This window comes from Rhipicephalus microplus, chromosome 3 (assembly GCF_043290135.1).
Source record: "Rhipicephalus microplus isolate Deutch F79 chromosome 3, USDA_Rmic, whole genome shotgun sequence".
Lineage (NCBI taxonomy): Eukaryota > Metazoa > Arthropoda > Arachnida > Ixodida > Ixodidae > Rhipicephalus > Rhipicephalus microplus.
Window position 1 is genome coordinate 122,315,711 of NC_134702.1, and position 132,370 is coordinate 122,448,080.

At 44.7% G+C, this 132,370-nt stretch overlaps 1 protein-coding gene and 1 long non-coding RNA gene across 2 annotated transcripts; both read left to right on the forward strand.

Annotated features, from left to right (window-relative positions):
* Positions 1-8,847: 8,847 nt before the first annotated feature.
* Positions 8,848-100,152, forward strand: LOC119168528 (neprilysin-1). Its single transcript, XM_075890196.1, has 13 exons — positions 8,848-9,082; positions 17,706-17,790; positions 40,968-41,177; positions 55,814-56,650; positions 61,665-61,802; positions 65,904-66,083; positions 76,706-76,865; positions 78,919-79,017; positions 79,551-79,829; positions 89,532-89,729; positions 91,849-92,081; positions 97,157-97,303; positions 99,797-100,152. The coding sequence occupies exons 2-13, from the start codon at positions 17,770-17,772 to the stop codon at positions 100,136-100,138; spliced, it is 2,844 nt and encodes a 947-aa protein (XP_075746311.1). The 5' UTR covers positions 8,848-9,082; positions 17,706-17,769; the 3' UTR covers positions 100,139-100,152.
* LOC142803324 (uncharacterized) lies at positions 69,643-71,658 on the forward strand. Its single transcript, XR_012894057.1, has 3 exons — positions 69,643-69,674; positions 70,986-71,071; positions 71,436-71,658. It is a non-coding gene; the product is annotated as an uncharacterized LOC142803324 (long non-coding RNA).
* Positions 100,153-132,370: the final 32,218 nt, after the last annotated feature.

Here is a 132,370-nt window from a genome sequence, read left to right on the forward strand (position 1 = left end):
CGGCAGCAGCCACAGCAAATTTGCTGGTGTTTGTCACAACAGTGACCCACTCAGTTGTTCTAATCGGCATTTTTAAAGATCTCATTCATCGCGGCGGTGACATATCGCATATTTAGTAGAATTCGAGGCGCTATCTAGTTAAAAAGCCTATTATTTTTTGCTGTGCGTGCCGAGCACCTGACTTTTTTTTTTCAGGAGCAGCTTCTTGCTTTGAGGCTGATGAAATATGCACAATGCGAGTGGCTGAATTATAGAGACCTGAATGAGTGACAAAGTCGATGTCCGATTTATGAAGATGTCTTAAACTAACATATTTTGATTTTTGTAGCGTTTATAAAGCACTTTCGCGTTTTCTCGGCCGGGATACTTGACAGTAAATTTTTTTCGACACTTCACAATAGACGCTCATAGTTTTATATGCTGAAAGTATATCAAAGAACCATCATTTGAATATTTTTCACGTTGTCCGGGACACGCTAGTGTGCCGAAAAGTAACGAGGCTTCTAACGTTAAATAAAAGTGGTTTCTACAAACATAGTGACGTGCTCCTCGTACCATTATTAGAGAGGCGGCAAATTATACATCATTAAAAGTGACATGAAAATTTCTTCACACACACACACACACACACACAACAAATAAACAGTTGTGGATGACAGAACCGCATGACGGAGACAGCCAGACGACAAGCGCATCGGAGTGCTATCGGGATTTGCCCGTGCCCGTGGAGAGGCTAACATGAAAAGGCCGAACGGATGGTTTTATTGTCGATAGATAGAGAAGCCAAAAGTTGGGCGCGCAAGCTGGAGCTATTGTCGAGTTGTTTTATTATGAAAATGTGTGAAGAAGTGAAAAATTATAAAATGTCAGGGTAAGTCTTAAATTGAAAATAAATAAAATATTTTCACGCATCTTGTTCCGACTATGTGTTCACTGTTGACTTAGTTGCATTATCATAAGAACGTCGAAAAACACAAAAGCATTTAAAAGGGTAGGAACGCAAGCAGTTGTGCTCGCCCTTTGCAGCATTTCATCGCTCTTTTCGTTTCACAATTTTGATATCATTCATTTCATAACTGCTCGCTCAATTGTCAGCATTGTAGTTACAGTCACTGAAATTTCAAAACAGCTCGAGCCCACTGTTTTGAGATCGTACACATGCTAAGTGTAACTCGTGGCTGCTGCATCTGATACTCTGTTGTATGAATACTATAGACGAGTTTGGAGGAAGTAAGAAGACTACCTTATTTGGTGTTAAAGGAACAGTGGCAACTGCAATAGCTGAAGTTACTTATTCTAATTAAAATGAATACATCTGAAGCAACGTCTTCCGAAGCGACATACTCACAGTTACTAGAATCAATTTAGATGCATTAAAAAGGTGTAGCTCTTCCGGATCTGTTGGTTGTGATCACGTAGCATCCGAGTAAAATGTGCTCACAATTTTTACTTCCGCGAAAACTGATCGGTGTGCAAGTATAGTAGTAAACGCTAAAATACTTTGCTGTCTTAGACTATTGATGTTCCTGTGCAAGCCACAAAAACACGAAAAGTATGACTGTTTTGTGTGATGAAGAACCTAGAGGAAAGGGTCACTTCAAAGAACCCAAACGTTCGACTCTTTATTTATTATACCCTCCATGAAAACATAAAGGTTCACACATGCTCATCAAGCCTGGCACACATAGCAAACCACCCCATTCACAACTTGATATCTAAAGGTTGATCACTGCGTGAGGCATATTTGCCTGGGGCACTTTTGCCATGAAATACGATGTTCGTTCTGCATCAGTGAACCTAATGCTTTTATATAAAATCCCTCCGCTAATTCTCGAGCCATGGTGTTCCTGTTTCTACCGATAGTCAGAATCGTATTTAGGCGTGGCTTACATGTAAGAAAATTGCACTGCGACCCAAATGTATGTACTTAAGCTTTATCTTTTAGTGAAAGCTCGCGTTCCCGCGCACGCTCATTCACGCACGTTCAAATCTGGCGGACATGCATCTTGCCGAATCATAGCACGAATTCACAAACGACAGCGGTTGCCTATTTTAACGCGAAAGTCCTAAAGGGCATGTTTCAGAGACGTTCCGGTGTAAAAGTCAGCGTTGGTGCGGGAATAGTTATAGTATAGAGCGAAAAATCAATTTGTGCGTGATCAAATATTCGGATAGATACAAATAAAATAACTAAGAAAGAAATCTCTGGGTGCGTGAGGAGCCTAAAACCAAGGCCATCTGCGTGGCAAGTAGGTGTTCTACCACATAGCCATACCTCTGCTCGGATATGCAGTGAAACAAACTTTCATGCTTTACGAGGTTTCACAATACCACAAGTAAATCACAATATCCTTTTATGGTACAAGCGTATATTGCCATTGGGCGTTGAAATATGTCCTTATCACGTTGACTTCACTGCTTAAAGCCGGTCACTCATTACAAAAGCCACACGTGGTATTGTACGCATTTCTCTAAAACTATGTGGCAATTGCATAGCTTGTTGGAAACTTTTCAACGCGCATTTTGCTCGTGATTGAATGCATGCTTCCAATTACGAAAAATTCAGCCACATGTGAAAGCTTCACTGGCACAAGGCACTTTCACTTTTATCGATAATATTAGGAAATCTACAATTTAAACTTCATTTATTGATATATGGTGTTTAACGTCCCAACACCACCACTTGTTTATGAGAGACGCCGTACGTAGTGGAGGACTCCAGAAAATTTTAACCACCTGGGGTTCATTGACGAGCACCCAAATCTGAGCACATGGGTCTACAGCGACTTCGCCTCCATCGAAAATGCAGCTGCCACAACCAGGATTCCATCCAGCGACCTGCGCGTCTGCAGCCGAGTGCCATCATGGCGGGGCACAATTTCAACTTTTCAAGTGACATGAAACAATCACATGTATGCACTAAAAAGTTGAAGCATGCACTAGGGACAGTATATCACTATCGCATTCAAGTTAAAGGTGAAGCTTAAGGGTGCCCCACTTCTTTGTGTGGCCTTCACATGCTTCTTGCTTCACCCACCTTTGTTGCTCCCTTGAGACAGTATACATGGGCACAGCTCAGACAGCTTGCGTGGCGCAAACGATTATTAGTAATCAGCGCACCACGTCTGTTTGCAATATAATTTTTTATGTTCTGTGCAACCTGGCGCACGCACTGCTCGGCTTAAGGTCACACTGTTCTTCAATTTCGCTCGACCCCAGTACCGTGGTGTTCAGTCTTAAGCCTCTCAATCAGTGACTCGGCTATGTCGATGAGAAGCGTACGAAAAAACCTAGCAACTGACAACCGATCCATTTGGTTTTGAAACGCCTTATTCATGTTCAGTTATAACAATTTTAAGATTTCAGAATGAACCACTCGTAGCCGTACACTCTAAAAAAGTTTACACCCTAAAAGGTGTAAAACGGGTGTACGCAATAAAAGCACCCAGATGAACACCCTTTTTACGCCCCATTTTGGAAATTTGAGATGTTCGCGAATAAAACACCCTCAAAACACCCAATTTACACCTTTACACTTTGGGTGTAATGAGCAAGGCTACAAATAATTGATTCATGTGTGGGGTTTAACGACCCAAAACCACCAGACGATTATGAGAGACGCTGTAGTGGAGGGCAGCAGAAATTTCGACCACCTGGGGTTATTTAACGTGCACCCGAATCTGAGCATACGTGCCTACAAGGCTACAAATGCACGACATTTTCGGGCCGTTTTGCTTATACTGTTAGTATACGTTAACCATCTTGATACCAGCAAGGCTCCCACTACTAGCTGCTTGGGAGTCTAGTAATGAATCGGAGCAGAAAGTAATGTGACCGAAACGCAGTTTTCATCGATAAAGCACGCAAACTACTATAAGAAGTAAGATACAATGGAAGCGACGCTTGTTCAATAAGTAAGGGCCAATTCTCCTGTACCTGTTTCTTTCATCTGTGTCATTTGCGTGATTAGTCAACACCCACAAAGTACACTGATTTACCTGAACAAGCTAATGTTGCGCACATTGGTGTAGCCATGCATAGAACACTCCCCCCTCCCCCATAAGATCGAAGCTTTTAAAGCTGGCGATAAGACAACCGCCACCTGCAAAAAAACAGCATAGTTGTTTACCCATAACCACCACGTCAGCAGGCCATCAGGTCCCTTAAAAACGAACATTGACTTCATGTATTTTTAGCAGGCACGTTTTATTTATTTACTGTAGCGAATGTTCATCTTCATGTGTCCTTAAGAGTGCGTCACGAAAATTAGGAAGAGGACATCAACCATAAAGAAAAATGCAGAATAAGGACATTTCGGTGACCTTGACGCAGTCTTGCTCACAATGACGGGAGCGTTGTGGACTAAAGTGCGAACAAAGCTCGCCTCAGGGGAGCCAAAACGCACTCTCTAGTTCTTTCTCTCTCTCCCTCTGTTTTTTTATCCCCTTCTTTCACTTTATGTAACTTCCCCAGCAGACGTGCTTCGGTCAAAGCCTTGACTTTGTAGGTAGTGAGAAAACGGCATTGATGAAATATTCTCAGCCGTGGTCTTGTTCCAAAGACTGCAAGCTAAGTACAAATGTATTGCCGCAACGTGAAGACAGAAATAGTATTTACAGGTTGTGAAAGTAGCAGCAAGTCAGTATTTTTATTTACTGCGTGCCCGAGCGTTCCTCTTCTTTCTTGTTATTGCTTGCTGCATAGCAGCGTGCAGAGGCGCGTATGCGCTGTCGTCTTCGTCTTCCCAGCAGTACGCACGTGGCAATATGTTCTCATCGAATAGTGTGGCGGCCGATGCATGCATTGTTGCAATGTATTTACCGAAATGAAAGTGCTGATAAAATACCGCCTGCGTGCCCTTGAATGTGCAGTCTCTAAAGACCCATAGAGCTAAGCAAAAAGCATCAGCTTTGCTTTTTTACCAAAATTTACTACATTAGATAGGTGAAGGTGCGCTAAACATTGCTCTTAATATTACAAATGCGCGTTCTGACTAGCAGCTCGTGCCGGCCGCACTGCACCGTCACAAAGTTCACTGCATTTCAGATGCACTGTTAAAGAACAAGTATAACGCAACACATCGCTGCCGCAAAAAAAAAAAAAAAGCAGCGCCCGCGTTATCATCAGAGGACCGGAGCTAGCGTTACACCGCATCTAGCCGGTCTGAGAGCGCAACAAGGCGCCATCAAGTCTTGTCGCCTAGACAACCTTGGCTGCCCGCCTTCCTCCGTGGCTGCCCGGTATTGCTGCGCGCCGGGCGCACAGCGCGGGAAAGGGGTCGACATAGTCTTACATGTCACTGCGTGCGCTGGCGATAAACTCTCCCATGTGCTTGCGTGTGGTGCGCGTGGCTTCTCGATCGGTAGAGTTTATTAGTTGGTGTTTAGTTTGAAATGTGCCTGCGCTCTGTGCTCCACCAGTGTGTTCTGTCAGAGCTGATTATTGCGAAGGTGCACCATCCTGAAGACTGGACCTGTGGATTCATATTGTGGAGCACTCGAAGTGAAATAGTGAGTACCGCTCTCATGTTGTTCCGTTCAGCGCTTTGTTAACTGCGTGAGCATGAGAATAACGCCTTCAAACAATTTTGTTTTCAGCTAGTTGATGACAAATCAGCATATGTTTACTTAGCGAGAATATTTGTTCGAACTGTTTCACGGGGATGATGGCGAAGTGTGAATGTGGGCAAGTTTTCTTTTGTTTGTCTGTTTAGATTGTTTGGAGTACAAAGCAGGGTGAGCGTGCGCCGCTGAGGTTCAGCGAAGAAATGGAACAGATTTTTGCGGTGTGCTTTGTTGGCAGCCGTTTTTAACGGGTCCCGCTCGTGCTGCACATCAATTTTAGTTTACTAATTAATACATAATTAATACATGTGTGGGGACGGCACCTGTTAGCTCTAAGCATCAACCCTATGTAAGACGCATATGCTTGGGCATGTCGGTAGTTCATTTACTTTCTTTTTTTTCTTATTGCACAAAAAGACCGAGAACGGAAAACAAGGGTGCGGTGTCCATGTCGTTCTTTTCGGTTCTGTTTCGTTTTGTGCGGTAACACTACCGTGATAACTAAGGTTGATGCATCGGGTGACAACACAGCATATTGTTTCGCGTTAGGTGCGCCTCGCGAAGCTTGCCTACTTGCTAATACATTCAATTTCGTTAAATTTGTCTTCACCGGTATTTTCGTTCGTTCACCCGCAACGTAGCGTGACACTGCCGACAGCCGTGCCTATGTCGCGGATCGAGCACTGAAGCTGGACTTTTGTTTGAACCGACCTTTAGTCTGTGTGTGGTCAAATTGCCTACTTGAACAGCGCAAACGGTTGTTTGAACTTTACTGCTAACGTTCGAGCACATTTTATTCAGCTTGTTTCCATCATGTGTAACTTTCAAAATATTCTTGTTATTCAGAGTTTTATTGCCATCGCCTCGCTTTGACGATTAACTTCGCTAAGTACTTCAGATGTTAAGGTATTTTCGCTATGTGAAGCGTATTATTAGTTTTTGTTGCACAAAAACACTTTAATGCTATACATACTGCATGGTACCTAAGCATGTGTTTTAGCCAAAATGTAAGACTGGGCAGCATATCTATCTGGGAACACAACACGCACAGCCACTGAACAGCCTACGCTGCATCGGGAAGGAGTTATGCTTTCTCAGCCTGACAGGATGATTGAAACAAATGGCCTTCATTTAGCAGTATGCAATGGTCATTGAGTGAAGGTAACAGGGTCGCTTTATTCGACATTTCCCAGTCAATTTTGCGGCTATGGCAAATGCGTTTCAAAAAAAAAATCGTGGTGATTTAATGCACTGACAACAGTGAACTCCTTGAATATTTTGGAGAGAAAAAAGTTTTTGGTCACGTGGTTGCCTTTCAAACTTTGTAGACTGTTGTTTGAGTGTTGTTTGTGAAAAAAAAAAATATTTTACAAGTTCCGCACCTTTTTTATACCAAGTTTTGTACACGTTAAGTAAAAGGGCTTATGTAAGGTGTTTGAAACTCAGCCATAATAATACAAATTTTCGGTCACATACGTCTGCAAGAATTAGCCAAAGTGTGTTCAGTTTGCATTTTCTCATTGCTATACTGCACTTTGTATGAATATCTGAGCTGTGACTACTTACTTCACAGAAAAGATATTTTGATGAAAAATTATTTTTAGACATCTTAAGCTGTTAACCTCTACGAGAAAAGATCACTCATTTCACAGAACTGTCATTTTTGTCCGCATTGAGACACAATTTGCACCATGTGGTGGTTCAATTAAAAATCGCCTTTTACCTAAACTGAAAGCAAATAAACAGTTCTTTGTATGTGACAAGTTTCATCATTGCACTTTCTATTTCAAGGAATAAAATATTCTTTTTTCATTTTCCCATCAACGGCAATGGGGAACTTCGAGGCGTGGGCTGCCAGATGACCAAATGGCGAATGGGGAACTTGGAACTTCAAAAATCGATTAGGCGCAAAGCTATTTAGGCCATGGGTTGTTCCCTCCTCTGTAGTCGTACTAGTATTATGTAGCCGTTTGATGAGTTGCACAATAGATATCGTTAGTGGTTTTCACAGCATATACACGGACAAAATGATGATTCGTGGAGCGAATCGTTCGTCCGTACATTTGTGCTTTTGTCCGTCCATCCGTGCATCCATCAGGCTGGGCTTCCGTGTGTCGGTCTGTCTCTGAGTCCGTCCGTCTTTCTGTTCGTCCATACTGGCGTCAGACTGTCTGTCCATTCGTTTGTGCGTCCGGACGGATGAACGCTACGCCCCACTCATAATCATTCACTCCGTGGATACGCTGTGATCTTTTTCTCAAAACATAAATTGCTATGACAGAATTTGGCACATGAAAAGAACTGTTTATTTGCTCCGATTTAGGTACAAAGTCTATTTTAATTCAACCACCACATGGTGCAAATTGCGTCTCATTATAGACAAAACTATTATGTTGTGATTTTTTATCGTAAAGTGTGACAGCTTGAGAGGTCTAAAATATTTTTTCCTCCAAATATACCTCATGTGGATTAAGTATTCACTCCTCAGATATCCATTCAAAGTGCAGTATTGATATAGAAAAATGCAGATATAACACATTTCGGCTACATTATTTGAGGCGTATTTGGTCAAAAATGGTAATATTACTGAGCTTCAAACACGTTACGCAAGCCCTTCGCTTAACTTGTAGACCAAATTTGGCATGCAAGAAGAGATACTTATGAAAGAATTTTTTTCACAAACATTCAGACGAGATTCCGGGAAGTTCAGGAGGCAGCCACGTCTCCAATAAGTTATTTGTCTGCGAAATATTCTAGCAGTTACCCTTTTTAACGCAGTGAAATCTGCGCGATTTCTTTTAATGCATTTGCGGTGGTCACCAAAATGGCTGGGGCGTCTGATGTGGAATGACCCAATAGGCAATTCTTCTATTATATTATCGTGTCAAGGTGAGCCAGTTCGAGAACACTAGTATCATTTGCATTTTAATACGTAACTGTACATTACTTAATTTTACAAGTTACCTGCACTGAATACATTCTCAATGCGCATACCGTCATGTATGTTAAGTGTCATTGTGCTTTTGTGCAATACAGATAAAATATGTATGTGTTGTTACGCGTCGTACTGTATTCCTATTATAAACTAATCGAATGAGTACCATGGTAGATCTGCAGAAATACACATGCAGCTGTGTTGATGCATGTGTATGATGCATGTGTAGGTGGGCTCTGCGACTGCACCTCAACGCAGCCATCTAACCCGCTAATCGTTGCGATGCAGACGATCTTCCGTATGATCACCAGCCAGCTACTGCTGACCTCGGTGTGCATCTTTGCCATGCTTCGCAGCGGCGTCAGGATGCTACCACCTGTCGCTCGTCAACAGTCGACCCGGGATGACCGTGCCGCCAGGGGAGCAGTGGCTACCGGAGGTCAAAGTATTGTAGACGGCCACATCATCAACGACGTCAACAGCTCCGCTGCATATAAAAGCGCACCCGCCGCCGGCACCGCCCCGTGGGCTCTGTGACTGCACCTCAACACAGCCATCTAACCCGCTAATCCTTGTAATGCAGGTTAGTAAATCCTACGCGCTGTTTGCAAAAAAAATAAACTAGGAATTATGTCTTTGTGCAGTTGCCGAGCCCACGGTGCTGTCTCGCCATTGCCGCCGAATGTGTTTCCGTTATTCATTCCTTGTTGATGTCAGGAGATGTAGAAACTAACCCTTGCCCTGGCGGAAACGATGCCGTGTTGACAGAACTTCAGAAAAAAGCCGCAGGCCAATCCAAAGTAATTACCGAAGTACAGCGCCTCAAATCTCAGCTAAACACTACTGATAGAACAGTAACGGGTCTATGCAAACGGATGACCGACCTAGAAGCACACTACCAGGCCCTTATTCCTATCCGAAACGACATCGAAAAGATGCGGGCAGACACAAGCAGCATGTCTCGCAAGATCGAAAATTTATAAGACCGCCTAGACGACGCGGAAAATTGATCACGTCGAAATAACCTCATCTTTTATGACATCTCCGACCCTACCGATAGCAAGACATGGAACGATTCCGAAAAAATAATTATCGATTTCTGCCATAATAATCTAGGAATAACCGTAGGACCTCGTCACTTCGAAAGAGCTCATCGCCTTGGTCGTCATTCGTTCGGTAGAAATCGTCCCAAAATCGTAAAATTCGCATGTTACAAAACAAAGCAATCGATCCTATCAAATGGCCGGAAATTATGAAATACTAACTTAAGCATTGGAGAGGACTTTTCGCTCTCCGTTCGACACGCGCGAAAACAATTATTAGCGTTTGCCAAGGCTAAATCTGCTAAATTCTCCTTGCGGTATAAAACCCTGCACATCAGTCCGAAACGGTATATTTTTGATAAATTGTCTAGCACAGTAAAAGAAATCACATAGCAGTCGTCCTGTCACCATGTACCTACAAACCGACAACGCCCGGCACTTGCCAAACCACTCTCATTTTCCGTGATATTTGCTAACACGTGCAGTTTACTTCCGGAGCGCGAACTCTTATTGAACATTGTTCTGTCATCCAGAAGCAATATACTGGTACTAACTTAAACTTGGCTCAACGATAACGTTTCGGACGCCGAAATTCTGACTGACTTACCCAAATTCCGCGTGTATCGTAGCGACCAAAAGTGTACTCGAGGGGGTGGTGTTCTGGTCGCAATTCACCAAGGTATATTATGTTCCGTTGTACACGTCACATCCGACATTGAATCATTATGGCTCATTTGTCACGATCCTTCCCTAACAGTACTTCTTGGCGTTTATTATAGACCACCGCATACCAATCCACACTTCTGTAGGCAACTAAACAATAGCCTAAGGCAACTTGTTGCCACTTACCCCAACGCTGGCATCTTTCTCTTTGGTGACTTCAATTACCCGAACATCGAATGGCATAACCTAGGAATTTTCTCAATATTATGTCATGCAGAGGCTAAAAACTTCATTGCCGTATCTTTAAATTTTAACCTGAGTCAGTTAGTCTCGGAACCAACACGCGTTACGCAAGAAACAGCAAACATCCTAGATCTAATACTAACTAACAGTCCTGAGAACCTTTCATCTATCAGTTATCTCCCAGAAATCAGCGACCATAAAATCATACATGCCCTATTTTCATTCAGTTCTGCTCCAATGTGCACATCCACAAAAACATTATGCCTTTACGACCGGGGAAACTACGATGCAATAACTGCAATAACACCTTTTTTCTCAGCACAAATCAGTGTTTCCCACTCGCACAGTACATGAAAACTGGTCAATATTCAAAAATATATTAAGTGTGCTCAATAATATGTTCATTCCGAGGGTTACCTTTCATACTAATCACAATAAGCCATGGTTTTCTGTACGTTTGAAACGGCTGGTAAACAAAAAAAAACGGCTCTTCCGTTCGGTCAAACGCCGTCACACGCGGAGTGACTGGGATAAATACTGTGAAGTTGAAAAATCATATCTAGTTGAGATCCGGAACGCCAAGCATGCATTTTATCACGATGACTTACCAAAGCTACTAACCAGCAACCCCAGGAAATTTTGGCAACTTTTAGATCCAAAGCAGACTCCCGACATCACACTGACTAACGACGCGCATGAACCAGTGACAGACCATGAATGTGGGGAAATATTTAACACCGCATTCGCATCTGTCTTTACTCAAGAACTTGACGCACCTTCACAGTCACCATCAGTTAACATCGAAGCATTCATGCCAACTATCTCGTTTTTCGAAGAAGGCATTACGTCCGTAATCGATAACATGAAGCTTTCATCATCAGCCGGTATGGACTCAATTAATTCTAAGCTACTGAAGAATGGTAAATCAATTTGTGCCGCCTATTTATCTTTGATTTTTTCACAGTCACTCGCCTCGGGAATCATTCCAGATGACTGGAAAACGGGGAAGGTCGTTCCAGTGTAGAAACCAGGTAACAGAGACTCACCCTTGAACTACCGCCCCATTTCGTTAACTAGTGTATCATGTAAAATCATGGAACACGTCACTTACTCTCAAATAGCAAGTTTCTTGGACTCATGTAATTTTTTTCATCGATCACAACTCGGATTTCGTAAAGGTCACTCCTGCGATACACAATCAGCGCTCTTTCTTCACGACTTGCACACTAACCTAGACCGTAACATGCAGACTGATGTAATTTTTCTAGACTATGCGAAAGCGTTCAATAAAGTTACTCACCGCCGCCTTTCGCTAAAACTTTCACACCTGCACCTAGACCCTAACATTCTTCGTTGGATTGAACAGTTTCTCACTAACCGTTCTCAGTTAGTCTTTGTTAATGGCCACCTATCTAACTCTCTCCCAGTCACATCAGGCGTTCCCCAAAGATCTGTCCTTGGTCCCCTTCTTTTCCTAATATATATTAACGACTTGCCCGACCATGTAAGCTGCAGCAGTCTCATGTTCGCGGACGACTGTGCCATTTATCAAACTATCAGTAACCAGCATAATCACTTGTATCTCCAAACCAATCTTAACAATGTGCTTAATTGGTGTAACACATGGTTAATGACCCTTAATCCTTCTAAATGTAAACTTGTGTCGTTTTCTCGTCGCCACAGCCCATATCGCTTCCAGTATTCCATCGTTAACACCGCTATTGAATCAATACCATCTTGTAAATATCTTGGAATAACCTTGTCTTATGATTTATCATGACGTACCCACATCACTAATGTAGTTACGGCATCTAATAAAGCACTTGGTTTTCTCAAACTCCATCTCTGCCTAGCCTTCTACTTATAAAATTACTTGTGTACAAATCTTTAATCAGACCGAAATTAGAATATGCATCTGCCATATGGAGCCCACATCAAGCTTATTTAATCAAAGCATTAGAAGCGGTACAAAACCGTGCTGCCAGATTCATTCACTCATCTTACTCATACGATATCAGTAGTTCATCTTTGAAAGCGAAATCTGGACTGCCACCCCTTTCTTTGCTTTATCGCAAATTATTTCATTCTTTCCTCAATCAGCCACACTATATAGTAGCCGCAGCACGCATATCTTATCGAACCAGTCATCCATTTGAGGTTTTCCGCCCATCATCGCGCACCACTGCTTTTTCTGCCTCGTTCTTTCTTCGAGCAGCCACGGACTGGAATGGTCTCCCCCGGGACATCGCCAAAACCGCCTCATCATCTGCCTTTCAAGACCGTATTATTGATCATCTTCAATGATAAAACAACCCTTACTGCTTATTGTTAACCTAAATAAAACCCCACCCCTTATGTAATGCCTCTCCTAGAAAGGGGGGCCTTTAAAGTAATAAACTGAACTGAACTGAACTGAGCATACTTAAGCATAGAACTTGACATTCACTTAGATTGGTCGTTGCATGCATCTAATGGAACATTATCAACTTGGAGCAGCACCTTTTTATTTGCCTGCGCGAGCAAGCTGAAAGAGTAAAGTAAGGTTCATATACGGCACGAAAGGTATAATGATTCTGCCACCGCGCACTTTTTATGGCGTTTATTGCTCAGCATACCTTTTCTAGCATTTCTCACTGTAGTGGAGCCCGATGCCACTGAATATGCTTGCTGTGCACTCAATTTATACTTACACATAAGAAAGCAGTTAGTTATGCATGGTGCACACTGTATGTTGCACTCTTTGTGAAATTTCAGTCATTCTTCCTTGTGTATTTATTTTAGGCTTCCGGGATTGCATTTCCTCCACAGAAAGAACAGCTTCGCCCCACTTCTCTCGAAGGCACCAGTCATCTTAGCAGCTGAAGATGATTGTGCAAGCAGCAGTGACGAGTGGTTTTGCAGTTAGAAGTGTACCTACAGTGACATTACATTATAACAACCTTAATTACACTAACTTGTCAAATGTTCTCTTTTTTTAATGTCGAAATTTTCACTGCGAGATGTAATACGTGGTAAAGGTGTTTCTAGAAACTCGCTTACTCTGTCTACGTGTTTTTTTTCTATTGTATAGGTGTCAATCAAACATCATACGCCTCAGTCGTTCGCCCGACTAGCGCAAATATTTTTGAAAGTTGTGGAGATTTATTGTATTCAAAACAATGAATTTTTAGTATAGAGAGAAAGAAACTTGGTCACGTGACTTGTTTCAAAATTTTGCAGAATGCCATCAGAGTCCTTTTTTTCCGAGTTGCAGTTTTTCTATAATTAAGACAGATGTTAACATAGGGGCTTAATTGTGTTTTGCTTCGGCGTTATGTTCGGTTGAACCTTACGCTACAGGTTGCTGCTTGCACTACTGTGGTGTGGTGCGTGCGTGCGCGCGCGCGTGTGTGTGTGTGTGTGCCTTCCGCGTCTTTGTCGTTTACGGCCCAGTCTACGTACACATACATACACTGGTCTCGTGCGGCTCATTCAAGACCATGGCACCTTATTTTGTCAGCCGCAGAGAAGGTTCATATATGCTTCTCCCTGAGAACAATGGAGGCTTGGGCCAGTTGGTGATGCATATTTGATGGAATGAAGTGCTATGAACGGCTCTCCTCAACACACAAGTCTAAGCGTCACCTCCTGTGTCTCTGCTTTTGTTGCCTGTTAATTGCGCTTCATTTGAACAAGTATGCTCATCCATATAACTGTCAGCATTTCAAGAAGGTTTTCAGTGTACACCCCTCTCGCATGGGTATGCTTCATTCAACACCCATAGTTTAGGGGTGTTCACAAACACCTATTAAAGTAGTGTGTAACGTTTCTTTACACCCTACGGTTCAGGGTGTTTCTAAACGCATAATTGTTTAGGGTGTTCCTAGACCCCCTTAAAGGGTGTTGCCCATGGGACAAAAGAAATACACCCTTATGGGTGTAAACTTTTTAGAGTGTATGTAAGCAAACTTTCTTTCCTAACTATACAGAAAGTCTGGACAAGGAAAGGCCTGAAACCAAAACCGTGCAGGTAAAATTTCACTGGGTAGAAATGACACAAGATGAATGAGATTCGAAGTTCACTGAAAAGGGGCTGTTGCTAGACCACATTTCGATCATCTCCATAAATCGGTAGCTAGCTAGGAATTTCTTTCAAGAGAAAGGGTATGAAATACACGTGATGTGTTTCTTGTGGCTGTTTGCATGCGTGTTGACATACATAATGAAAACTGAAAATTTTTTGTGAGGTGCCAACTTAAACCCCGTTCCTAAACCAACTGGTGCTACAAGTGCACTTCTCTTGACAGGTGCGAGATTGTATTGCCCGCGGCGACATCACCTGTTGATAAGGTTTTCCATACTACCAAATCAACTAAGTGTAGATTCGAAATTTTCGGCTAATATCGATCGCAGGATACTGGCGAAGAAGTAGGTCTGAACTTTCCCCTTATCCTAATTCTTGTTTAGACAGTATCTTTTAGTGAGGAGTAATTCAATTTGAACTGCACAGATTGAGCGAGCTGTTGATACTGTGAAGTATATTATGACATGTGGTAGGAAGCAACTTCCTAAACATATTTGATACACTGAAATCTGAGAATTACTGAGGCAAACACACTTTGCCGAAAAATAAGGTGATGTAGCGCAATCTTTGTCTGTGGGATTGTGAGGCCATCATCATATACACGATCACAAAAATTAAAAAGTTCTATTACCATTCCTCTACAGCTGAGTCTCTTAAAATTATTATGACCACCTAGTGATTGCGGAATAAAAAGGAATGAAATGGCGGACTCATTATTTCAACGGCATTGCATAGGCCAATACTTTCGTTTTTTTTTATTGAACGGTATAACTGGGATAGTATAGAGAAAGTTTTTCTCCGTACAGACGCCATAGAATCGGAAACACCCGTGGACATTCAAAATTGTACATTCAGAATTTTTGAGGAATAGCGAGTGTTGGTCTGGCAATATCACACCAGAGTAGTTTTTGTTCAGTCAACTGAAATAACTAAAACACCATTTTTGTCATTTTGCCGTCACAGGTTCCGAAAAAAAGACTCCTCATTTTCTCATTCGCTAAGCTAGGGCTGAGTGTCAGAACTGACAATATGCTTAGATTTGGTGCTTCGGCTCTCGGCTTCAGCCACGGGGGATTTCTGATTCTGTTTGCAGTTTTCTTCAAGGAACAAAACGTGCGCAGCTTTCAGTTCCTACATGTATGATTAATAATAAAGGATGATTTGGCAAAGCGCGAAAATTCGGTGCATTAGCACTAGTTTGTGGAGCTACATTTATTATTTTCTGCATGCAAGTCGCAAAATGCGAAAACCACATTTCATGTCAAAGCCGCCGCATCCACCTCCCGAGAGAGTGACAAAAAAAATGGGGGGAGGGGGGCACAGCCTTTGACGTCGTGCAGAGTGGAGCCTAATGCTGCCACGTGGGCAACAGGTTGCGGACTTCTGGCGCACACACTTAGGAAATGCGCCCCCTAGGAGAAAAATCATAATTGGTAATCGAAAACGAAACTTTTTGTACGAGTAATTGCTTCCCATTGCTATATTACTAATACCTATTATCTGTATTATCAAACAAGCTAGTAGTCACACTCTTCCGAACACTCTTCACACTCTCGAAAGCATTCTACAAGATTACCTATCCTTGGATGAAAACGGGTGTGCAATCTGATTGATGACGACCACAATTTCCAAAGGCATTCATACACGTACGTATCTTGCAAGCAGTCGAACTCGGAATATGTCTATAATTTAAACTCAACGAACTTGGCAAATGTAGAGAGTTATCCGCACCTTGAGGTTATTTTTCTAATGCTCTAAATTGGTCGGATCACATCACACGCGTAGTATCTGACTTATCAAAAAAGCTTGGTTACATCCGAGGAACTTTATGCCTATCACCTCCTACAGTTCATAAAATTGATTTATGATTGATTTGTGGGGTTAAACGCCGCAAAAGGACCATATGTGTGTGAGAGACGCCGTAGTGTAGGGCTTCGGAAATTTCGACCACCTGGTGTTCTTTAACATGCACCGAAATATAAGCACATGGCGCTGCAGTATTTTCGCCTATGACGAAAATGCAAGCCGCCGCCGCAGCGATTCTATACTGCAACTTGCGGGTCAGCAACCAGGTATCTTAGCCACTAAACCACCACGATGGGGCAGTTCATAAAATTGTGTACGTAACCTTCGTTCTTACTAAGTTCGAATACACCTCCTATATTTGGAGTCCTCACAAAACCTTCCAGAATAATGTGTTGTAACTTGTTCAAAATAGGGCTGCCTGGTTTACTACGTACAATTACCATCACTAATCCGGCATCGCTTTTATTAAGGAGTCTTTAGACTTGCAGAGTCTAGCTGACAGGCATCAACTTTGTCAACATAAACTATATTGCATGAGCTTATTTCGTAAGTATTGATTATTTTTCTCACTTCCATGGCTCTCTCTTACTTGCTCTATTCCGCTACTCTCGCCAAAGATTTAGTTGCAGAAGCCTCCAGCGCCCTTTCAGTAGGACCGTTGCATTCAATAAGTCATTTCTTCCTGTTACCATCAAGGAATGGAATAACCTACTGGAAGCCATAGTCTCACAGCGTGGTTTGTGCGCAGACAAACAGCTACTAACAGCTCACCTGAACTTGAAAGCCTATAACTCTACCACGGCATATGCGTATAAGTGCATTTTATACGGGTCTGTTCTCACAAATTGCAAAAGTATTGCTCCTGTATTTCTACAGTATTGTTCATTTTATTAGTTTTTTGCATTCAGTAAAACGTTCTCACCCTTTATGCTATACCTCGATAGGCCCTTAGGGTATAATTATTGATGGTAATAATGATGGACATTACCAATTATGTAATACACTGACACTTGCTTTGCTGAATTTTATTCCATAGGTTGGAATGTCGAAGCTTCCAATAAATTCGGTTCGGTTCACGTGGGACTTTTTCGGCTCAAGGTCTTCTTTTTTAGTTAACGATGAATCCTTTTCTTCAATTTTCGAGGCTGTGCATATTTCGAGGCTGTCCATATGTAAATCATGAAAGGGATTCAATATTGTATATGTGACGATTTTCGCTGCGATGAAATGAACACAAGGCATCATTAATGTCGTTCGGAGGCAGTGCTCTGAGATTTGAAAGGAAACTTCTGCCTAAGCCCTATTGCTCATGAACAATAACAAAACAAAGTGTACTAAGAAAATTTTGTTGCTTTTATTTTTGAAATACAATCTTCATTATTTTGCAGGCACTGGAGACATTCGAATTCAGTGCGCTTTAGCGGCCGCCTGACGCGTACGCAGAGCTGGGACATGAAGGCGGGTCGCAGGCCGGTAAGTTATCTCAAGTCTGAGGCAGTGATAAGCTGCACTGCAAAATTTCCGCGCACTGTCATCGACTTGCCTTACCTCAATTTGAACAGTATTCTGTTTGCATTGTTTTTGTTTGAATAGCTTCTCTGTGCATGGCAATTATCAGTGAAAATGTTTTGCAACGGGATAAACTCTGCAGACGGGGTATGATGCAGCATGACTGGCAAGGTACAATCATTAGCGAAAACACAAAATGCTGTTTTCGGCAAAAAAAATTAGTGGTATCCATAGTAATTTCCTTGCGTGAATAAATCAATATCAGTTTTTGAATTAGTACTATGTTAATACATTCAAACAATCCGAGTGGTAAGCAATCAGAAAGGTTAATAATTTGCTGACTGTTAAAATGCCACCTATTATACTATGAACGATGGCTTATGGTAGTCATTGAGAGAAAAAAGAAGGCTGTGGGCGGGTGACAATAAAGGTTAATAATTTCCTGACTGTAAAAATGCCACATATTATACTATGCACGATGGCTTATGGTAGTCTGAGAAAAAAAAAGAAGGCTGCGGCCGGGTGACAATCCCCCATAGTGGGTATGTGCCACGGTCGATGGATGAACAAGAAGAAGCAGTGATTTTCGCCGTTCCACTCTACTTTTCTCTTTGACGACAAGACAAGGAGACTTGAAAAAGCAAGAAGGCAAGCAAATAGCCGACGGGAGTACAAGCGACGTTGTTTCCACGATACTACAATCAACAGATTTTTCAGCTATGAGAACTACAGACCAGGTAAAGGTTTTATGCGATTATGTTGTTTGAAATGACGCCGCGATCGACTGGTAGATGCTCACGAATACGTCATCGCCGTTTAAAGTCGAGCCGCCCGGAGCTTAAGAGCACTTCCGCCAAGATCAAGGACTGTTGTATTTAGTATTACCGCGATAGCGTCAGAGAGCTCGTGTCGCAGAAATTCCGCCATTGGCATCGGCACCATTGGTTGTGAGTGAGAATCGTCCGTGGGTAAAAGTCGAGAAAGAAGCAAATAATATAAAAAATAACATGTTTGGTCTCATTGCTGGTTGAACCTTGGCCATTGGCGTGGCAAGCAATTGTCCTACCACAAAGCCACAATGTTACATGCAGCGGTTTCGAGAAAAACGCTACACAAATGTCATGTACTGAAAGGAGTCGCCTTAGCTTATTTTGTTCGGTAGGTGTCTCAATGAAAACGAGCGCATTCGGCGATTTGTAGGCGTATTTGGGAGACCATCAAACTACGTCAAAAAAGGCTGGGATAGTGCAGCCATCACCACTTAAAACTCAAACAAACTTTCAAACAGCTCTAAAAAAGGACAAATTTGTCGATCAAGCGGAAAACATATTATGCCTTTCCAGAGGCGTTGATCAAGCCAACAGCAAACGCTCAATAATGTGTTGCCATCTCTGAGGCATTATGAGACTCTTCATGCTCTGATGAGGCGAGTGCGTGGCGTACATCTTGGAGGCCATGCGACTCTTGTTTCAGATCAAAAACCTGTATGTACCATTCGCGCGCACGCACGTAAGTGTGTGTCTATGTGCCATCTGTGAGACATTGTCAAAAACGTGTCTCGACTACAGCAGACCGCCGTTCTAGCAGAGGGAAGTGCCTACACTGCAGTCATTGCATTACAATAGATACGGCGTGCTAGCGCACACGCGTTGGTGATTGATTGGTTATTTGGTGGTGTTTAACGTCCCGAAACCGCCATATGATTATGAGAGACGCCGTAGTGAAGGGCTCCAGAAATTTTGACTACAAGGGTTTCTTGAACGTGCTCCCAAACAGGAGCACACGGGCCTACAGCATTTTCACCTCTGTCGAAAATGCAGCCTCCGCAGCCAGCATTTGATCCCGCGACCTGCGGGTGTCACCGGTCCCGTTAATTAGGAAGGCGATCGCCGGGCTAATTCCAAGGGCCGAAGTATCGGCCCCCCGAACCGCACCACGGAAGCGTAGACAATTTAGAAGTGGTCCTTTTGGCGCGCCAGCGGATGCCGGCTGTGGCCCAAATAACAAGTCAGAGCCAAGAGTTGATAAACAAACAAAATTATATTCTCAATAATGGCAGATCGAAAACAACTCACAAGAATGCACACTCCACAATAGTTGCATACAATATGTCACCAATCAAACAACGTGCTACACAGTACAATCAGCCACACTCGAAACAACGGACACAGACAACAATACGCACTACAATGCAGTCCCATGCATTGAACAACCAAGATGTTTAAAGACTAAAGAGATAGAAAACCTATTCAGTCCAAAGTTCTTGGAACAAAAATCTGGATCATACTCTTCCGAGGATCACTCACTCAAAGTCCAGCGTTGTTGTCGTTCCGCTGCCCCCGAAGTTTCTCTTCCAGGAAACCTCGCGTCTTCAATTGGCCGCTCGCCAAGCACCAAACTTCTTCGCCGGAAACACGTCGGCTTCACACACGCAGCGGTTGCCACGTGTCTTCGCTCGATAGCGGTAGACACACACTCTTGCCTGTAGCTCGAGTCGTCACCCCTCAGGTGGAAATCATCGTCTTCTCCTGCTTTGTCTCTACGGGCAAAACCTTCGCCGACTACACGGCGGAATTTATACGCGCTCTGGCGCTAACTTCCACCTTCTCCTGATCTCTCGTCTCGGCTGCTCGGCTAAATACCTTCCGCGCGAGATTCCAGAAAGTTCTCATCATTTCGTCGGCGCGATGCGCAGCGAAGGCTGGGGGAAAGGTCGAGACGATACGAGGGCCGTCCGCGACGGATGACTCAACCCGGCATCACCACGCCCCTTTACATCTAGAAATTTCGAGGGCTTGCTCGGCCGCCGAGGTGGAGGTTCGTCGGCGAACTTGCGCTTCCGAGGGGAGAGGAACGCGTGCCCAGGGAGTCTTTGGATGCTTGTTTTCTTTTTTCTTTTTATCGTTGACCTCGCGGCGTCACTCTGGCGTTTCGTCGCGAGAGTTTGGCGGCGCGTCCTTTTTTGAGCGCTCGTTTCGTGACACTGCCCCCCACTTTAAGAATGTTATCTCGTATTATTCAAAACCTCACAAACGGGCGCGAACACTCCCCACACTCTCAAAGACTGTAACATAGTCCGTCGCTCATGACACGTCACATTCACAATAGATCACTCAATACAATTGTACATTACAATTCAATCTCACAACACATAGAATATAGACTCAGGTACATGAATACAATACTCCATCACATACTTCAAGCAATACAAATGTACAAAGGTTTGTCTTTACAACAATTGTGCAATACTATACATCACGTCACAGCCCAAACACTTCGACACTTGTGACACTGGATAACACAACATTAACGCAACATATGGCACTCAGCACTGCCAAACACATCCATCGTGAACTTTCTTACAGCGCAACACCAGAAAAACTACAGGACAGGCAAGGAGTAGAACAGAAAGAAAAGACGGCGCTGACTCACAACTGTTGTTTATTGGAAAAAACGGGGTGAAAATTACTGGCAATATATATAGGTCCCGGCAGCCTACATCACAACATGCGCAGAATACGAGGTGCACCGAGGTAGCGTTATCACACTCATGGCAATAAACAAGCTTGGCCTAAATAACTTAATTCTTTTTCATGCAGTGTGACGGATGATTCACTAACGCACTTGCTACCCCTAATCTTTATATGATATGCCTCAGCGATTTCTCTAGTTATCTGGTTAGGATGTTTGAAGATGATGGTGGTTCCCTCAAAAATGGGACGACAACCGCATGACCTGCAATGTTCCGGCAGATGAAGTCGCGCGATTCCTTGAAGAGATAACTCATGCTCTCTTAAACGGACATTCACACATCGTTTCGTTTGTCCCACGTACTCCCTGCCACACGATAATGGAGTTAAATACACAGCTTTCTTTACGCATGCGATGTACTTGTTTTTATGATTCACAGCGCATCTCCCTTTGGCCTGTTTGTCCCTCAGCGCATTATCAACAATCGGGCAAATGCGACCTACCTTATGTTTGGCGGAAAAAAGAACGTCGACACCATGCCTTGAGCCTACATTTTTCAACCCATGCGCCAATTTGTGTACATAAGGAAAAACTGCTCTTTTTTTTTCCATCAGAATTTTCTTGAGCTCCTCTGCGTTTCACGAGCTTAACGCTCCGAACCATAGACTCACACACAGACGAAATCACCTTGTCGGGATACCCAGCATCTACTAAGCGTTTTACCTGGTTATTAAAAGCAGTATTCGACACGTGCACACAGGATTTACTGAGCGACGCATTTAAAATTGTCTTTGCAATCGCTCTCTTCACAATCTTAGAATGGCCAGACTTGTAGTTTAAGATAGGCTTAACTGATCTTGGCTCATATTTCCAACACAAATGATCTTTACCAAAAGTTAGCTTTAGGTCAAGAAACTGTAGCTCGTAATTTTTACTAACTTCGTGGGTGAAGGTGAGGCCTATACCATGCTGACTGAACAATTTAAGAATGTGGTCAATGTCCTTATGGTGAATGTCATTGTGGGAAAAAATTACAAAATCATCGACGTAACGAAAAACAGCACTGCAGCACTTACTAAGGTGACCTTCCAGCTGCCTGTCAATGTAGCCTGAAATAATGTCACTAATAATAGGGGCCACGCTGGACCCTATGCAGACACCAGACTTTTGTGCATAAAGATCTCCCCGCCACGACACAAAGGTACTTTCAAGGTAAAATGACAAAAGTTCAAGAAATGATTCTAAAGAAATACCGCAACCATCGATGAAAGATTGTTCATCGTTGTCAGACACAATGCAGGCTTTTACGCATTTCATAACCTGGCAATGCGGAAGGGAATAATATAAATTTCCACGTCAACACTGAAAGCACTACGTAGGCTCATCGAGTTATTTTTGAGGTACTCGCACACAGAATCAGAATTCGGTATGCGGAAAGGGTCAACAATATTCAGCCATGCTAGGTTCTTTTGCAGAAAACGTGAAATATCTAACTGCCAGCTACCTTTTTCCGAGACTATGGCCCGGAAAGGCATGTCTTCCTTGTGCGATTTCACTGTAAAGAAAACTTCTAACTCCAGGTTTTTCGCCCTGTTTACGCTGGCAGCCAAACGTTGCAGATTCATTCCTTCTAACAAGGAAAGCGCTTGGTGTTTTACTTCTGTGGTCTTAACACTGACACGCCTGAAATTTTTCTTAACTGCGGCCTCGCTCTTCTGTGAATACGCTTCAGAATTCATAATGGCAAAGTATCCCTCTTTGTCGGCTACTAGTACATGCAGTTTGTTTTCACAAAGAAAATCAACTAGCGGCCTTAGTGAGTCCGTGCCCCCCCGCGCCTTTCCCGTTCTGGCGATGGTATCAACACATAGTCTCGGAAAAAGGTAGCTGGCAGTTAGATATTTCACGTTTTCTGCAAAAGAACCTAGCATGGCTGAATATTGTTGACCCTTTCCGCATACCGAATTCTGATTCTGTGTGCGAGTACCTCAAAAATAACTCGATGAGCCTACGTAGTGCCTTCAGTGTTGACGTGGAAAATTTATATTATTCCCTTCCGCATTGCCAGGTTATGAAATGCGTAAAAGCCTGCATTGTGTCTGACAACGATGAAGAATCTTTCATCGATGGTTGCGGTATTTCTTTAGAATCATTTCTTGAACTTTTGTCATTTTACCTTGAAAGTACCTTTGTGTCGTGGCGGGGAGATCTTTATGTACAAAAGTCTGGTGTCTGCATAGGGTCCAGCGTGGCCCCTATTATTAGTGACATTATTTTAGGCTACATTGACAGGCAGCTGGAAGGTCACCTAAGTAAGTGCTGCAGTGCTGTTTTTCGTTACGTCGATGATTTTGTAATTTTTTCCCACAATGACATTCACCATAAGGACATTGACCACATTCTTAAATTGTTCAGTCAGCATGGTATAGGCCTCACCTTCACCCACGAAGTTAGTAAAAATTACGAGCTACAGTTTCTTGACCTAAAGCTAACTTTTGGTAAAGATCATTTGTGTTGGAAATATGAGCCAAGATCAGTTAAGCCTATCTTAAACTACAAGTCTGGCCATTCTAAGATTGTGAAGAGAGCGATTGCAAAGACAATTTTAAATGCGTCGCTCAGGAAATCCTGTGTGCACGTGTCGAATACTGCTTTTAATAACCAGGCAAAACGCTTAGTAGATGCTGGGTATCCCGACAAGGTGATTTCGTCTGTGTGTGAGTCTATGGTTCGGAGCGTTAAGCTCGTGAAACGCAGAGGAGCTCAAGAAAATTCTGATGGAAAAAAAAGAGCAGTTTTTCCTTATGTACACAAATTGGCGCATGGGTTGAAAAATGTAGGCTCAAGGTATGGTGTCGACGTTCTTTTTTCCGCCAAACATAAGGTAGGTCGCATTTGCCCGATTGTTGATAATGCGCTGAGGGACAAACAGGCCAAAGGGAGATGCGCTGTGAATCATAAAAACAAGTACATCGCATGCGTAAAGAAAGCTGTGTATTTAACTCCATTATCGTGTGGCAGGGAGTACGTGGGACAAACGAAACGATGTGTGAATGTCCGTTTAAGAGAGCATGAGTTATCTCTTCAAGGAATCGCGCGACTTCATCTGCCGGAACATTGCAGGTCATGCGGTTGTCGTCCCATTTTTGAGAGAACCACCATCATCTTCAAACATCCTAACCAGATAACTAGAGAAATCGCTGAGGCATATCATATAAAGATTAGGGGTAGCAAGTGCGTTAGTGAATCATCCGTCACACTGCATGAAAAAGAATTAAGTTATTTAGGCCAAGCTTGTTTATTGCCATGAGTGTGATAACGCTACCTCGGTGCACCTCGTATTCTGCGCATGTTGTGATGTAGGCTGCCGGGACCTATATATATTGCCAGTAATTTTCACCCCGTTTTTTCCAATAAACAACAGTTGTGAGTCAGCGCCGTCTTTTCTTTCTGTTCTACTCCTTGCCCGTCCTGTAGTTTTCCTGGTGTTGCGCTGTAAGAAAGTTCACGATGGATCCTAACCAACTGGCCCGACTTACCGTCTTACTGCCAAACACATTCTGGTTCGACCTCAGCACTTATCCGGTGCATTTCGAGCGGCGCTTGCGCCCTTTCTTGCGGTGCTCTCTCGATGTCTTTTTATGGTTTTTGCTCGTTTTGTTCCGGCGAGCCCCTTCCAACGACAGTATCTGAGGCGGCGTCTCAGCCATCGTTGTCACTTCCGACACTGCTAACGGGTCATGACGCTCAACCGATCCTGCCCGGTTATTCACCCGCTTGTCCATGTCACGACATGGGGCCTGGCTGGCCGACTTCGCCACCTTTACACTGTCGGTCGGTTGAGGTCGTGCCGACGCAAGTCCAGCTGCCCAGCACGTGAACTCATTCAACACGATCATCTTCGCATTCGCTGTTTCTTGCGCCGAGGCTTCACCTTGGGCTCGAGTGAGATCCTGCACGGGATTTTTCTCCGCTGTATCTCGCGGTCCATGTGTCGGCGGGGGCTCCATCTTCGGGTCTTCCCCCAAACGTTCTGGTTCGTTCGGCCCTCGCGCCCCGTCGATGTTTCCGATGACGAGGTCGTACAGGGGGGTCGTCATGCATAGAGCGTTAACCTTCCCGCTGAAGTACGGGGTTTCAACCTCAATCTCTGCTTCGGGAAGCATCCGAACCGTACTGTCAATTAGGCAAACTGGTTTCGTTTTGCCTGTTAACTCACTTTCTCGTACCAAATTTCTCCGCACGATAACAGTGGAGCTGCTGGTATCTCTTAACACCGTAACCTTCTTGCCCGCAAAATTTCCAGGCAGCGTTGGCATTCCCTTCGTGACACCGTTTGGCTGTTTTATCATTACAGCACCAACAATAGGAATTTTCTCCCCATTTTTCAACTCTACGAATCCATCGGTGACGGCATTATTACCAGATTTCGGTGCCGCTTGCACACAGGATACCTGGTGAGTTTGACTCGTTCCGTTTCGACATGCATCTGCTTTGTGCCCAGTCTGACCACACTTGAAACTTTTTACTACCGTAGGGCTCGTAAAGTTAGTACGACAGTTGCTCGCGCGATGACCCACTCGGTTACACAGAAAACATCGCGGAACACTCTCCGGTGCACGCTTCTTTTGTTCGGGTGCCGAATTTTTCGAATCTTCGGGACACTCCTTCTTGACCTTGGCCAAGTTAGTTCCACGTTGCGCTTCCAAGAATTGATCAGCCAATTCAAGCATTCCTTCAAGTGACTGAGCCTTCCTCTCTTTCAAGTACAGCGACAGGCTCGGGTGGCAACTAGCAAGAAATTGTTCTCTAATTAGGAGCTCTCTTAAGCTCATCGTACTCCTGCACTGTCCCTGAAAGTTCAAGCCGTCTGTCGAAATACTGGCTAAGTCGGGCGGCGTACTGCGTAGCCGTCTCACCATCAGCTGGCTTTCCTGTCCGAAATCTGTCCCGGAATCCTTCCACAGTAAATCTAAATCGCTTCAGCAAAGCAGCTTTCACCTTTCCATAGTTGGCTGCATCAGTCGGCGCCAGCCTACCGTACACACTAAGCGCTTCGCAACTCAAGCAAGTACTCAAAGCAGTTGCCCATTGATGTTCCAGCCAATTCTGGCTCCTTGCAATCGTCTCAAATCTGTGAAGGTACGCGTCAAGGTCGCCCTTTCTTTCATCAAACGCTACGAGCAGCTAGCTTGGGTTCAAGCGGAAGCCATGATCTTCCCGTTTGCTGCTTTCAACTCTAGCTTGGACGGGAGTTTCACTTCGCTGTTGCAAACGAAGCCGCTCGAGTTCCATCTCGTGCTGCCGCTACCGTTCCCTTTCCTCTCTTTCTTCTTTCACCTGTTGCTCCTTTGCCTCCATTTCTTCTCTCGCCCTCTCAGCGGCCAGCTTTTCTCTCTCCAGCTCCAACTTCAATTGCTGCTCTCTTTCTTCTTTCAGCTGTTGCTCCTTTGCCTCTCTTCTTTCGCCCTCACAGCGGCCAGCGTTCTCTCTCCAGCTCCAACTTCAATTGCTGCTCTCTTTCTTCTTTCAGCTGTCACTCCTTTGCCTCTCTTTCTTCTTTCGCCATTTCAGCGGCCAGCCTTTCTCTCTCCAACTCTGCTGCTTTTTCTTCCTTGGCCCTCTCAGCTGCCAACCTCTCTCGTTCCAACTCAGCTGCTTTTTCTTCCTTGGCTCTTTCAGCTGCTAACCTCTCTCTTTCCACCGCCTTTTTCTCCTTCTGGCTTACCCACTTCCGTAGTTCGGCGCCAGAAAGCCCCATCTTCTCACCAAGAGCTACTAACTTTTCGAGATCCATGTTGTCTCGCAGATAAAGTCTGGCCGTGTGCAAAAAGTATCTGCATCAATCAGCCTATCGGAACACTCTCCTGCGCTCGTTAACGAGAACCCCGAGCAACACACAAAATAGTTCCGATAGCACTATCAACAACTCGAGGCTCTTTCTCACTACTTTGGACACACTGTGCACCAAAAGGTCCTCGTCGCGGACGCCAGACTAATTGTCATCGGTCCCGTTAATTAGGGAGGCGATCGCCGGGCTAATTCCAAGGGCAAAGTATTGGCCCCCCTAACCACACCACGAAAGCGTGGACAATTTAGAAGTGGTCTTTTTTGGTGCGCCAGCGGACGCCGGCTGTGGCCCAAAGAACAAGTCAGAGCCGAGAGTTGATAAACAAACAAAATTATATTCTCAATAATGGCAGATCAAAAACAACACACCAGAATGCACACTCTACAATAGTTGCATACAATATGTCACCAATCAAACAACGTGCTACACAGTACAATCAGCCACACTCGAAACAACGGACACAGACAACAATACGCACTACAATGCAGTCGCATGCATTGAACAACCAAGACACTTAAAGACTAAAGAGATAGAAAACCTATTCAGTCTGAAGTTCTTGGAACAAAAGTCTGGATGATACTCTTCCGAGAATCACTCACTCAAAGTCCAGCATTGTTGTCGTTCCGCTGCCCCCGAAGTTTCTCTTCCAGGAAACCTCGCGTCTTCGTCCCCGAAGTTTCTCTTCCAGGAAACCTTGCGTCTTCAATTGGCCGCTCGCCAAGCACCAAACTTCTCCGCCGGAAACACGTCGGCTTCACACACGAAGCGGTTGCCACGCGTCTTCGTTCGATAGCGATAGACACACACTCTTGCCTGTAGCTCGAGTCGTCACCCCTCAGGTGGAAATCATCGTCTTCTACTGCTTTGTCTCTACGGACGATACCTTCGCCGACTACACGGCGAAATCCCTACGCGCTCTGGCGCTAACTTCCGTCTTCTCTTGATCTCTCGTCTCGGCTGCTCGGCTAAATACCTTACGCGCGAGATTCCAGAAAGTTCTCATCATTTCGTCGGCGCGATGCGCAGCGAAGGCTGGAGGGAAGGTCGAGACAATACGAGGGCCGTCCACGACGGATGACTCAACCCGGCATCACCACGCCCCTTTCCATCTAGAAATTTCGAGGGCTTGCTCGGCCACCGAGGTGGGGTGAGGAGGTTTATCGGCGAACCTGCGTTTCCGAGGGGAGAGGGACGCGTGCCCAGGGAGTCTTTGGATGCTTGTTTTCTTTTTCTTTTTTATCGTTGACCTCACGGCGTCACTTCGGCGTTTCGTCGCGAGAATTTGGCGGCGCGCCCTTTTTTGAGCGCTCGTTTTGTGACAGCGGGTCCGCAGCCAACTACCTAGCCACTACACCACCACGCTGGCGGCACGCGCGCATTTGTGTGTGTGTGTGTGTGTGTGTGTGTGTGTGTGTCGCACACTAAGGGCAGGATTTCGCTACCAGGTTCAACTCTTAAATGCGAAGCTTGAAAGTCTCCCAATTTTATTTCTGTCTAGCAAGGGAAAAATTTGTGCTAGTTGGTGATTCACGCTTGATGACAGCTCAACTACTAAAACAAGAATTCAAGGAATAATGGCGAATGAGTCACCGTCCAAATCTTCCTACGTAGCTGTGACGTCACGAGCAGCGACACTGGTTGCGTGTCCACTTGTTACTGGCGACCATAATGGAAAACGAGGCGGCCGATGTTGATACTGCTCTGTGACCTAATGCTGTCGTCATGCAGGCTTTGCGTCTGCTTGCGCTGTCGTGGCTACGTAACAGGAGCAGAGCTCCAATTATTGCATTTCATCAGTGTATGTTGCCACCTTTTTGAAATTATTCTTAGATTTTACCATGAACTGATGGCTTTGTGTTTGTCTTAAAAAGGTCCGTATCAAAACACAATCCATCCATTGTAGGTAAGAAGAGTGCACGTAATGAGAATTTATTCTTGGACATATGTTCATCACGCCCAAAATATACCCATCACGTGAATCATTACATCTATAGATTGTCACACACAAAGTGAAAAACAGTTGACAGCGATGCAGTTGCGATTCATTTTGTGCAATTGAGTATAATATTTCTTCTGTTGTCAGTATAAGAACAGTGTAGCCAAAACATCTGAACATGTGTAATTTCACCTGGTTGCGCTTTCAGTAGAAAGCTTATAGCATCACAAGCCATGGTTAGTTCTCACTTGTTCAAGTTCATTTCATAGACCAATTTTTTCTAAAGGAGCATCGCAAGTGTTATTGAATAATATTGGATCATTAAAATGTTATGACTTTTGCAGCAAAAAAAGAAAAAAGATTTACAAGCGTAACAAAACAGCCGTTTTGGCAGGTTAGTGACGGTTAATTGTGACTGCAAGAAGTGGGGCACAGTAAGTAACGGGGACTGGAGAAGAACAACGCAGGCGTACACTCGGAGTTGGAACTTTTTTTTGAAGAGGCAACACACATTTTTACCTGGGTCATGATGTTAACGAAGGCAAAAGCTGGTATGTCCAAGATCAAACTGTTTATTATACTGAATGGGGGAGGGTGGATAGCGGTAATTAGAAAGTCCCATTGCAGCATAACACTATGGCACGGACAGTGGTGAACAGAGCATTGGCCGCCGATCAACTACCAAACAGTTAAGCTCGTCGGCAATTATACAAGTACCATCGAAGATTCCAGCGTTAAGTGTAGTGGCCGCGTAAATGCCAAAATATTCTATAATGTACGCGGCGGGTGCGTAATCTCAATAAAATGATTACGACAGTCCTGCAGCTTCTCGAACACTTCAGACACGGATTCCACTTCACATTTGTTACAGGTTTGTATGCGCGTTACACTACCACTGCATAGAAATTATAGTTTTGTATGCGAAGATTACGTAGGGAAGGATGGCGTCACACGCTTTGTGTTGGACGTCGCCGTACGTGGCCAGCCAATCAGCGATAGTCTTGCTTAGCCGCTGGGGGAGGCCATTGATCTCGGTGTGGTACGCTACCGTACGATGGCGGCTTCTCCGGCCGTATTCCAAGATAGCTTCAGTTAGGTGAGTAATGAATGTCATACCTCTGTCGATAATGAGCACCTATGGTGCACCAAGGTGCCGGACAATGTTTTCAACATAGAACTTTCTACCTCGGCAGCACCACTTTTGAGCAGTGCCTTTGCCTCGGTGAAGCGGGTGGGGTACAGATTAGCAAGGACAATCAATGTGATTCCGGAAGTCGACGTCCGGAACGACCCCGCTAAGTCCATGCCTATTAGTGGGAACGTATGGTGAGGTGGGTCAATGGTGCACGTGCAGCTGGCTTAGTTGGTGGTGCCCTCCGTCGCTGAGACTCTCGGCACCTTTTTACCTAGAGGGTGATGTTGGCAGTAAGGCAGGTAGCGCCTTTCCTGTATCACAAACTTGCGTGAAAATTGAAGGTGCTCAGCCGTCGAGTCAATATACAGAGCGTCCAGAATTTCTGGACGTATCGCCGAGAGTACTAACATGAGGTAGTTGGCCCGATGTTGTAAGAAGTTTTTCTTGAGGAGGATGCTGTTCCCCAAGAAAAACGGTGCGATTCCCCTGGTCGATTATCTTACAACAACGGCAGCTTCGCCCTCGAGGTATTACAACAGGCCACTGATTTGAGGGTCCACTTGCTGTCGTTTGGCGAAGTCATTGAAGTTTCAGGTTCTCAAGAAGTAGTCCTTGCCCTCGTCATTCTGTGGTTGTGGGTCAACAGTAGTGTGAGACAGGCAGTTGGCGTCAGAGTGCTTTTGTCCGGATTTGAAAGCGATGGTAACGTCGAATTGCTGAAGTCTTCACATTGCGTCGCGCAAGACGCCCTGAAGAGTCCTTCAAATTAGCTACCCATCATAAAGCGTGATGGTTGCTCACTTTGAAGGAACTTTCATATACGTAGGAGCGAAGATTCTACGTAGCCCAGATGATCGCAAGACACTCTGCTTCTGTTGTAGAATAGTTGCCATCTGCCTTTGATAGCAACCGGCTAGGAAAACTGATAACGCCTTCTTCTCCGTTAGTCTTCTGCACAAGAACTGCGTCTTGACCTACGTTGCATGCGTCAGTAGGGAGTTTTAGAATACCGTTTGCAAGCACTGCGGACATTGCGGGCGTAGTGGGCACCATATGAGTTTTAGAATGGCGTTTGCCCTGCCGCGAACCGCAACGCATGATCGCAGCGACATCGTACCCTTGAAACCGGCACTTGCGGGCCACATGCGGGCCGCCATCACCACCCGTAGCCTCGAAACCAGCGCTTGCGGCCCACATGCGGGCCATGATCACCGCACGCAATTTCATATTTTTTGCGTGCGGTCTGCCAACGCTAACGCCAATTCTCGTTACGACGCATGCGCAGTGGCAGCGATCGCACCACAGGGGCTCGTGGTGCGCTATTTTAACACTCCATAGTGCGGATTTCCGTATCGGCGTATTCGTCAAAATGTACAAGTATGGTAGTGATATGCAGGTGTCATTTCACTTTATGCAATAATTCAACTTGCGCCATTCCCGATACGAATTCCCCGTCGGTCTTCGCGAGCTGCGTTAGTCGCTCGGTGGTCTCATGAAAATTCTTGGCAAAGCGGCCCTAATAACCGCACACGCTGAGAAATCGGTGCATGGCTTTTTGTCGATAAAAGGTGGCAACCCAGCAATGGCAGCTAATTTCTGCGGGTATGAGCGCACTCACGTCCCGTAAAACAGGAGTTTGTAGGCGAAGCGGCATTCCTCTGGTTTCAGGTGAGTTCGAAGCACCTGATTACTTGATGTACATAACCAAAGTGCTGGAGGTGTTCGTTGAAGCCCGAGAAAAACACGACGTTGTCCAAGTGAAGCGGGAATATCTTTCACAGGAAGCCAGCCAGGACTGTATCCATGACTCGTTGGAAACTCGCAGGTGCCGAACAAAGACTAAAGGGCAAGACCTTGAAGACCGCCCGGTGATATGAAGGCAGTCTTTTCTGTGTCGCTCTCATTCACTTCGATTTGCCAATAGCCGATCTTGACGTCCATCGAAGAAAAGTACATCGCATTGTGTAGTCAATCTACGGCATTCTATGTTTTTCTTCGTCATTTTCTTCAGGCGGTGGTAATCGATGCACAAGCCGAGAGTTTGTTCCTTCCTTTTTCACTAGCACCACCAGTGAAGCCCATGCACTTTCTGATGGCCAAATGGTATCATCGTGTGGGTTTTGTCGGAAGGTTTTTTTCATGACCTCAAGATCGCGCGTCAAAACTCTGTGCGGACTCAGACGGAGTGGCTTGGCGCTTCCTTCTGTTAGGATTCAATGTTTTGCAACATGGTTCTGCCGAAGTCTTGGCGATGACGAAAAGCACTTTTTTTACTTCAGGAAAAGGTCTTTAGACTATTGTTAATGCATCGAAAGGCTCGGATTAACGTCGAAACTGATTGAAGAGCTTCAGTCGTGAGAATAGTTTCGGGTGAATCGGTGAGAGCGAAAGTGCATCTGGCTCGCAGTATTTCTTCTTCATGAGCATTATGCATGCGTTTCCTCCTCGCAGCTCGGCTATTCCTCTGGCACCGCGAATTTCGTGGTTGATAAACAGGTGATGAAGTTTTTTTTTCAAAATAAAGTTTTTTAATAAATAAATAAAGTTTTGTTCATTCCATAAACAGCCGTTAGTCTAGTCGAGCGACGTTTGCATGTCTGTGCATCTTTGAGTGGCAATGAAAATGCGGACTCTGCAGGGAGGAGCAGTGGCGGCAGTGCTTTTTTTCTGTGGATAGTAAGATTGACTCAGATCTTGGGTCAATTTACGCGTTTAACTATATGTGTCGGTTCAGAGTTTTAAATGTGGTTACAAATAAACATGGTAGCTCCTATGCAGAAGCGACCGCCCGCTTTGATAAGAACTTGCTCCTGCTAAATGCCCACAGCGCAGACAGCCACAAATGAGTGGTAAAATCAACCAATGATTTGTTTCATTTTACGCTCTGGACGAAAATGAGGTACATTTTGTCGTTATTAGTTAGATTTGCTACTTGCGTAGCCATATCTGATAAGCCTAATGCACCGAGGCCAGGGCTAGGGCTGTGTCACCACACTAACAACGCTGCATCCCCAAATTACCGACGTGCATCTTCACACAGCGTCCGTGCGCATCGAATACTCATTCGGTGAAATAAAAAAAAGATAAAAAAGCACTTCAGTGAGAGGCGGAAAGGAACGCTTCGACAGAAAAGCAGTCTTACGAGTGCCTCGACTACCTTGGGAAGAAAACGGGTACCATCCGTGTTTCCTGCCAGCTGTCCCCACTTAATGATTGGAGCGTTTCGAACACAGTCCCAGAGAGTGTATGTCCACAGATTTTTGAATGAGCTACCAATGCTATTGTTAAGACACTAAACTTCCTAATGACATTGCCTCTGAATAAAAAAACTTTGTTTTTCATCGAGTAGCCTACACTCTAAGCCAAATATGGCCGAAATGGGAGCAACGGCTGTTTTTACTCCTTCAGACCGACTGTTACTCTCCGAAAAGACCAAGCGGAACAAGATGGCCGACTTGTTCGAGAATAGGGGAGCAACTGTATTCATCTTAAGTTTGTAAGGGAGCAATGGAAGGAGAAACCGTTGTAAATGCTCTCGTCACACAACGGTTACTCCCCGGCAGGACACCGCACACAAATATGCATGCCGCCCACATTGATATTCATGGGCAAGATTATTGTTTGTTCTGTGTGCCAAACTTCACCAAACCAAAACAGTGATTTATTTTAGCATCCGCAGATAATAAGATAGCAGCGTTGGCTGAACACAGAAGGCCTGAGAATACAGCTACGGCAAGTACCTAACACACGCAGCAGCAGAATGGAGTGTTGGCACGTCAAAGCGGACCGAACGCCGAAACACGTGCAAAACAACGATAAAAAAAAGTCTATACACGCCGTTCGTCCGCGAAGGAAGGGCGTCAAAGTTGATCAAGCACCGAAACACGTGCATAAGGATCCCCCTCCCCCCCCCCCCCGATATATCGGAGAAGAAAAAAAAAAGCGGACCCAGACGCGCTTTTCATCAGCTGTACACTTAGTAGCACGCTTCACCGTGTAGTATCTTTAAGGGCAGGATGACAAACCTGCGCCATCTGCGCCCGCATGACAAGTGTGGCGCTAGTGTAGCAAGCGATGTAATTTACAAAGTAATTTTTTTAGTGTTTATGTTAACTAGCACTAAATAATTTTTACACAAAATTTTTTATATTTAATTATCAGTTTTAGTGTACCTCAGTTTTTTTATAAGTGTATTAGGAAAACTCACATAAAGCGTTGCGCTGACGCCTGTGCTGCTACTGCTCGACGTTTTTTTTTTTTCGGCGCAACTAGGTTCGCGTTCGCACTACTCATATTCTTGTGGTCTGTATGGTCGGCGAGCACATGGACATGCGAACTTGTGAGCTATGTTTTGTTCGTGTGTGTGTGTCGCAGATTTGCGTTTCTACTTATTCGTGATGAAGATTAGTGTATATTTATCTTTATGGAGCGCGAAGTTGGTGTGGATTTTGCTGCTAGGTGGAACAAACACATCGTAAACACGTCTTCAGCTATCTGCAAGCCTGTTCGCTCGTCGGACAAAGGACTGTGCATGCATCAAGCGTGCAGGTAAGTGGCATTTGCAGCAACATTTAATGCTCTTACAATACATTGTTGAGTGGTTGCGCTATTAAAAGAGAAATGATTTGCTCTTTCTTATTTACCGTATCCATTGCTAGCCGTATCGAACTAAATTACCTCTATTATTACCGCCTGCATACCCTCTTGCTTCCCCTGTCACCACTGCAGTGCCAGTGTACTTTTGCAGTTAAAAGTTCATTTCCGCAACACCACCTCGCTTTAAAAAACATTGGGGTGGGGTTGTAGCTGCCTTCATACTGGCACCTTTCTACCATTCGCTTTATGTAACGTTAACGGCTGAGTGTTGGGGCCTTCGGCCGCATTTTTTGGAGCTGTAAAGTGTATGTAAATCAGTAAGTGAACCAATCATTGTCGCATCACTTCACTGGCATCGCCAGGCGGTTGCGCACAGAATTTTTTTAGGCCGGGCGTAGGGAGCCCATAATGACGACCATATTCGCTTGCCCGGCCTCCAATTCAGATAAGCGGACCCCCCCCCCTCCCCGCACGCCTAAAAAAAATCTGCCTACATCACTGCGTCACTTGCTTCTCCTCTGCGCTGAACGTACTATTTTATAAGCGCACCATCAAACGAGCAGTTTACATATAGACAGAACAATTGGAGGAGGAATGACCCAAATCTCTTAGATTTCTTTAGTGATGCGAAACCTTCGCAAAACTGAATATTGCAAAAGACAATCATAAATGCTGTATGTTCCCGATAGCGTTGTCATTATTCTGCATCATGAAATCTTTTCGCTGTGAAAACTTGGCATGGCGTTGAAGTCACATATCGACGTTAATACCAATCGACGAAAATTTTGACAACCTCAATGACGCCGTTTGGGATTTGTCGCATGCACATAATTAGGCTGATTCCCACTTGGCTGTTCTTAACCCGACTTGACTGCTACCAAATGAAACGATATTTGATGCATGTCTTTTACTACTTTTTTTCAGGGATATGATACAAATTTGGTTATACTGCAGATAAAGATGCTCCCAACGATGCTAAAGTGCAGAAAGCAAGTGAATTTTGGTAAGTGCAGACTTTTTGTAGTACGTATATGAAAGCATCGCTTTTTAGGGGCAAACTGTGCATGTGTTGGCCAAAGAATAGTTCATCATGCCACATGGTTACACTGGCACTGACAATTTGACATGGCTCCGCTGGCTCGTTTGTGTGCTCACAGTGTTACCGTTAAGATAAAATGCTTATGTTTTCATTGCAGGGATTGCTGTTTGTACTAGAAAGCCAACTGCCAAGATTTGTTTACGCTGGTGCTCCTAAAAGTACGCTTTCCCTATTTACATGGATTTTGGCTTGCACAAAGCATAACACTTGGGCCTAGATTCACAAAGCTGTCCATGCGCAGGCTTTCATAACAGCGTTTCTTGAGTTGCCTTTACCCTGTTTTCTACAGATGTTTGGTGGGTTTAAAAGTGCCACTGCATGTTGACCTCCCCCACTCCGAAAAATTCATCTTCAAAGCTCTGCAAGAGTGGGCTTAACTTTCTTGTGCACCTCCTTGCTGTTCCAAGATCCTGAAGTGTTATGCTCTTACTAGAGGTGGCAGTGCTTCTAATGTTTGTATTTCCATCACATTGACCAAGTATGCCATCTTGGCTTGACTGGTAGCACATCCTCAACAAATGTCTTTGTGACACATGTAGAAGGCAGTACAAAATAAATAGGTGGACATTCACACCGGGAGCAAACTTCTAATAATGCTTTTTTTTTGGAAACCACAGTGCGCTTATTTCAATTTGTCTAACAAAGCAGTAACCTGTTTGGCTGTGAACCAACAAGACGCTGAACTAATAAAAGCTTCACATCTTGTTTCTCTCAGATATATATGTATTGGCAAGCTATCTGCGACACTGTCAAACAAAGAATCGGAATATCTATGCATGCCTTAAAATATATTGCTTTGTTCACATATCTCGTGGCTGTGACTCATCAATTGAGTGAACAAATGCACCCTAGTTTACTAAATTCAAAGAATTTTTTGAAGGCAGCACGCTCTACATTTATTTGTCTATAGTTTTGTGCAGCCGTTTGTGTCAGGTACAAAGAAATATACTGAAGATTATCATGTAGCCTATGCAAAGGTTGCTTTCAAGCAGGCTTTGCATGCTTGGCTTTTGCCTGCAGGTATTGCACAATTCAAGACCCAGCAGCGTATGATAGAACAGTAGAATCGAGAGCAACTATGTGTACGAGCTAAATAAGTATTTTAACATGAGCGGACGGTACGTGTTATTTGCCACACACATGATCTCACTTAGAATGCCCATTGGTGAATGGGCTCATAGAAATGTCACTCAGCTGTGTATAGGAAACAAGTTAACTGAACCTAAGGGTATCTTTAACTGCTACAAATGTGCCTTGTTGAGGTGCTGCACATTTTTTTCCAGAATATTGCTGCCTGAGACATCATGTGAAGAGCGTCTACCACGTCAGCATTTATATGGCTTGCTAAGTAACGTTTGGCCGAACCTTCCTTTTTTTTCACATTTCGTTTTGCAGTAGATATCCTAGAATGTAAGCGATGCTGCAGTGTGTGTGACTCATTGTTATGTATTGATTCTGGCATGTTTAACCTCACACTTCTATTTTTTTTTCTTGCAGCGATGAGATGCTTCCCATATGCCGGCGGTAACATTCCACTGCGCTAGCCTGATGTAAACACCAGCTGCGAAACTTGAGTTCTTCAGAATTGGAGAAGTTGCCCTTCTCTCACCAATGATGACACAGACTGCCCCACGCTAGGAATTCAAGATTGTTTTTCCACGGATGACGCAGAAAACCTTTGATGTATTATGGTGCTTGTTTAGTGCTGGCTGTGGTGTGGCGAAGTCTACTTTTACGTGTGCTCACACGTTGCCTCATAAAAAGAACAATAAAGCATTTATCTTCCTTTCAGTATTGTCCACTTTTTGTGTTAGAAGCACCAAAGCAGTGCTCTTCCAAAGAGCTCTCGCCATATGTTAAGCGTGTGACAAGCATACTCGAGATAAATAGTCATTTCCCCAAGGAGTAACTGGAAGCATGTGCAGTTGGTTTTCAGAGAGTAACTGCGAACACGTGGGAGGAACGGTAAAGAGTAACCGTTGGTCTTAGGGGAGCAACTGGTGAGTAACTGTTGGTCTGCAGGGAGGAACTGGAGGGAGTAACTGCTCATCCCCCGAAGGATGAACTGAAAGGAGAGCAACAGTTCCTCCCCTGCAGTTACTCCTTTTAGGGGAGTAATGGGAGTGGCAATGCAATTGCTCCCTGAAAGGAGCAACCCCTATACCCCCGTTGCTCTCTTTTGGCTTAGAGTGTAGGGCATAGTGTTTCTTAATATACACTAGAGGGAACTCTGGCACTAGTGTCTGTGGAAGCTGCAACACACGGCGCTTCAGTGAGCATTAGAATTATGGGTAGTACACACATTTGTCTAATTTTTGTACTTCTGGCCTGCTTCTGGCTCTGTGTGTGTTCGTGTGGCTTGGAGTTCTTTTTTTTTTACAAAAACATAAATTAGCAAATTTTCACCGTTAGCGCTTCACAACCTTATTCTTTTAGGCTTACCATTTCGAATGAAGTCACTAAGTTTAAAATGATTCGTTCTTTTTTTCAAAACAAAACCGTAACCAGCAATAAACGAAGCCGCAAGGACGATTCGCCGCCCGCAAGTACGAAGACTAGACAAATGTGTGTACTATCCATCGCTCCCATGGCCGCTGAACGATCGCAGCGCCAGAGTGCCCTCTAGTTAATTTTGGGAAACTTTATGGTCATGAAGATGGCATATTAGACACTTTTATTTACTTTTTAAAGTTAATAAACAACGAATATTACACGCAATGAGCGTCCAAGAACAATTCAAAGAGCGGACGCCGTGAAGACAGTGAGCAGACGACATGGCGTGGATGAATACATGTCGACGGGCTAATCACCTTTCTTATTGGCTAGGGGCCCTGTAGCCTTCATATTACTGAAGGGAGCTTCAGAGACAGAGTACAGAGTAAACTATACCACCAACAGACGCTTCCACTCGAATGCTTTTTTGTTAACAGCTGCACGTGCTCCTTACGTTCTCAATTCGGACTCAGAATAGTGCATTCTGTGTGACAGACACACAAGCCGTCCAAAGCATTTGCTTTCAACTTGTGCACAACTGCAACGCCACAGCTATAGTTAGCGCGATTTGTTTGTCACGGGGTGAATGAGTGAGTGAATGAACATTAATTAATTCTTGCAAAACGCTACAAAACTCCCGCTGTCTCGCATGATTATCCCTGCAAATGAACTGACGGCGCCGATAGGTCTATCCTGCCTGCCCGATCGCGGCCACAATTTGGTCATCAAAGATGGCACTTCGCATGAGTGTGTCCAACTAAGGAACGCCGAATTTGGGTTGTGTGACGTGAATTATTTATACGTATACTTCAGCGTTAGTCAAGAGACATTACGTGTAGAACATCGAAGAGCGTGGGACATCAGACACCTTAAATCTGGGCAAGCGCGAGCTCGTCTCTCCTGCTGTTATTGGCACTGAGGTTTTGTTCCTTCCCCGTATGTCTTGTCTACGTCCTCGCCCCGCCGCGGTGGTCTAGTGGCTAAAGTACTCGGCTGCTGACCCGCAGGGCGCGGGTTCGAATCCCGGCTGCGGTGGCTGCATTTCCGATGGAGGCGGAAATGTTGTAGGCCCGTGTGCTCAGATTTGGGTGCACGTTAAAGAACCCCAGGTGGTCTAAATTTCCGGAGCCCTCCACTACGGCGTCTCTCATAATCATATAGTGGTTTTGGGACGTTAAACCCCACATATCAATCAATCAATCTACGTCCTCCTTTCACTATAGTAGTAGTTAGCTTGCAAGAGTCAGAAAAGGTTCATCTGCGTCCTGACGAGCTTGGAATGAGGCAGCAGGCGGCTGCTTCTCTACTGTAAAGGAGATTATAATCATGCGTGCTATTGGCGCCTCTGTGTCCTGGCGAGGGGAACTCGTCTGATGCGAAAGTAGTGCGGTAGGTGAAGCCATGCGCAGCCTCATAGACCGATTCGTAGAAGTTCGCAGTCACCACCTCGCTCAACGTGACACGTGGAGTTAACCAGGAAAGGCCGGGTAACCAAAAGCAACTAAGATGTATCAACATATCCGCGTGTATTTCAAGACGATTCCGTAGTGACTGTTTCTTTTCTGGTTCATCCTGCGGTGGCCGCATTCGCGATGGAGGCGGAACTGTTGTAGGCCCGTGTGCTCAGATTTGGGTGCTCGGGAAAGAGCCCCAGGAAGTCAAAATTTTCGGAGCCCTCCACTACGGCGTCTCTCTTAATCATATGGTGGTTTTAGAATGTTAAACCCCTCATATCAATCAATCAATCATTTTCTGGTGCATACAATCACCAAAAAGGCGTCAATTTCCTAATCTTCTACGCGTTCGCGCTGTACAGGAATGTGAATGCCGAAAATAAATAAGAAAAGGTTTTTAATGCGTACCAATCTCAATTTATCATTAAAATCAGGGAAAAAAAAGCTTGGTTTGGTTTCTGATTCCCACTGCCGGTGGTGCGCTGTCATCGTTTCGACGGGAGTGACACCATCAGGCATGGCTGGGTAGGTCGCGCAATTCTAGTGGCTTGACGTCACTGTTGCCATTAGTGACGTTGATCCAGCAACAATGCAAAGGACACTGTTGCGTCTGCTTCTTTTTTTTTCCTCCTCAGCGAGAATCATTACAATAGAGTTGAAACAACGAATACTTTTGCCCATGATTTATATCGCTTGTTTGTCATTTGTGCTGGCTGTTTCTAAGAAACAAATGAGCTCCTCGAACACTCCGATTCTTTCAAGTGGAATGGTGACACGCTGCAATGACTGGTTTCTAACTGTACTTGCCGGTGAGATGCTGTTTCTAGTGTTTTTTTTTCTAGATGTGGGAAATGTGCCGAAATATGAAGACCTGAAGAGTTGTTGCACCGCCGGCCTTTGCTGGAATTACGACACAGAAGTCCAACATTACTATGTATCGTAACTCAAGATTTTACGCAGAAAATCAGAATATGACTGCTGCCTTTCTAGTGATTATAAATGTGGATGCATTGTTCTTGATGAGCTTTTGTCGCAGAAAAAAAATTGGGTGGCGTGCTAGCCGTCAGAGTTGTTCATCGCAGTTTGAAATGCACTTCCTCACCCAGGTCTTTCTCAGCCAACCGTTGTACGAACTGCCCTTCGAAAAGTCAACTGAGAACTTGGTGCAGAATACTGCACAAGGAAGCAACGAGAACATCACAAGCTTGTATGCCGTATTCTTCCGCCTGATCTCTGCGGTTCTTGGAATCCTGACCTTCGTGGCTCTCATAATATATTATGTCTTAATTGATTCGACATCCTGGACAACCCTTCGGGTAAGAGCCGTTTTTACGTTTAATGTTCCAGAGGAACGGAAATATAAACCCACAGATGCATAGCACAGATATACAATACATGCAAAGCGAAGCAGCGAAATGATTAATACTCAGCTTTTTATAGCAAGCCTTATTGGCTTTGTTAGCATAGTCACGTCTGCACATGAAAAAAAGTGGTTGTTCTGGACGGCTTGTTGGTGACCTATTTTCCTGGCACTGTCTGCAGCGTGAGTAAACATTAAACTTGAGCTGTTCCTCACGCTCATTTTGCAGTACTCATGGAGTGTCTGACTGCAAAAATAGAAAAATTTATGATATGTGGTGACGAACGCTCTTTAGGTGTCGTGGCAATAGTTATACAAATTATAAAAAATTGAGTCACTATTAATATTAGCGATGAGATAATCGTGTGTGTCATGATGGGGAGTGCGCGTTATTTGAGTACGTTTCATTTTTTACCATCGTTTCTTGTTTAGACACACCTGGAACTTTGCAAATTACACCGTTATATAGCTTAATGTTGATTAAAATTAAGAATCTTCGCCTTCGCACATACTCAGTTCTCGGCCACGCGAAAGAGGACAGAGGCGGAAACAACTATATAGTAACCGACTAAAACCCACTTTGCTAAAGAGCAGGGCATGAATGTGATACACGCGTACCAATGCACAACACCAGCAGTTACCCTCTCTACAGATATGATTTCCTACAACTGTATTTAAAGGTCTCTTGCGAGCGAAACACGGTACAGTGAACGAGAATTTTACAGTTAGACCAGGCGGTGTAGCTATGTCTTGTGTTCCCGATCCTCACCTTCATGCACACTCACATGCCGGAAGATCTCTACACTGAACAGGAAAGACATTCTTCCACGATGGTTCAAGCCTTCGCCAGAGGTGCTTGCTGTGTGTTCGAAAGAAGCTGCTGTAAGTTAGGTAATGGTTATAATAACGTGCTCCGATCAACAGTTTTATGGTTCTCTACATCCCTTTTTCTGTCTGTTTTCCGTAGTTTGGTATCATATAAATTTGACTGCTAAAACTAGCCATGTCCTTTGGCACTTGCAATTATCACTAGCTTAGTTTGGCTTGGAAATGCAGTGTAACGGGCAAACGCATGATTCTCAGTGGAGCCATCACATGGGGCCAGCTCCCGGCTACATTATTAGCTCTGATGGGATTGAGAGCATTGTGCAGTAGCACACCATGGCATCGTACACTCGTATTATTTTTAATACAGAAATGTCTAATATAGAGTAATATACTGTATTATGTCGCTTATGTAGCTCAATGGTCTACCCAATTATTATTCTTGTGTTTAAAGAAATTGATTATTGTCGAAACGGTGATTTGGAGCTCCGAATGCGCCATGTGGCTACCGGCGGACTTAGTGCACAAATGTATGTAGGTTCTGAGAATACACAGCCATCAGTCAAAGTTCCGAGACTTTGTTGAAAAGACGGACGACGAAACAAGAGAGAACGTTGCCTAATGCTCATGAACGCATGAAATTCATGATTGCGTTAATGCAACTTTTACCAGGAAACAAAAGCCATGGGAACTGTGTTGCAGTAAAGTAGAACTCATCCCGAGCAGCCTTTGGGTCGAATTGTGAAAACTAAGAATCGTCCTTCTGATAATGATTTGCTAATTGGATTTGCAATTTCATCGCTTGCATGTGCAGCACTGAAAACCTGAACCTTTTAAAACTCACAGACCTTGAGGGGGTACAGTGCAAGAGCAGAGGAACTGTGTTACTCTCCTCAGAGTTCTTTTACTTCGTGATGGAGTAGGTCAGAGTTGGCCGCGGAAGATACTCTTTCGTTGAATGCAGAGTAAAAGATACTGCGAACTCTCTGCTACTCAAGTGAAGTTGGCAATCTATGCAACTCTCGTGCCGATGAGGCGTGTATTAGAGGTGGCACTCCGTCCTTGCTGCGGAGTACAATAGAGCGCTTGCATGTTACACTAACGCCGCAAAGCAACATAGCTGTGTTCTAACTATACGCCTCGGCGTAGAGCCTCAGGTGTAAGTTTTATACGTCAAGTAATAGAATAGCTTTCAGTGATAACTAAAGCATGCTTGTGTAATCAAGAACGCTCAGTGTATGATCACACAAGCATGCTACCACTAACAATACCTTTGAAGCAAAAAACAGCGGCAACATCTTAAGCGTCACCAAAAGTTAGTTTACCACCCAAACAAATTGCTACGTGGGTAAGGTAAGTCTCAGCACATATCGTAAAAAGAAGTTTTAAAAAATTTACGCAGCGGGGTTAGAACTTGCCGCCTACGTATGACGAAGCGGGTACTCTACCACTACGACGCGTTTTGTCATGCTCACTGCTGTGTAAAAAAAAAAGCAGATCCCACCTGGAGTGGGAATCGATGATATGCGAAGCACAAATGAGAAATGTTGGTCTATCACTTCAAATTCAGCTTAACGTTACGAGGTGGAGGTAATTGATGCCGTACATGACTTCCGTGTCATGATTATCATATTTATAGGTGTCGTTAACCTCCATCATCTATTCACGTCACGTGATACCAAATTTACTATATGTGAACCTAGCGAAACAGCGACGAGCATGCTAAGAGAGCGGTGTGTTGTCATGTTCTTATATAACACCCGTGTCAGGATTATCATGATTGCACCAGTCATATATTTCGTCACCCGTTGACGTCACGTAACACCAAATTTGTTATATGTGGAGCTAGCAAAACAACCGCGAGCGCGTAATGAAGGGCCCAATATACTTTAATGTAGCATTGATGCGCGTGCAAGCTGGGCACTGTGACGTTACGTTTGGAAAACGCGAGCACTCCATAGTCTGACGCCAGGCGCGACCAGCGTCCTTCGGCGCTGCCTCACGGCAACCGGCGCGAAATTTGACATGCTTCATTTCGCGCTGATGCGTTACCCTAACAGCACTGCGTCTCCTTCTTTTCGTGACGGAGGGATGCCGGACGCGCTAGAACTAGCATGCGTCAAAGCAACGCAACGCGGCACGCGCCTGCGAGCATATATGGCAGGACCGGCGCCTGGCGTGGCAACGCCGGCGAGATGTGACGAAATGAACACCCGCGAGCACACGCACCACGTCACGTCGAAATGTATTGGCGCCTTTACTGGGGCATGTAGTCTTGTTCTCACATGACACGCATCTCTTGATTATTATGTTTGCACCAGTCAGATACTTTCGCCATTAATTGGTGTCACGTAATACCAAATTTGGTATATGAGAAGCTAGCGAAACGGTCGCAAGGGCATCATAAGTGTGTAATGTAGTCGTGTTGTTACATGACACGCATGTCGTGATTATAATGTTTGGATGTGTCGTTTAGCTATATCATCCGTTGGCGTCACGCAATACCGAGTTTGGTACATGTGAAACTAGCGAAATGGCCGCGAGCGCATTATGAGCGTAGCATGTAGTCATGTTGTTACATGACACGCATCTCGTGTTTATCATGTTTACACCAGTCCCATACATTCGTCGTCAATTCACATCCTGTAATACCACGTTTGGTATATGTGACGCTAGCGAAACGGCCGCGAGCGCATTATAAGCGTGGCATGTAGTCATGTTGGTACATGATACGCATGTCATGATTTTCGAGGTTGGGGTCTGTCACTTTGGTTCGCCATGCAATCATGCCATACCATACCAGTTTCTCAACAAGTCATGTGAACGAAACAGCCGCAAGAGCTGCAGGACCTTGAAACGTAAATCATGACATTAATGAGATGCATGTCATAATTTTCATGTTATGACTTCTTAAATTTGTTTTTCATACAGTCATTCTTTGCCATACCAAGTTTTGTATCGATACCATTATCGAAACGTCCAGGAGAGCTAGAAGTTGTAGGCGGCTAGATAAATAGATAAATAGATAGATAGATAGATAGATAGATAGATAGATAGATAGATAGATAGATAGATAGATAGATAGATAGATAGATAGATAGACTCAAAGTCGCCGAAGTTCGCTAAGAAATGCTTTGCACTTAAAACTACAGTGAACTAGATTATGATCTAGTGGCGCGACCGGCTTGGCTACGGTGTCAGCTTTCATGCGGATGCCACCAGGTGGAACCGCTGCTACTTTTCATGTGAAATATACGTGACGACTAAAGGCAACAGGAATGCAGCAGTCATGAAAAATAGGGCACTGTGGATATACAATAGGTATGATGTTGTGAGAGGAATATGGAAAGGGGTCATGTTTCTGGGCTGACGTTCGGTAATGCGGTCTTGTGTATGAGATCAGAAGTTCAAGCAAGATTAGTAATTAAGCAACGTGGATTAGGTAGACTTGCTTTAGGAGCTCACGGGAATACACCAAATCAGTGAGTACAAGGTGATATGGGATGGACATCATTTGAGGGCAGGGAAGCTAGCAGCAAGATAAAATTTGAGAGGCGATTGAGAGAAAGGGGGAAGAGCGTTGGGCTAGGAAGGTTTTCAGCTACTTGTACATGAAGATTGTCGATACAAAATGGAGGAAGCGAACCAGGAAGTTGACTGGTAAATACTTAGAAAACAGCAGGTGGCCAAACCAAAAATAACTATCGGTTAAGAAGAAAGTGAAGTAAACGGAGACTGACATGTGGAGAATGGGCATGATTAAGAAGTCCGCACTAGAGATCTATCGAACTTTTAAGCAGGAAATTGCCAAGGAAAGGATCTATGATAATACTCGGGGTAGTTCTCTACTGTTTGAGGCCAGGACGGGAGTACTGCGAACCAAGACATATCGGGCCAAATACAAAGGCGTAGACACAGTATGCAGTGCGTGTGGAGAGGAAGAAGAAACTGCCTAACACTTGATAATGTTCCGTAAAGGGCTTCACCCTATAGTTCAGGATGATGGCGCAGAGCTTTTCAAAGCACTGGGGTTTAGGGACCGGGAGAGCAAAATAAACTTTAAGTGGGTAGACTTAACTAGAAGGAGGTTATCTGATTGGTGGCTAAAGTCAAGGCACGAGTGAAAATAAACTCTTCACTGCAAAGTACGAATCCTCAAACTCACTTTTTAAGGAAAAAAATAAATATAGTTTTTGGTTCATTAGGTATTACGGCTTGGTGGCGCTAGCCACCGCCCGATCTATAGGGTAGAGCCATATCCATCCATCCATCTATCCATCCATTCATCGATCCATCCATGTGTGTGGTGAAGGAAGCTGAGACCGATATGTGGAGAATTGGCATGATTAAGAAGTCCGCACTAGAGATACATCGAACTTTCAAGCAGAAAATTGCCAAGGAAAGGATATATGATAATACTCGGGGTAGTTCTCTACTGTTTGAGGCCAGGATGAAAGTATTGCAAACCAAGACATATCGGGCCAAATACGAAGGGGTAGACAAGGCTTGCAGTGTGGGTGGAGAGGAAGAAGAAACTGCCGAACACTTGATAGTGTTCTTTAAAGGGCTTCACCCTATAGTTCAGGATGATGGCGCGCAGTTTTTCAAAGCACTGGCGTTTAGGGACAGGGGGGGGGGGCAAAATAGACTTTAATCAGGTAGAATTAACTAGAAGGAGGTTATCTGATTGGTGGCTAATGTCAAGGCATGAGTGAAAATTAAACAGTTCACTACAAAGTACGAATCCTTAACCTCACTGTTCAAAGGTCAAAAAGTAATAAATCTAGTTTTTGGTTCATTAGGTATTACGGCTTGGTAACGCTAGCCACCGCCCGATCTAAAGGGTACAGCCATATCCATCTATCCATCCATGCCTGCTTCGGCTGCGTTGTCGGGCCGTTGCGGACTCCTGCAGAGCTGCGGATGTGGTTATTTCTAACGCGCGTTTGCTTTGTGGTTCATGCAAATGTAAAAATACGAGGTTAGTTACTTCGTGAACAACCTGGCAAAAGCGTTTGCATGGCATCAAGAAGCAGTGAGGAGTTTCCTCGGGGAATACGCACTTGACTGCCATTTATAACGTGCACATATTCGCACAGGGTGTATCTTGGCTCAAAATGATGTTCAGACGCCGCTGAAGTTTTGGTCAAAGGCCTGTCAGCCCTCTGGAGGTTGCGCTGCCCCTTTCAGCGGAGATCGTCATCCCTGGAAGCTACAAAAAGCAATGCCTTCGGAGTGCCCCGGTAACCGATTCGGCAACCGGGAGCAAAGCAATGAGAATCCGTTCTCTGCTTCGACATGTCGCGAGCTACATGTTTGTTGGTGCGGGATATCTCTTTAAGTACAGACCGGTATACTGGTGAAAGAACGTAGCAGATTGTCCCACACGTGCAGTAGAGTAGCTTATTAGATCTGTAAAGGCTCGTTCACACCGAAGGTGAGAACGAGCCTTTACAGGAGGCCAAACGAGCCTTTACAGGAGACAGGAGGCCAAAGTGGCGAAGCGGCAACGCGGAAAGCGCGAAAAACCTCCACTCCAGGCGGCGAAAGCGGGAGAAAAAGCAGGCGGCAAGGCCGATCGCTCTCGGAGCAATTTTTTGCCGCCTGCCGAAGCTTGCCGCTTTGCCGCAGCCAATCAGAACGCCACGCCGCGGAGGAGTGGCGGTGGCGCGGGTGTACGTTTCGGAGAAGCGCTGACACGTCATAGCAACACGTGCGCAAAATCGCGAGATGCCCGCCTCTTTTCCAACGCGGCCACACGAAGGAGGCATGCGGTCTGAACAGGTTCACGCTCTCGCCGCTTCGGAAATCCCGCTTCGCCGCTTTGCCGCTTTGCCGCGCCGGCTTTGGTGTGAATGAGCCTTTAAGTGCAATAATCCAGCTTGCAAGAGATGCTCATCGGCTTCGCTAACTTTGGCGTCTCACGTCCCACAAGGGCACGGTACTTGTACCGAGAGAACACTTGTTGAGAAGCGCGCACACGGACCGGAAAAATAAAAAGTGCGTCTTATGTGCGCAAGGTGCCTAATGCCTAGTGCGCAAGGTGCCTAGTGTGCAAGGTGCCATAATGCTGCCTTCTGCACGTCGCCGACCCTCTAGTCTACATCACTCGGGCTGAAAAATATTTAGAACATCTGCGAATGACAAGAAGGCGGCAGCATTATGCTTCCCGTTTATAGTATTGGCCTGTACGCGTCCATCAAAACGCGCGCATAAGAAAATAATGACACGAAATAACATGGTAATAGATGTAACTCAATACACGAAACGAATGAAAATCCATATATTTACTTTTTCATGTTTTGTTGGGCTAAAACTATCCCTTAGGATAGCCCGTATCTATGCCTTCCGTGCGTCTTCGTCATTCAGAATTACAATACATACGCTCACGACCTGGATTCACGGTTTCCACAGAAATGTGGACACAACACTTCCTTGGCACCGGAGCTGCTCGCAATCTGGTCACTCACCAACGAACCCGAGCACTACCACAAGCACCGCACATCACAACTCTTAAGAGCCTGACAGCACACAGAACGATGCAACATTCGTCGTTTCTCATCGAAGCACCATAATGCTGCAAGGACTGCAACGCCAAAGCGAACGCACTGCCGAATGCCGGCGTCGGTTGCGATGTGTGCCACCACAGCGCACAACACAACCAGCGTCGTTTACCCGTTGATATATGCGGTAGAGCTTCCAGGCCTTGATGAAGTTTCTTCAGGTGGCGGTGGCTCAATTCGCAAAACTCGCACACATACTCACGCCCACACACAGATGAAAAGCACACGCACACGCACATGACATGAAAAGGCGCAGTGGCACCGCGAGAAATCCTAGCGGCCGTCGATGTCATTCTGGACGGCCGAGACAGCAGCCACGGCCTGCTGGTTGCGCCGTCCAAAATATCATATTCTACTTCACTATACAAAAAACTAAATTACATGCGTGTGAAAGTGTCACATCGTGTTACTTTATGAACGCACACCGAATGAAAAGTCTGTTTCCACGTATAGGGGACTGAAGTTCAAGTTAGCGAAGCAATGACAGTGCCGCGCCTGGCTCTGGCGGCGAGATCCGGAACACTTGTGGAGATACGCGGGAGAGGTCACAGGCGACTGAGTGTGTTTCACCGAAACGGGAGCGCGTCCAATACACGCTCTCGCGCAACGCGTTCTGCAGTCGGTGCGGCGAACTTAGGTGCCATGCCGTCAGCTTTGAGCGCAAAAACGAAACGCTCGCTGTGCGAAGTTGCCTTTCCGCGATGGAAAAAGCGGCCCCACGGAAGCGTTGGCGAAGTCCGAAGTATTGTGTTGTTGGCTGCCACAGCAATGTAGAAAACAAGGAACGCTCTCCACGTGTAAAGCTGTATTAGTTTTTCATCTAGTCAAGTCTAGTGAACACAGTCGCGTTCGCGAAAGATAGAGCAATCTTGACACGAGAGCGGGAAAAAAAAGGGCGAGCACTTCAACTTGATTCGCTGTGGCTAAACTTAGCTTGCTGCTTGGCGGCGACGTCAGCGGGTCATGTGCGGCATGGTCGACATGACTGAAAATTCTCAGACATTTTAATGCTATGACCGTATAACTTTATTTTAGGGACGTAGCTCTTTATAGCGGCACCCGTTCGTCTCTCGTAGCCATTGTAGTCTGTAACAAGTATAACATTTTGACCTCCAAGGAGACGCCGGTGAGAGATTTCTTCTGTGCGTTGTTGAAAAATAAAAAAATAGTGCTCAATGTACATGCCAATGGCTGCTAAGGGGGAATAAGAGACAGGAGAATTCGGCTTTTAGTAAACGCGCACTCTGCGAATTTTTTATTGTTCAACAACGCACAGAAGACAAGAAAGGGTTGCTACGTGTTATACTTGCTGGGCATAACCCCCTTCGTTTTATAAAAGTTTTGCGAGCATTGGGCCGCAATGCCATGAATACAGTGAACTAGTATATACCGTGAACTCGAGGTGGTTAAAGGTGGGAAGTAGACACGAAGCGCAAGCCGTAAGAAAGTGTGCGTACGCCTCCTCTCGTTCAGTGCTTGGAATTTCCGCTGGATGGCGGTGCTTCTATTTGAGGAATATATGATAAAAAAATGGGAGATGGTGTTACATGGAGTGTTGAATAGATGGACGAACGGACACACAGACAGATGCATGGACGGACGCACGGATGACTGCACGGACGGATGGACGAACGCAGGAGCGGATGCATGGACAAAAGTAGGGAGGGACGCACAGATGAACATGCGGACGCACGAACATACACACGCACGGACGGGCGGATGGACGCACGGGCGGCCACACAGATGCACGCTTGGATGGACGAAAGCAAGAACGAAAGGACGGATGGATGCTTCGCCCCACTATCCATCATTCACTTCGTGGATATGTTGCCATTTTTTTTCTAACCTTGCGTTGCTGTGCCCAGCGTGCTCGCGCGTCAATGCTGCATTGAAAAATACTGGGCCCTTCATGATGCGCTCGCGGTTGTTTTGCTAGCTCCACATATAACGAATTTGGTGTTACGTGACGTCAATCGATGACGAAATATATGACTGGAGAAAACATGATAATTCTGACACGCGTATCATGTAAGAACATGTCAACATACCACGCTAATGGCATTCTCGTGGCCGTTTCGCTAGCTCCACGTATGCTAATATTGGTATTACGTGACGTGATAAATGATGAAAGTAAACGACACATTGAAACATGACAATCATGAAATGAAAGTAATGTACGGCATCATTTACCTCCACCTCGTAACATGATGCTGATTTTAAAGTGACATATCAACCTTTCTTATTCGTGCTTCACATATCAGCGATTCCCATTGTACGTGGGATGGCGATTTTTTCAGATGCTGACGCTTGTCCCACGCATGTGCGGTGCGCATGTGCTCTGCTCGCTGTCTTTCCACTGTGCATGCTGCAGATAAGGGCCCATCAGTTCGACACCCCCCCGCCCCCCCCCCCCACTGAGAGTTAAAGGCAATAATGAACACCACAATAAAAGTAAACTACAAAGCAGTCTCGTATTAGTGTGCGCAGTTCCTCGGGCACCACAATTCCCTATTAGTGGCATGTCACTGTCTACGCAGTTTGTCAGGCACTACAACACATCTCCACTTGCCGCATGTCTTTGTCATGAGTTGCACCGAATGGAGCCTGCGCGCACGTCACACATCACATAACACTTCGTGACCTGTTTTTGTCCCGCAGGTTTCACAGTGTGCACGTGCACATAGAGTATATATGTCGGTGTTCACAGCAGCCTGTGGCGGCGTTCCATGACGGGTGTCCCCCTTGTGCTTTGTCGCGGGCTAGCAGGCACTGGACATGCTGCGGGTGTTTTGCAACAGGCAAGATTACTACAGGAGGACAACAAAAAAAGCACCACATCCTCTTTGACAAGCAATACATAAGCAGGACAGCATTGCCGACGATAGTGGGGGAATGTGTTAACGTCTCAAGTGGGTGCTCATCATAAACTTTGAGGTCACACACGTTTACAGGGCCTGTTACCCGACAAACTCGTTTGTTTTTGAGAAGGTATGCTAACCTAGAAATTCGCTTTGCAATCACGTATAGGGATCCTCGCAACGTGGTGTGAGGGATGCAGCAAACCCTTTTGCTGTATCACTGAGTAGATGCGTGCGGCGGAGCACCTCATCGCCGACCGCAAACTCTAGAGCTCGCCTGCCCTTGTTATAATAATTGCAATGTTCCAGGCTGGATAGTTCCAAGTTCTCCCTGGCTTCTCGCAAAGTTCCGCTCAGCGACTGGAATGATTCTGTTCGAATGTCGTGTATTTGCAGCGTGGTGGTTCGAAGTCATAGGTGAGCACTTGTTCAATGGGGAATTTAAGCTCGCGACCTAATAATATAGCTGTCGGATTGAAGCCACTTGAAAGATTCACTGTTGTTCGCGTGGCGAATGCCATTTCCTGTACGCGGGCAACCCAGTTCGTGTGCCGGTCAGTGAAAGCCACCAAGATTGTTTTGGGTTTCTTTGACGTGCTCAGTAACGTATGCCTGAGGGTGGTAAGGTGTCGTTCTTTCATGGTGCACACCATGAACTTTGCGAGTGTCCACAAATATTCTGCCTGTGAAATATGTGATGTCTGTTGTTAGCTGCTTTGGAAAACCGAAGAGAGTGAACGTCCGCAGCAGACAATATCAAGTTATTTTTGAATTATTTGGAAATATCTGGAATTATTGGGAAATATTTGAAATTATTTTTGAAGATAGTAGTACCTGCTTCCTGCATTCGTTGCAATACTGTGGCTATGTGAATCAGGTGCTCGTCGAAGGTTTCCGAGGCGACTACCACGTTGTCGATGTAGGCCACTGCATAGTTGAATTGGGCGCCTATGAGCACAATGTCTATGACGCTTAAATGTCGCGGGTGAATTTCACAATCCGAAAGATTACCTCGTAAACTCGAACAGTCTCCTTTGGTAAGTAAATGCCATTTTCTCAGCATCAGATTCAGTCAACGGGATTTCCAAAAATCGTTTGCTACCGTCAAGGGTAGTCAAGAATTTGGCGGCTTCATTGGAGTACATAACAGAGTTGATTGACAAAAAGGGGTACGAGTCTTGAATCGTGACGGCGTTTACTGGTGGTACATAACGCACAATCACGTAAAGCCATCCTTCTTTGGAGCTAAAACATATGATAATGCCCATGCATTGTTGGATGCTCTTACAGCTCCCAGCGGCGAGAGTTTCTTTAAAAGCAGCGTGCAGAAGTTCACGCTTGGGTACACTTAAAAGACGAGGATTGGAACGGATAGGGCATACGTCACCTGTGTCGATCCTGTGTTCCAATACATTGACGTTGCCGGGAACATTAGTGAACATTGGCGCAAAGCGCTATAGGGCTCTTTCAATTTTAAATTTTAACTATGATGGCACTTTGAAGGATTCGATAACACTAAGGTCGTCTGTGGTCTCAAAGAACGAATGCACATTTATTGCAAAGAGATCAGACGAGTGTTCAGGCGAAGTAGGCACAAACGTCAGTTGTTTTTCAGTGATGCTATAGCTGTAGGTGCCCGTACGGATATCAGGCACGATACGCATTTTGGCTGTAAAATTTCGTCCCAAAATCGCGGGCAGGAAAGTCCGGGTAAGAGTAGACGACGTTGACAAAATTTCCGCCCATCGAATGTAACCGCTAAACAAGCTTCGAGTGTAGCAGAGACGCCATAAGCAGAAGCAACCCGCAGATTAGTGTTTACCCTTCTAGATGCTAGGGCTCTAATCTCGCAAGCATTCGTGAGGCGATCCCTGCAAACAGAAACAGCTGAGCCAGTATCTAAAAGTGCCAGGACGTTTACTACTGTAATGAAAACCATCACCAATACGGCTTTATCAGCGTGGGTAGCGAGAGCCGGAAAATCCCTCACCGTATTCTATAGTACACCGTGGCTGTTATCAGCCGGGGAGCACTTTGAAGGAGCGGTGGTAGCTTGGTTCTCTGGTAGTTGTCCGGGTGGGAAGAAACGCGGCTCAATTTTATCTATTTGGGCATATGCTGCTTTGCCGAAAGTTTGCTGTTGTGGTTACTGGTGGCTGGATAATTCGAAGACAAATACACCCGGCGTCGACGCCTCTGCGACGCGCCTGGCTGCTCTTGAATACGAGCCGTTGTCCACGCAGGGGCCGCAGTAGGCTTTCCAGGACCTGCGTAAAGTGAGAGGACCCCGGGGATGGTAGAATGCGGGCCGGTGATTGGTATGTGCTCACCATTGCCGGGCCCGGTCATTTCCCGGGCGGCCGGGTCCTGGTCTGCTTAGGCACTGACGTCTATACGGACCCCGACCTCCACACTGTTCCTGTTTGCGCCTCCTGCACTAGAGTGGGTGGCGGCTGCTACGGACTGACCTTGGGTCGAGGTGCTCGGTGTGCGTGTCTCACGTTCCTTGGTCCGTGACGTGAAGGCGGACGGAGCGGAGAAATTGTGGCGGCTGGATGGGTCAGGGGTCCTTGGTAGGGCCGTCGTTAAGGCCATTGGGTTACACCGACCATGCCACGCACAGGACGGCTCGAGAGGGGATTCGGGAGGGGCGGTTGCGGGTATGTGAGCTCCGCCAACATCCCGGACTGAATATCACCTGCTGCTCTAGCGAGAACGTCTAGTGAAGGGAATGAGCGAACCCTTAAACACGTGAAAACGCGTATGTGACTGCACAACTGCCCGAGTCCCCTTTTTCGCTTCAGATGCTGAAGGATCGATCTGGTCGTAAAGCGAGGCCTCCTTCCACCGTGCGTGCTGCAGTTATGGGCCAGTCGGCCCGACAGTATACAAAAGCGTAGTTGAGAGTTCGTGGGAATGCGTGATTTAGCTAAAGCAATTTGGCCTTCTTCATGCGGAGAAGTGTGGACCGTCATTGATTGCAGTTGGATATATTTAGAGTGTCAATTATAAATAGGTTATGAACATGTGTTACGGCAGTGTCCAGTGGCTCTCACAGACTGTTAGGGCTGGTGGTGATGAGCCAGTCGCAACGAGGTTTCCCTCCCGCACAGGTCGTCCAGAAGACCAGAAATACGGTGGTTAGGCTGACGCTCAAGCCCCCGATGCCGAAGTGCGTTAGCTTAGGGGCAGGTCTTGAGGACACCAATAAAGTCTGTCATACCATACGATACCTATATACACAGACTTGCTAAGTCTTAACGAAATTGTGAGGCGCATCGTTTTTTTACTTAGTGAGCCAAATATTTGCGAGTTTTATAGTCAAGCATGACACGTGGTTGAAGCTCATAGTATTCGCTTTCATTGTTCTGGCTACATCAGGTTTAGGAAAACTCAAAAGGTGGATGAGCATTCAGCAAAGGCTCAAATTGCTACAGTTTCCAGACCTAATAATAGCTGCTAGGGATATCAATAACTTACTTTGTCGATCCCTGACAATTAAATGGTGGCGCGAGTTGTACTGGAATAAAAATACTAAACTCCGACCCCGAAACCTACACGTGTAGTTTAGGAAGATGTGTTAAAGTCGAAAAATGTCACCGGAACCATTGAAAAAAACTTTCGTTCATTCGTCTGGCGCCAATAGGTGAGTTCACGGCCTTCCATGGAAATAGGGATAATAGGGGCCGAAGATAACGACGTACTTTATAAAGGGACCCTGCAACACCTTTGGAGCATGGTCACAAAACGAGGCGATCGATGAATACAGGCTACCGAGAATACGCGAATCAAATAATATAGCGAAGCACGTGGTCTATTATTTGCAATAAATTATCAAATTCATCTCTAAATCACTTTCTCTTCTTTCGACAAATGATGAAGGACGCTCAAAATAGTAATTACAACTTCTTCTAAAGAGAACCATCTGTGTGTGGATGCGAAGCAGCGGGTGATAGCTCTAACACTGACGGTATATAAAAATGCACAGCTTGCACGTTAACTAAAAGCAAACTGCAGCGATAAGGGCTAGCGTAAACACTAACCTCAGCGTAAGCGTTAGCGCCCGCTGCTCTGCATATGTACATAATTCCTTTCAGCGGGAGATGGTGTAACTTTTCTTTCCACTCACGTGTAATATTTAAAGGTGAAGCTCCTTACGGCGTACGCTTGTCTGCCGTAGTTGTCTGTCGTAGCCGCCCCCAGTACGCCGGAGTATGACAGGGGCCTGCAGTCAAGCACTCACGTTTAAATATTATTCAGTATAAAAAAATTCACTGCGTATAACGCCTGCTGATCACAGTTTTATGCCAGCTGGAAGAAATTCATTTCTATTGCTTATTACACAGGGCGAGCCAGGATCAGAATCTCGCACCCCCGACTCACTTGGATCATCGGGTGATGGTATCGTCGTACCAGTGATTAAAGGGTCAATGCCTGCCACAATCAATATTACGACGAGTGCTCTCGTTTATACAACTGTTCGAGCTATCACAACGCCTGATCACGTGACCACCACGCCTGTTCAACTGACCACGACGCGTGCTCCGGTTTCTACGACGCCACTCCTGGTGACAACAAAAAGTGTTCCAGTCTCTACGGCGACTGTTCGGGAGACTACGGCTCCTACTCAGGTGACCACGATGCCTGTTCGAGTCACTACGACACCTGTTTGGGTGACCACGATGCCTGTGCGAGTGACCACGACGAGTGTCCCACTTACTACAACGACTATTCGAAAAACTACGATGCCTATTATGGTGAAGACGACACCTAACCAGCTGACTACGACGGCTATTCGTCTGACTACGATCCCTACTCAGGTGACCACATCGCCGGTTCCTATGACTAACACACGTCTTCCGGTCTCTACAACGCCTGTTCGTGTGACCACGTCGAGTATCCCGATTTCCATGACGACTGTTCGGGAGACTACGCCACGTGTTCCAGTTACCAAGACGACAGTAGTAATGCCTACGATTGTAGCGAAGGTGACGACGACACCTATTCCGGAGACTGTTTCACCATCACCTGGAGCCAACACCACCGTCTGTATGACCGAACAATGCCACTACCTGGCCCAGTGGCTGCGTCAGAAGCTGAACCCAACTGCCGACCCTTGTGAAGATTTCTACAGCTATGTGTGTAGCTCGTTCAAGTGGCCGGGACCCGACACCCTTTCAGAGGTACTCCTCGATTCGGTATTTTTGCGCTATAAGCTATACGCAGCTATCACTTCTATAGTCTATTTCAATGATACTACGACTTAACAAAAGGACCAGGATGAAAGAACAGTAAACCATAAACATACGAATCACTTTTTGATCTACAAGCAAATTATCGGCATCAAGTTTCGCAGAAGAACTTCGATTATAGAGTTTAAAAAATGTCAGCATAGTTCTTCTGAATTTGAGGGCCTGATTTGAAAAACAAATTTCGAGTGTACCGCAAGCATTTCGTGTAAATTATTTCAACTTTCACCCACACTAATTCATAACTTCCAAAGGTTTTCCAAGACCTCATGTGCTAGGAAGGTACTCTTGGAGCGGAATGTATATATTCGCTGCTAAGTAAAGATTAGTGAAGTTGCTTTAGCAGGTGACTGAAATGGCACGTTTGTTAAGTGGTGTTTTCTCTTACTTGGGTCCTTTTCTTGGTGAGATTGCTGATTTCTTTTATTGTGAAGCAGTCACCTTCTAGTTGAAAAAAAAAACAGCGTGCTTATATTTTAGCTTTTTAACAATTGGGACACTTTACGGCATGAAAGTAACTATTATTCTCTACAGCGCAAAAATATCTAGCCAACGTTCACATTAATAACGAGAACCAGTGCAGGAGTTGACGCCATATTGTAATGAATGTACCAGCCTCACTACAAGGATGTTCTATTTACACGGTTTATTAAGGGCGAACTTGCGCTCAAAGTGAACGACGCAGAGCAGTCAAGAAGATCCGAAGGTCGGTAGTCCTCGTGAGCCTCTGCCTCGAGCACCCTCGTTCTTTTCTTCTTCACGCGCGTTGGCTGTTCGAAGGAGTACCGGGCGAATGCAGGGCTGGCTCGTGCATTGCGGCTGGCTTCGTCGCTCGTAGTCATGCCGTTAGCGTTTCTCTTGTTTCCCGACGTCCGCGTGGCGCGGAGCCATGATAATTTCCTGTGGAAATATATAAATGGCTACGGAGGAAGAATATATTACATGCTTATCCAAGAGCTAAACCCCAACAAAACAAAGAGGCTGCAAGAAAACAAGTGATAACTCTTAAATATCACGTGCTGAAGAAATCAACTGCGCCAATTCTTTTTCTAGTATGACTATGAATGGCCCGCTAAATCAGCTGCTTCAAGCGATCGTCGCCGTATTACATACAATTCTATTGCCTTCGTTAGGCTGGGGCGCCAGAACCCTTGCCTTTTCAAAGAGTAGTTGGAACCCCCATTCAGAAGAATGACACCTCAAAAAATAAGACTTGCTGGCAATGTTCTTACAAGACACCTGCCCGTCTAAAATTATTATCACCATTAGGCAAACACACACACGCACACACACACACACACACACACATATATATATATATATATAAATAAATAAATAAATATATATATATATATATATATATATATATATATTCGAGATCTAACAGGCAATAATCCATAGGAACTTATAGGGAAAGTTATTAAACGAAATTGTTATGTAAATGTGGAGAAAAAAAATGGAAAGCGGGCATATATATATATATATATATATATATATATATATATATATATATGTATATATAATAAGGAAAAGAGGTGTATACCTAAGGGCTCGTTTTTCCGTGTTTTAACACAATATTATTGAGATCTAACAGACAGTAATGCCAAGGAATGTACAGGGAAAGTTATTAGAACCAATGGAATGTAAAATAAGAAGAAAGAAAAGTGGATGAAAAAAATAACCAGCCGTGGGCAAGAATCGAATTTAGGACCTTCGAATAATGCTTTCGATGCTCTAACCACTGAGCTACCACAGTGGCCTTCCCTCCATCCACTTTTTTGGGTTTATATGTGAATTTAGAAGTAGGAGTGACAGTCAGCGCCATCTATAAGCCAAGCGACGAGTGTGTGCTCTTTTATGCGCATGTTTGGCGTCACGTAGCACGTGAACTTAATATGAGCGGGCAGCTGAATAATGGTCCCTCGTATACAACCTAATGACACCAAGTCTGCCAGTACGAGACCCTCGTTTAATGAATTAAGGGAAAGAGGCGTATACCTAAAGGCTCGTTTTTCTGTGTTTTAACACAATAATAATGAGGTTATTTTTTCATCCACTTTTCTTTCTTCTTATTTTACATTCCATTGGTTCTAATAACTTCCCCTGCACATTCCTTGGCATTACTGTCTGTTAGATCTCATATATATATATATATATATATATATATATATATATATATATATATATATATATGCCTCTTTGTAATAGTAACTCAGTTGATAAATTTTCGCACTGAGCAGTTTAATTAGGGAATACAAACTAGCCCAATAGCACACTTATGACCGAAGGCTGATCCACGGCCAATCCATGGATATCCTTTAAAGAACCTGACAGAACGATTCGCTTGGTCCACAAGAGCTGAGCCATCATTCCATGAGCCGTGGTGCAGCAGCTTTTATGGCAATTGGCTGCTGATCTGAAGGACTTGGGTTCGGTCCAAGTGTTAGTGGAAACATTTCGATGGAGGCGAAATGCGATACCCTTGTCCTAATTATGACAGTGCGCGGTAAAGGACACCAGACTGGCAAAATTTTTGGAGCCGTACACTGCAATGTCTCACGCTATCACGTCGTGTTTTCGGTGCGTGAAAGCTTAGGACAGATAGAGCGTGCATCTGGGAACTTCGCATGCAAATACTAAGAATCAGTGAGAAGCAGTTGAGCATTTCACACAAATGCACCGCAGCGTCTCCTGAAATATAGTTTGACGCTAACGCCACGTATCTTTGGGTTCTGATGTCAGGACTTTACCAATGCATGCCGACATACAACTGAAGCATACCGATGTTTTAAATTGGCAGCAGCATTCATCGCTTTGCGGCTTGAAGTAGTCATAGTGGTGCCGGTCATCCATTGGAGAGTTCAGGTTAGGCTTGCTGACGACTGTGGCCTAGTGGCTAAGGTACTCGGCTGCTGACCGCAGGTCGCGGGATCAAATCCCGGCTGTGGCGGCTGCATTTCCGATGGAGGCAGAAATGTTGTAGGCCCATGTACTCAGATTGGGGTGCACGTTAAAGAACCCCAGGTGGTCAAAATTTCCGGAGCCCTCCACGACGGCGTCTCTCATAATCAAATAGTGGTTTTGAGACGTTAAACCCCACAAATCAATCAATCAATCATTGCTGACAACTGTACACACGAGAAGTGACACCCGCTGGGCATTGCGCAGCTTCCAAAAAGAACCCATAGAAGGAGTAGCATGCGTGAATTGAATGCGGCACGGGCGCGACAAAAAAGCAAGACTGCAAAATTAATATGACTTTCTCAATGCACGCATACGTTGTGAAGCAACGCGACAAAAATCGCCAACTGTTTACCTGCCCTTTTGCTAGGATGCGATGGGTGTGTTTGTGAGGTGGAAGCTTCAAGAATGCGTCTTGAGGGCTTCTCTTTAGTGTTCATTCCTCCATGGTCCACATATTCTGGAGCTCTGTTCAAGGGTGTGATTGTGGCAACCAGCCCAACTTTCTATCCTGCTATTTTCAAAAATGATTATCTTCTAATTGCAATATTCGCTGAAAATTTTTTGACCACTTTTTTTAGGCTCTCTTCCCGCAATATTGTACATTCGTAACTTTGATTTTGCTATTTATGCTACATTCAAGTTATAACTTATCACATGACTGCCGCTTTTGCATGTTGATATAATTTCGCTTTTTGGCGCTTGTTTCATCATGAACTTATAACATGTGCTGTGCTGGTTTGCGCCGTTATGCAGTAGCAAATTCATTACACCGTAATAACGGGAAGCTGCTATTACTTCATCCGAACTCGAAGAGCAGTTCATGGTAGAACAAAGGGCCCGCGACAAAGCAGAGAGACTTCATGCTTGTGCCCCGACGTGGGAGTAGCCCGCAACGTGTTTAGTGAGAGCCATAAAAAACCATAATAAGTTTTTTTTTTTTCATCCATCCGTGCATTCATCACCCTTCCGACTATATAGCAGGAGTTCGCCTTGCCCACCATATAATATCCGTGCAATAGAACTCATCGGTTTGCCATATGATTCCGGCACAGTTAAAGTAAGTGGAAAGTTTTTTTAGTTATGGCACGTCATGCTAACGCATCTTAAATACGGAAATCCTCATTTGACGTTTTTTTCCACCTATAATACAGTGGATTCCTAGAACCACTCGAAGAAATGTGGAGCATTTTTGAAGTTCAATTTCGGGCAACTCTCATTCCACACGTGTCGTAGTCAAACAGCAACGAGGAATCGTGCCCTTGCTTTTTTGCGGCTTCCACTTGATAAAAAAAAACATTGATTTGCTGGTATGATATACAGTATACTTGCTATGTGAGCTCATTGACGTGTCGTCATGGAACTTCTTGTGACAAAGGAGAAGAACAATGAAAGACCTCAATTCTATAAGGCATTTGTTCTTGTCTAAACGTTGTTGCGAATGATACGGGTCATTATCTCACTGATTGCAAGCACGTGAATGGGAGTGGTCTGATGCTTTATTACGTCTAGTACTCAGCCATCCATAGTAACGGCTGCCCTATACAAGTGAAAAAAAATGTTAGGCTGTACTGCGATAGTGTGCCATGTACCGCTGCAGATTGGCTGTTTGCTATGCAATTTACATTAACACCGCCCTAGCATATCTCCCGCTTTATGAAAAAAGGAACCAACACAATGCTAAATTGTGTGTATTAGTTATATCGTAATCGTATCTATTCAGCCCGCAAGAGCACCATGATTGAATTATACTTCTCTAATAGCCGGTAATAGAGCTCTCTTAACAAGAATAACAATATTACCACTATTAGATATTGCTGTCATTGATTTACATGCTCAAGAAACTAAATGTTTGTGAAGCATGCGGTAGCCGCAGATACCGCCATCAGTTTATCCCATGGGAATCTTTACAGAGAGCGTAAAACTGTACGAAGCGAAAATACACTATCGCATGCGTTTCTTCCATTTGTTCACTTTGTATTTGCAGATTGATAGGTCCATGAAGAGTATGATAATTGGAGCCGCTTACACCACCCGTGTTCCAGAAACCCGCCAGAGTTCATGGCAAAAAGCTGCTGGCATGTTCCAGGCTTGCGTTGCTCTTGTAAAATCAGGGCGCGGCCAGGTACGCGTTTAAAAATGTGAAAAGTAGGGCCGTTCCTTGAGAAATTGTAGTTTTTATAGACGCTTAGCATGAAGAAAGGATGGTGTAAACTTAAGGGCTTACCTTGAACAATGCTTTTCATAGATATTAGGTCTAGCTAGAAGGACACCAGTGGCTGGTGTTGCAGTCGTCTCTGGGGTTAATGGCATCATCATCGCGCACGCGCACACACACACACACACACACACACACACACACACACACACGCACACGCACACGCACACGCACGCACGCACGCACGCACACGCACACGCGCACACACACACACGCACGCACGCACGCACACGCACACACGAACACGCGCGCGCGCGTTAAATTTGGAGGGCGCGGAAAGTGTGACTTTCAAATTGGTCGAACTGCAACATGCCTTGGCTGTCGCTAGGCGAATCAATGACTGAAGCTGGCGTCATCGTAGGACTATAAATTTTGATCCGGTTGAAACTTTCGCATCGTGTGTGTGTATCGAGTGCTAGAGTGGCTGCATACGGTAAACACCTGCGGAGCATGAGTGCAAGTTGGATTGGGAATCTAGCGCTACGTCGACGCCAGCTTATAGTACTAAGTCTTCATGTTACAGCCAAGAGATGCCGAGGTTCCACTGAGTCGAAAGTAACGCCTTCCGCAGATCGTGTTTCATTACATCGTGATAGTACGTACCTGATGAAGTAGCTTTTACAGCCTACTATGCGCATGCTGTAAAATTTTCAGAGTGTCGAGTAGGGTTCCGGACCTTTTACTCGAAAGCGCACAAAATTGTAGGACGGGAAAAGTGCGAAACCATCTTCCAACCGGACTCGGGTTACGAAGCGTTGCGATAGATGTGGAAAGCGTCTGATAGCGTGGCAGTGACAGGTGTCGCTTCGCCACGCTTCCAACAGATGGCGCGACACGCAATCTCAGGTATCCAAAGGGAATGGCTAAGTGGCTGGGCTGAGACGAAGAACTTGCTGACGGAACTACAAAATAGGTTTCGTTCGGGTCGTAGATTGGAAGATAATAGTTTCACTCTGACCCAGTGTGCCAAAATAGCGAAGCTTGAAGGGCGATCTCTGCTGTGCTGTTTTCTGGATGTACAGAAAGCTTACGATAGTGTCCCGCAGGCAGCATTGCTTGATTGCATGAACCACTTCGGCCTTCCAGAGATCCTCATCTCGACCGTGAGACGTATATACAGAGGCAACACTGTAGTGGCACACTTCGGGGATGTTGAGTCAGACCCCGTTGTAGTAGTGAAAGGCCTGTGTCAGGGTTGCCCACTTTTACCATTACTGTATATTTTTACGTCTCAAGCCTCGAGAGGAAGCTTCTTAGCTCCAGCCTTGGTTTTCGGCTCCACCCCACGACCAGCGGTATCGACGAGAGGCGTCGTCTACCGGGCTTAACGTTCGCAGACGACATCGTGATCATGGCAGAAAGCACCGAGGAAAGGCAGGCACTGCTGGACATCTGCCAGGATGACATCATCTGCCCTCTGCTTTAACGCTAAGAAGACAGCCCTTCTCAGATTTGTGGGGGAGTGCACCAAGGAGAGTGTTGTGACCCTGGGAGATGCCGAAGTCAGCAGCTGCACCGAATACAGGTACCTGAGTGTAAAATTGTCAACATTAACGGACATGTACAGCCTACATGAGGCGAAGACGCGTGAAGCTGGACTGTGGGCTCAGAGCATCCTCCGGTGCCGCTGTTTGTGGGGCTGCAACCGGTATTTAATGGTACGTGACCTTTGGAAGCTCGTCCACGTGCCTGGGCTGACATGATTATGTCAGTCGTGAACGCAGTCGTGATTATGTCAGCGGCCACCCGGGAATGGTTCGAGTGGTGACAGCGGGAAGTAGGACGCATCGCTCTGGGTTGTCATGGCATGGTGTAGAACGAGGCGGTCCAGGGAGACATCGACTGGTCGAGCTTCGAAGCGCGTGAGGCGGCCAGCAAACTGACGTTCCACTGCCACCTGATGTACATGGCCCGCGAGAGGTGGTCTCGACGAGTTTTTGACTACCTCATGGCGACATGTATGCGCACCAAGTGGGTACGACGAGTGTACCAACTTGAGAAAAACTTTGGGTTTTTCCAGGCGCCACTGGCGGCCGAAAACCAACGGGGCGCACTAAGGAAATTTACCAACGTATTAAGGAGGCTGAGGAGGAGAAGTGGAGGCAGGCACAAGTGAACAAGTCAAGTCTCCTCCTCTACCGCCAGCACAAGGACACCATTGCTCCAGTCCCACTGTACGAAAATGGCCTTGGAAATGTGCTATTGTTTGAGGCGAGAGCAGGGGCCCTGCGTACTCTCGTCCGTAAGCAAGCCTACGACGATGAACTCGTGAGTGTGGTGTGTCGCGCGTGTGGTGGGGCTGACGAGACCATCGCACACATCGTGACTGAGTGCCCGCAACTGAGCCCATCCAGTTCGAACACAGATCTCGCTGCCGCACGGGGTTTTGTGGACACAGGTGATGTGGTGGACTACGCCGCAGTGAGGTGCGGCAAAACTCGCCTAAAACAATGGAGGGAAATAACTTTCCGGGAACTTCGGGAGGGTTCTTACCTCGGCAACCCGCCCAGTCTGTATTTTAATTTCTTATTTTCTTTGTATTTTTTTACTATCGGCTTGGGTGCCAAAGTGTGCCCGCCCGTTACAAAGGGAATGGCTTCATTATCATCATCGTCATAACATAAGGCAGCCCACACTGAGGTCACTGTGTTCTGTTTTATGTGGCTAGGAGAAAATAAAAACTAACTATACGGCATTGGTCTCGCGAGTGGTCTTCATGAGCTGTGTTATGGGTTATATCGTTCTCAGCGTCGTATCCAAGCATGTGCTTCATTGGCTGCGTTATGGGCGTCGTTTTTCATCCCGTCGCAGCCATGGAGCCTTGCACGCACGCATCAGCGTTCGACATGGGCAAGCGAGGGACGACTCTAGCAGAGCGCCAACAGTCTAAAGATGACCGAGTTCGCAATCACCGGCCGATGCCACAGTCCAGAAACAAAAACAGGCCCGGGAGGCGGAGTGCCGATCGCAGCAGCGAACCAATTATTCTGCTGCCTTCCAAGCCCCGCTAAATTCTGAACGGCAATGCAAGTGCCGGTGGCGGGTGGATCCTGCAAGCAACGGCACCTTGTTAGCTCGCCGTGTCAAAAGTTTGCAACAACGCCACGCCCAACAAGTGGCTGTGTGGGCTAAACAGCGCCAACGCGATGATTGCGCCTTCGCCCGGCGAACGACGGCTTTCGGTGGTAATTTCTCCAGCGGCACTTTGCCTTCGGCGGCCACGTCTGTGGTTTGGAGAACAACCACTGCGATTAATGCATTTAGCCAATTATTACACGAACGCGTTCATGTGAGGCACAACGTGCAACGTGTGAAATAAACACAAACTCAACGTGTGTCTAACCCCATTAAGGGCCCCGCCACGGTGGTCTAGTAGCTAAGGTATTCGGCTGCTAAGGTATTCGGCTGCTAAGGTAGTAACTAAGGTATTCGGCTATCAAATCCCGGCTGTGGCGGCTGCATTTCCGATGGAGGCGGAAATGTTGTAGGCCGGTGTACTCAGATTTGGGTGCACGTTAAAGAACCCCAGGTGGTCTAAATTTCCGGAGCCTTCCACTACGGCGTCTCTCATAATCATATAGTGGTTTTGGGACGCTAAACCCCAGAAATTAATCAATAAATTCCATTAAGGAGCACTAACAGTAACGAATTGTTGTGTAAAGCTTCAATGCAGCATCGGATTGAGACCACCGCTACACACCGGAGCCGCACTTTTCAGGTTTCGCTGGTTCACCCTTAGTACGGAGGGCATGGGCAATCCATTTGCTTCGCCAATTCTTGCATTGTGCATGCGTTGCCTGATCAAAATTTCCTGTCACAAACCTGTTCTTACAAATATTTTCCCAAGTCAATGCACTTAAGATAAGAGCACTATGCACAAGAGAAGCGGCAATGTTTTTTTATCTTCCTGTTTTCGAGTAATGCGTGACAGAATAGCAAGACGCGTGACAAGTATGGAGTATAAGATATCATTTATTATATCTATTTGTGAATGTATTTTTCACGCAGAGGGATGACCTTCTGAACTGGTTGGCTTCTGTACATCTGGACCTGAGAGATTGGACAGCACTGAACACCATCGATCCAAAGGACATGATAGTGCGGTGTTCCCTTGACTTTGGTGTACACGTGATCATTGCTATAAAACTATACGATGAAGTTTTTGCCAGAAAGAAACGGCAGATTTATGTAAGTAATCGATACATTTATTGTAAGAGCAATGTGTTGCCAGTTGCTTGCATTGGTTGTGGTGGTCACAGTGTTTATTATGGGTGCGGATGACGTGTACTTCTGGCAGAAAAAAAAACACTGACCTGCACCGCAAATGCACATTTCCTGTCTGGTACGGTAAGGCAATTCTGAGTAAATGGGTAACTTTATAGCCTTTTTGAACTTCGACAAGAAGGAACATTTAAATACAGTTTGTAACATAAAGTATCATTATAGTTGTCTCAAAATTTTCGCTCCACGCAAATATTTGCTGTACGTTGCGCTCCACAAAAATTACATGTGGCTAATCACACAAGTCAGTTGTTAATAATCATTCTACGAATTAATAAATGACATTACAAAAACACCTAAAATATGTGAAAGCTCAGGATACAAATAAAAGCATTTTTGCAAAAAGAGTGACCATGAACGGTTGTGCCAGTTCGAGAAACCTGTGTTGGTTTGACGACTAGAAACTTGATGACCGTTTACTTCGTGATGTCAGTTCACATAAATACCACCAGATGGTTAAAAGTTTTTAGCAGCCTCCTTCACGGCGTCTCTAATGCCTCATAATTGTTAATTATATTTTTACTAATATTACTGAGAACTGGTATTATTGATAAAAACTGAGATCACACAGGGAGGACGCCTAATAAAAGTGTGCCAGATAAGAATTAAAATGGCTATTTGAGAACGTCCACACATGCGCCATACAGTGTGTTGGTCGAGAAATCTCGTTAACGAAAGCGAGAATTGAAACTAAAAAAAAATCCTCGTTCCGCTTGAGGTAATATTAATTAATATGTACATTATGCCAGTGTTGCTATAACGAGACAATTTTGTATGAATAATGTAAGTGACATGTGGTAACATAGAAGTCATGATCTCCCTATCATGAACGGGATGACTTGATTTCTATGGTCATGGTGTACACAAAATGGCTACGCTACCTGGCTTGATATATTAAGTGATATGCGAGATTCAACGTCCCAAAACCATCACATGATTATGAGAGATGCTTGTAGAGGGCTCCGGAAACTTCGACCACCTGGTGTTTCTTAAAGTGCACCTGAATCTGGCACATCAGCCTACAGCATTTTCGCCTCCATCAAAACTGCAGCCACCGCAGCCGAGATTCCATACGTCGTGGAACCACGGTGCGCATTTGGTTCTACAGTGGTGTCGACTTTCAAGGTAAACACAGCTCCACCGGGCAGCTCTCTGCCGACTGCTAGTGCAGTCAGCAAAGTCGCGTATCGAATCTAAGCGGCACAGGTGCACACAGACACGTCGGTTTTGCTGTACTACAGACAAGCAAGATCAGCGCTTTGCTACTTCAGAAGAGCGTGCTACAGTGATGCAGCAGACGACATAAAGCTTTTCTCACGTGTCCGTGTGCGCATGCGTCCCTACGCTGCGATGCACCGCCAAGAAGACACAGTGGCGCTGCGGGGAGTGCGGTCACACAGTAAAAATTTTTACACCCAAAAGGGTGTAAAAAGGGTGCTTTTACGAGAAAGCACCCTTTGCAACACCCTTTAACACCCATAAATGGTCGATTGAAAAAAAAGCACCCATTTGTTTGGGTGCTTGCCTCGATAGCACCCTAAAATAGGCTCTAAGGGTGTTTTTGGACCTGAGAAGGGTGTAGGTGATGATTCATCAGATGGAATATGCAGCATAAGAAGAACACATAATTATATTATTTGGTATTTTACGTCTCAAAAACCTCGATATGATTATAAGGGTCGTCGTAGTGGAAAGCTCTAGAGATTTTGACCATTTGGTGTTCTTTAATGGGCACCGATATCGCGCAGTGCACAGGCTTCTACCTTTTCGCCTCCATCTGAATTCGACTGCCACGGCCGGAATCGAACTCGCGACCTTCGAATTGGCGGCCAAGCAGCGTAGCTACTGCACGAATATGTGGACCTTGCGTTAAATGACGGCCTAGACTTAGAATGTGTGAAGGTGCTCTCCGAATAAAGCAGAATGCCAGCAGAAGCAAATCGCGTTTCATCTATAATGGCAATTAACTGCAATCCACGTTACGAAAGCTCACCTTAGCGTTGGTTATAAGCTACATGTTTGCTGTGGATTAAACACAGGAACATAATGTTCGCCCGAGTATGGGTGTGTGTGCGTGAGCCTGCGCATGTGTTCGCGTGTAAGCGCGATTGTGTGTACACCCGTGCATGTGTGCGTGCGCGTGTATGTGCGAGTCCGTGCTTGTGTTAAGCGTGCCTGTGCACATGTGTACGCCCATGCATGCGTGCGTTTACGGTCGCGTGTGTGTGTTGCCGTATGTTTGTATACGTGTATGTGTGTGCGCCTGTGAATAAGTATGCGTGTGCATCAGCCCGTGCGCCCTCAAATTTCGTGTGTGTGTGCGGGGGGGGGGGGGCACTGCTTCTTAGTGTTTAAGGTCCCACACCTGTTCAGACTGGGAGTCTATATGGGAGGTGGCTTAAGAAATGGCGGTGGTCAAGGCACTGTACACTAACTATTCAGTACATGGAAAACAGCTGAACATTTTCGTGCCTCATCATTGCTTACGAACTTGCTGTGGTAACTGATTAGCTCCGTTGAGGCGCTTCTACGCTCGAAAACGTGGGTTATGACCAATTCACACGGAAAGCTGTCACTGCACTTATGCACAACCATCGTTTATATTAACAACGTTTAACAAGAACGTGCACTGCCTTTGCTACAGGTGCTTAGCTAGCTCATTGGGCAACCATATGGAATTATGTGCTGATCATGTGGTCAGCAAAAAGTTTGTTATAACGACCTCGGCACGTTTCGTGGTGCATGACAAGCCTTCTAAACATCCGCTACAGTGGATTAATTTGTTCCAGCTTCGACTACGCATTCAGTGTTTGCGGCACCATACGCGGAATAGCCGGACACAGACAATGCAAAAAGAAATTTCTCTGGAATAAGGTGTAGCGATGCTCTCCCGCTAATGCCACCGAGGACGAAATAGTTATTGTTTCTGGTCATTCCATGGTGCACTTTGTTTTGCGCAAGTTTTGCTTCACTATTTTTTGCCCACTGCAATCGCATTCCGTCAAAATACTCAAAGAACCCGAGGCTGGTAAATAACCTGCGTCGCTGTGCGACTGGCTGGAAGAAGAGTGGCCGTTTACAAGGAGTCATTCCGCGTTGAACGGCCGTCCGCCGTATGCGCCATAGCGTTTGCCTTTCGGCGCCGTCTTGGCGGGTTTGCCGCTCCTTCCCCCCCCCCCCCCCCCCCCGCTCAACCCGGCCAACGTCAACGGCGGCGTAGATAAGCGAAGAGTTGCGTCACCGAACACCTGCGTCGAGACAGCTGCGGCGCCGCCACGCCGCCGCCAGTGCCTCCTCCTTCTCTCTCTCAGTGTTGCCCTTTCTGTCTCATCAGTCTTTCAAATGCGTTGCGTTGGTCGGGGGTCTTGGTCGCTGTGTGTGTTCTAGCGAACAGGCGCATATTCAAAGGTGGTCACGCATGACACCGTGTTCGAAGTGACGGTCGGATTAAGGAATATTCATGGAGTGGCGGACACAGACAACGTGGGCCTGTTAACGGTGAGTGTGCTGTTTTCGTAGGTAGTAACCATACAGCGCTAGCTGGGCGCCTGCAGCAGCTCTGCCGAAGTAGGCTGCCAGCCATTTACAACAGCATGCGTTCGCGGGCCTGTTGCAGATGCCCGATTAAACGTAGGACTTAACGAGTTCACACTGCTATGCGCGATGTTGTGTAAGTGCCTGCATCACTCATACAGTGAGTGATGTGATCACTTAACAAGGGCGGGATTAGTTGCTGATCGCACATTGTCTCTACACTGCACAAAGTGATTGATATTGTTTTAAGATGTGCTTTGGGCTACATCGTAATAACATTTCTATTAATACTCAAATGTGCAACGTGCTTCTGTCGGTGCACACGCAAAAAAGAAAGAAAAAGCAAAAATTATGTACAGAGGCGCACTGTATGAAATGGCTTTTTTTTTTTGCTTGAAGACGGTATAGTTGGAGGTGCTGATATGCCGCGATGCTCCCAGCACGTGCGCCTCGGTCTTTTAAGCTATTTAGGACAAGTGCCACCAGCAACAGGGAAAGATCTAGCAGACTTCGCGTTGTTGTGGCCATCGCCGTGCGTTGTTTTTCCTCGTTTCTGTTTGCTGTTTTCGTGCTTCGCTTTCATCTGCGATAGTGTTCGGCATTATAACAGAATCGAGAGAGTATACGTGACTGTTGGAGCTATGTGCGGTTGCTCTAGCATAAGTCATGGCTGCTGCAACGTAGTCGGCGTCCGCGCGCGTTGGTGTCGTTCGAGTGCTCTTACTTGCGTGATTGTGTTTAACTGAGTATTTAGGCACGGGTTACGTTTGCCAATCTCGTAGTCAATAATCGCTAATAGCGTGCCCCTGATTGCCATCAGAGGATGGGCTTGGTTGTCGAAATATGCCAGACGCTTTTTCTAAAAGCAAGCTTTGAATTTTTTTTTAAAAGAAGTACTTTCATACGTGCAAGGCAGTGCCTATTGCAGGCCCGCAACTCTTTAAAAACTGGACGAGCTATCACATCTTTTATCAAATTACAATGAATTATATAAGATGATTGAATTATAGATGACGAATTTCTGTGCTAGATTAGGTGCACAAAACACATGTTCGCAGCCCTACGTATAGAAAGCAGGCAAATAGGAAGCACAGCGTCAAATTTGGATTAGATTCCATTGACGGAGCGTCTTGTGAGAGTAGAAAGAACGAGAAAATTGTTCATTTTTGATGCCCTTATAGAGGCAGTCAGAATTGCACTGATTGGTGACTTGTAACAATTCCTCAGATTGTTAGAGGCGTGATTTAAGTAAGTCTTTTACTTTTTTTTTTGTAGACCTCTTCGCTAGTGCCACGCCCAAGATCATTTGTTCTCATGTAAAAGAGAAAGCAGAGATGTCTTCACTGTTTGTACATGAAGAGGTAAGTTTCTTGTGCGTTTTGATTAATGCTACATGTTCTAAACGTTGTACTTTAAGAATTGTTTTTCACACTGGCTGACTACCCTAGAAGGAATTTGATTCTTAAGTGAGTTCAGGCTTTCGTAAGTGCCATTTTTGAGCTGTAGTCTTACACTTCACCTCATTTCGGGAATTCGCTGTATGCTTGAAAACTCTTATCTTTATCATACGAAATTATTGGAATGTATGGGTTGTATGCTTCGAGTTCAGTGTAATGTCAATTACACGCCATTTCGAAGGATACACACTACACATTCTTTATATATGGTGCTGCCAGAACAGCACGAAAATTTTTTTATGAGAAGTCATATTTGCTCTTATTACAGGATGAGAGGGTGCCGCTGACGTCCTGCGTAGTCTACCCTGGACCCAGCCTAGAGCAAGCCTACTTCCTGAACCTCCACATGGATAACCGAAAAATCTTCCGTGTCAGTAATGATGAAGAAGGAAGGAGTGACAGCACTGATGAGTTGATTTTTTTTAATTTTCAACATTGTCTACGGCCGCAAGGCCTTTAACAACCACCGTGATTGAGCGGCTTTTTCTCGGCGTGAGTTTGGAGTTTATCAAAGCAGTTGTTCAGGCAGTACGGCACTGAAAACTTTAGTGTCACAATGCCTGAACAACTTTCTCTAGTGGGGTCATGGTAGATGAACAAATATTGTTATTTGTGTAAGTTATTTTGCTTAAATATAGCTGGACCATTCCATGCCAAACGTCCCAGCCACTTTGGCGACCATCTGAATTGTATTTGAAAAAAAAAAATGTGCTGACTTACTGCGTTGAAAACGGTGAACTGCTAGAATACTTCAGCGAGAAAAAAAGTTTTGTTCATGTGGCTGGCTTATAACTTCCTGGCATAATGCCGTCTGTGTGCTGTTTGTGGAAAATTTTGTTTTAAAACTACCGCTTATTTTTTCTAAAGCAAATTCGGTCTACCTGTTAAGTAAATGTGCTTCTGTAAGGTATTTGAAGCTCAATAATAATATTGCAATTTTTTTGCCACATTCGCTTCCAAGAATAAAGCCAAAATGTGTTATGTTTGCATTTTGTATGGCAATATTGCACTTTGTATGAATATCTGAGCAGTGAATACTTACTCCACAGAAGGTATATTCTGAGGAAAAAATATCTTTATACCTCTCAAGCTGCTGAAATATACGAGAAAATATCACGAATTTCACAAAATCGTGATTTTTGTCCGTATTGAGATGCAATTTGCTCCATGTTGTTATACAATGAAAACTCATCATTATACCTAAACTGTAAGAAAATGAAATTCTTTTCTGTAATAAAAATCTTATCGCAAAAAGGACAGGAAAGAGCACTGTCAACTGAATTTTATTGAAGGTGCTACGAGCGTTTTTATACTGAGCACAAGACCAGGGCTCATCTGCAACAACACATGTGTGACCATGACAAAATAATTTTAACCGAGAAAAGAATACTCTTTTTCGGAAAAGATAAGTGAAGGTGTACTGATGCATTGATCCTTGGCCTTCCTGATAAAGAGTTCTAAAATCTCTCATTTTTCTGCTTGCTTTTTTTTCAAAAACCGTGTTTTATGAAACCTAGGACCACACTTGCATTCTTTACGGTGTCCGGCCATGAGACTACTATAGCCCTCCTTAACATTTGAAGCATGCTGTCTTGCTTGATCATTGAAGCATTGCCCAGTTTGTCCCATGTTTACTTTTCTACGTGTTAGCGGTATCTCATACACATTAGATTGGCATTCAGTAAACCTATTCTAGTGACGAATGGTGCAAGATTGACTATTCCTGTTGCTGTAAGTACATGCACTTTTGAAAGCTTGCAAGGGGTGGAAAACAACAATGTCATATCTGCTGGCTCTTTTCCTAAAATTGTGAGACACCTTATGTACGTAGTACCGTGTGACATGCAAAGGTGATTGGTCATTCTCTTTTTCTTTTGGTCCTGTTTCATTTAACTTTACTTTCTGCAGGAGGGTTTCGCAAACAAGTGTGATGATGCTGTTGGGGTATTGGCTGGTGCTATCAGCCCAGGAGTCCTAAGAATGTTCTGCCTTTTGATAGTGGGCATTCAAAATTAATAGGAAGAGGAATTGATACATGTATTCAGGCCTCCCTTCAGAAGTCATGTTAGCACAAGGGTGAGGTCAGGCTTAAAAACCAGATTAAAAGACTAAAAGATGCTGGGCATCCCAACAGAATCTTCACACCCGTTTGCAAAACCCTCCTGCAGAAGGTAAAGTTAAAGAAGACAGGACCAACAAAAAACAATGACCAAAATCTTTGCATGTTATACCACATCACGTGTCTCACAACTAGAAAAATAGCCAGCAGTTATGATATTAGCGTGCTGTTTTCCACCCCTTGCAAGCTTTCAAAAGTGTGTGTACTAAACAGCAACAGGAATAGTCAATCTTGCCCCATCCGTCACGAGAATAGGTTTACTTAATGCCAATTTAACGTTTGTAGAAATATTTTTTATCAGGTAAACCAATGATCAGTGCATCACTACACGTTCACTTATCCTTTCCGAGAGGGAGTATTCTTTTCACAGTTAACATTATTTTGTAGTGCTCACACGTGTCGTCGCGCATGAACACGGTTCTTGTACTCCGTATAAAAGCGCTCGTAGCACATTCATTAAATTCAGTTGACAGTCTGTGCTCTTTCCTGTCCTGTCTGTCTCTTCCTAAAGTTGTCGCGCGGTGACTAGCACACAACCACGATGAACCAACTCTCCCAAATTAAGCTCTAGTTACATAACACGTAGACTGAGTTTCGTATGGAAAGAAGGAGCGGTGCTTTTAAAATAAAATTTTTCACATACAACACCTAGACGGCATTCCAGAAAGTTCAGAAGGCAGCCACGTGACCAAATATTTTTCCTCTCCTAAATATTCCAGAAGTTCACTATTTTCAATGCAGCACGAGTTTTTTGAATACATTTGAGATGGTTGCCAAAATGGCTGGGACATTTGGCATAAAGTGACCCAGCTGTGTCATTAGCCATAATTATACATTACCTCTTTTGTTTTTTGTGTGTCCTGACTCAGTTTTGTGTTCGTTTTTAGCATATTGTGTTTCTGATCATTGTATTGGTTTCTTAAGTATTCGCTAAAGTTATATGTGCGAAAACTCGTATATGTTTCATCTACATCATTTCTCATAACCAATTGTTATACATGCAGGAATACAAAGCTTAAACCACTGTGATTGTATACATTTGAAAACACTATCCATATATATTTTTGTGTGCATCACTTCTTGGGAACGATTGTATACATGAAGGCGTATGTAGTGAAATCATGGTGATTGTATATATTTGAAAGAATCAGAAGTATATATTTGCCTGTATTTCATTCCTATTAACCGATTGTGTACACGAAGGAGTATTAAACTGGAAACCACTCGGATTGTAGATACTTGAAAGAATTATAGGGATATATTAGCGTGTATTTCATTTGTAGTCTCTATGTACTTGAAGCAGTATACTAAACTGAAACCAGTGTAATTGTATGTTGCAAAGAATTGTCAATAAAGTGAAACTGAAAAAATATGATAAACATTTGAGGTGTTGCATGTGTAGTGTACGTATACATGAACGTATATCTGGTGAAAAAGTTGTGTGGCAGAAGAAAAGTTTGTTTTATTTGCCTATTAAATAAACGCAATACGCAAGGGCAGCAAGGCTTCATTTTCTGTAGCGCGCATTGTGCATATACTGTGAAGTATATATAGATCCAGCACAAGTTCATACACGATTGTACGCGTTTATATTTTTGCCCACACGCAATGAATGGAGCTCGACAGGTGGTGCACCATCGATAATCAGGACCACTTTCTTCAAGTAGTGTTTAATCAGTGCATGCTGATATCTATTGGTGGCAGTATTCGCCACCCCTGCCATGGGCACTCAACACCCTTGTGCACCCCTCTCGCACCCTCCTCAGAGGGTGCTAAAAAAGTGATGGACATCGAAGGCACCCTTCCTTAAGGGTGTTTTTTAACACCCTACAGTTTTTTTACATGTACACCCTATTCTAAGGGTGCATAGTAAAGCACCCTTTTTGGAAGGTGCTGAATTAACACCCTTAGGGTGTCGTCCACGGGACAAGCTCATTTACACCCTTCTGGGTGTAAAAATTTTTACTGTGCACAATAAGCGGTGTTACCTTTTACAGTGGACTTATCTGCACCCGTGTGTGCTTCCTCTGCTTTCTCCGCAGTGCTGCACTAACACACGCCGTTTTCAGGCGTGGGATAGAGGTCTGTTATGGGACCCACAGCATGCATAACCGCCATCCGCTTGTCAGCATTACAACGAGAATTTGATGAGATTATGACCGTATATGTTACAACCGACATAAAGAAAACGATGACCTAGCTTCTGAGTTTCATTATTCTCATCGTCAAGACACTTGGGGTTTATTGAGTACAATGTGACATCTACAAGCTGTTCCTGTCCTAGTTCCGAGTATATCTCTCTGTTCACATCCTTTCATGTATCATTAGGGGCGGTCATGTTACGCACTGGCCCAAGCATGTCATTTAGGCCACGCTTTATCGTAATTTTTTTTAGAATTTGTCGACATTGTTTTGCTGGGGAATGTGCAGAGTTTTGAAAATGCTACGTCACAAGTAGAATTTCTAGCCTACAGCCGGCACCCACGACAAAATCCCGCAACTTGCTGTAGTCGGAGCCCAAATTAATTTGAGCATGGTAAAATTTGTTGCCAGTTTCCAATGAAGCTGAAACTTGTTCTCTACTTTATCAACATTACTTCTATTCATATACATATGAAACACTAATTTTGTTTGTTTTCGCTTAAACATTCCCCTGATTGTGTCAGAGAAAATAAGCAGTGGTTTAACGGCCAATAATTCTGATCTGTATTCGCCTTTAAGAAGTAATGAAACGATAAAAAATTGAACGGAAACCACGATGGTAATTGTGTTTATTTCTACAATGAATATTCTGACTTGACAGTATACGCCCAGTGTTGTAATAAGAACATTTTTTTATCTTCTGCTTTAGTTATACACTTGTGGTATATAGAAACCGAATATCAAGTCATGCATTTCTACATTTCATAGAGAAAGTGCACCTTATTTTCTTTGAGAAAAAGGGACAACGTTATGTCTCTGAATTGGCAGGAAATTGTGATTAATATTTGCGATTTAAATACTAGACACTTTCATGGGAGAAGCACCGTGTTAACACCTGAAAAGTTCAACAAAACACAAAGCAGAAAGTTATGACCTGGCTTCTGCGGAACTTGGCAGGCATAACAGGTGTTGATTGTCTGCAAAGCAGTGTATATATATGTTAACTGCTTCAAAATGTAAACCATGTACGCTGGTGCTGAACCAAAATAGCTCTTCTGAGTATTACAACCAAGTCTTTAGAAAGTTTTCGCAAGGATGCATTAGTGGCTGTTGCATCGAATTTATCCCTGTGTGGCCATTTTGGCGGAGCAAGCTCAAATGAAGAAGCTGTGCGCAGATGGATGCAGTAACCATGTGACTAAGACTTCCTTCACGCTGTGAACTGTTAAGGCACCAGGAAGCTGTCAAAGGAAATATTATAAACTGTTTTTTTGCAGATGGCTTACAGCGAAAGTGATGAACAGTGGTGGATAACAACGAGAAGCCTTCCCCAAAATGAGCTATTTGAGTTATACATACACTTCCTGAATTTGTACGGCTTCCATGATGAGATCGCTGTCAATCTTGCTGAATATATCAGCCTAATCGAGAGAACAAGTGAGTAATATATATTCTCTCACAGAAAGTATTCCAATTGATGGACTGAAAATATTATTTACAGATAACTGTGAGCAATAGATTGTCAAAGACCAAATAAGTATCAGACGGTGCTATGTACGATAGATGGGGCTTTATTTATTGGAATTTGCAATGATCTAATCTACGGTCCCTATTTTTCAACAATCCGATAATGCTTATTAAAAGGGCATATCTACTGATCAGCGCGCAGTGCCATTCACTGATTACTGTACATGGTGCCCCTTAAATGTGGTCGACAAAGTTGGATGCTGCCTTAGAACCAGCCCCATCTTCGTTTATTCATTTGTAGTTAGGATGCGTGCAGAAGCGGACACATGCAAAAAGAGTGCCAGAAATTGTTACTAATAATATTCTTTGAAGATAATTAAGAGCTGTTCTAGTGTATTTTAAGAGCTTAATAACTGCAGTAAATAAAGCTCTGAATAATTCTTGTGTGTCCTGCGAGAATTGATCCTGCCGAGTGGTTTTTAACGCCACGTGGCAAGAGCTCATCACCAAGGTGACGTGTATGATCACAAAAGTCAATTTCTACCTACTAGCACGTTGCTCGAAGGCTTCCCTCCCTCCTGTTTCAGTTCGTGGTCTGTTCGCTCCCAAATACATGCGCTTTGCTGATAAGCTAATTATCTGTGTGGTGGACCAAGATGATTGCGTTAAAGCATGCGATGACAAAGCTAGTAGAGCCGTGTTTATCGAAGACTACACTTACTGTGGCTGTGTCACGTGAAACCACGGTAATTACGAGTCCACTAAATAAAATTATACTAATAACATTAGCCATACAACTTCATGAAGGAAGACGTTCTGTAAAAAGTTAGTTTCTAGAAAAGCCAGAAATCAAATTACTGCTAATCCCTGCCCTGTCTCTTATCTGGTAGACATGAGCTGCCAGTCATGTAATTTGTTTTGCTATTGCATATTTGCACAGCATATTTTTTCCGTGGTTACCAATACAAGTGTTTCGCGTTGAATGTTATCCACGTCATCCCGCTGCTGTTCGGACATCGTAAACAACGAATTTCTCAACGGTGAAGTGTACCTCACAAGCTCGCGCACACAAAAAATAAACTTTCTCCGCAATAATTAAGAGACCACATGCATGCTGCTGCCATCAAGCAAGCACCCCGGTGACATTTGCGACAAGAATAGTCAGTGTTTACTTGTTTCTGGTGCCACAGTTTTAGTAATTTGTTACAGCAGAAGACTGACCATTTAGGTAAAAGTGACATGGCTGTACACTTGCCAGTTAGATGTATAAGAATAACAATAACCTCCCAAATGTGCTGCATGTGCATGCTCACTCGGCTCTCGAAGACAAATTTACTAGCGGCAAGAACACGTGCGAAATTCTGCGTGCGGCACGTGCGTAAAAAATGAGTTTTCTTCATTGGAGCACGGATGAAGATTATCATATTCACCATCTCTACGTTTGAGTTTGGCGACAACGCGCGCGTTATACGAAGTCCAAACAGCGCAAATCATTCAAGCATCCACTGTAGACAAAACCGTGGTCACTAAAGACACGTCGTAGCATCCATGCTGTTAAAAAGACGTGCGTGCAACCTACAGCAAAAGTTAACTTTGGACGGCTGAGCATCGCATATGCCATTAAAGATGCTCTGCTCGCAAAAGCAGTCACGATTAATGACGACGCTATTCTGAAGGCCCCCCTTTCAATAAGCTGCCTTGGCTGCTTTGCGCGTCACACGTACGGCACTTCGTGCTCGTTGCACTCCGAGGTCTGTCCGAGTTAGGTGAGTTACAGCCAAAAACGACCGCATTAGCGACAGTTCGGTGTCATTAGACAGCGTATGTTCTTCCCAGTACAACAGAACACATCCGAATCATGCGATGTTTGGACGATGAATTGACAGATGTTTACTGTAGTAAGATAAGAAATGACACAAATATATTGAATAATGCACCAATTTTATCGATGCATTCTTAACTATTTGAACTATGACACGAATGTCTTCTGTTTAAAAGGAAATGTGTTTCTTGTATATTGTAGTTGACAGCATCGCCCTCAGCAATAGTGCCACCTATTCCCCGGTTGTGGTTGGATCAATACAAGACATGGGGCAGCTGACAGCTCCGTACATAACCGGAGGTACGTGCAAATCTCTCAGCACCTACTTTGAAAACATCCACAGCTAGTGACCAGGAACGTAAGGGTGACGACAACACATTGCGCATTGTCTTTTCGTCTCCCATACTTCCTTGTTTCTTAGCCCTCAATATGTTTTTTTTACGTTTCCGTTTACCGACATGCCCCGAAAAATAGCAATGCTGATTTCTTACAACTCCTACGTGTAATTGAAACTCGCGCCACGTTTGGTGGGTGGCATCTGCAAACGCTTAAAAATCACAATCGACGACGAGAAATTGAACCTTTACTGTCGATGAAGTCGGTGCTCTAGGCTGAGCGATGCAAAGTCTACAGAGCATGACTGGAACTCAGACGTTTATACACGAGCGTGTTATTCTGTTGAAGCGCATTAAAAAATAGAAACAGCTGCATACCTGATTTTGGCAACAGAGAGAACTCGTGACGCAAGTTCTTGCGTGTTTTGTCTTTTCGTGAGTACCACTGGTTTTCATAGCAACTGCCATACTATACACTTGTCTTCTTGCGGCTTTCAGTGGAATGGGCCTCCGCTTTTGCCAAACACACCAACAATTCCTACCTGGGTGGCGACTCGATTATGTACACAGCGCACCCACTCTACACTGTCGCGGGACTGTTCGCAACTGTAGACGCAGGAGGGATTCGCTTCCTGATTGCATGGAGCCTGTTCAGACAGCTGGTGCCGTTTGCGAATCCGACGATCTTTCTGAACGACGATGCTTTAATCGACACTTGCTACACGGACGTGCAAAAAGTCATGAAGCTCGCATTTGCGGCCCCTTACTTGCATCACGGTAGGTGTGCTCCTTTGTTCTGCTGCTTTCGAGACGTGATTATGTAAACTCGTATATGAGAAACTAAGAAGAATGACACGATAGAAAGAACTACCGAATCACTAAAAACTTTTTATTTAAAAAATTTAGGTCTTCAATATAATTGTGCTGTCACGCAAGAGCAACAACTAAAAGAAATACCAAAGCAGGACATGTTTATTTCTTATGAGCAACCACCATAAGAAAGCAATTACTCTGACTACTTTCCAGCAAATCGGAAAGTGTCAGACTGACTGTGAAGGCGGGGTCATCAGTGGCAATGTTTCGTGTTAATTGTCATACCTCAGTATTGTGGACAAGCGCCCTCAACACAATGTAATACCTTTTAATCGGCAGTTCTGTCAACAACACATCAGCTCTCCTACCGGCCATCCTATTCTCCTCTGGCAGTAGCGGTTTTGTTCGTTCTTATTGTACCCCTAAACCCTAAACTTCTTGCGGTTATATATATATATATATATATATATATATATATATATATATATATATATATATATATATATATATATATATATATATATATATATATTTATAAATATATATATATATATATATATATATATATAAATATATATATATATATATATATATATAGTTTAATTACACCTTATGCGTGTTTCGTATTACTCGAGGAAAGATGATGCAATATTAAGGCAACCGTGATTGCGCAAGCGGATATTCTCATGTCGGCAGCAACAGGATAGAAGTTGAATAGATAAATATGCGATACATTGCACGTTCACTCCATCTGCGTATTAGTAATGCTTTCATATCCATTCGTGATTGCGTAATTTCGGCAGCCCTTGCAATGTGCCACATTTTGTTCCCCCATCTTTCACTTCTCTGTATTACTACTGATGCCTGGTCAATTTAAATATTAGGAGCCAGTAGCATTGCATTTCTTACAATTTCACCATGCAGATGCTTGAATACTAACTGCCCCAAGCTGGGTGTTTTAGAGGCTACACGTACACAAAGCTTGTGATTTGCGTGAGTTTGTCACAGAATAAACGCTTCATTCTCTTGCTGACGAAAAAAACGCTGGAGTGAGTCAGACGCATCCCACAAATACTTAGACGAACAAATTTTTTGAAAAGCTAAAGTAAGACTGGCCCCGCCACGGTGGTCTAGTGGCTTCGGTACTCGGCTGCTGACCCGCCGGTCACAGAATCAAATCCTGGCTGCGGCGGCTGCGTTTCTCGGAAATTATGTAGGCTCGTGTGCTCAGATTTGGGTGCACGTTGTTGCGATCGGCGAGCCTGCCTGGGCCGCGGATGCCGAGATGGAAGAAAGACAGCCGCCGATAAGAAGGAACGCGAAGACTCCCGGCTACTTTTCATAATTGGGTAGATGCGTGGTTGTAATTACTGCACGCAGCACTGCTGTCTCTTCACTCTTGGAAAAAAGTTAGTAAAATGGTAGCAACTGCAAGCAAACAGGTAGTAACTGCAGAGCTTACAACATTTATCGAACCATTACTACCCTTTTTCAACATGTTTACTACCTACGAGAGTAAGCAGTTACTAGCTGCAGCCGTTACTAACTCCTTGCGACCTGTTTACTACCTATGTTAGTGAACAGTTAGTAACTGGGTGATTCCACGAGAGATCGACACGGGCCCAAAAGTTGATATTTTATAGTTCATCGAGTATTTTATATTTCATGCACCTCTCACCAGGTAGCCCGAAAGTCAACATTGTTTCATGATTAACGGCATAACTTACGAGAAAAAAAATATCAAACTTCACTAACACGGAGGCACCTATTTCGTCACCTGTCATTTTCGAAAATTGAAGATGCTATAAAAAGAAAAATATTTTTGTTTCAAGAAAGATAGTTTTTACCTGAAATTCATGTCTAAGAACGAATGAATTCGTACGGTTTCAAGTTTGTTGACCTGAAGAAAATAGCTTTTAAAAATGTCTACTTTTGCGACAGTTTAAAAGAAGTTACGTATTCCCCAATGTTTTTCTCCGAAAGTAATGCAAGCAGCGTTTTAAAACTTGACACGTTTTAAAGATATAGTGTGTTCATTAGGCACATAAATTATTGTTGCCGCAGGGCAAATGTAAATTTTTATATATTGCCTCAAATTTCTCATATTGGCAAAAGTGTACTCCACTGAAATGTGAATAATAAAAAACCACATCTTCGATTTTTCTTAAAAATCTTGTAAGTAGACAACCGAAGGCCATCATACAGTAATATAGAAAAACATGTTGCATTATTTTGCAACAATATTCGTGGTACAAATCAGAGCTTTTCGAGAATGCGCTGATAAGTTGAGAAATCTAGAAATCGGAACGGAAAAGCGGCAATAAGCTTCAAACGCGAGTAAACGTTACAGTACACCTCATGGTGGCTCTGTCCTACTAGCTGGTTCGCAGGCAACTCGCCAGAGCAGCGCATCGTGTGAAATGTATGCGCGTATAGAGTAAGGGTAGGCGTGCCACCTGCGCAGCGCTCGCTTCCCATTGAAATATCGAGTGGTGGATTCAAAGTGCCATACACAATTATTAGACGAGTGTGGCGCCAGATTCTGGAAGGCTGGTACACTGTCCGACGTATGCTGGACGCGGACCCGCGGAAAATCCGTTTTAGGCCAGAATATGGTTCCCAAATTGTTTTCGAAAATTCTGTTCGAGGCTAGATTGCAATTCTGACTAAAACACAATCACTGCAACAAGAAAAAGCATCACATTAGAAAAAATAACTGTGAGTTGGCGAAGCTAAAAATCAGCCCGTTGATGTATACATATAGACTGCAAGGTGATTCACACACGATACCGATTCACAACACTTCAAAAACAAAAAAATGTGTTTTTTTCTTACTTTGCCTAAAGCTCAATTTCGACTGCGTATACTTTAATCACCTTGTTTGGAAATACAGATTTGGGTCTCTCAGTACTCGCGACACCCTCTCAGTGTTTCGGATCACAACGCACATCTGGCAGAATTGAATACCAGACCAGCGCTACATACAATTGATTGATATGTGGGGTTTAACGTCTGAAAACCACCATATGATTATGAGAGACGCCGTAGTGGAGGGCTCCGGAAATTTCGACCTTCTGGCGTTGTTTAACGTGCACCCAAATCAGAGCACACGGGCCTACAACATTTCCGCCTCCATCAGAATTGCAGCTGCCACTGCCGGGATTTGAACCCATGACATGCGGATCAGCAGCCAAGTACTTTACCCACTGGACCACCGCGGTGGGGCAGCACTACAGACAAAGACTGACGAAAATATTACACAGAGATTTGTGTGTTAATGTTGTCATTCTTAGGCTGCAGTGCTGTTTTTATATTAAATGGTGTGTTATCAACTTCGCCAAGTTGCGACTTTTCATAGTCAGCTATCGAGTTTTGTCGAAAAACTTGTATTCGACATCCAACAAAACTTCCATGCGCACTGGTTCGGGCATACTAAGGTGAGATAATAATAATAATAATAATATTATTAATAATAATAATGATAATAATAATAATAATAATAATATTAATAATAATAATACGTGTTAGTCTTTAACGACCGAAAACCACCACATGGCTATTAGAGATATCACCATTTCAACCTCCTGCGATTCTTCGAAGTGCACCTAAATCTGCGCACACGGGCCTGAACCATTCTCGCCGCCATTGATAATGCGGCCGCCACGCCTGGGATTCTATCCCGCGACCTGTAGGTCAGCAGCCGAATGCCTTTGCCGCGGCTCTACCAGAAGTGAGATACGCCTTTGGAAACTGTCAACAAAGGCGTTCCATATTTCGGCCTCCTAATGAAATGGAACTGTTATACACATTAACAGAAGGAACAAACGCATTTGTTCCAAACAGCCCTCTTGATTTAGGCCTCCCATTGGCCAGCAATCTTTTAAAACGTCGAAAAGAGGGCACCTAGGGAACCGGCAATTCACAGCTCTGCTTGTATACCATTTTGAGCAACGCGTATATCTGCAATATTTGAGTAAACCGTTTATCGTCATGTCGGCTTTCCAGAGGATGTGTATTTCAAACAAGTCCGAAGGGTGTGTCATGAAATTTTTTAGCCACAGGTTCGAAGAGCGCGTGGTTCGTTAACTAAATCATTCGCAGAAGGTGTCGTGATGTTATATCCAGTGTGTATCCAAGAAACCCTTTCTAATTGATTCATAGTAGTAATCTGTATAACAAAGCAAAACATATCTTTAGAGTTGTAGTTCATAGTTTATTGTGCATTTGTGTATGAGAACTTTTACAGTGTATATTTGTGTTTGGCTGCTATACAACCGTTTGACGGTAATGCAATCATGTTGACGCCTACAGTGGTACATCTCCATCCCGAAAGCTAATGCCCTGAGTATTATTTATTACTTGTGATAGCTGAAGTCGTTAACATAAGCCTGGGTACAGCTTACCGTGAGCCTCGTGTAAAGCCGTGAATCCGGAGATAAAAAAATTGACAGATTCCACGTACAGTGCGAATCGATGATATGCGAAGTGCAAATGAAAATGGTTGATATGTCACTTTAAAATCAGCACAACGTTACGAGGCAGATGTATATAGGCCTTACATGACTTCCATGTCATGATGATAATATTTGGACGTGTCATTTACTTTGGTCATCTATTGCCATCACCTGAATATATATTTGCCATAAGGGGAGTTAGCGAAACGGCCGCTACCGTGCTATGAGCGTAGCATGTAGTCATGCTTTACATCACACGCATAGCATGATTATTATGTTTGGACGTGTCATTTACGATCGTCGTCTATTCCCGTCGCGTGATAGCAAATTGGGCATATGTGAAGCTAACAAAAAGCCCGCCAGCGCATCATAAGAGTGGCATGTAGTTATGTTTTTACATGACCCACATGTCATGATTTTCATGTTAATGTCTGTCCCTTGTAATTGCCATGAAGCATGTCATGCCATACCAGTTTTGCAACATGTCATGTGAACGAAACCACCACAAGAGCAGCAAGACCATGAAATGCAAATCATGGCATTCACGACATACATATCGTCATTTTCATGGTATGACTAGTGACTTCAGCTCTTTACACAGTCATGTAATAGCATACAAAACTTGGTATTGATATCATGGCCAGGAGAACTATATGTCGTAGGCGGCTAGATAGATAGATAGAAAGATAGATAGATAGATAGATAGATAGATAGATAGATAGATACGCTCAAAGTCACCGAAGTTCGCCAATAAATTCTTTGCAATAAAAAAAAACTCAGTTTCACCGTAAGTGCAACGGAAGTTTTAATTCGAAGTTGATGCCAAGACTGACAAGGAGCTACAAAATTGCTGCGCGCTGTTCCGCCACTAAAGATGCTGCTGAAGAACACCGCAGGACGATTGCAAACGAACAACTGTCAAAGCTGGGCGCTTAATGAACGCTGTATAAATCGAGGTATACGTACGAAATGAACACAAAAGTGTAGAGATTAGCACGGACTGAAAATTGTCCCAGGTTTTACCTTTATATGTTTGATTAGGGCTTTGCTTTTGCAAAGCCCTCTGCTTTGCTTTTGCAACTATCAAGTGCGCGTTGATGGCGTTTACACGCAAACCAATGACGCCATACCCTGTTTACATCAATGGGCAGAGTCAAATATGCACGGACGCATCGTTTCCTGGGCATAATAATCGACAGAAGTCTTTCGTGGAGGCCACATTGTGCGTACTTGAAGAAGAAACTGCTATCTATTGTGCATATAATGAAATTCATGTGCGGGAAAGCATGGGGAACTTCTGTGGCCTCCATGCTACAGCTGTACAGGGCCCTATTTCTGGGTCTATTGCGCTACAGCTTGCCCGTACTGACTAACGCTTGCAAATCCAATACTTATTCATTGGAGAGTTTGCAGGGTCAGGCACTGCGTATCTGCCTCGGACTGCCCCGATGCGCTTCTACTCATGCCACAATCATGCTTGCCAAAGACCATCCGGTCAAGACAAATAGAGTTGTGGATTGCCTCAGAGCGCACATTCGACATGCTAGCCGTGTCCCTGACCACCACTTCGCCCTTCTACCCTCCGGAAGACGACGTGCTTCGTTTTCAGACGTCATAGCCAAGCACCTAAACAGCATTCCATCAGGATATACACCAGCTGCGAGAATGGCATGTCCTTTATGGTGCCTCGACCAGCCGCAAATACGTCTAGAAATTCCGGGTATCAAAAAGAAAAGCAATCACTCCAGAGTAGCATTGAAGCAAGGAACAGTGCTATTATTACATGAGTTGTACTTGGACCGAACGCCGATATACACTGATGGGTCCGTCTTGTCTAGCAGCTCATCAGGTGCCACTGTAATTCCGGCTGCAGCAATGACAATCAAGTTTAAGTTGTCGCATATGACAAGACCTACGGCATCAGAGCTTGCTGCTATAAGGGCTGCTTTACAATATCTCGTTCAAGAACGTCCAGGAAAATGGGTCATATTCTGTGATTCGAAGGCAGCGCTTCAGAGTTTGCAGTCTACCATGCGTAGGAGGAGTCATGAACAATTGGTGCAAGAAATAAGACATTGCCATCATGAAGCTCTAGCACGAGGGCATGATATTATATATCAGTGGCTGCCTGGACATATCGATATTACCGGAAATCAATTAGCCGATGATGCAGCCCGCTCAGCCCATGAAGAAACCCGTGTAGTCCCGATTCCTCTATCAAGGAATGATGCAGCAAGACTTTACCTGCTGGCTCGAGATCTCACACGCACGTTCTGGTCGTCTACTAGCTTCCAAAGGTGTCAATTTTATGAACTGGATCCTTCGCTCAAGATAAAGCTACCATCACAATTTTCCCGCTCCGATGCGACACTGTTATGCCGCCTTTGGTTGGGTGTTGCATTTACAAAGGTGTACTCCTTTCGCATTGGTATGGCAGACACTCCTACATGCAACTACTGCGGAGCTGAAGAGACCATCGAACACGTCCCGTGCAGCTGCGCTTGCTACGACACACAGCGATGCCAGCTCCGGATGGTTTTGAATCAACTTGACCCCGGACCATTTTGTGTGCAGAAGATACTAGGACCTTGGGCATCTGCCTCAGTTGCGCAGAAAGCGACTAAAGCACTGCTACTTTACTTAAAGTCAACAAACCTGAGCGACCGCCTGTAGACTGTGTGTGCTCCCCGAGTGTGCTCGTGATTGTGTGTACCTTCTCATCTCTCTGCAACCTCTTTTCTCTCCTTCATCCCTTCCCCAGTGCAGGGTAGCAAACCGGATGTGCGTCTGCTTAACGTCCCTGCCTTTCCTTGCATCTTTATTTCTCTCTCTCTCTTGCTTTTGCAAATGTTGGTGCTGTAGCAAACAAGGAGACCTTCGTGTGCTTTATACCTTCAACTGAAGCATTCTCGTTAAAAGCACAAGATGTAGAAACCATCTCCAGTCCGAGATAAGCACATGCTTCCTTTCAAAGCACTTCCCTGTAATATATAAGCGTCCAAATCATAGGCCACTAACTTTACACAGTTGTCATAGACTGTGGTCTTCAACTCTGCTAACAGCTTTCTGGGTCTGCCAGCCTGACATTTCCGAGAGGCTCTAGACAAGAGGAAAAATTAGGTGTGAAGACAGTGAAAGGCGTAATGAGCATAGAGCTCGCTAAGCTTACGGTGGTGTAATGCCAGCTCGCTCGTCTATGTAGACTGGTCGTCACATGCAATAAAGCACAATTCAAAACTTTTAAATGAAAATAATTGATGTAGTGTAGAGATGACAACTATTTATTATCAACATGCGAAGATTCAAAACCTGCAGAGTTTAATTTGCAGAATACACTTTTTAACATGATTCACAAGTTACATTCACTATCCTAAATATACAAACATGAAACTTCATAGGTATTACAATCGGGGCTAGGAATTTCATGCATGTGCTTTATTTTGCCAAATGCCAGGTAAGGTTGTAGAAATAAGGGTCACATGCTGAATCAACCTGCACTAGATACTGTAAGTATTGTGGCAGTACTCTAGTGTGGTGCCCAGTGTGCGATACAACCGTGTATCAGCGAGAACATTTTTTTGCAACTGTGTATGGTAGTGAGGGTGAACAACCTAACCAAAAAAAGGCATTCATTTGCAAGGTTGTCCTTCGATCAAAAATAATAATGCATCACACTGTTGATAATTATTCCCACAAATTATCTCTGCAATGAATATTTTGCAGGCCAGTTGTCAAAGTCATTCTTATTCTAAAAGGATTCTGAGAATAATAATTTCCGGCAGCGCGCTTAGCACACTGGAAGTAGAATGGCTAATGAGCAGTTGCTTCATTTGCCCAGAGCAGGAACATGTGACATTCCCTACAGTGGCACTGTTACCCCTACCTATGAAGCAAGTATCCATACTTCCGTTTTTTTACCACATATGTGGTACTACGTAGCAGCATTGTTTCAGTCATAAATTTTGCGAGCTTGAGTTTTTTTTGTCTGGTTGGAGATCAAAACTTATTGCTTTTTTTGCTATAGAGTTTTCCTATCCTGATTAGGCAATAAAATAAATATTTGATTCAACTAAAACATTGTTTTTTATGGAAATTCGCTTAGAACCCTGAAATCCCATAATGCGATACACCTTCTACTTACTTTTTTTCCACGCTGCCCTGGACTACTGTACCGACAGCCTCTCCATGTTTCTTGCAACAGAGCATTTGCACTCCGTTTCTTAATTGAGCACCGACTGGTGCTTTATCGATGCGTATGACAGTTCTCAGGCTGCTTTGTTTCCTTTTATAATATGTGTGCCGTGGTGGCCAAGTGGTTACTGTGGTTAGCTTTTGACATGAAGAACCACAAGAAGCCCATCTACTCTGCGATGTCAGTGCATGGTCGAAAACATCAGCTGGTCGATATTTCTGAAGTCCTCTATTGCGTGTTCTTTATTTACAATGATAACGTTATTTTCAGTTTGACATTCCAGATGTTAATATACATGGGTAACATTTTTCTAGTTACTATAATTGAACACCCAAACTGTGCAAGAACACCCAAACTTGCAAGAATACAATTAGATTTCATTACTTGGTAATGCCTGGTGTAAGCACAGCAGCCCATCATCTGCACTATGTGTGTACACTCTCAACCTTATGCAAGGCAAGCAAACACATTTAGCAGAGGGTATTGAATTAACATAAGCAGGTACCTTCCTCCTTCATGTGTCATCTCCACTGCTCTACCTGTGATAAAAGTTATACCCAGCAATGCTATGCCCCGAAGAAGTTCTACACTTGATGTGTCTCATTAAAATTCTTCTGTGTCTACCTTCTGTGGATTTCTGAAGGTATATCTGTTGCAAATATCTCTACCCTTGGGAACGTTCTTACAGTTGATACGCAATAATCTATTCATTCAATGATAATCTTAGTACCATGCGACAATGTCATAAAATATAAGCATGCTCATTTCGCAGCATCCGAATAAGCCTATGAGACTCGGAAAGATATTTTATCACGCGAGTCTTCTTGGTCATACGTGGTGTTTGCCTCTACTGCATATGGATGATCCTAAAGCGATGCGTGAAGTACGAGCAATGCCATGTAAACTGTTTGACCCACTGCTCGGCCATATTTCAAGCGTTCATATCTGGTGCATAAGTATTGAACTCAATGCCAGAAAATAACGAAGAACTCTCTTTTCGTTTTGATACACGCAAACCAGTGACAAATATTGACACAGTGAAGATGGCAACATCAATGGTGCGAAGAATTCGCGAGGCCTTCCGGACAGCTCTGAACACTTCGAGTTGGGTGACAGGCGTCGCGCGGGAAGTTGCAATCGAGAAGATCAGCAACATGCAGTCCCACCTCGGAAGTCCTGGCCAGCGGCTCGACCCTGCTAAGATAGATGACTATTACGGTAAGGAGTTAAATCAAAATAACTATCCTATGATTCATGTGGCGAAACTCAACAAAACTTTTTAAAAAGAGTCATTCCAATTCTGGGTGCGTATAATTGACCTCCCACTTTAAGTACACCGAGAGACGGCTGTGGGTCATAAACCCTATAGGTATGGCGGTAAATTATTTTGGCAGTGTTTAGTTAGTCGCAACTAAATTCATTTTGATATCACCATTTCAGTTCAGTTTGGTTATACTCACTCTATCACTATGTCCTGTAGGCTGGTCTTCTGTTGCGAAATATATACACATTGCTGTGTCATACTGTGTTACATACCATAGAAAAGAGCAGTGTAATATTAACGTGAAATTCAGACAGCATATTTGAGCTATATTTTCTGTTTGTGCAATATGGAGGGACAGCAAAAGCGAAATACTATGATAGCACACGGCGATTTTGAAGGTGCACTCTGCAGTTCTATTTCGCAGTTTAAAAGTCTGAATACGTGAATTAGCAGCCTGGTATTGTTCGGGAATACGTGCATTTTCGATGTTGAACAACGGAAGTATTGCCACTCTAGCGGGAACGTCAATTTCTTGGCAGAATACAAATAATTAAGCGCATATTAGAGGACATGACACAGGAGTTGCGTTGTGCTTTTTTGTCCCCACGTCTCACTGCATCCACTTCGCACGTGCAAATATGTTTATTGTTTATACTAAGTTACTAAGTCATAAGTCACCAGCCATCCCAAACTACTGTTCTATGATATGCAAGATCAAGAAGACCATCACCGCGCATATATATATATATATATATATATATATATATATATATATATATATATATATATATATATATATATGGAAACCTATACGCTTCTCTAAAACGTTTTATTTGTCAAACATTCGGTCTTCGTGAATTGAGTATTCAGACCGATCTTCCCGAAGACAGGAAGTACCAGGCTTCAGCGCGCTTTTAAATATCTATTCTCCGATCCAAGAGAGAGAGAAAAAAGGTTAAAAGGCTGAAAGGAATCAAGGGAAAGATTGTCAAATGAGTCACCGAATGAACACGCGCACAAACTTAGGCACACGCACAACGCACGTTTTTTTTCAAAAACCAAATAAACAAAAAGACAAAGGTGAAAAAAAATAATTCTGGATATACATATATGGTTTTGGTTGACCAAATAAGTACATTATTTCCGTCCATTGTCACGCCTTTTCCTGCTTCCCCGTCCTCATTTGGTGTCGAAGCCTATAGTTAGGAGGTGAAGATTCACAAGAAGTGATAAAGGCTAAAAAAAAAGGATTCAACGGTATAAACGCGCACTTCAGACACGTGAAAAGTTTAGGATATAGGTGAAGTCTGGTCAAAAGTCCTCAGGGCGCTCTTTTACAGCAATTCATGGGATTGTGGCCTGCGAAGTTTTAATTGTCCCCCACCCTCCTTCATAAGGTCAATGAAAAGCAGATAGCTACAAACCACGGCTTGTCACTCAAGATGTTTTAAATTAAACTGCAAAATACCCTTCAGATTTTTGACAGGGGGTTAAATTTTTCAGTCGCTTGAGCGTCAGAGCAGTGTTGTCATTTTAAGTGGAAATATTCGAAAGCTACCCCCGCTTACTCAGAATTTGTTTAGGGATGTTGCATGCCCGACAGCATGCTCCTGGCGATACCTAATAATAATTAAAAAGAGAGCTTTGGTAAAGATTTCCAATATCATAACGCATATAAAATAAAATCTGAAGACAGTATGACCTGACTGGACTTCAGTTCAGCCTTGAAAGCTATACATTGTTCAATGATACGGCATTCTAGCTTTTGACGCTTTTTTTTACCGCAGAAACTGCGTGCTAAGAGTACAAACTTGGTGGAATCAAGTGGGCGAGTTTCGCAACATATATGCCGATACAGAGGAAGCCCCGAAAGCAAATCAGCCTATACATATATATGATTATTTCTTTCTGGGTCTGCCTTTATCTCGACCTGACATGTGCATGCGCTTAGTAATTTTTTCGTTTAGTAATTAGGCATTGGTTAATTTCTTTGGCGTGTCAATAGCGCAGTGGCTAGTAGACGACAACACCCTGATCAATACATGTCAAATTCATTTGAAATAAATTCTACAGATTCAGTGCCGGATGTGGATACGGGAAGGTTTTTCGAAGCGTACAGAGCCGCTCTACAAGCTTCGGCCCATCGACCATGGAAAGACCCGAGGACATTCATCTTCGACGAAACTGTACCAAATGCTTTCTATAGGGCCAATATCAACAATCTTATTGTATCCGCAACATTGCTTCAGCATCCATTTTTCAATTTCGAAGGTCCTGCTGCTTTGAACTACGGAGGCATTGGCACGGTGAGTAGCATGTGATGCATACGCGTAATATGAGAATAGAAGGATTGAAAATGCAGAGGTATACCTGAGAAAAAAAGAACATTTGCTGAGCTGCTCTGGAGTCAATCCAGGTACGTCTCTCTCGGTTTTCTCAACTTTCACCAATTAGGTTTCACAACTTGTTCCACAGACCGTGCCCTCCGGAGATTCAGTTGATAGCCTGACGGTCAAAAGAGTTGCGGCTCGCGGCCTGTGATACCTGTGGGTTGCGGCACTGGTGACCATCGGTAGTGAGTCCAGATGCTCGGTGTATAAAATTAGTCAGGTGGTCGAAAACTTGAAACCAGCTTGAGTGGTGGGCGAAAACTGCTGATACAAACCCCGCTTGTGAACCATTTATAACCACACCCCCTTTTGTGTAAGCGCACCCTTTTAATTGCAAAGAATTTCTTAGCGAACTTTGGCGACATTGAGCGTATCTATCTATCTATCTATCTATCTATCTATCTATCTATCTATCTATCTATCTATCTATCTATCTATCTATCTATCTATCTATCTATCTATCTATCTATCAAGCTATCTATCTAGCCGCCTTCAAGTTTTAGCTCTCCTGGCTGTTTCGATAATGGTATCGATACCAAACTTGGTATGGGCTGGAATGACTGTACGAAAAACAAATTTAAGTTGCCATAACATGAAAACTATGACAAGTATGTGATGAATGTCATGATTTAAATTTCATTGTTCTGCAGCTCTTGCGGTGATTTTGTTTGCATTGCATGTTCCAAAAGTGGTATCGTATGGCATGATTGCATGGCGCACACAAGCGACAGACCCTAATTTGATAATAATGAGATGCGTGTGATATAAAAACATGACTACATGCCACGTTCATCATAAGCTGGTGGCCGTTTCGCTAGCTTTACTTATACCACATTTAGCATTACGGGACGTTAATGGATGACGAAAATATGATACTGGTGCAAACATGAAAACATAAGATGCGTGTCATGTAACAACATCACTACAAGCTACGCTCATGATGCGCTCACGGCCGTTTCGCTAGCTTCACATTTACCAAACTCGGTATTACATGACGCGAAAGGACAACATAGGTAAAGGACACATCCAACATAATAATCATGACATGCGTGTCATGTCACAACATGACTACAAGTCACACTGTTGATGTGCTCGCGGCCGTTTCACTAGCTTCACATATGCCAAATTTGGTACTACTCGACACCAATGGATGACGAAGGTATGTGATCAGTACAAACTTGATAATCACAAGATTCGTGTCATGTGAGAACATGACTACATGCCACAGTCAAGACGCCAATAAATTTCGACATGACGCAGTGCGCGTGCTCGCCAGAGGTCATTTCGTCGCATCACACCGGCGTTGCCACGCCAGGCGCCGGTCCTGCCATATACTCGCAGGCGCGTCCGCGTTGCATTGCTTTGAGGCATGCGTGTTTCAGTGCGTCCGGCGTCCTTCCGTCACAAAAAGAGGGAGACGCAGTGTGGTCTGGGTAACGCATCGGTGCGAAATGCAGTATGTCGCCTTTCGCACCAGTTGCCGTAGGGCCGCACAGACGGACGCTAGTCGTGCCTGGCATCAGATTACAAAGTGGTCACGTTTTGCTAACGTGACGTCGCTGTGTCCAGCGTGCGCGCGTGTCAATGCTACATTGGAGTATATTAGGCCCTTCATGATTCTTTCGCGGCCGTTTTCCTAGCTCCACATATACAAAAGTTGGTGTTACGTGACGTCCATGGATGACAAAGGTAAATGACACAGCCAAACATGATAATTATGACACAGAAGTCATGAACGGCATAATTTACCTCTACCTCGTAACGCTGTGCTGATTTTAAAGTAACATATCAACGTTTCTCATTCGTGTTTCGCATGTCATCAATTCCCACTGTTTGTGGGATCTGACAATTTTTGTTTAACAAACGCAGAAATGGCGGCCGTCGTAACAGGTCCGAGAGCGCTGTCTAGATGGCGTAGCTCTGAGGTGTGCGGTGCGACGGGCTATCGCAAAATAATGAGCGCTGCATAGTGACTCGGTCATTGATGGTATGCTTTCACATCCAGCTTGAAAAGTGGAACATTTTCGAGAAAGCTTCGATTGACACGCGCGTAACGCACAGAAGAAGTCGGGGTATCCTGTCGGCTCACGCGTCTTTGTGTTGTACGCATATATGATTGAGAAGTGTACCTTGTACACTTTATTTTTCTTGTACTCAACGTAAATTGATAGTATCCTTGTTAGAGTCCTGTGGGTACCTAAAGGGACAGTAAAGTCAAACAAACATTTACGTCAGAGTGAAAACTGAAGGTATGAAAACACCTAAAATGACAATATTATCAACAACAGTGCTCCAGTTACCGAGAAATTAAAGTAAATGCACAAGAACACAAGCGCCGCAGTAGGACAATTTCAAAATGGTCCCGATGACATCAGACGGACCACCTACAACTAATCACTAGTAATCGATCTGACTGCACTAAATAAAGAACGTTCCGTACATTAAAAGACGCAATAAAATGCATGCTGCTTGTTTGTTTCTGGTTGATTCATGAAAAAAGGAAGCGCTGGACGCTACAACGGGAAATGGCACGACTTATTCAAAAGTTAACTTTCGCATGGTTACGCATAACAAGTGGTGCCATCTAGTGGGCGCAGTGGAAAAAAAAAACGTCTGTATTTTCGAAACATATGGCGGGAAATTGATCGATGGCTGTCGTTGCTGCTGTGGCTCCCACTGCTTTCAGTCTGCTGCTACTAGAGCTGTTAAGCCGGGAAATGTTGCGCATGGCAACAGTGGGGTGAGACGGTCTGGCCGGTCTGCTTCTTGAGACGGGTAATTTGAAGTGTGCTAACCCGATTTGGAGTACTAAAACAAGATTTTATTCAAAAATAAGCTCTTCCTTAGCACAAAAGTACACTACGAAGTTTCTGGTCCGCCATTTTAACGTCAACGTCGAATTAATCGTTATCTTTAGTGTACCTTTAAGAAACATTTGGTGACGGGCGACAACGTATGTTAGCCCCGCCACGGTGGTCTAGGGGCTAAGGTACTCGGCTGCTGACCCGCAGGTCGCGGGATCAAATCCCGGCTGTGGCGGCTGCATTTCCGATGGAGGCGGAAATGTTGTAGGCCCGTGTACTCAGATTTGGGTGCACGTTAAAGAACCCCAGGTGGTCAAAATTTCCGGAGCCCTCCACTACGGCGTCTCTCATAATCAAATAGTGGTTTTGGGACGTTAAACCCCACAAATCAATCAATCAATCACAACGTATGTTACGAAGAAGCTGGCAGGCGAACAAAACCTGAGTTTAATCAACGGCACAGCGGTACTAACGTCCTCGATGGTTAATTAGTTCTAGAGGACCGGCGGCCAGAATGGCAAGGTAAGGCAAAAACTATGACACGTGCAAGGCTGCTGAAGTATGTATTTTTGTGATTTTAGTGTATGTCATTAAGAGGTCAGTGCTGATGAGGACCCATATATTTGTACTCGTTGCATACGGGTATCGGCGTCCTAGGTCGACACGAAAAATCTGGAAGCGAGAGTTTGGATGTGTACAACATGAAGAAGGGCAGGTGGCATATTCGTGAAACGCTTTTGACAATCAAATTTTATGCAACCATCTAAGATATTTTCGTGTGGCGTGGCGTTTACGGTAAATATAAGCCTCAGGATGTAGTATCTCAAAGCATAAAAACGCAAAGAGCATGGAACTTCAATATACAGCTACATGCGTGCCCTGGACAGAACACTTGTCGTGCAAAGGTTGTGGTAATATAAAAAAGACCTTCGGTTCATGTTGTCATTCGTACAGACTATTATCTCAAGAACTGTCCTCGTGTCGGTGCGAGGGTCGTTGGCCCTAGGAGCGAGTGTATTTCAAAAAAAATATTACAGCGTTTTCTGAAGCAAAGGGTCCTAAGCACTCTCATTTGTTTGAGCTATGATTTCTTTGCTAACAGCGAGGGCTTTTAGCGTGTCTTTCTCCCTATGTATCTACCAAGCCCCCCCCACGTGTAAATGCCCTCGTGATCTTTCGCTCAACTTAGAGTAAACCAAAATTAGTAGGGGAGGATCAGATGGTTCAACGAAAATGGCTGGCTGGTCATGGCATGAGTTATCTGAAAATGCCATCACTTACCTCGTCACGTCTTTCCCGCCAGACACGAGTGAATCATGACCATGTACTAAAGGCCGGTGTGTGCCACAGGTTTGCGGATACGCGCCACAAGTGTCTGATGGTTTACACCTGCAGTGGAACAGCAAGAACACGTATTGGTAGTTGAAATGCATAGCGTTAGGCTAAACTAGCATCGACAGTGTTGACCCAATGAGTGCAAGAAATCAAACCCAAGCTGAACTCAAACCCAAGTATTCTGTGTTGCAATCAGGTATTCTACCACTGGGCCATGCCAGGTCGCGGAATTGCTTTGAAAATATACCTGACGCAAGTGGTATGTTCCTAAAACTTCAGTTCTGTTTGCAGTGCTCGATATTCTGTAACCATCACATATGTACTTCTATTACAAAGCCGTGATGTTGCGTTGCCGTCAGTTCTAGTTCAGCGCAATCCACTGAAGTGGAGTTATGTAGCGGTGGCGTGGGCTACCAACCTCACGAACACACACGCTACATTTCATCCAACTGCTTCTGATGCTGCTAATACTCCTGTTGCTGTTGGCATTAAAACGCAACTGTAACCCGATTATCTAAATCATATGAGATTATTTAACATACGTTAATGCATGTGAGATGTGTACATATCTATGACAATATTTTGTAACTTTTCACTCAATATAAAGATTGAAACACAGTCACCTTCCCTCCGCATGCTCCGCATAACATGTACTCGGTGTACGCGGGATGTTCCACTTATTTTTTTTAGTACGCACCAACAACTTTATGTATGTGGTAACATTTTCGGGAGGATACGTGAGTTGGTAGTTATATAAGCGGATGTTGGTTATACAACTTCTACCGTATGAGTTTATAGTTAAAATTACAATAGCCTTGACGGATCACGTTTTCAATTGCTTTTGTATTACAGATAATTGCCCACGAAATGATGCACGGTTACGACGTGGATGGAGTCAACTATGGTGCGGATGGCACGCCGCAAGAATGGGTAACACCCGAGTTTCTAGAAAAGTACACGGAAAGGACGCTTTGCTTGAGAGAGTCGCACAAAGCTGCAGTGAGTGTGTGTTTCTTCGCTTGGTAGGCTAACGTGAATGTACCTTCCAGCAATTTCGAAAAAAAAAATTTAGAGCGCGCATGCTTGAGACAGTGGTATTATTGATGGCAAATACATATACCATTGCAGCATTTGACTCGTTCCAGTAGCAAACACTGGTTCAACACTGTGTGCTTAGCGCCTCCCCAGGTTTGTCTCGTGTAACTCGGTGATGAGCGCCAGTGTCAACGCCACTCTCACTGTCACTGTTAGCACTAGCACAAGCTCACGATAAAGTAAACCGTCCCCCGCTCAATGGAACCATCTTCTTGCTGCTTCGCATCCAGGCGTGGTTTCCTTAAGCGGGAGATAGTTTAATGTTTATGATGGGCTTCTTTGACACTTGGCGAAATGTGCGGTGTTATTTCCTCATAATTATAAAGAGTCAATTAGGTTGAGAACTGTTGCTAAATCAGTATTTACATAAAAGAGTTTGCAGTTGATTCACTAGGAATGATCAATAAATGCGATACCATCATAATAGATTGAAACTCTGTATTGAAGGCGTGGTTGCTGGCGCCAATGTTTCGACCAGCCTACTTTAAATGTTGAAGACTGTAACTGATTTTTTAGCACTTGTGCGTATTTGCTTTGTCCCCTCCCATATCTAAGCCAATTAGGCACAGACACCGGCTACAAAATTTGAGTAGTTTGAAGGAGATGCCACCATGACTAATTGGTTGAGTGAACAAGAGCTGTATCGTAAGGCAAGAACAAAGGCGCTACATGCTTCTTTCAATTATGTTTTTTTATGGCTTTCATTATGTGTGTACCTTATGGTATGGTGTGAAAAGCCCCTTCTGATTCTCCGGTTAACCTGCTCTGTTTGACTGAAGGACATAAAGTTTGAGATCGTGAAGATGTGACCTGGTACGTTAAAATGTTGTGCCACTGCTTCAGGCAATTTTTCGTCAATATGGTTGATTGGGCGAGTGGGTGATTTATGACCGTTTTGAAGCACTTGTTCCTGTCTTTCTGTCCGCGCCTAAGTAGTGCGCTCTCATTTCAATTTTTTCGCCATGGCTAAGCGATGCCCGTATAACTTCGCATACACATGATTTCCCCATTTACTAGTCTACGCGATTTCTGACAATATAAACATTTGGTTTATATGATGTACGTGTTCATTTTCGGTGCTTTCAACCTTAACCTTATCAATGGTTAACCCTAATTATGGCATGACTGCATGGTGAACACAAGCGACAGGCCCCGACAAAATTAATAAATGCGTGTCATGTAACAACATAACAACATGCCACGCTCATGATGTGCTGGCGGCCGTTTCGTTAGCTTCACTTATACCAAATTTGGTATTACGGATCGTGAATGGATGATGAAAGTATGTGAGTGATGCAAACATGATAATCACGAGATGCGTGTCATGTAACAAGATGACTACGTGGCACGCTCATGATGCGCTCACGGCCGTGTCGCTAGCTTCACATATACCAAGTTTGGTATTACGGGTATTGAATGGATGAAGAAGATATGTGACTGGTGCAAACGTGATAATCATAAGATGCGTGTCATGTAACAACATGACTACATACCACACTCATGAAGCCCTCGTGGCCGTTTCGCTAGCTTCACATATGGTATAGCGTCACGTGAATGGATGACGAAGGTAGGTGACTGGTGCAAACGTGATAATCATGAGATGCGTGTCACGTGAGAAGATGGCTACCTGCCACAGTGAAGGCACCAATACATTTCGACGTGACGCGGTGCGCGTGCTCGCAAATGTTAATTTCGTCGCGTCACGCCAGCTTTGCCACCCCAGGCGCCGCTCCTGCCATATACAGGCAGGCGCGCGCCGCGCTGCGTTGCTTTGACGCATCCGCATTTCAGCGCGTCCGGCGTCACCCTGTCACGAAGAGAGGGAGACGCAGTGTTGTCTGGGTAATGCGTCGGCGCGAAATGCAGCATTTCACATTTTGCGCTGGTTTCTGTTGGGCCACGCTGACGGAGTGCTCGCGTTCGGATATAACGCAGCGTCGCTGTGCCCTGCGTGCGTGTGCCTCAAGGCTACGTTGGAGTATATTGGGCCCTTCATGATTCTCTTGTGGCCGTTTTGCTAGCTCCACATGTACCAATTTTGATGTTTCGTGAGGCCAATGGATGACAAAATATATGAATGGTGCAAACATGATAATCCTGACGCGCGTGTCATGTGGAAACTTAACAACATACCACACTTATAGCCTGCTTACGGCCGTTTCGCTTGCTCCACATATACTAAATTTGGTATCACGTGACGTGAATAGATGACGAAGGTACACGACACATCGAGACATAATCATTAGGACACGGAAGTCGTATACGGTATCATTTACCTCCACCTCGTAACGTTGTGCGGATTCTAAAGTGACATATCTGCATTTCTCATTCGTGCTTCGCATGTCATTTATTCCCACTGCGCGTTGGATCTGCCAACTTTTTATGAAACCTTCGCAGTTGACGACGAGAGCCCGTCAGGTTGTGCTCAACGACATCATTGACTCGGAGAACTTGGCTGATTTTGTTGGCACGGCAGTTTCTTACGCGGCCTTCACTTCCTTACCGCCTGTTAAAAGGGATGTGACGCTTCCGGGCGTCAACCTTACTGCCGAGCGTCTCTTCTTTATTGGCTATTGCAGCAAGTTGTGTGCGAGCCGGTATGTGTTTAACGAAAGGTACGCCCCAGACCCCTCCCGCTGCATTGTGCCAATCATGAACATGGCCGAATTCTCGGACGCTTTCGGATGTGCACCAGGCTCTCGCATGAACCCGTCTAAGAAGTGCGCCTTCTGGCCATGATGACGTCTTTTGTGTCTGTTACGGTGGTTTTGATTTTTTTCCAAATATATATTTTGTAAACTCGATGTCACTAACGCGAAAACCTAAATTACTATGACACAGACGTGTCATGTGACGTGAAATTTGTAAACAGGGGGTGGTAGCTGCTGCTGATGTTCGGACAAGCGGGCTTTTCTTTTCTTCTTTAATTTTTATTACAGTGCTTTGACACCGTTTGCTTCCGCCTATTCACCTAACAATGCCGCAAAAAAGAGAAAAGGCATGCAGCACGAAAACCCGAAAGCGCACTTACTCCTCACCTTGCTTTCGCAGTTGTGTCTGTAGCTAGAATCAAGATGGATCGACAAATGTACTTATTTGTCTTATTTTAGCCATGCATTGAGTACACTCATTTGCAAGAGTAGTCGGATGAACAATTATTGCATTGTGGGAATTTAACAACTCATTTTGCAATAGGCATTCAATGATACCTTGAAACTGGCAATAATACCAGCACAGTCAGTTGTTCATCATTCTTTTGAGAAGCGTGGTATCCGCTAAACACTTGCAATAAACTTTGTGTTGCATTCCGTGGCTGACAGCGATGAACAATAACGCATGAAGTGGGAATGTGCGACAGTTAATAAGCGATGAAGAACAAGCTATTGTGATTTGTTGGAGCAATGGACTACCCACTCGTTACGCGATTCGCATTGTGTGACGCTTGGTTGTATTTTTCTGGTTCTAAAGTGCTTTATTAAGGTAAGCTTGCGAACGGCATGTTTGAGGCATGTTTGTGAATGAATGCTAAGCACCAGCGTGCTCAGCGGTAGAATACTGGGGTGGCTCGCAGTGGACGCGAGCTGAATTTTACTATGTCAGCACATGTCTTTGATTTTCCTATTTTGAGTATCTTTTTCTTATTTTATGTGATAGTGGTTGCGGACACTTGCAGTGGCGGTGGACAACTACGGCGCTGCACGTGAGCCATGTTGTGATCTAATACCAGTTTTACTGTAAAATGGCTGCTAGCGCGCTCTACACAAACGTGGCCACGGCTAAACTCCTGGTAACAATAGAAACCTCTCTGCTCGAAACTTTTGCGGAAATATATTCTAGGATGGGGGCACTCGGGGGGGGGGGCACAGGTTGTATTTATTTTAGTCTCTAACCAACTGCGTATAAGCCACTGCGCGTGGGCTTGTTTTATTTGTATAGCGGCTAGAAGACAATGAAGACACTGGCTTCGATGATTGCGTGCGGTTCCACGAATAAGAAAGGTGGCTGCTTTGTTAGGGGCCAAGAGTGAAACAATTATAGCATTTCCTGTGGTAGATAGAAGCGTAAAAAATATTGACTAGGTTTGGCACATGCCATGAAAATGAGGGCAAGAAATTTGGCAGACTTTACCCATTGCGGGAATCGATTCCGTGCGACGCAGTCGGTGAGTGATTACCTGTTCTGCATTTTCTAGCCTTTGATCCAAGTGTTACAAGGTTGATCAAGCCGTTTTGAAAGCTTGATGTTGTGTGTACATTTTGGGATTACCTGGAACGAAGACTGCAGTAGCACGTAAAGAATAAGTTATGCGGTCATGTAACGTCAGCAGTCTCGGTGTAGCGCAGACAGCTAGTGTTGTTTCATGTGCACTTTACAGAGTGGAGAAGCAAATATCACAAGCATATTTCGTAAGCCTACTGCACTAGCTAGAGCAACTTGAACACCAATTGGTGAATCACGGGAATGCACGTGCAATGGTTATTAGACTTTTATAAAAGCAGTGCCTACACTGGAACTACATTTCTCCTTTATTGATTTGTTGTAAAAGGAGATGCAAACACAGTTGAAGATGCACCGACATTAGGTCTTCGTGGGACGGTTTCTCAAAGCAGTTTAAAGCATGATGTGGCTTTGAAGTAGTGTACTGTACGCCAAAGAGAACAATTGTTTTCTGCATGGCAGAATTTTTACTTCAATTTTTTGTTCTTTTTCCTAGTCTCATTTTGAATCTTTTTATTGTCCGAGTGAAAACGTCAGCCTTTTCTTAATTTTTGTTTAAGTTATGAACGTCTGTTCAAGCTATTCCTGCAATCTCGAGCATGTAATTGTACAGGTATGCACTTATAACATCATGTATTGATAGAGCAGTAAGGTTTGGGGCACGCGAATGATGGACAGTCGATAGACGGCGCCCGACAAGAAGGTAAGTTAATGAAAAGAGGCTGCCCAGACGCAGACTAAACCGTCCTCCTGGGAACGTGTCTTTCTCGTCACAGCCCGTGATCTTTTCTTCACAGCACCTTGTGCTGGGGAGTCACCCGCACGCCAGTAATGCTCTCACGGTGAGCCAGACTGAGAATTGAGTGACCACTATCGCGACACGGCTCCCGACCAGAATGTGGTGCCATGCTGTAACAATACTTGTGGATATATGGCAGAACAGTGTGTACTAATGCCAGATAGACGACCGGCCGTATAGACAGGCTTTTTGTTGTGCGAAAGTATCATTTAAGCTGTACGTCGATGAAATGACGTAGTTGTTCTCAGCTGATGCGCGGAGGAAAGCAATGTGTGGGAGCGCAGTAGCGGAGAACCATCTCCGAGGAATAGACAGTTGTTTGCTCCATTGGTGGAGCATCGAGTAGAAGGTATTCATTGAGCTATACGTCGATGAAATGATGGAGTTCGGGGGATGCTCGGAGGATAGCAAAGTCAATTTTCGGAAGATAGCAGTGCCAGAATGCAGAGGCGGAATTCCATCTCTGAGGAAAGGGCAGTTGTTTGCTCCATTGGTGGAGCATTGAGTAGGAGTTCGTCCCACGAGGCTGTCTCAGATGAGACGGGAGGTATTTAATGAAGAGAAATGAAGAGAAGGGGAGCTTGGTGCTCGAGAACAAGATCGGGAAGCGGGGACAGAGGTCGTGCTTAGCGCAGACTCTGATCCATGGTTGATACTACGTTGAGAGGGACAGAGTTAGTGCTTAGCGCTGACTCTGATCCTAGTTTGATACTACATCGAGAAGTTGGTGTCGATTTTTGGGAACACGAAGAGCTTGGCAATTAACGCTGACGTTAATAATAATATTACAGGCCAGTGCTTACTGTGCAGTTGGTTTAGTTTCCACCCCGGCCTTTGTTTGTAAATAAGTGCCAGTGTGTATATAAACCGAAGTTTGTCAGGAAGTCAGCAAGCAGTCCAGTCCTTCAACGTGTCGTCGTGATCATCTGAACCGTCGGGATCACATCCATCATCCCAACCTTAACTGGTGCAGTCGACAGGATCTCGCGGCGGCTTCCTGAAGGACAATGAAACATGCTGCCTTTCTGGCACACACACACACACCGAAAGCCAAAAGTGAGGGTGAAAGAAGATCATCAGGCAGCGTCAGAGCAGACATGAAAATATGAAGTTCAAGAAATCTTAAGTCGGTGCAACACTGACCGTGGCGATTAGCTGAGGCAGAATTGAGAGTGACAACTTCTTACGCTCGGACATCGGCTTCTCACACAGAGTGGTTGATGACGACTGGAGTTATTAATAAAGCCAGCGGGTGACTAGCGACCTGCACACCTATCAAGGTATAGACTGAGTGGCGCACGTACATCCAACTGCAGCAGAAAATTGGTTCCACTATCATCTGACTAGAACTACTACCCGGAGGTGGTGCGGTGACACATCTACGCACAGTGAACCATATGTGGGTCCCTGTTCCGCTTTCTTCGGGAGCACCATGGCGACTAGGGTGACGAGAAGTCAGAGGGCAGAAGGGACTACCATTACTATCTGACCTTTGTCTCATCGTAATAAGACAGGAGTCAGATCGTAATGAGATCGTAATTGTGGTTTCTAGTGAAAGCACGGATCTAGCTGTTCAAGTTCGAAGGAAGGAACTAGAAATGTAGAGTTTGAAGCTCCAAGTTTAGCTACAAAAATGAAGCTTCAGTCTCAGGCAGGAGTTGAGGTGGAGCGTAGTGACTGATCTGGTTTGGCACGGTATGCGGATTGGCTGCGAGCAGTTTTTCAACCAATGCCGGTTTCCGATTATCTAATGCCTGCGTGCTTCCGCAGCGCTGAAAATATGCTTAGAAGTTGCGGTATTCCCGAAGATGATCAGGTTGCTATTATTATGCCGTTTCTGAATGAGAAATCTCGGACATTGGTAGCAGACCGAGCTGAGGAACTTAAGCTTACCCCCGAGGACTATATACGCTATCTTTACACATGTCGGAAGTGAGACGGGGGGGGGGGGGGTAGTCCGTCACTAGGCTTGAGATCCTACTCGAATATTACTTTTGTAGTTGGGAGGTCATAACATTACAGGACCTACGCGCGTTATTATTTCAGACCACGTCAAATCGCTAATGATTGAAGACATGCGGAAAAACGTCCTACAGAATGAGACAGCAGAGTGGCTCAGGCCCCAGCCTCTAGCGAAGCTCGCGCAGAAATATGACGAGAGCACAGAGAGCAGATGAGAGAAAAGCAATGCCGCTAAATTGAAGAGAGGGGAATCGTTTATTCACGCGGTGGATCGGCCAGCGCTAGGAAACGAAAAGACGACACTCCGATGCTATGCTTGCAGGGAAAGCAGACACTCCCCAAACTACACCGGAAACATCGGCAGCAGAAAGGGGCAAGACGTACACCTGCCTGAAAGTTTAACGGCGAGGGCAGTGTGCGAAACTATGATAGGAGGCATAGTTTCTGTCACAGACAGATTAACATTGGTTGAGTTAGTAAGCGGGGGAGCACGCTTAAGGCCCGTCTAGATTCCGGATCTGGCATAACCGTTCTCAGAGAGGAGCTAATTTTCGCTGTAGCAAAACACAAGCAAATAGGAAAAGTATGTCTGAGAGGATCATTTGGGCATGCTGTTCAGGCTGACCTGATGTATGTCCCGTTAGGGTTGAACACTTCTGAAAGCGCTGCTGCCCCTGAGCTGATTGAACTGCGTTATCACAAATAAACTTGCATGAGTAGATGCTCTACTTAGGCCAAACACTTTAGGCAAACTCAAGCACATTCAAGCAACGTCGGCGGAATCGGCGGTTCATATATTAGAAACGGAGCAGGTTATCGTTGAGGTGGTCGATCGTAAAAATAAAATGAAAGCAAATGAGGCGCCAGTGTTGCCAAATACAAAGGTTTTATTCGCCCAGGCTGCGATGCAAGTACAGGCTTCAGGTAGTGAGAAAATGGCGAGTTGTTCGTGAGGAAACGACAAAAATAGAGCTCACTGTGGATATCATGTGATCACGGACTGGACAGTTAGCGGGGTATGTTCACAAGACAGAAATCAGGTAAGTGTATTCGGAGAGCATAATTTTGGTTCACACTAACTTCGGTTCTGGGTATTATAACGTCAATGGACCTTGCAATGAACCTGGAAAGATGTTCGGTCCCACAAACGCATAATAGCTACACCAGACACATCTTTGACAGTTGTCACTATCTTAAGCTTGATAGGATAGGTGCGGTTGCGCAACTTAACACTCTGCATCCTATACAAGAGAGACCTGCACAGTGTGATGGCACATGTAAAACATTACCAAAAACAGATACCCGCACAGTCAGAGTTAATGAGCTTAATTACGGACCTCACGAACCACTTTGTACCTATTTTCTTAGGGAGCTCGAATGGTAAAAAATACTTCAATTATGTTACGCTGGCTCTGAAGGCCGTATTCAGGACAAGTGCCGCGCGTCTGAGAAACGGGATAGCATTATTGACAGGTGCCTTAAAAAGGCGAATAAGGGTTCTTGTTGCTCAAGGGGAAAACAGAGACGAGAGACCTATTACCTTTCTCATAAATAATATCAGTCTTCAGCAACTAGACTCTTTACCAAGTAAAAGAGCGGTGTTTACCGTCGTATGGATGCTCAGCCTGTCGGACATGCGGCCTTAAGATAGTAATGGCACGTAACCCGCTCGTGTACCCGACCCGCTCCATATGATTTGGTGCTCGCCTGACCTGCTGGGCTTTGGCATTACAGAAGGACATTTATTTTTCTTGTCCCATCAAAGCGATCTTTTAATAAGGTCACCAGTGCCTTGTCGCGATTGGACAGCTGGAATCAGTAGAGTGAGCCCAGAGAGACGGTTGGAAGGACTTTTTTTCTTCTCTTTTTAACTACTACTACAAAATGGGCTCGTTCTGATGTAGTATGGAAGTTTGTTAGATTTAGGCAGATAGCAAGAGCATGATGTCTGAATGTTCATAATGGACATGGTGCACCAAGAAATGTACGGGACAGGGTCCAACCTGCGAGTTACGATACAACCAGTGCGCGGGTGTGACTACTCGAGTGCGTTTCTCTGCATTTTTCTTTATTTTCGAGTGTGCCTCTCCTCATGGTCTTCTGCGTGACTTTGTCCGTTTGGGTGACCACAAATATTTTTGGAAGGGTCACTTGTGCGATAGTGCTTTGTAATGATGTGATTACGTTATAGTGAATTCCTTGTAACACGTTTTGTTGTTGTTGTTTACTTACTTTTGTATAATGTTTACGCAAGACGCGATGTGTCGGCAGTGTGCCTAGTGCGACCCCCTCTCCCCATATGGTTCTTGAAGTTGTATGTACAACAAGCATGCATACAACATTCTTGGGTTGGAAGGAGTTGTGTTTAGGGCACGAGAAGGATGGTGGCCATTCAGCAGACGGCGCCCGACGAAAAGAGAACTTAATGAAAAGAGGCTGCCCAGACGTGGACTAAGCTGTACACCTCGGAACGCGTCTTTGTCGTCAAAGCCCGTGAGCCTTTGTTCACAGCCCTTTTTGCTGTGGAGTCAACCGCACGACAGTAGTGCTCTCACAGTGAGCCAGACTGAGAAATAAGGGGTCGCTGTTGCAACACGGCTCCCGACAAGACAATGTGGCGCCATGCCGTAACAATACGTGGGAATATACTTCAGAATCGCGTCTACTAACACTAGACAGCCAACCGGCCGTCTAGACAGGCTTGTTGTCGCACGAAAGTATCATTTGAGCTGTACGTTGATGAAATGATGGAGTTCGGAGGATGCTCGGAGGAAAGCAAAATCGATTTTTGGAGGATAACAAAGTGTGGTAACGCAGAGATGGAGACCCATCTCTGAGGAAAGGGCAGTTTTCGCTCCATTGGTGGAGCAGCGAGTAGGGATTCGTCCCACGAGGCTGTCTCAGATGAGACGGGGGGTATCTAATGAAGAGGAAGGAAGAGAAGGGGAGCTTATAGTGTTCGAGAAGGAGATAGGGTAGCGGAGACAGAGGTCTTGCTTATATAGAGGAGACTCTAATGCAAGGTTGATACCACATCGAGAAGTAGGCGTCAATGTGTGGAGTATATGAAGGGCTCGGTAAGTAATGTCGACATTTATATTAATACAAGTTAGTGCTTAGTGTGCGGTCGATTTAGTGACCACCCCGGCCTTTGTTTGTAAATAAGTGTCAGTGTGTAAATAAACCGAAGTAATCCAGTAAGTGAGAAAGCAGCCCAGTCCTTCAACGTGTCGTCATGATCGCCTGAACTATCGGGATTACATCCATCATCCCTATCTTAACTTGGGCCATCGTCAATGAAGCCAACACGCATGTCAGGAGTACAGAACGCATCTTTATGTTGTGTTTTCACAGGGTATTAGTAAAGGGCCAATAAGCTGTCAATTAACTGTGGCGCATACGCGCAAAACACGGCTCGTGGCATCCAAATATATGCTGAATATATGCTGAATGAAATATATGATGAACCTAATAGGTTTACTAATTACCCAGTTTGATTATCCTAACGTCCACATAATTATATACGTATAAAATCAGATTATTGCTCTATCCTAAGAATAAATTCGTTTATGTAAATATCTGTATGCATTACATTAAGCACCACACTTTCCTAGGCTATCGGTAATCTTTCTGTTAAACCTCCATCATTTCAAATATGAACAGTAAATTTTGAAACCACTCGATTTTTGGTCAATCCCCCACAGTGGGTATGCGCCACTAACAATAGGAGAACAACAACAACTACTACTCCTGTCCTGTGTGACGGATATGATTAGATTACATACCTGATGTGGTTTCCAGGTTAATCACGCCGTGAGCAGTCAATGATATTTGTCTTTGGCTTTCTTTATTGTCGAGCATGCAAGGCTACAAGTATGAACCTATGATTTGTAGTAACCAATTTGTGAACACCACTTCAGTCTTTCAATTGTGGGTTAAGTTCATTGCAAAGGAAAGCATATGTAGCACCAAGAATATTGACAGCTTGTTCTCTCAGGTCTGTTACGATGCACCATGAAGCTTTTCACTCTCAATTTCTGACGCCAAAAGCATGTCGGGAGGTCCTGGGGTGGGTCGTTATTGGGTAACCTGAGCATCTATTATCGGTTACCCATTTAAAGGCTTCAAGGGATCTCCATATTTTGTGTGCGTACTAAAGCAACCTCGAAATGAGAAAAGAGTGGGGTGAATTTAAATATTGGGATCATCAGAAATTCCAATCACAAGGACACATGGAAAATCAGGGAGCGACAGGAGAATGCTGGCTTAATTTTTATTGATTGTTTTTAGGGGCTACGGTTAATGTCATTAACAGCACTGAATGGCTACTGATAAAGTTTTCCGACGGCCACGATCATACTAGTGCGCGGTAATTATGCAGTGCTCATAATTATTGAAACAATCTGTCGTGGTGATAAACGGTAGCATATGCCAAGAAAAATGATATATGCACATTCGAGACGCCACAGCTTTAGGTGCCTTAAAAAAGGCGCTATGCTGTCTCGAATGTTTCTCCCTTTTTCTTTGCGGTTAGCCTGTACCGCTATTAGTGAGTGTTTCACCATATCAAGAAGCCCAATTCGTCACGCTCATAGAAATAATTTATTGTCCCCGATGGCTCCTGGCCGCTTATAATCCTTAGTCCATTTTTTACGAAAACAAAGGACCGTGAAAAAAGGCCTTGCAAGCAATTAGCCCCCGATTCGGTTCTTTGCTTTTAATATCTTCTTATGGAAGTCATGCTGGGGATGTTTTTTGAGAGATCTTCGGCCTTGTTACGCAATCGGGAGGTTTGGCCATAATGCGGAAGTATCCTCTGTTAAACGCCGAGTTAGTTGGCAGGTAGAGGCGTCCCTAACAACCATTTATTCTAACGTTTCCAGTCTTCGCTCATTTGCCGAGACCATTGGCCTCATCTTTTGGTCCTTGTCCACCTTTTACACAGTGTCTGACTTGCATGCTATGGTTTGCATCAATGTGGTTGACGCATGTAGGCACAATACAAGAGTGGTACTTCAAGCAAAGAAACACGCATTCCAACTATACAGAAGGCGAGAACTCGACGCCACAACCACAAATGTGCATTAAGGGCTCCAAAATTCCTAGGCAGAATCTCGACGCTAGAACACACCACTGATACGACAATCGGGTGACATGGAGCAAAAGCCTGCGAGTGACTTCAATGTCTTCCGCGAGAGAGTGAAAATCACCTGAGTGTACCTGCGCAGCAGGGTACGTTGTGGGTTCAAAGTCTATTGGCAACAACCACGCACTGCGACACTGCAGCCTTGGCCAAGACACCACAAAAAATGGGATCACACTGAAATGGGATCACACAGGGCAAGTCAATTGTTTCAGCGATGTCTCACTGTATACGCTTTGTATAGTCTCCTTCAACAAAAATGAATCCAGGGGCAACCGATGAAAGTTAGGGAGGAAAAAAGACGAGCCCGCATGCCGAATAAGGTGTGCCAAAAATACAGCGGAAAAGATAGGAAAAAATGAAATAAAGCAGGGAATCGCCGTTTCACTGAACCTTGTCTCTCATATGACTGCACCAACTGGCAATGATAGTTTAATTGGAAAAAGGGGGGTTAATAATTTCTAGAGAATGTTAGAAAGAATTGTTCGAAATATGCATAGTTAGGGGTTCTCACCGATTTTCGCTGCGCATGTACCAGAGGTGACGAAATCAAGTGCCTCTTCGGAAACCTTAATTTTAGTTAGCAGGAGTGTATCTAAACTGAGATTGGTGAGCGTCTCTCGTATGTGTTGCCAGTTGGTGACCAGTCAATTAGCGGAAACACGTAAAGTTTTAGGTCATTCAAGTTGGGGCCGTGCTGGATGGTACTTGTTTTTCATAATCAAAAGCTCTGTCAGCAGCCAACAGAATGGCCAACAAAATGGGAATATAGTGTATCTATTCCTATGCCTTAAGGTGGCGACTTGCCCTGAGTAATCTATTACAGGCCAGTCTCCTTGCTCCTTTGTTATTAAAGATACTGTAACACATAACTTTGACGCACATATTGTCATTTCTAAAAAAACAGCCTTATTGACACTAGGCCACATGGCTTCATTGGAGGAAAACCAATAAAAACAGCTATGTTTGAAACCACTGATCATTTTGAGACTATCATAGATTGGCAGTCTCTGTACTTGACGCAAATTTTCGGTAGACTTCCAAACAGCATTTGAATTCATTTAGTGTTAAGAGCTGGTGTAAAGGGTTTAGGCATACTAGGAAACATTTCACTAGTGTTAGAGGTAGATGCCTACTTTAACAACGGACAGTCATGTGTATCAATTAAAAACGTTTGCTCAAAGTCCCGCAGTTGTTTGATTAGGTGCTCAACTAGTATCAGCGTTTGTCACAATATTTTTCTAAACGTAATATATAAAAGTAATAACGTGTCTGTCAAAATTTAAAATTTGGCAGGCGACTGGAGAATTCATATATCACTCCTGATCACACTCAGAACCAAGATTAACATTAAAAACCTTGAATACGTTAAAGTATAGTGTAAATCCTCGCAAATGAAAAGCAATCGCCCACAAACGAGTCTCATGGAGATCACCAGAAAGCATTCACCACCTAATTTCGGCTACTGCCTAAATCTAAAAAAACCTTGTTTGATGTAGGCAAAGTGTTGTAAACACCTAGACTTCATCTCCCATGGTATCTTCCATGAAACGAGCAAGGTTCCGAATACAAAAAAATATTATGATCCACTTCCTTCCAAGGTCTTGAAGATAATAAGATATTACTTTGTATTACGTTTATCCTAGCAATAATCGAATGCGCATCAGTCGTCTTCTACAAACTTAAGAAAATGAGCATTGCCCACTTAGAATATGTTCAGTGACAAGCAGTACGTCTTCTTTTTAGTGTGTACAGCTGGCAGACACTGGCAAGCACACTTGTGTATAGGGCTGAACTTCGACCCCCGGTATTCCTGCCTCAGACAAAAAAAAAAAGAAACTACAGACATAAAGCCCTGGTAATCCTGCATTGCACGAAAAAAGACTAAAACCTTGAACTAATTTTTCCTGCATGGTATAAAAGTTGACTACAGTAGCTATATGATATTCAACAGAACTTAACTTAATTGAAAAAAAAAATCGAGGCCTACGCGGAAGGTGCGCAGGCCTCACACAGTCACAGCAGCAAAGTTAGCACAGTCACCGCAAAAGCTATAAGAGCGGCTTTTCACAACCATTTCTAAACACTCACTGGGTAACTGCTGCAAGAATACTTGCTTGATGCCCACTATGGCATTAATAATAAAAAATAGGGTAGTAGACTGGCATTCGCTATGGCATTTTTCGTCGTTTTTCTGAGAAGCGTGGTATCCGCTGAACTACTGCGAAGAATTTTGTGCCAATTGTTGATGCAGTGGTTGACGACGATGAGAAATTATGCCTGAAGTGGGTATGCGCCACAGTTATTAGCCGAACAAAAAACAAGCTTTTGTAATGGGTTCGAGTACTGAACGACCCAGTCATGACGCTATTCGCATTTTGCGACGACTGCTTGTTCTTTCGCTGGTTTAAAACGCTTTATAAGTCGTAATTACGCGATTGCTTTCGCGACGTCAAGCCTGCCTAAGGCACTTTTGCCAATAAATCGCAAGCACCGCTGCAGCTAAGTGGTAGAATACTGGGCTGGCACCCAGCGGACCCGGGTTCGAGCCGCACTGTGCCATTGGTGAAGTTCGCGCGATGTGGTTACGAACACCGGCGGCGGCGGCTGCAGACAACATGCAACTGTGCTGGTCCAAAAAGTTATTTAATAACAGCTTTCTCTCTAAAAAAAGAGCCCTTAATTCAACCTTCATAACAAGGTTTCATTACTCGAAAAGCCAAAACTACGAGTCTATAACTGTCAAACAGCAGTGTTTAAAATCACAGTTTTTCCCGTGCAGTAAGAAAATGGAATTCACTTCCAACTCATGTAGTGAAACGCAAATTACACCGACATCCGTAAATTTCACTAACACACCTAATGCTTAGTAGTTAACTCTATTACTCCTTCATGCATCAGTTATGGGTCGCTACCTACAAAAGTCTTAAATTCAGGAAGATATTTTCAATGTACTCAAAATTACATACCGAAAAAGAAAGTAAGGCAATGCGTCATTTTGAGCGAGTTTCAGTCAATATTTATTATTCGCATACAAAGAAACTTTTAGTTTTTTCCCCATTTATGAACGTTCTATTTTGACACAACGTTAGAAAATAATAAGACGGGCTTTGTTTCACCTATGTGGAGAGGCGGTCGCAGGAAGTGCTCAGCGAGCGGAGGGCCTCCGTTTTTCAAAACCGCCACAACGTATATGTCACACAGGTCCCGTTAATTAGGGAGGTGATCGCCGGGCTAATTCCAAGGGCCGAAGTATCGGCCCCCCGAACCGCACCACGAAAGCGTGGACAATTTAGAAGTGGTCCTTTTTGGCGCCAGCAGACGCCAGCTGTGGCCCAAAGAACAAGTCAGAGCTGAGAGCTGATAAACAAAAAACACAACTATATTCTCAATATTGACAGATCGAAAACCATACACAAGAATGCACACTCCACAATAGTTGAGTACAATATGTCACCAATCAACCAACGTACTACACAGTACAATCAGCCACACTCAAAACAACGGACACAGACCACAATTCACACTACAATGCAGTCGCATGCATTTAACAACCAAGACACTTAAGGACTAAAGAGATAGAAAACCTATTCAGTCCAAAGTCCTTGGAACAAAAGTCTGAATGATACTGTTCCGAGAATCACTCACTCAAAGTCCAGCGTTGTTGCCGTTCCGCTGCCCCTGAAGTTTCTCTTCCAGGAAACCTCGCGTCTTCAATTGGCCACTCTCCAAGCTTCAAACTTCTTCGCCGGAAACACGTCAGCTTCACACACGCAGCTGTTGCCACGCGTCTTCGCTCGATAGCGGTAAACACACGCTCTTGCCTGTAGCTCGAGCCTTCACCCCTCAGGTGGAAATCCTCTTCTTCTTCCCCTGCTTTGTCGCTACCGAAAAAACCTTCGCCGACTACACGGCGGAATCGCTACGCGCTCTGGCGCTAACTTCCGTCTTCTCCTCATCTCTTACCTCGGCTGCTCGGTTAAATACCTTCCGCGCCACATTCCAGAAAGTTCTCGTCATTTCGTCGGCGCGATACGCAGCGAAGGCTGGGCAGAGGTGCGAGACTGTACGAGGGCCGTCCCCGACTGATGACTCAACCCGGCAGAACACGCCCCTTTCCTTCTAAAACTTTCCAGTGCTTGCCCGGCCGCCGCTGTGAGGTGGAGAGGCTCATCGGCGAAGCCACGCTTCAGAGGGGAGAGCGTCGCGTGCCCGGGGAGCCTTTAGATATTTGTTTTCTTTTTTTTCCGTTGACCTCGCGGCGTCACTCCGGCGCGTTATCGCAAGAATTTAGCGGCGCGCCCATTTTGAGCGCTCGTTCTGTGACACTGCCCCCCACTTTAAGAATATTATCTCATAATATTCAAAACCACACAAACGAGCGCGAACAGTCACCACACACTCTCACAGACTGTAACATAGTCCGTCGCTCATGACACGTCACATTCACAATATATCTCTCAATACAATTGGACATTACAATTCAATCTCACACACATGAAATATAACCGCAGGTGCATGAGTACAACGCTTCATCACACATTCCAAACAATACAAACGTACAACGTTCTGTCTTTACAACAATTATACAACACTATACATCACATCACAGCACAAACACTTCGACACTTGTGACACAGGATAACACAACAATAACACAACATATGGCACTCAGCACTGCCAAACACATTCTGATTCGACCTCAGCACTTATCCTGTGTACTTTGAGCGGCGCTTGCGCCCTTTCTTGCGGTGCTCGCTCGATCTCTTCTTGTGTTTCCACGTTCCTTTTCGGCGAGCCCTTTCCAACGACAATATCTGAGGCGGCGTCTCAGCTGTCGTTGTCACTTCCGACACCGTTAACGAGTCATAACGTTCAACGGGTCCTGTCCGTTTATTTACCAGCTCGTTCATGTCACGGCATTGGGCTTGGATGGCCAACTCCGTCACCATTACACTGTCCGTCGGTTGGGGTCATGCTGACGTACGTCTAGCTGCCCAGCGCGTGAACTCATTCAACACGATCATCTTCTCATTCACGGTCTCTTGTACCGCGGCTTCACCTTAGGCTCTAGTGAGATCCGTCACGGGCGGCTCCTCCCTTGTATCTCGCGGTCGCTGGGTTGGCGAGGACTCTATCTTAGGGTCTTCTCCCAAACATTCCGGATCATTCGGTCCTCGCGCCCCGTCGATGTTTCCGATGACAAGGTCGTACAGGGGGGTCGTCATGCATAAAGCTGTAACCTTCCCGCTGAAGTACGGGGTTTCAACCTCAGTTTCTGCTTCGGGAAGCATCCGAACCGTACGGTCAATTAGGCAAACAGGTTTAGTTTTGCCTGTTAACTCACTTTCCCGTACCAAATTTCTCCGCACGATAACAGTGGAGCTGCCGGTGTCTCTTAGAACCAAAATCTTCTTGCCCGCAACCTTTCCAGGCAGCGTTGGCATTCGCGTCGTAACACCGGTTGTCTGTTTTGACATTACAGCACCAACAATAGGAATTTTCTCCCCATTTTTCAATTCTACGAATCCGTCGGTGACGGCATTATTATCGGATTTCGGTGCTGCTTGCACGCAGGATACCTGGTGAGTTTGACTCGCTCCGTTTCGACATGCATCTGCTTTGTGCCCTGTCTGACCACACTTAAAATATTTTACTACCGTAGGGCTCGTAAAGATCGACAGTTTTTCGCGCAATGACCCACTCGGTTACACAGAAAACAACACGGAGTGTTCTCCAGTGCACGCTTCTTTTCTTCGGGAGCCGATTTCTTCGAATCTTCAGGACACTCCTTCTTGACCCTGGCCAAATTAGTTCCACCTTGCGCTTCCAAGAATTGATCAGCCAATTCGAGCATGCCTTCAAGTGACTCAGCCTTCCTCTCTTTCAAATACAGCGACAGGCTTGGGTGGCAACTAATAAGAAATTGTTCTCTAATTAGGAGCTCTCTAAGTTCATAGTACTCCTGCGCTCTCCCTGAAAGTTCAATCCATCTGTCGAAATAATGGCAAAGTCGGGCGGCATACTGCGTAGCCGTCTCACCATCAGCTGGCTTTCCTGTCCGAAATCTGTCCCGGAAAGCTTCCACCGTAAATCTAAATCGCTTCAGCAAAGCAGCTTTCACCTTTGCATAGTTGGCTGCATCGGTCGGCGTCAGCCTACCGTACACACTGAGCGCTTCACCACACAAGCGAGTACTCAAAGCAGTTGCCCATTGGTGTTCCGGCCAATTCTGGCTCCTCGCAATCGTCTCAAGTCGGAGAAGATACGCATCAAGGTCGTCCTTCCTTTCATCAAACGCTACGAGCAGCTTGCTTGGGTTCAAGCGAAAGCCGTGCTCCTCCCGTTCGCTGCTTTCAACTCTAGCTTGGACGGGAGTTTCACTTCGCTGTTGCAAACGAAGCCGCTCGAGTTCCATCTCGTGCTGTCACTGCGGTTCCCTTTCCTCTCTTTCTTCTTTCGCCCTCTCAGCTGCCAGTCTTTCTTTCTCCAGCTCCAACTTCAATTGCAGCTCTCTTTCTTCTTTCAGCTGTTGCTCTTTTGCCTCTCTTTCTTCTCTCACCCTTTCAGCTGCCAACTTTTCTCTCTCCGATTCCAACTTCAATTGTTGCTCTCTTTCTTCCTTGAGCTGTCGCTATTTTGCCTCTCTTTCTTCCTTCTTTCTCGCAGCTGCCAACCTCTCTCTCTCCAACTCAGCTGCTTTTTCTTCCTTGGCCCTCTCAGCTGCCAACCTCTCTCTCTCCAACTCAGCTTCTTTTTCCGCTTTGGCTCTTTCGACCGCCAACCTTTCTTTTTCCAGCTCAGCTGCCTTTTCTTCTTTGGCCATCTCTTTTACTTCTTTTTCCTTCTGGGTGACCCACTTCCGTAGTTTGGCGCCAGAAAGACCCATCTTCTCACCAAGAGCTACTAACTTTTCGAGATCCACGGTGTCTCGCAAATAAAACCTTGCCGCGCGCAAAAAGTATCTGCCTAAATCAGTCTATCGGAACACTCCCCTGCACTCGTTAACGAGAATACTGAACAACACACAAAATCATTCCGATAGCACTATCAACAACTCGAGGCTCTTTCTCACTACTTTGGACACACTGTTCACCAAAAGGTCCTGTCGCGGACGCCAGATTAATTGTCACACAGGTCCCGTTAATTAGGGAGGCGATCGCCGGGCTAATTCCAAGGGCCGAAGTATCGGCCCCCCGAACCGCACCACGGAAGCGTGGACAATTTAGAAGTGGTCCTTTTTGGCGCGCCAGCAGACGCCAGCTGTGGCGCAAAGAACAATCAGAGCCGAGAGTTGATAAACAAAACCCAATTATAATCTCAATAATGGCAGATCGAAAACCATACACAAAAATGCACACTCCACAATAGTTGAGTACAATATGTCACCAATCAACCAACGTACTACAAAATACAATCAGCCACACTCAAAACAACGGACACAGACCACAATTCACACTACAATGCAGTCGCAAGCATTTAACAACCAAGACACTTAAGGACTAAAGAGATAGAAAACCTATTCAGTCCAAAGTTCTTGGAACAAAAGTCTGAATGATACTCTTCCGAGTATCACTCACTCAAAGTCGAGTGTTGTTGCCGTTCCGCTGCCCCTGAAGTTTCTCTTCCAGGAAACCTCGCGTCTTCAACTGGCCACTCTCCAAGCTTCAAACTTCTTCGCCGGAAACACGTCGGCTTCACACACGCAGCTGTTGCCACGCGTCTTCGCTCGATAGCGGTAAACACACGCTCTTGCCTGTAGCTCTAGCCTTCACCCCCCTCAGGTGGAAATCCTCTTCTTCTTCTCCTGCTTTGTCGCTACGGACAAAACCTTCGCCGACTACACGGCGGAATCCCTACGCGCTCTGGCACTAACTTCCGTCTTCTCCTCATCTCTCACCTCGGCTGCTCGGTTAAATACCTTCCGCGCCACATTCCAGAAAGTTCTCGTCATTTCGTCGGCGCAATACGCAGCGAAGGCTGGGGAGAGGCGCGAGACTGTACGAGGGCCGTCCCCGACCGATGACTCAACCCGGCAGAACACGCCCCTCTCCTTCTAGAACTTTCCAGTGCTTGCCCGGCCGCCGCTGTGGGGTGAGGAGGTTCATCGGCGAAGCCACGCTTCCGAGGGGAGAGCGTCACGTGCCCGGGGAGCCTTTAGATGTTTGTTTTCTTTTTTTTTCCCGTTGACCTCGCGGCGTCACTCCGGCGCGTTATCGCAAGAATTTGGCGGCGCGTCCATTTTGAGCGCTCGTTCTGTGACAGTATTGTGAACCAAACAAATGGGATTTTCTAAATAAAAGTGTTGCCTGCAGTACGCAACTATCCCAAAAAAGCACCAAGGTGTGTGGAAAAGTATGTGAGCCAGTGGGTTTGTTTTTTGTTTGTTTGTGTCCATATTCCTGCTAGCTCAGGAAGGTCTGTAGGCAGTAGGGGTGATAGAACAATGATGCAATATCTACAGAATAGGAAACAAGCGATAATGACGTGCTCCACTCTATCAGTACTTCTCTACTGCAAAACTACCAACACTCAGACTAAGATAATCACAATAGTGCATAAACCCAATAAATTTTATCTTGTATATACTACAACTGTATACCCGACACAGCTTAAAAGTGTGTATGCATTTTCACATGAAACATGACCGAAATTGTCTCTATGTATAATAAAACATACATGTAGTTCTATACCAGAGGGCATTGACAAAAGAAATCTTAAGAGGCAGACTTATACCCTTCTGTGGTGATAGTTTAGTTTGTGTACGCTACTTATTTACGCTCGCGGTGTCAAGTTGCAGTGAAGGAGGAATTGAATCATCTCCATAGACTTCTTTAGAGAGCCTTCTTTAGAGAGCAAGTAAATGATCCCGAGGTCTGAAAAAGAGTTATATACACCTTTGCATAAAAACTCGAGTGCGGATGTGCCGGAAACACACTTGGAGGCATTCACAACGAGGCCAACTGCTGTATGTGTTCACACGGAGCACGGAGATGCTGCTGATGTTCTTCAGACGTCCGGCTTGCAATGAGAACATCATCATGGTACGCAAACGCAGCAGAAAGGCCTCGTGTGACCTTAGAAATGAACTGCTGGAAGGTCTGAGTGAATTGCGCAGTGCAAACGGCATCGGCACGCCTTCAAACAAACCACAATGCGCAGTGGTGGTGGTCTTAGGTATGTCAGGGGGCTCGACGGGAATCTGTTGGCATGCTTTCACAAGGTCCACTTTGGTGAAAATGGTGCGGCTGTCCCGGCGTGATGTCAAATTTTGGCTGTGAGGTAGAAGATAGCAGTCATGGACAGTCATGGAGTTCAACAGTCGATGGTCTCCACAAGGACGCCAGTCACCAGGGTCATGCTTTGGCACCGAATGCAGTGGAGAAGCCCATGCGCTTGACGACGGGCGTGCAATGTCGAGCTGCAGCACGTGGTCAAACTCCCGTTCGGCAACCACTAGGCGGCCCCCAAATAGGCGGCGCCGTCGAGTGGCTACTGAGGGACCATAATGGGGTAGTGCCCGCAAACGAGGGCACTACAAACCTGACACGCACCTATCGTACGCGTTGAAGCATGTCTGTACGTGTCACCTCTCTTTCGCTTCATCATCTCTACATCTGGCAACACTCGAGCGCACATCAAATTGTAACGCTCGGTTAGTTCATCTGTGATGGGGAGGACGCCGTAAGATGACGCTCCTTCGCCCACTCAAACTTTCACTGATGTGAACATGCGTAAACACACAGTAGCCAGCGCTGCGAGGGTTAGCAAAGCCGAGCGCGTTCCCGAATGGCGACGTCGTTTACTCGAGTAAACGCTACACCAAGCTTCGCTTCTAACAGTCGGTCCGGAACCCCCGTCGACACCCGCTTCATCCGGGCCAAAGGTGTGCGAACTGCTGCGGCTTCGCATATCATAAGGGTTGCCTTCGGAGAAGTGGTAAAGTATATGTAAACTGGTAGCGTAACTTCCATAGAAGCCCATGGATCCAAATGTCGGTGGCTAGTTGCCACTGTCGTCATGTACATGAGGAGCGTATAACTAACAGCAAAAAATATTAAAATATGACTTCACAACTGGAAGTGCTTGCGATATCGCGCAATTGTCTTACATGAAGCGAAATCGGAATTTTTCCAACTCATGACCTGCTGCGTGCCTTTATTATTACGCGAATTTATTGCGCCCTAATGGTGTCTTGTTAATTGCATGCGAGAGAGAAAAGAAAAATAGAACAAAGATTGAGGAAGCAAAGTTGCTTTATTAGCCAAATGACGCACTTGCAATATAAGACACGTCGCAGAAGCAATGGTGAGACAGCTATTCACGGGCACAATAGTATATTAGTTTTAAAACTCACGTTTCCCAATCGTTGAAAACCACTGCAGCGATACAACAGCTTTGAAAACAAAACTTTAACAGCCGTAGAGTGCAGTGTCTTGTTGCTTTGCCTGTCGCGTTTAGTCACCAAAGGCGAGGGCACGTGGGCCGTGCGCCAGGGAAAGCAGTCGGCTGTAAGAGGAGCGGCTATCTATACATTCTGTGAGCTAGTTGAGCTCTAAAATGCACATAAAAAATGAACTTGGGAAGGTACACACAAAACCACCACGGAAGGGTGAGCGATGCCTCGCTGACCTCATTTTGCGCCGAATCAAACAACACGGCAAACCAAACACAATCTCTGATGACATATTGTTTAAATACGCTCCCAAATCCATTGGCCCATATCACCAGACTGCCTGCATGTGGCTGCTGTTCCAGAAGCCAAACGAAAAACGAAATGACGCTCAACCACCTACCAAAGAGCGAACCTTTATTAAAGTAATCTACTAATTTTTGTAATAAAAATTACCACTATTGAAAATAAACGTCTAAATAATTTTGCAGTTTTCGCTTTTTCTCCCCTACACCCCCCCCCCCCCCCCATCACCTAGTCGCGCTTCAATCATCACGCGGTTGTTGATGTCTATCGCAATAGGTTTCAGATTCAGACCCTATTCCGTTCGGACTTTCACGACCTACTTAGAATGACCTTGGCAATGGTCCAAGTTTTAAAGACTATAATCTTTCTTGGGGTACTTCGACGTAAAATATTCCGCAGAGTCCACGTACCTGAGAATCGACGTATGCAGAGGGGATATTACCGCGTTTCAATTTTTGGATTGAGCGACACGTCATGAACTCATGCTTATTATAATTACAAATGTTGCACGCGAAAAATATGTAGAAGAGTTGCACATGTTTATATAACCAGTTGTATGCGCTTACGCAATGATGCCAAATGGAACATGCGTATTAGCAACACAAGAAGCTGATATGAAGCGCTGATGCTCGCGAATATGCTGACCCTGGACAATGCTACATAAGTTAACTTCAGTGCATGGCAACTAACCACAATTGACGTTAACCAGACATGACGGCTGTATCAAGAGAGTACAAATGTAATGTTTAAAAAATTGAGTAGGTAGCACTGCAACCAATGTGGACGCTTTACAAAAATAAGCGTCTATTTTAAAAAAATGGCAGCATATCCACGAGGTGAATGATAGAGAGTGGGGCGAAGCATCCGTCCGTCCTTTCGTTCTTGCTTCCGTCCATCCGTGCGTCCGTCTGTGTGACTGTCCGTGCTTCTGTCCACCTGGCTGTGCGTGCGTCCACCTGGCCGTGCGTGTTCGTACGACCACGCGTCCATCCATGCGTCCATCCGTCCGTGCAGCCACGCGTGCGTCCGTCCATGCATTTGTCTGTGTGTCCGTTCGTCCATCAAGTCAACACTCCAAGTACCATCACCTCGCATCATTTTATCATTGATTGATATGTGGGGTTTAACGTTCCAAAACCACCATATGATTATGAGAGACGCCGTAGTGGAGGGCTCCGGAAATTTCGACCACCTGGGGTTCTTTAACGTGCACCGAAATCTGAGCACATGGGCGTACAACATTTCCGCCTACATAGGAAATGCAGCCGCGCAGCCGGGATTTAAACCCGCGACCTGCGGGTCAGCAGCCGAGTATCTTAGCCACTAGACCACCGCGGCGGGGGATCTTTTCATCATATATTCCGCATATAGAACCACCGCCATTCAGCGGAAATTCCAAGGACTAAACGAGAGGTGGCACATGCACACTTTCTTAAGGCTTGCGCTTCGTGTCTATACTTCCCACCTTTAACCACCTCGAGTTCATGGTATATTCTAAGTCACTGTATTCATGGCACTGCGGCCCAACGCACGCTAAACCTTTCTAAAACCAAGGAGGTTACACCCAGTGAGTATAACGTAGCAACCCTTTCTTGTCAGATAGGGCTCAATGTTTATGGCAATGGCTGCTAATGGGGAATGAGAGACAAGAGAATTCGGCTTTTGCTTCGTGTTAAACTTCCAACCTTTAACCACTATACTATACACTAGTTTACTGTATATACTAGTTTACTGTATTCATAGCACTGCGGCCCAACGCTAGCTAAACCTTTCTACAACCAAGGAGGTTAAACCCAGCCGGTATAACATAGCAACCCTTTCTTTGTCAGATAGTGTTCAATGTACATGCCAATGGCTGCTATTGGAGAAAGAGAGACAGGAGAATTCAGCTTTTACTGAACGCGCATGCTGCGAATTTTTTATTGTTCAACAATGCACAGGAGAAATCTCCAACCGGCACCACCTTGCAGGTCAAAACGTAAGACTGTTTACGCACTACAACTACGACAAGGGACGAATGGGTGCCGCTTTAAGAAGCTTCGCCCCTAAAAAAGTTCTGAAACCTGACGTAGCTCTGTGGTAAAACGCGTCATTGCCACGCAGAATGCTTAAGTACGATTCCAGCTGGGAAGCTGACATCCATTCTTTGCATTCTTCAGGTCGACGCTACCGACGTAGGGTATTTCAGCATTGGTACTTGTGCGATTGTGAATTGTAAAATAATTATTGTGCATATCTGAGGTCAATAAAAACGCGTTTATATTCGGTGGTGTGTCTCTTCGACTAGTTAAGGCACACATGAGTAATTTTAAGGGGTTGTAGCGTTTATCAAGCTGCGCTGATAATGCAACGCTATGGTCAAAAAGGCAATGCTTTTCAACGCTTTCCAAAGACTACATGGTGGTGCCGCTTACCCCTCGCTGTGCTCTCTACACATTATCGCCTCTGAGACAGGCGCGCAAGCCACCCTTGTTTTTGAAGATAACAGCCACATAGCGCTCGTGTCTCACGTGCGTCGATGCACTCGTTCACCTCCGCTTCACGAATCGAGGCACTCCAACACAGTGCCCTTAAGACACAATTCACCGGTTTTCTCGCGCAAAACACCAAATTAACGTTTGGTTCACTCTCCCCAGACACAAGACATCTTCTTTTGTAGACATTTGCCGTGAAACATGAAGATAAGGCGTGATTTTTTCATAAGACTTCGAGTCTCCACTTCGTGTTATCATGGTTCTTTGGTTTATAGGACGTATACGATAACTGGAATGTCATAACACGATTGTATGGCAAACAAATTACAGCTAGCATTAGAAAAGTCACAACAAGTATGTCATAAATGGTATACTTTGCTCGCCGTAGTGTTGAAACTCTTGCAGCTATTCATTACCTTATTAATATTATAATCTGTATGTCCGAACAAAAGGGCAAACATACACAACTGACCAGCCTCAAGTTGAGAATAGTGGCACGTATGTCATTTCATGTATGAATGGCAGGTCATGGTCTCATGGGCGTCGCAGAAGCGTAATGAATGCGTGAAAAATTGGTGTTTTGTGACGTCATTTTATCACAAAAAAACAAACAGGTATTAAGTTTCCAAGCTCTTTCCAAGCTTTTTTTCAAACTCTTTTCCAAGTTTTCCAAGTTTTCCAAGCTCTTTTGCAGTTATAATATTTTGCAGCTGTATACAAGAGTATTTGCCCAGCCACAGTGGTCTAGTGGTTAAGGTACTCGGCTGCAGACCCGCAGATTGCGGGAACCAATCCTGGCTGCGTCGGCTGCATTTTCGATGTAGTCCAAAAGGTTTAAGGACCATGTGAACAGATTTGAGTGAACATTGAAGAACCCCAGTGTGTCGAAATTTCCGGAGCCCTCCACTATGGCGTCCCTCATGATCGTGTGTTGGTTTTAGAACGTTAAACTCCACATATCAATCAAATTATCAATACATGGTTATTTCTCGTTTAACTAGACCTTATTCAATTCGTCAATATTCTCAATTTCAATATATAAATGTGTGAGGATGTGTTCGTCATTGCTATACCATATACATGTTTTTATTTCTTGAACGTTTCAAGCAGTGGTGTTCAGGCGTATTCCCCAGACGAAGAAGAACTAACGTACAATTTCTGCCGTGAGCTGTTTTACTTTCGTGGTAATAAGAAGTGTTGAGAAATTCGTCCAGCATGGTCATTGGAGATTTTTGTGTTTATATTTCACTTTCAAAAAATTATATGCACTGGCATTGCTGTGCAAGAGTAATTCTTATCATTGATAAACAGTACCCAAACTAAACCTGTATATTGGACTTTTGTTATAAAACTATCAGTTTTGTCATACTCCTGCAAATTCGAACTAATCAACATTCACAAAAAATGAAATGCAGCGCAAAATTTCACCTAATACACGAAAAAAAAAGAACAATCATCACGGTTATAGTGGGCACTATGGCACATACGCACTATAGAGGAATGATTTAGAAAAAAATATAGTAGCCTATGAATAATAACCCTCCCAGTTAACTGGAAGACCAGCCGTTTGGTTCCATTACTGAAGCCTGGCAAGTCACCGTTGGTGCTCACATCGTACCGCAAGATTGCACTGGCTAGTTGCTTGGGCAAAGTGATGGAGAGGATGGTACTAGGACGGCTAGAATGGTTTCTGGAGCATCGCGACAACTACCCGGACGCTATGACGGGTTTTCGCCGTGGCCGGTCAACAATTCATAACGTCATAGACCTGGTCAGCTACGTGAAACACGAAAAAAGCCGTAAGCGTCTCTGCGCTTCTTTATTTCTTGATGTTAAAGGGGCGTACGATAACGTCACACATGAAGCTGTCCTCACCGCTTTTAAGGAGGTAGGAGTGGGCGGTCGGATGTTTTGGTGGCTACGCAGCTATCTCTCTGAGCGATCCTTTTTCGTGTGAACAGAGGATGGTGACACTTCGCTACATTACAGCCACCGTGATGTTCCCCAGGGTGGCATACTTAGCCCTGTACTATTCAACCTGATGCTGATACCTCTCAATGAGCATCTGCCAAGTACTGTCAGATTGTCAATGTACGCGGACGACATCTGCATTTGGACGTCTGCAGTAACACGTCTACAGCTGCGAGCGCGAATTCAGAGAGCTGCCACTCGAGTTGCTATTTACCTCCGTCAATGAGGTCTGGAAATTCCCTCTGAGAAATGTGCACTTGTGGCATTTACGCGCAAACCAATGCAGAACTACAGCGTTCCGATAAACAGCGAAAGGATACGTCACCTCCTATCATACAAGTTCGTAGCTGTTATAATTGACAGAGACCTCTCATGGAGCCCACGTGTATTACACATGAAAAGGCGATTGACAGGCATCTGTCATTTGTTCAAGTTCTTTGCTGGAAAGAACTGGGGAATGTCCACAGCTGCTATGTTGCGACTATACAGGATTATGTTTCTTGAATTCTTTCGGTACAGCCTAGATGCGTTAACCAACGCAAGTGAAACAAGCATACGAATGCTTCAAAGTGTCCAGGATCAAGCACTCCGGATTTGTTTAGGGATGCCCCAAAGTGCATCAACAGCGGCAACTGTCGCCATCACAAAGGACCACCTCATCAAGACCCACATAAATGTTGAAGCCCTGAGGACACATATACGACACCTTGCTCGAACTCTTCGACATCACCTAGCCTCTCTAACAGTGGACCGACCATGCATATTTTATTGCAAAGCAGTGACCGCACATGGCGAGTCGATCCCAACTTCGTTCTCTCCTGCCGCTAGACCTGTGGTTCCGCCATGGTGCCTCACTCAACCAATTATTATTATTAATATACCTTGCGTCCAGAAAAACACCAATTTGTCGTCACCGGCTCTTAAACAGCTCACACTACTTCTCTTGTATGAGAGATGCCAAGACTCCACACATATATACACTGACGGATCGGTTGAGCCGGACAGCTCTACAGGAGCCGTAGTGATACCAAGGCTGGCCACTACAATTAAATTCAAGACATCTCACGCAACAGCATCAACGGCAGCAGAATTGGCAGCACTTCGTGCGGCGTTGCAATTTCTCGTTGATCAACGTACACGCAAGTGGACTATTTTCTGCGTCTGAAAGACGGCACTGCAGTCTCTACTATCGGCCTTACGCCGTGGACCATACGAGCAGCTGGTACTAGAGATAGCAGAGGTTATACACCACCTGACTGAGAAAGGGCACCAAATTACATTTCAGTTGTTACCCAGTCACTGCGAAATCCTCGGCAATGAACGGGCTGATCAAGCTGCCCACTCAGCCCACACAGAAGATCATAAACAACTAATACCAATTTCTAGGGCAGATGCTGCACGAAAGCTCCACAGGCTTGCTCGCCAGGAAAACAGATCACAATGGAATCAGCCACACTTCAAGCATACCCGACTATACTCGCTTGACCCTACGCTAAGTCTTCAAGACCCGTCGAGGCTTTGCCGAGCAGAGCAGACCCTGTTATATATGCTGTGGTTGGGCGTTGCGCTTACCAACGCCTGTGCTTTCCGCATTGAGATGGCCGACACCGCAGCCTGTGGCCACTGTGGCAAAGAAGAAACAATCTAACATATTCTTTGTGACTGCCTAGAGTGTAGTAAACAACGACTATGCCTTCGCAAAGAACTCAGCAAATGAGATAATGAACTTCTGTCGAAGCCAGGAATTCTACAATATCGACAAGATGCAACTTCACTGAAGAAGGCCCTGAAAGCGCTACTACACTTTTCGCGATCTACCAACATTACTGAATGGTTGTAGCTAGTACGCCCTTCCTGTGTGTGTTTTCGTTTTCACATGAGTGCGCGTGTTCTTTTTTTCCTCTGTATCTACCCCCTCTTTCTTGCTCCTATTTCGCCGCCCCCAGCGCTGGGTAGCAAACCAGATGCCAATATCTGGTTAACCTCCCGGCCTTTTCTTTCTCTCTCTCTTCCTTACAATGAATGATGTAAAAGACAGAAAATATTACAAAAAAGAGCAAAAACATAAGCAGTGAAATAGGAAAGGAACTAAGCACTATTAAAATAATGAAAACATACTCTTTCAAGCTGACCAGACATTTTACTTTGCCTGACGTCATTATTTGGGATGCATGTCTTACATATCATGGCATTTTAAAATTACTTGGCGAGTATTGAATGCGAAGCATTTCTTAGCGAGCTTCAGCGACTTAGAGCGTATTTATCTATCTACGTATGTATATAGCCGCCCATGACTTTTAGCTCGCCTGGCCGTTTTGTTAATGGTATCAATACCAAATTCGCTATGGCAGAACAGAACTATATGACGAACATATTTGACTAGTCATAACATGATTATCTTGATATGTATGTCATTATTGTCATAATTTATTTTTCAATGTCTTGTTGTTCTTGCAGTGGTTTCGTTCACATGACATGTTGCAAAATTGGCATGGTATGACATGACTGCATGGCGAACACAAATGACACCCTAACGTTGAAATCATGATATGCATGTCATGTAAGTCACGGTTCATGACTACAGGCCACACTCATGATGCGCTCGTGGTCGTTTCGCTAGCTTCACATACACAAAACTTAGTATTACGTGACGTGAATGGATGGCGAAGGTATGTGACTGGTGAAAACATGATAATCATGAAACGCGTGTCATGTAACAACATGACCACCTGCCACGCTCATGATGCGCTCGCGGCCGTTTCACGAGCTTCACATGTACCTAATTCGGTATTACGTGACGCGAATGGATGACGAGTGTAAATGGCACGTCCGAACATGATAATCATGACATGCGTGTCATGTAACAACAAGACTACATGCCGCACTCATGATTCGCTCGCGGCCGTTTCGCTAGCTTCCCATGTGACAAATTTGGTAATACGTCCCGTGAATGGATGGTGAAGGTATGTGACTGGTGCAAGCATGGCAATCGTGAGATGCGTGTCATGTAAGAACATGACTACGTGCCACGCTCAAGTTGCCAAAACACTTTGACGGTACCCTGCGCGCGTTCGTTTCATCGCGTCACGCTGGCGATGCCACGCCAGGCACCGATCTGCCTGACATATAGTCGCCGGCGCACGCCGCGTTGCGTTGCTATGACGCATTCGCATTTGAGCGCGCCCGGCGTGTTTTCGGCACGAAGGTAAGCAGACGCTGTGCTGTCTAGGTGACGTAGTCAGTGCGAAAGGAAGCATGTCGCATTTCGAGCCGGCTGCCGTCGGGCCTCGCTGACAGACGATGGTCGCGCCTAGTATCAGAATATAGAGTGCTCGCGGTTTGCTGGCGTAGTGTCGCTGCGCCCAGCGTGGGCGCGCGTCAACGTCACGTGCGCTCGCCGCCATTTCGCTAGCTTCACATATACCAAGTTTCGTATTACGGGACGTGAATGGTCGACGAAGGTATGTGACACGTCCAAACATAATAATCATGATATTCGTGTCACGTAAAACAATACTACATGCTACGCTCATAGCGTGCTCGCGGCCGTTTTGCTGGCTGCACATATACCAAATTCGATATCAGGTGACGTATATAGATAACGAAGGTAAATGACACGCCCGATCGGGATAATCATGACATGAAAGTCACGTACGGCATCATTTATTTCCGCCTCGTATTGTTGCAATGATTTCAAAGTTACATATCAAGCTTCCTCAATCGTGCTTCGCGTATTAGCGATTCCTACTGTACGTAAAATCTGCCAATTTTTTTTCTAGAGAGTATTTATGAAAGTAGGCTTTTTAGGGTGGCATGTGTTTAGTTGGTTAAAAGGACGCTGAAGTATTTAAGAAAAACGAGGTTGTAGTGTCGTGGTAAGTGATTTCGTTCGACGCACTCGAAAGTTAAGTGAGAAATTTGCATAATACGAACGCCAATAAGTTTCTATTGCAGAAATCCAGAAACAGGCACTGCTGCCGGCGTCGCGAGTCCCGCCGCCACCTGTGATTGCCCGAAGCTTCATGGCATCACACTCGCGGCGATGAGGACAGCTGACTGCGGTCACCACGGCAAGTGATGCGAGGCTTACCTATTAAAATCGGGTAGCTGCTCTTAGTATGACAAACTGCGGAAGTGGTAATGGGTTCACTGTATGTACACCCGTTGCATCGTCGTTGCACCAACTGCATCGTCGTGCCATCTGTCATGGAGAGTGCGCCTGCGCGTTTTTCAAGTTTCACAGCCATACCCTTCTCCTTTCTTGCAGCGTACCAGTGATTCGTGCTAGGCGTCGTTTTCTTCATTCTGTGACGTGCTCAGGTCAACGAGGGCACAGTGGTAGTAAAGTGTACGCGGCTCGCTTCACACACAGCGCGGAACAGCCGAATTTTTCATATAACGCGCTTGTGGTAAAAGCTCCTCTAACAGATATTCCGGTGTCGATGTCTACGTGAGCGTCGTTGGAAGTGGGCAAAAAATAAGCGCGCTCTGTGTGGCAAAATTGTGTTGCTGTTACACGTATAGGCTTCCTTTTTATCACGACAGGTTGAGGCTAATTGTGGAGACGGCGGTGCCAAGTAATATTGATCGAAATTCTCGTGTTATGCTTTTGGGCGTGTTCTATTTGTTTGTCCTTTGAAGGCCAACCCATGACCTTGCCTATTACAGCAATAGTTTTTTTTCTTTTTTTTTCTAGTTCATTCGCCTATTTTGCTGCATGTGCAGGGCGATCTGCCTGCTACTTGTTATGCTAATAAACTGAAGCATTGTTTAGGCCCAACGCCCTTTCGTTTTCGATGCACTTGTTCGTGTTTCCGTATCACATAGTACAATTCAACTAAAAGGAACGTGCGAAGAAGAGTATTATTGACGTGCGTGGCACCGGTTTGCCACTGAGAAAAGATAAGATATCTCTTTAATCAGGGCGCAGCGAGTCGCATACACTTCACCGCCACTGGACACCCGTTGAACTGAAGTCGTTATAGAATGAAGAAAGTGACGCCTAGCACGAAACGGTACGTGTAATTACTGGTACGCTGAGAGAGAGTAAACAATTATGGCTGCGAAATTGAAAGGACGAGCATGCGCACTCTCCATGTCAGAATGCGCGGTGACGCAGTTTTATCGGATTTCGATCGTCGCTCGCACGTACCGACTTATTTTGTCAACGGGTACATGTGTGCATTTGTGCCTTTTCGAGCCGCTCGCCACTGTAGAGTGACAACTGAAGACGATATCAGCGCCCATGATGCGGCACAGGAAAGCTAGTCGCAACCAACAACTTTCACCCGCGTCGGAAACACAAAATGGTGCGTATAAAATGCATGCAAGTGCTTGATTTTGCTGTTGTGAACTGATAAAAATGATACGTTCAACCATTAACAAAAAATCCAATAAATAACGGCAGCATTGGCTCTCGCTTATAGCCGCGTGTTGGCATGGCTGTAGCTACACATGGGCATCGTACGGAAACATAAGCTCTTCGTGGACTTCCCGGCTCAGCATGCAACTTTGCTTAAGCAGTCAGTATCACCCTTCGCAACGGGCAAGGAGCGTATGGTGAGTCATTGTGCTGCCACGACAACTAAAAAGACACACGAGTGCCACGCTTTTCCCCAGTGGTGACAAGTGCTCTGAACAGCACTGCGAGGTTGCGAATATGTCGCATATACATCACTTCTGTTTAAAGTAACTTCACTTTTTAGTCAACACTACAGTGATGGCGTGTAAAAATGCTTACAGTATATTAGCTGCGTTAAAAACATGTGACTATCTTGTAGAATGCGCGATTTCGATGCTGCGCACCGATATCTGTGTACACGTTTTTGTGCCACACGTGCTCACGTAAGCACTGCGTACAAATGGGGAAAGAGGATACGTAAAAAACAAGACATGTCTAAACATTCATGCTAGCAAATTGTTTGTTGCAGTCTCACATTTTTTTTTCTTTTTCTGTGCAGTGTCAGTAAAATAGAAGAGTTTTTCCACTTAAGATTGAACATAACATGGCTTGTCGACCTAATAAATGTATTTCATAATTTTGTGTATTTTGTTTAAGAGATATCCACAATCGGCTTTGCCGGAAAATTTGTTTTTGAAGCACAGCAAATGAATCTTTACAATAAAACGCCGTGCCATGTTCAACTTTTCAGCTGCTTTTTCCGACTTTGATGAAATACACAAAATATATAAAAGCTATGCACCTCAAGATTATTCACCTAAATTTCATACGTGTTAAAACTTTCGTTCAGCGTACTGTTTGTCTGGGTAATGTATATATCTTTACAGAAAATCTTGGAATCGACCCAAGCAGCGTTTTTTTCATGCCTTTTTTTTAGGTCGTTATTTAAAAAGGGCTAATGACGAAGGGGTGAAGATTCTGTATTACGGTTTGAAGATATTTATTTATCAAAACTGCCGCAATCGCTCACGTGACGAACAACTCCGTACGATTAGGTAAATCAAAACTGCCAATGTTTATATTGTTAAAACTTTTGAATAAAAAATATAATCTCGCTAACTTTGAGAAAACAGCATGCAATGGGAACTTCCCATGTCAATTACTTAAAACCTACTTTAGCCTTTTCCCGAACTTTACCCACCTATTTATTCTCTTGTATACGAGCTTTCACAATAAATAAAGACATGTTGCATAATTTGTTCTCACTTGCAGTGGTGGCCCATCGAATAATGCTCTTGCGCATAAATAGGCAATCGTATATCAGATTTTCTCCCGATAAGTGAGGAATGCAGGCCTGTATTTGAGTTTTTAAAAGGCAAGCAGCACTGGAATGCCTGCCGGCTGCACTGAGGACGACAATTTAAAAACGATTGAGTCACGCGAGTGCCTGGCAGCGCGCATAGGTGGAAATCGATCCAAACACGTCAAAGTAATGTCGATGTCTCATGGCAGGGAACGTGTCGATGAGCCTTGGACGCTCTTTGTGCTTGAAACAGAATAACTTCTGCATAACAAACGTAATTCACACTTCGCTGAAAAATCTCACGCATACCAAGCAGTCGAATGAATGCCACATCTGGAATTGAAAATTTGCTGTCACTGCCTTTTATAGGTTCAAATCATGACAAGCATGTCTTTAAAGTATAATTTCTATGTCGTCGTCTCGTGACCCTCGTAGCTGTTCAATTTAACAAATACGCAACAAAATTATTATTACGTCAAGTTACACTATCGCGAAAATAAGGGGCAGGTGTTAACACGAACTTCGTTACATGCATATCGTTTGCCCTTTTTATTTAAATGCCAAAGGCAAAGGTGGCTCACTGTTCTGTTAAACGCTTTTTATACACCAAATTCGAATGCGTGACTTCACTGTATGACGAACACACACAAGAGGTGGTAACATAAATATCGTGACATGCATGTCATGTGCTATATGACTTACGTGCTACGCTCATAGTCAACTCGCGGCCGTTTCGCTGGCTTGATATACACCAAAAAACCTCGTATTCCGCGATGTTACTGTATGAATAGTGTATATGAGTGGAGGCGTGAAAAAGAATTACTGCTATGTCTTGCGTACCAGGGCGTATATTCTATGCTGACGGTGAGCTCACGGTCGTTACGCTCAGTAGATATACAATAAAATTGGGGTTGTCGGATGTCATCGTTTGGTGATCATATATATCAGGCGTTGATATGAAAATATTTGCATGTATGTTGCGAATGGTATGGCAGGCTCAT

Excerpts from the sequence above, each read along its gene's own strand:
- LOC119168528 (XM_075890196.1), top strand. The coding sequence starts at position 17,770 with ATGAAGGCGGGTCGCAGGCCG. Across the intron at positions 79,018-79,550 it reads AGCTCCGTACATAACCGGAG|TGGAATGGGCCTCCGCTTTT; the intron begins GTACGTGCAAAT and ends TGCGGCTTTCAG. Across the intron at positions 92,082-97,156 it reads ACTACGGAGGCATTGGCACG|ATAATTGCCCACGAAATGAT; the intron begins GTGAGTAGCATG and ends TTTGTATTACAG.